This window comes from Xiphias gladius, chromosome 11, assembly GCF_016859285.1.
Source record: "Xiphias gladius isolate SHS-SW01 ecotype Sanya breed wild chromosome 11, ASM1685928v1, whole genome shotgun sequence".
NCBI lineage: Eukaryota > Metazoa > Chordata > Actinopteri > Istiophoriformes > Xiphiidae > Xiphias > Xiphias gladius.
The window spans coordinates 19,723,792-19,845,687 of NC_053410.1; the positions used below are offsets into that span (position 1 = coordinate 19,723,792).

The 121,896-nt window shown below is 39.9% G+C and overlaps 3 protein-coding genes across 15 annotated transcripts; 2 read left to right on the forward strand and 1 right to left on the reverse strand.

Annotated features, from left to right (window-relative positions):
- Positions 1–46,327: 46,327 nt before the first annotated feature.
- zmp:0000000755 (phosphofurin acidic cluster sorting protein 2) lies at positions 46,328–92,405 on the forward strand. 2 transcript variants are annotated; one of them, XM_040139009.1, is made up of 25 exons: positions 46,328–46,644; positions 64,839–64,926; positions 72,034–72,123; positions 73,862–73,987; positions 75,831–75,993; positions 77,295–77,386; positions 77,699–77,779; positions 78,134–78,193; positions 79,616–79,767; positions 80,052–80,145; positions 81,277–81,360; positions 82,112–82,239; positions 82,455–82,587; positions 82,713–82,817; positions 83,115–83,221; positions 84,089–84,243; positions 84,344–84,454; positions 85,425–85,527; positions 86,173–86,205; positions 87,375–87,417; positions 87,529–87,571; positions 87,885–88,023; positions 88,192–88,415; positions 89,193–89,306; positions 89,518–92,404. In XM_040139009.1, the coding sequence occupies exons 1-25, from the start codon at positions 46,433–46,435 to the stop codon at positions 89,631–89,633; spliced, it is 2,796 nt and encodes a 931-aa protein (XP_039994943.1). In that variant the 5' UTR covers positions 46,328–46,432; the 3' UTR covers positions 89,634–92,404. The 2 variants fall into 2 exon arrangements, with proteins under 2 accessions (XP_039994943.1, XP_039994942.1); XM_040139008.1 differs by lacking the exon at positions 86,173–86,205 and having other exon boundaries at positions 46,342–46,644; positions 89,518–92,405.
- Positions 92,406–92,421: 16 nt separating this feature from the next.
- mrpl2 (mitochondrial ribosomal protein L2) lies at positions 92,422–95,906 on the reverse strand. 2 transcript variants are annotated; one of them, XM_040139011.1, is made up of 8 exons: positions 95,679–95,906; positions 95,194–95,277; positions 94,938–95,106; positions 93,874–94,015; positions 93,662–93,777; positions 93,452–93,562; positions 92,805–92,878; positions 92,422–92,717 (listed from the first exon to the last, which is right to left on the reverse strand). In XM_040139011.1, the coding sequence occupies exons 2-8, from the start codon at positions 95,263–95,265 to the stop codon at positions 92,508–92,510; spliced, it is 894 nt and encodes a 297-aa protein (XP_039994945.1). In that variant the 5' UTR covers positions 95,266–95,277; positions 95,679–95,906; the 3' UTR covers positions 92,422–92,507. The 2 variants fall into 2 exon arrangements, with proteins under 2 accessions (XP_039994945.1, XP_039994944.1); XM_040139010.1 differs by having other exon boundaries at positions 95,696–95,889.
- A 765-nt stretch (positions 95,907–96,671) lies between these two features.
- On the forward strand, positions 96,672–120,409 carry klc1b (kinesin light chain 1b). Of its 11 annotated transcripts, none has more exons than XR_005708355.1 (18): positions 96,672–96,772; positions 103,588–103,858; positions 104,244–104,474; positions 105,706–105,787; positions 106,371–106,599; positions 106,750–106,837; positions 107,501–107,602; positions 108,218–108,391; positions 109,097–109,196; positions 110,243–110,295; positions 110,556–110,623; positions 110,957–111,065; positions 111,217–111,225; positions 111,514–111,666; positions 118,419–118,543; positions 118,784–118,841; positions 118,950–119,206; positions 119,318–120,409. XR_005708355.1 is itself a non-coding variant. In XM_040138857.1 (18 exons), exons 3-18 carry the CDS (start codon positions 103,610–103,612, stop codon positions 119,022–119,024), a joined length of 1,905 nt encoding a protein of 634 aa, XP_039994791.1. In that variant the 5' UTR covers positions 96,734–96,772; positions 97,634–97,721; positions 103,588–103,609; the 3' UTR covers positions 119,025–120,409. The 11 variants fall into 11 exon arrangements, 10 of the variants coding, with proteins under 10 accessions (XP_039994790.1, XP_039994793.1, XP_039994794.1 ...); XM_040138857.1 differs by adding an exon at positions 97,634–97,721 and having other exon boundaries at positions 96,734–96,772; positions 118,950–120,409; XM_040138856.1 differs by having other exon boundaries at positions 118,950–120,409.
- The last annotated feature ends 1,487 nt before the right edge of the window (positions 120,410–121,896 follow it).

Below are 121,896 nucleotides of genomic sequence, written 5' to 3' on the forward strand. Positions count from 1 at the left end.
CCCATATTTGATACACAGTTCCTGTGTTAGGCATGAGATAGATTAGCATATTTTGAAGCTGTTTTTTTTTCGTCTTTTTAGAAAGACTCACTGGCTGAAACCATAATCCCTGAGCATGAATCCTCAACTCCTCGAGTAAGCTCTGAGTGCATGCGGCTGCACATTCATGAGACCCAGCTTCCAGTGGGTATAACCTGGTTCCTCAGCTTCTGGTTTCAATGTCTCTAAGGAACTGTACAATAATTGTTGGGGGGAGGGGGGCAGGTTATGTATTTCTTTCTATTTAGTGAAGGGAATGGGTGGATTTTTCTTGGACAACGGGGAAGCAAGGGCAGGCTCAGAAACCTTTGAATGGGGGTGAGGGTTTCTAAAAAAGTGTTCAGACCTGGTTCTTAGCAATAATAAACTGTACATTAGTGTTTGCATCGTGTATTTAGTGCAATAAATGAGTACAAAATAACTAACTTTAAATATTATGATATGAAATTATATCAATAAAGAGCTGCTATTCGTAACTCCAAACAGCCTACAGCCATGGACAGATGATGCGACAATGGACTCCTGGACATGTAAAACGAGACACAGAATTGCTTAAAGAGACATGAGTTTTTTTGAGTCTCTTTGTAGTCATTTTGTGTCTGTGTGACGTCATTTTGTGTCTGTCTGAGACTTTTTAGCATTTTTGGGTGACTTTCCAACAAGTTGGAAATGTTAACAGGCATTTCATACAGAGGCTCTGGTTCAGGGGCCCCTTGGACTCAGTGAGCCTGTTCAGTAACCCATCCACTGTACTAATAGATCGATTACTGAGTTATACTCACTCTGGAGTTATATTTGATTTCAGCCATTATCTCTAACAGCAGTAATTCCCATTATCACTTTATTCCTTATTCATGAAAGAAAAAAGTTAAATGTGTGGTGTAAAGTTACCCTATAATATAATCTAAGTTCAGCATTAAACATTACCAACCACTATTATACCGTTAACATATTAAATAAGGGTACATCATCTTCAATCCTTCAAGTTCAAACTCAGTACTGTTATATTATTCTGAGAAGTAGGGGGGAGTGTGATGCAGTTTTTTGGTAAGTCAAGAGGAGGATCAAATAAAATATAAGTATTACTGGGAGGTTTTTTAAAAGTGACAGAAAAAGTTCTGACCCCCTCCGCACCCCAAAAATTTTCGAAGGTCTCTGAGTTTCCTCTATTCATGTGTCACCTCATCTTCCAGACACAGTGCAAAGTAAACAGGATACTTCTAGTACTTGATCTGCTGTAATGGTGTGTTCACTGGATACAGTCCTGGTTGAAATAATCGGCATTCCTGAGTTTTAAATACAGAATTTAGAATGTCTTCAGAAATAAATGCAAATTAACCAATTTTGTATAATCAGAATATTTAATAAAATGCCCAAGTTGCAACAACCAAAAAATGCTTTCATATAGTGAAATAAAAAATACAGACATAAAATGTACGTTTGAAGCAATTATTTTAATGAATTTAAATCAGTTCAGCCAAACAAAATAAAAATTAAGAAATAAATTAAACTCACCTGTTCTTACTTTTCAGTGTTCACATGACCTGAATTAACCAATGAATCATGAGTTTACTGCATAAAAAGGGGCTGATTGTTTACAGTTTCTTTTTCACAATGGCGAAGACAAGAGAGCTGTCTGAGAGCATCAGAAATGCTATTATCAAAAAACCTAACAATTCCAAAGGCTACAAGGCAATCACCAAAGATCTTGAAATCCCTGTTTGAACAGTTCGTAATTTTATCAAGAAGTTTCAGAGTCATAAAACTGTTAAGACGCTTCCTGGAGTGGCGCCAAGAAGAAACTCAATGAGAGAAGTCTGCGAAGGTCGATACGGCTTGTGGAAAAAATAAAAGAAAAAAAAAAGATCAGGCAAGACATCTAAAAAGCTTCAGGCTGACCTAGAGCAATCTGGAGTGGTGGTTTCAGCCCGTACCATACGCCAGACACTAAACCACGTAGGGCTCCAAGGGGAAAGGCCAAGGAGGACACCACTTTTGAAAGAAAGGAACAAACAAACAGGCAAGACTAATGTTTCCAAAAACTCTCATAGATAAGCTACAGTCTTTCTGGGATAATGTTCTATGGACAGATGAAACCAAAGTAGAGCTCTTTGGGAATGCAGCACTTTAGTTTGTTTATAGGTGACGAAATGAAGCCCATAAGCAAAAGATCACCATACCTATAGTAAAACATGGTGGAGGTTCTATCAAGCTTTGAGCTGCTTTGCTGCCTCTGGTACTGGAGGCATTGAATAAATTAAAGGAATGATGAAATCAGAAGATTACCAAGGCATTTGAGAGGGAAATGTGTTACTGAGTGTCAGAAATTTAGGTCTGAGGCGTAGGACTTGGGTCTTTCAGAAGGAAAACGACCCACATCAGACATCCAGCAGCACAAAAGAATGGTTGAAAAGAAAAAGATGGACTGGTTTAAACTGGCCAGCAACGAGTCCTGGCTTAAATCCCATTGAAAACCTTTGGAGAGAGCTTAAATATGCCATAGCAAAAAAGACTCCTGCAAACTTAAAAGAGCTTAAACACATAGCAGTGGAAGAGCGGCAGAAACTACCAGCAGACCATTGCAAGAATCTTCTAGTTGGCTACAAGAAACATTTACGTCAATGTTGCCAAAGGTTCTGCAACCAAATATTAGCACAGTGTGCAAATTATTGTGTCGGGGGTACATTTTGTGATTGTATTATTTCACTTTTATGCAAGTGTTGTTTTCTTGTGTTCAGTAACATTGGACATTTTATTAAAATATTCTGATTATACACTATTGGTTCATTTTTATTTATTTCTAAAGATATTCTATAAATTCTGTACTTGAAATTCAGGGATGCCAATAATTTCAACCAAGACTGCAGCTACCACCCCGACAATTTACTGACCTGTGTGAGCTAATCTCCATCCATAGGCTCATCCAGCTGACCTAAAATTTTCATATTTAATAACAGTTATTTCTTGCCATATTCACCCTCACACACAAAGACAATTTGTTGCAGGTTAATAATTCCTTTATGTTTGTTTACTCTTGGCTGCTGCAGCCAAGGACTTAAATGATCGGGTTCACTGCCAAGCATGTCAACCTCAGGAAAGCAAGACAAACTTTGCATCCTGACAGGATACATCACTGTTTTGCTATAGCTAAGCACGGACCACAATCTAGCCGCTGGCTGGGATTTATGGTAATGGTAGCACATCATATTCTGCTCAAATAATCACAGTTGCCACCAAGCTCCAAACTTTTTTACTACTTACTTTTTAAACTAAGCCATTGGTTTTCTGCACTTTCTAAACTCTTTGCTCCTGGTCTACTTTGGCACAATTTGCACTTTGCCACTTTCTGTTGTTTTGATGGATTTTTTAAACAATACATTTCTACTTTCTGGGGCTGTTATTTTGCTCCTTTGAGGTTTGCCTCTGGCGAGACCAAGGCCTGCGTGGCCCAGTTGTTCTCACCCTACAACATCCCTCTATCTATTATCAGTTGTGCTTGCTGCACTTTATGAGCTCCATTCACTTCTAACTTCTTGTTAGATTAAGTTAACATCCATCCCTGTTTTAGTTGTAAGTGTTTCAATTCCTGTCTTAGGCTAGAAAAATCTCTGACTTCCTTCCTGCAGTGTGCTACACTACACAGTGTGCAGGAAGACATTTCCAAAGACAAACGCTGATCATTCCCTAAGGTGTCTTATGGATTATCAGTGGCAACATCAGCCAAGGCATCGCCAATCTTAATCTTGCTCTGTAACACAAGCCTCCTTATGCACTCTAAGACTCTTATCACACCCCATCTTAAACCTCAAATCTGCTCTTTCCGCTGTACAGTTCATGTTAACCATTTTTTTTGTTTGTTTTTTAAATTGTAAAAGGGAAGAACCCTTTTACAATTTTAGAAAAGCACCTACCAGCATTTTTACAGCTCACTAATTAACACATTAAAACATGTTTTTCTAATCCATATAAATACCTAAAAGTGTAAAACCTACAGTTTTGTTGTCACATTGAGGTTATTCCTTCAGAAAATGAACTCTTTAAAATGCAACAAGAAAAGCAAATAACACAATTTTCTAGACATTACATATTCCTTGGTGATTTTCCTATGCAGCTGTAATCAGCACATCACTCAAAGGTGTTGTAACTGTATAACATTTTGCAGACCGTTTGATGCACTTTAGTTTTGTTTAATATGATTTACAAATAAACTTTAATCTATCTATAGATGGTTACATTATAAACATAGAAGTTACATCTTAACTGTCGTAATGGTGGATACGAAACACTTTTTTACCTGCTTTTCCAACAAAAATGTTGAGCAAAGCTGGAAGTGTGATCCAAAAAAGAAGTTTGAAGATCACTAAGTAAACAGGTATGAATGAAAGATGATCCCCTGTTTCTCTCTGACTGTTTCCTCCTCCCTCTGTGCACTTCAAACTCTACTTGGGTTTGATACGTTTTGCTGTTATACTCATCAGCTTCACAGGCAAAACGGCCCACAAACCTGAAACTAGCACTGAGCTTGTTTTTGTTTGTAGGCGAAAATGGAAATAGGCAAAGGATGTGCGATGAATATTGAATAGTTTTAGGCTTTGAGCAACGTTCACTTATTCTTGTATATAAATGCATAAATTAGTATGTAAATGCTCTTCTGCTTTATCTACTGGTGTGTCAGTTATCCAATTCATTACCGGTTGGTCAATATCATCATTATCACACCAAAGACATGATTTTCCGCCAATTTAAGGAGGCACCCTTCAACTTAGATGAAGCACTGCTCTTACCTTGATCTATGGGGTATTATTCAAATTATTCTGTGCAACTCTCAGAGGTGCCTGAGACTAGATACTAGATACAAACAATAGCCGTGTTTCCATCAACATAATTTTATGCGCAATTTGAAGTATCGCATGAGACAAGATTGATGGAAATGACAACGTTCGGAAAAACTTCCTCAATTGCGCAAAAAAGTTTATACACTCGCTTTAGGCCCTTTTTTTTTTCCGAAAAGAGTTAATGCCCTTAATGGGAGATGGAAACACCTTTTCTCAGTAAGTTCTGACGTAGCAAACATTTAACTCACATGACCGATCAGCTGTTTCTGCTTCTAGCGAAGAAGAAGAGGAAGCTGTTTCTTGCATCTTTCCACACAGCATGAAATATTGCCAGTACTAGCTGACATGAAAGGATGATCACAACTTGCACAACTGAAAAAAAATCCTAAGGCCCTCCCTTCATTTTTCTCTTGTCTTTGGCCGACTGGCTTGTTTCTTCCTCTTCTTCAAGATTTTTTTGGTGATTGGCAGACTACTTGTTTTGTTTCCAGTTCGAGACCTCTACTTCTTCGACCCTGTTTATTACAGCCATGCGTATTGTAGCCTTTACCATGGCACTACGCGGCGTAGTTTATTTGCTCAAAACCAGGTGATGTTAACGTGCCTAATCTACATTTTCTTCTTTTTTTGTGACATTTCAAAAGTTTGCTTCAAATTCCCTTGATAATTAAATGGAAACACGACTACGGATGGAGCAATATAATCTATATTTATTAAATGAGATCTGAAAGAGCTTCTACTCATACAAAGCTCTGACACCTTATTCTGTCTCTGGATGCAGAACTCATTGAACCCATTTGATAGAATATTATCAATATTAGTATCATTATTTATTATTTTTACCTATTTACCAGCAGGGAAATTTACATTTTAAAGTTTAACTAGCCTAAATGTTTTAAAGTGTATATTGTATATATATTTATGTTGTAAAACTTTTTTTTTAAAAGAAAGACCTAATTTTGTGCTTTGTGTTTCCTAAATTTACATTTACTGCAAACTGAACACAATCTAAATTATTCACTAGTATTAGTATCACACAATTTTTTTTATTATGTTACCTTGTTAACAGGTTTTCACTTGATAACATCTATTCCATTTGTGTTACAAAAAAACAATGCAATCCTAAATCTGAATTGGTTTTACAAATGTGTAAAAAGACAGCTGAGGTTTTGAATATATAAATGCTGCATTCAATATTCAGTTTCTCTCCTTAAGAACGACAAAAACAAGATGGAAAACACAGCAGCAGCCAAAAACAAATAATCACTTTCATGTATTCTTTTACATTGAGTAAGCCACTGCTGTTGCAATGTGTCTTTGTATGTTGATGTGTGACTATGTGTTTGCAACTACTGGTTTGGTGTGTATTCCTGTTTAGCAAGGAACATGACAGATTGGGCATAACAGAGTGTATCTGCTTTTGTGTTGCATTGGTTTGTTCTGCTTCTCTTCTGTCGGGAAACAATAATTTCAATGAGTGTTGTTGCTTTTTCTCCTGATGGGGATTCTTGGGACTTGTTAACTATCATCTAGTACTATGTGACCTTGAAATAAGTTTGACATATAATTACAGTTTTACATAGATTCTGAAAAGTCATTGTTGTTGACAGGCTGTACAGAGATGTGAGTTAAGACAGGAATGTTCATGAGGGTTTGCTTTTCCTAACAGCAGCTCAGTAGCTGCAGAACCCAAACCCATTGTATTCAAAACCATTAAACACCCAATCTCCTCAACCCGGGGCACAAAAATACCTCAATTAATTTATAGCCGTGCCTTTCACCACAGATGCTGATCGGTTTGCCCCAGGTTGCTCCACATTGCAGAGGGTTTTTCAGTATATTGACTGTGTGGTAATGACAGTTCTTAGAGCAGATGAGAGGCTGGCTGTGCTGTGGAAGGGGAGGGAGCTGAAGCAGACAAATTGAGACTTGGGACTGGCCAGGAATCCAGCAGCTTCAGTTTGACAGGCTTGATTTCATTTGGTGTGCACAAGGTAGTGGTCTCCACAAAAGCGTTCTGAGATGCGATTCACAGAGATGAGAAGTCCCCCAGAGATGAGGTAGCTGCTTTATGTCACAGTTCTGGGGAATACATAGAAGTCTGAAAAGCCTTTGTAAATTCTCCTCTGCCTCACAAGACATCCTAAGAATTTTTAGACTTTTAAAACTTCCCCTGTGTCATCACTTATGCCCCTAAACTTGGAAAGGTATAGGAAAGGTTTGATCTAAAATTTATCTTTAAAGGCATTGCTGCCTCTTTGTTCTTTTCAAATTTAGATTGACAGTAAGGGCTTGAGTTTCTTTACAAGTTTCTGAGAAACTGTCAGAAACTAAGCAACAGTATTACTAGCCCCATTTTCCTGAGAAGGTGAAACATGGCCTCCACTATGCAGGCCTTTTTATCTGGAAGAGGGGCCTGTGGGGTGTGTTTTGTTTTTCTGCTACACTCTCACTTGACACAACAGTTTATGGTGAGCCATCTCAGTTTTTTAGGAAGGATATATTGTTCCCTGCTGGAGTCCCTAAGGTGTCTGAATGAAATTTGCAGTAGTGTCGTTGTTCAGGAGCCTCCTACATCTGTTTGCATGTAAGCAATGAGGTACCACGTTAGACTAAATGTAGCTTGTAAGAGTAGGCTTAAAACCTTCCTTTTTGATAAAGCTTACAGTTAGGGCTGGCTCAGGTTTGGTTTGAACCCCCCCTAGTTATGCTGCTATAGGCCTAGACTGACGGGGGACTTCCCATGATGCACCAAGCTCTTCTCTCCTCCACTTCCTCTCCATCTGTACGCATTCATATGGCATCAATGCTCTTTAATAACTTGACTTCTTTTCTCTCCCGTAGTTTTGTGCTTTCTCGTCTCTCTCCTCTCTCCTCCAGGTATTTCTGCCCCTGGTGCTAGAGAGTCTGGATCTGTGACTGCAAACCACCTAATGCCCCCATGATCCTGCTTAACACCCATTGCTTCAATTATTAAGATTATCATTACTATTATTATATTTAGTTTTATTAGTATTATTATTATTCATCCTATTATTATAATTACTAGTTTCATTATTAGTCTCATTATTGTTATACATCTTTATTTTATACCTGTACTGTACTATGACCCCCCTCCTTTCTCTTTCAACCCAGTCGGTCGGGGCATACGGCCACCAACCATGAGCTGGGTTCTGGTCAAGGTTTCTACCTGTTAAAAGGGAGTTTTTCCTTGCCGCTGTCACCAAGTACATATATTATTGCATATTGGGTCTCTGTAAATATAACTATAATGAGTACGGTCTTGACCTGCTCTATATTAAAAATGCCCCGGGATAACCCCTGCTATGATTTGGCGCTATATAAATAAAATTGAATTGAATTGAATTAAATAATAAAGTGATATTATGTGTTATTGTATAGTTGTTGTTTTTTTTGGGAAGTTAAGGTGGGGTAAAATCACTCTACCTACACTTCAGATGATATGGACAGGTATTTCATTAAAAGATATGCACAAGCATTTATGCATGTGTACACACAAAGGATGCATACAAATCTACATGCAATCCACTTCCTCCATTGCCACTCCACTTTCTATTTGTCCAAGTAAATCACTTTAAAGATTGCTATCTCATTTGAAAACGATTCTTTGATGCCAACCAACAGCAGGGCAGCAGTGATGGTCCATAGAGAGCTGCATTTTTTTATACAGAGAATAACATTCGTATACGTCCATTTCTTTAATTCATTCTCTTTATCATACCTATTTTTCGCAGTATCTGTACTCCATTATTGTATTATTTAGAACAAAGCATTTCAGAAATGTAAGTTAAACAGCACGTAAAAACGGAGGAAAACGTTATCTATTAAAAGTGACAAGGGGAACAGTTGACATTTGTCAAGTGGTCTAAAAGCCTCATTTTATGCCAGTGAAAATAGAAACTTATCTTCTCTGGTACAGTTTAAAAAGAATGTCATATCGATGGTTGCCTGGATATCTCAAGATGAAGATACCAAATGTGTCAGGATGGAACAGAGTGACTGCCCAAATGGGCCCTTAGACACAATCCTATTCATCAATCAAGACTCCTGGAGAGTGAATAAAATTAGCAATCAATGGGTAAAAACCATTTTAAAAATATGGTCAAATTTGCGAAAAAACTCGCAAACTCTCCAGGAGCAATGAGGATTGCAAATAAAATTGACTGTCCCCCATCTAAATTAGCAGTAGGGTTTAAAAAATGGGAAGAAAAGCGATTGATCATGTTGGGTCAATTATTTGAGGGAGGAGACCTGATGTCCTTTGAACAGCTTCAGCATAAATACAACCTCCCAGCCCATTATTTTTTAGATACCTGCAGCTCAGATATTACTTACAAAAATACAAAGAACAAGACAAGAAAAACATACAGTATTTAGCATTTCTTTATAAAATTACATGAACAATATAGAGCATTTCTTTATGTTAACAACAAAAGGATTTATTAAAAAGAAGATTATATCACATGTACAGTATATAAGATATTACAAGAACAACTAATGGACAGTAGTTTGGAGTTTTCGAGGAAAAATGGGAGCTGGAGATGAACACCATCATTTCAGATAAAAACTGGGAACTATGATGCAGAGAGAGACGTGACATGTAACACATAGCCCCTTTAAAAGGAATTTGAATAGAAAGTTAAGATGAGATTTTTCAGGACTTCTCTTGTCAAATCAAAATCTGGTGGCAACTCGGACCAACACTGAAAGGGTCGTGTCCTCTCAGGGGACCAAACACACACCTTCTGGGACTGTCCAAAATTATCGGAATATTGGCAAATCATACGAAATGAAATTAAAAATGTTTAGATATAGAATTACCTTTAGAACCATCTTACTTCCTATTAGGAATATTACCAGAAAATATGGTAGACAACAACTGGACATTAATAATGAGAATCCTTCGTCTGATGGCCAAGAAGATAATCACAGTCTCCTGGCTGAGGCCACAGGCAGCAAATGGACAGTAAGGTCAGTAACACAATGGAGAGAGAAGGTTCAGGATGTTTACTACATGGAAAAGATAACCACAAGGTTGCACTTAAAAACAGACATATTCTTGACTAAATGGTCCCCAATAATTTCATGTTTTTCAGCTGATGTGATCAAAGAGATTGTGAAACAATTGATGTGGGTTTTTTCTCTCTCCTCATTTAAATGTGAATACTACATTTTCCTTTTTCTTTACAATGTGGATTTGTCTGTTTTCTTTGTGTTCATGGACGAATGTCATTATTCATCCATGTTTTTTGAGAATGGGAACTACATATGGACATTATAAGATGCCAAAACCCATGGAATGCCCCCTAAAATATTGAACATGTGACTATACTGTATGACTGCACTTGACAAAAGGAAATAGAACAAAGCTGAAATAAAAACAAAGTCATAGATTTTCTATCTATTACAACTGAAATGTCTGCAGACTGAGCAGCAAGCTAGCACACACTGATCTCAGGAGGCATACTGTAGCTACCATACTATACATTTCATTCCAGGTATTATTATCAATAGAATATCAAGATTCATTAGTGCAAAACTGTTAATGATAATTTAATGAACAGTCCTCCTGAATGCTGAAATAATTGCAACCTACGCTCAGAGTTAAAAGTAATGACCTTTTTCTTGCCTTTTAAACTGTAAGTGGATGCCACTTGAGAGCCTTAATGGCCACAAATACAAGTACTAATCAATGCGTGAGCAACCTCCCAAGGGTTTTCATCAAGAATGCCTGTAAAATAGTGGAGCATAACACTAAATAACTACACTAAAGAGGCTTAGTCTGTGACATTTTCAAATGAGGAAATTATCTTTTCTTTTCTATCTAGCTTTAAGTTTATCCCTGCCTGAAATACTGCAACACAATAATGTTGAAGCACACGTGAAACCGTGTCCTATATGTTTTTACAGTATATTGGCTGTTGACCCTCCTATTGACTTTCCTGGAAAAATCCCTCAAAAACAAAGGAAGTGAAGTATTTAATTTTTCGAGTTTTATTCAAGCCTGGAATAAGGTCTTTGATTCTCTAATGAAGTCTTAAAATGTAAACTTTACTGTATTTATATAACACCTACCAGGCATAAAGCTCTCATTAATATTACCTTTGATAGCTCAATGTTTTAACAACCTCTTCTTTATTAACTTTCACTCTTTGTTATGTCCTGGAATAATGTGAAGAGGAGAAAGTGAAATGACCTGGAAATGCCTTAACACCACTATTTTAATTGAGAAAGCAGGAAAATTATGACAGTACTGACCTTGCTGTGACTGATGAATGATTGAGGCGAGCACAGTGCGAAAATGCCACAATGAAGATTACCTTTCACTACTGATATCGGCATTTAAAGCAAAAGAAAGGATCTGAGGCTTTGCTGCTTTCAACATGTATTAAGTGTTTCAAGAATGTGCAAAAAGTTTTAGTTGTTTAAACTTCTGCAGAACTTCATCACTGGGGTCAGCAGATCACAAAAAGCTCATGAGGCATTTTTGAAATGCTCATATAGGTCTTTTGGATGCACTGACAAATGACCAGGTCTGTCCTGTAGGCTGAAATCTTTCTCGTTATCCGTGGCAATGTCACCATAGCAACATCGACAAGGCGGCCATGAACTGAGCTCCAGTCGTTGTGACCTTTCACCTCTTGAAACTTTAAAAATTTTTCTTGAAGCAGAGTCATGCAAAAGTGCAGCTAAATAAACCAAAATGAATTTTAACAAGTATGGAGCTGGGTATAAGAAGCGGGAGGGAACGTACATAATGTTAAAGGGAAGATAACATTTCTAAACCATGTCCAAGGTGGTTTAAAGTCTAACATTTTCATAATCTGCTGAGGTATGGATTCACCAGCTTGAAGAATCCAAAATGTTTCTAAAAACCACTTCAAAAGTGTGTGTATGAAGGCTAGGTAATCCAACCACTTGGAAGAACTTGAATGTTTTCCCAGTATCCCCAGTAACCAATCAATTTCCTTTGCAACTCCTCTTCGTCCCTGATTCTTTATTATTCTTATCCTCCACACATAGCTCATCTGCCTCCCTCTTTGAAGTCGCTTTGCCGCTTTGTGGTTTTCATGCAGTCGATCCTGAATCGAATCCACACAGCTGTGTTTGCTGTGAGAGATTGTCTTCTTCTCTCACCACTATAAACTCAGTCCAGAGAAAAGACTGGCTTTGCACTGTTTCAGAGGAGACTTCAAATACACTATATACTACACAGCCAGTATAAAGATAAATATTTAGATAGGCTAGTGTAACGTCTGAAACGCTTAAGTTGTCAAAAGGCATACTGTGATTATTAGGATAAATGTGACATGATCTATAGAAATAACCAAGGAAATTTGGCCTCCAAACAACTTAAACGCTTCAGAGATATATTTCAGCGAATTTGTCTTTTTCGTGAAATGCCAGCTCCTTTCCTGTTTATCAATTTTTATGGCTCATTTTGGTGCTCTCAGGGACTCTTATGCCGAAACAACCTCAGTCAATTCTGTTTGTCAGGCTGACACCCCAAATCCCCCTTTTAATGACACAAACCACCTGACAGCTTCTGTTACAGCCAAACTGTGCCAGTACACTTCTCGGACATGGGACTTGAAGGAATAAGCAGTTGATTATCACTTGTGAAAATGCTTTTCTTTCAGCTTTCTTATCAATGTGTAAGATGACCTTCAGAGCTGTGTGGAGGGTGGGGAGAGCCATCAGAATAAATTACAGGCTGGTGCCCTTGTCAAAGAAGTCCTGCTGGTGGTTGTGACGGGGGTGTGTGATTCTATCTAGATCTCACTCACACATACACACACACACTGCTTCTTATGAAACGACACACAGCACTAAAGGCTACAATTATCACTGTATGCTAGGTAAGCACATGCTCGATGTAAATGGGACGGAATAAAAAATTACAGGCTTAGATTTATTCATAAAATAGCTGAATATATTACACCTTAATCTATGCTGTGATTTATCACTGTAGAGGTTCAACAAAGGGAGAATAAACCGGGGAAAAAAAGTCAGTGATTACCCCTCGTACTCCACCCCCCTGACACACCAGGTCACAATCCATCATCGAGTGAGTAAAGAAGCCCATCTTCTAACCCCAAGCTTTTCCTTTCATGACTCATCCACATCTCACTCACTGTCTGTCACATCCACATCTTATCATCAGAGCAATTCTCTGTGAAATCTTTTTTCTCTGTCAGCTTCTCTCAGACTGCTCCTGGTCCCAGGAGTAGATGGCCACATTTTAAAAAGCAATAAGTACGATTTTAACTGGCCCCAGAGCACTAAATGACCACCATCCATCTGAAGGGGAGCTGACAGTGTTGTTGATCAATACCAGTGACTCAAGGATCACTCCGCCTGGTGCTGACATTTCTCACTTTCCAAATGTTATGCTCCATTTTGGAACCTAATCGCATTTCACGGCCGTTCTACAAGGGTAGGACGGTGCTGCAAGGAAGGAACTGGCAAGACAAGATGTTACAGTTACAAAGGCTGAAAAACCTTGCAAGAAGCCAAAAGTTAGAGCAGTGTTGACATTATGACGTACTGTATGTCTTCATTAGATATTTTTGTGGAATCTATAAGAAGGAGCCTAAAAATTCACGGCTGATATATCAGCAATACATTGAGACCCAAGTCACACCTAGAATCGAACGTGTCATTAGGGTCTGACCACTCGGCCATACGTGGTTGTGGAATGTTTGCATACCTGAAGTTGGGTTTACTGCTCACCAACATCTTTGAGAGTTACTTGGGTCAGAAAACAAAAATTTTGGCAACAACATGGAGCTTGGCTGAGGACAGTTGAAGGCAGGAGTGACAAAATTAAAAAGCAAGAATACTATGAGTGTGCAATCCTGTCTCCAATAAATTACTTATATACTACAATTTACTATATAAAATAATAACATAATGACAGTAAATACATTTTATCAAAGTTCATAAAAAATGTTAATACATGCTCATGCAGTACAGTATATCCTAGCTACTAAAGAACTGTTATGTCTAGGCATTTGGTTAAGGTTAGGGAAAGATCAGGGTTTTGGTAAATAGTGAAAAAGTCAACACTGATTTGAAGCTCAAGACAAGACTTGTTGACTTTATTAATATTTAAACAAAATCATGATCTTTCCCAAACCTTAAATAAAGTGCTTTTGTTGCCTTAACCTAACCACACACTGGACTCAGGCGTGAACCCTGGTCGTACCCTGTATCTCTGGACTCTGGTGTCAACTTCTTGCACTTTCTACAACCGCAACCCACCCTGACTACCCATCTACATCTTTTTTGCAGTACAAAAATGTAGGGCTTCCTTTGCTCAAGAAAAATGTGAACATAATCCAGACAGCAATAACATTTCCCACCACAGTGTAACGGGCAAAACAAATTAGTAGTATATACACCGATCAGCCACAACATTAAAACCAGGTATTATTTAACTGGGCCTTTGCTTCAGCAACAGAGACTTGTAAACAGCCAAAACCCAAAATGTACTGGTCCTTGATGGTTAAAAGCAAAATATTACAAATAACCAGCAGTTGTTTTGATTAAAAAAACATTTTTTTTTTATTAAAAATTCAAAATGCAGCATTGTAGTTTGCAGTGCTGATACCATAGGCCAACCAAGTTATAAAAGAATTATCACCTAAACTGTCTGAAAGATTCATATTTCACAATGGTAGTGCCAGACACCCATCGGTGGACTCAGTAGTCCTTTTCATTGGGTGCTATAGAAGAGAGAAGTTACCTATTTTTTATCGGGCAAAATATAAAATCGACCATTTGTTGTATCTCCATTCAATGGAAGAGCACAATCTCACTTGTATCACTACATCTAGAAAACTGAACAACCCTGAACAACCCTGTAGTGAAAGAAGTGGAGATGTCCTTGTGTGCCCTTATGTGCTTGGAAGGATTGTGAGTCTAAGACTAGAATGACTGATTAATTGATTCTTGTCTTTCCCAAGCAAGTTTTCATTAGTTCCCATCAAGGTAATTCGACTCCTGATCAACATTAATTCAAAACAAAGACACTTGTTGACTGATAAAGAAAAAGTCAGCATTTTATCAACAGTTTCATCAAAGTGTTAATTAGGAACAAGGTACTGTATCTCTGTCTGACCTCAGCATCAACCAGGTGGCACCAGATAACAAAACGTCATGTAAATAATGTCAGTCTTTTTTAATAACTTATTCTTCATAGACATTTTCTGGGAACAATCACGGTATTAAATAAGGTAGTAACAACACAGTTTAAATAAAATGTGGGTGCTACAAACATCATGTCGGTTAAACTTGGAAAAAGTTGGCAACTAGCTGTTGGACATAGTAGAGCATTTAGCAGATAAAGAGTCTGATATTTCCCTCAAGAGTTGATCCACTTCAAATTAAATCCTAATGTTGCTCTGTGGCTGCTGGATGTGCAACATATCAGTGTTGTTTTTTTCAGTTTGTTATACTGTCCCCAAGTGGCCAAAAAATCAGTTAGCTCAGATCTTTTGTTTTGTGTCTTAAATGTGGTAGATTTCAACAGCAATCATCTAATAAAGCAACGACTGACTGCTCACTTACCAACAAGTTAGAAAAAGTAGGTTGTACTGTTGATGCTGGTATGATATTACGGGAGTTAGATCAAGAATGTGATATTTTTTCCATAATGTCGATCGTTTTTTCTACAGTTTCATGTGTACTTTGAGTCCTATTTGCTGAACACATCATGTCACGATCGATATACTCGCTAAATTCAAAGTTAATGAGCCTGTAATTCATCTTACACCCTGCTGACAATATTTTGAGTGATTTTCCTCCTAGTCTTTACATGCAGTATCTATTACTACTGAAAAAGTTGAGTAGCACGAGAATTAATTACTTAGTTAGTTTTTCCATATTAAGTGAGACGCCCTTCGTAGAGAGGGCGCTGGGACAGTACTGAAGATCCACATCAACCAAATCACATAGCTAACTTTCTATTCATCTACATATAAATTTTAAGCGTAAATGAAAGTTATTAAAGTATGCCTTTTTCCAAAAATAGGCATTTTGGGGTAAAAAAAAAAAAAAGTGTCATATTATACACTGGCTTTGCTGCAATGAGCCACTGTTAATTGGCTATAGATGTTCCAGTTATGATCGATAGTCTTAAGGAGATGGAGATAAGCTCTTAAACTTGTACTAACAGGCCTCCTGCTGCTTTATTGCAGCACATTAATAACCCTGCAGTATCTCCAGGACTATCTGAACTGACAGTGTTGCTCTGCTTGTCCCCTTTCTTTCACTCATCAGATAGGGGCCTCCCAGGGCTCCCTCAGTGACAATGTTACGTGCCTGTTTTGGGTTCCATCCTTTATGAGCAGTTATCAATCTTGGCTGGCAGCTTCCAGCATGCTTGTGATGAATGCGCACAAAGAAAGCTTCAGAGAACAGAGAGTGCAGTTTTTTCATAAGTCTCATGCTAAATACAATGCATCAACACTTTGCAGGGAAGGAAATGGTCATGAATGGTTGGTGAAATTATTTGTCATTCCGAACATTTTCCATCTGGTTCAGCTCAGTGCCAATTCATGATTTAATGGGCCTCTTTTTGACAAAGAAAAACTTTGAGTTACTTAATGTAATCTCCATTTCTTTGAGTGAGATGTTTCATTATGGGTATAGCTTTGGCGTAACCAACTACGGAATCTCTGATGACACTACGTCTGTCAGTGACAGACAGGTCGAACTGTGCTAGGGGCACGCCCCCTCATATTATTACAGTTGACCAGCCCCTCTATAATTATTCTAGACCAGTTTCTTTCCATGTCTATGCAAAAGTGTGAGGTGTAGCCCAGCTCGCAGCAGTACAAAAATCCTGTACTGAAACTCCCTTGAACAGGGTCCATGAAGTGGCCTTGCCCCTTGTGGAATGAGCCCTCAAACCCTGGGGGGGCTGCAAACCCTTTCATCTATAAGGCTCAAGCAGGCGTAGGCATAGTCTGAACGATGCAGCTTTTCCTTGAAGAGGGACAGACACTGTTTCAGAGACGCTAATCTCCCCTCTGATAGCATGACTCGATTAAAGAGGGAGTTTATGTTGAGACCCAAGTATTCTGTACATTGCTCGGGTTCTGCTCGGCTCCTCGCTCAGTTTATATTGACAAGAGTTGGAGCATATCAGATAGTCGTCTAGGTATGTGAATATTCTGATGTCGCTGTTCCTTAATGGAAACATCACTGATTCCACACACTTGCTGAGACCCCTTGGTGCTAATGACAGCACTAAAGGGATAGCTTGGTGTTCATAGGTTCTACCTGATAGGCAAACCTGAGAAGCTTCCTGTGTGCAGGATAAATGGCATTAAGAGGACATTGGCAATGAGGAATTATGTGACCTCATATAACCTGCTATCCACTGAAGGAACAGCATCAGGTACACTGCTTGTCCATGTCGAGGAGGTCAGATTTGGTGTCATCTTCTGCATCCTCACAGCCTGGTTCTCTTTCGAGGAGGTCCTCAAAAAGTGGAGGCATGTCTGGGCACTCAGCGTCCATCGTGTCCGCATCATCGTGGCAGCATGAAGCTGGTGGGTTCTTTTTTTTGGTGGCTTCTGACAGGCATGGATTCTGACAATTGGCACTGCCCCTTTCAGCATCCTTTCCAGGACCTTTTCAGTGGGGACATGACCGGGGGTCCATGCAGGCTCAGTACATCCAGACTGAAGCCAGGACCTGCGTTGGGTGACGTAATCTTTAACGGGTCGTCTGTGAATTGTTGAGCAGTTAACCAAGCTAGCCTAGATGAAATGAGGGAGCTTGTATAGTTATAGCGAGAATGATTTGAGAGGGGCTAGTCGAACGGGATAATATGAAGGGGTGTGCCCCTAGCACAGGTCGACTTGTCTGTCACTGACAGACATTGTGTCATTGAATATTCCGTAGTTGGTCAAGCCAAAGCAACCCCTATAGTGAAACACCGAAAGGCGTTCGGAATAGAACCATTTATTTTGCTGACCTAAGAAGAACAAATGAGCAGTTTATACAAACATAATGTATGTGCCTATTATAAACACCTTTCTCTAGTACGCAACTGCAAGCTCTGTTTTTTCATGAAGTTTAAATAATAAATAAGCAATTATTTATGCTTGCCAGAGGGGCAAGAATCTAGATCTCGGTTAGTCGCTAAAAGATGTTTTAAGGGGTTCTTTTTGAGCTGCGCATGTCTGACTTGCAGTTTTGAATAATGGATTGAAATCTATTCTTGGATAGTGAGAGTTGAACATTCTCTTCCTACTCTGTCTTGCCATTGACAAGTGTGTGTGAGACCAAAACATTTAAAAAACGATGAAAAACATAAACTGTGAAGAGGCAAACTTGCGAGAATCTTATGGCAAACTTAAAGTGTAGACAAAAGTAAGAAATATGTGTATATTTTTGTTTCTACATGGCAAATGTTTTCTTACCACAAGTTTTATGATTGCAAATCATTTGGAATTCCGAACACCAAAGTGATCCATCTGATTACACACCCACAAAAACAGAATAAGCTGAAAATTTGAAGGTAATGATGGGCCTACATCTCTTGTCTTTATATGCACCAATGTTTGCAGATACTCTGCAGTGGATGACCACAGTATTTCAACCACAGGTACTTTCATAAATCAGACACTAGCTCTCCTGGTTGAGAAAACAGCATTACCTTTATCTTATGTTTTTTATTTATCCACCTAATGCAGGATATGCATGTTAACACACAAATTCAAGCCTTAAGGAATAATACAATATGTGTGAGTGTGTTTGTGTGTATATGGTAAATGTTACTGAATGTGTGTGTGGGTATACGAGCATGTATGCTCGCTATTTGCGTGTTTGTGCGAGCATGAACAAGTGCTGTCAAAAAACAGATAGATAGGAGATCTAAAGACAAATAGCAGCCGTAGTAGTGGGCATAGCATGCCAAGTGTAGATAAGCGATTATTTGTTGGTTTCTGTGGAGCAGGTGATTCCTCAGCCCCGCAGGCAGGTGGTGAGGCATTTCAACAGCGTGGAGAGACTGCAGAAACATCAAAAACTCAGCGAGCTGGGAGCTCCGGCTACGCCTTGCAAGATCAATGATAGGGGTTACATCTACAGCTGTTCTCACAGGAGGTTTTGTTGCTAGAAGTGTGAAAAATGAATCACTGCACTGATGTGGTGTGTTCATTACGTTCACTTTTGATGTGAAAAAATTCATTGGTAAACATGAGACAAGGGCCTGCAGGAGATTAGAAGAGGTCACTGAAAAAGCAGGTTAAAAAAAGTTTAAAAATGGAATGGGTTATTAATCACATTGTGCTCTTTTCCATGCGGGTTAAGATTGAGAATAGTAATGTCAAAAATAATTAGAGACTCTATTTGTTAACATAACACAAAAGAGTTTTCTATAGTTTTTCCCTGCTGCAGTTCCTTATTATGTCTCGTTGGTGAAGCTACAAACCTGCTGTCAGTGGGACATACATACATCCTGCATCCTCCCACTGCAACAAAACTTAAAGGTGCTATTTGTAAGTTTTCTCTGCCATCGAACGTGGTTTCTTTTGCCAGGAGCAGGTGGTGATGATAATGGTCGCTCACCAGGAGCTTCAGCTATCATTGCATTTACAATACAAAAGGTTATAATACGCCCTCTGGGCAGCACTACTTCTTCAGAGCAGACTGGCCGCAACAGTGACTTGCTATGAGAAAATTTTGCGAGGGATCAGCCGGGCCGGGGCTAACTGGTTAGCTTACTAACTTCAGTAGAAGAAAAGAAGTGATAGAAATAAGAGTTAACATTGGCATTGCTTTCCACCACCGTAGACAGCTCTTGGAGATTAAGGAATGAAGTTTGATGCTGAGATCGCATCCTTTCTTCTTGACTGGTCAGTAAAGAAGAAAGGATGCGAGTGTTTTCTGGGTGAATTTTACACCAAATATTTTTACAGAGAGGTTTTTTTTTTTTTCAAAGATCACGACAACATCAAGTTGTCTCTGAAGATGCCAAACCCCTGATATATGAAAAATTGATCCATCTCGGGGAGAAAATAAGATGTATGACAATCACTTTGTTTCCATATGGCAGCAATGACAGGTAATTACCCCGTAATTACCTTGAATGTTTGCACTCTGCACCATTTGCCTCACCAGCTGTCATTGCTGAGGCATCTGCTGGATATCCCGGCATGCAGCGGCTCACACCTTGGTCACCCAGACCCACATACTCATTAACTAACACATAAAAAGTACTGACAGCACTTCCTCTATCTCCCCTTCTAGCTTATTTGTTTATATACCCACTTGTCCTCTCAATAAATGCCATATATTCATGACTTAAAAGCAACTTCAGCTGCGTCACTTGGAGTTCATGCTTAATAAACAGATGCGGCTACTTCCTGGGTGGCTGCTCGAACCGAGGTCCTACTGCAAAGCAGCCAAGACCACTGAAATAACTGAACATTAATGACTGAATAATTTGATATTCTCTCTTACATTGTCTCACAAGGACACTGATATTTTATTGAATTAAAGGAATGTAATGTGCACTCTGCAATCACATCAGAAATCTCTCATGTCAAATGCTACAAAAAAAACATGCAGACAAAGACACAAAAAAATCTAGTAAGTTTTTTTCTTGTTATTAGTTTGTTATATAATTATGTTGTAGTTTAAAGCTACAATAAGCATCTTCTAACCTTGAGGTATTTTCTTAGTTCCTCCTTCTCAGTTGGTCAAGGTCCCGCTTAATACTTGTCACTCATGTTGACAAGCTGTCTCTTAATGAATGCATATAGCCTGAGGCTGTGGTAAGTGCCATCAGTAAAGACACCCCAGCACTGACGGTCAACACTGATGATCTGTGGTACATGAAGCAATTCAGACATTCATGCTGGTACAAAGCACTAATTCTCTAAGAAAGCACCCCTAAAATGTCTCCAAACAGAAAAGAAAACTGTAGATATATGTTTTTGCACAGATGACCATATTGTTAGTTTTAGGTTTTAAAAGATGGATTTTGCACCTGTAATTTGTCCGTTTAAAGAATGAACGTTTAGCTGACAGACAGGAATAAAAGCAGCTTTCTCTGATTTTGAATGTGTTGTGTGCTGCTGGATGATCTCAGAGACCTTGCTGGCTCATATCTGACAAGCATATCTAATTCGTATTTTGAAGACAGTGCAGTGGTTCAGGGACAGGTGTAATCTGTTGGGATATCTTGGGTTCCTTTCAAGACTGCAGCTGCATTTTTGGCGTAGTTGGTTTTTTCCTGTAGTCAGATAGGGCATGCATAAATTTCTATGAGCAATGCTGCTTTTGCTGTTCTGTAATTTGCTAGTGCTCATCTGATGTCCTTTTGTTTATCTTAGAAAAATCACAATAATTTCTATAATCACTTACAAAGATTCTGCTCCTTAGTCCTTATTCTTTACACATAATTATTTTGGGAAAAGCAGTTAGGTAAATAATTTACACATCTGAGCCTTTTAAGCAACACAAGTATGTTTTTCTTCTAAAACTTGTAGAGCAACATATTGTATCTCTAGTTTTATCTTTCCCTTTTCCCTCTGATCAATTATTCATCCAAAGGGAAGTTTCTACGTGTCACAGTCTTGTACCAGATAGATTAAACATTATGCATCATTCTAAATAAGGATGGTACATCACCTTCTATTCCTGAATTATATTTCAGTGGATAAGTCACTTATTTCCCTGCTGAGCCGGAATTCTTGTCAAACCAGAGGGAGTGTGTTTTTTATTAAAAATAATCAGTAGGAATCAAATGTCATCCAGCCTTTTTGTGATGTTTCAGAGAGCTGACACACTGCAAACAACATTTAGGCAGAGGAAGTGTTTCATATTTGTTGTATTGATTCTCAATTAGTGAGGCTTTACATATTTATACAGTCTGTGACTGCACACAGCTAATCGCTCAGGCTGGAAATCAAATAACAGGAAACAGTCAACATGCCACAGCAAGGGCAGGGCACTGCTAAAGAAATGTTCCCAGTGAAGCAGAGGAGATGTGCAGAACAGTATCATCTGATTTCCCCACAGTGCAGCTTGCATGCATGCCAGACTGATTCTTCACAGTCCCCGAGGATCAACAGTCCAGGGCTCCTGCAACCACCGGACTCTTCCTGAAGTCCTTATCCGCCATTTTAAAACTTGGAAAGTTTAGGAAAAACGTTGACAGTTAGAAGTATTATATTTTGACGGAAACTTAAAAGAATAGCTTGAAATTTTTTATGAAATAAGCCTATTCACATTCTTGTCAAGAGTCAGGTATGAAGATTGATACCACCCTTGTTTATGTACGCTATATTTAAAGCTATGATCAGTAAGCGGTTATCTTAGCTTAGCGTAAAACGTGAAAGCAATGGGAAACAGCTAGTCGGGCTCTGTCTAAAGTTCAAATATTCGCTTACCAGCGCATCCAATTATTACTCATTAACACCTATCGCATTTGTTTAATCCGCAAGGTGACATGCTAGTTGCTGCAGTTAATCTGGTTCAGGAAGTCACTGCAACAGAAACAAATATTGTTCCAGCAGGTAACTCCCCATAAAACCCCAACTTGTCATTTTTTAGATTTTCTGTTTGTGCCAGCTAGGTGCTAGCTGACACTCTGCTGCCTCTAGCTCCATATTAGGCGTACAGATATGAGAGTGGTATCAATCTTCAATAAGAACATTTCTCAGAATGTAAAACTATTCATTTAAGAAAACAGAGCTTTTCACATTTGGACTTTTTTGTAAATGATTATTTGTAGAGGACAAGAGATTATCAGTAAGACAAGGAAACAAAAAGTCCGACCTCAGATAAGCAGAAAAAGCGTTTTAATAAAAGCTTTTATGAAAAAAGAAAGCAAAATATTCTAAAATAAATTGATCTAGTTCTTGTCATTTAAATCATCAACTCGACACGGATTTGATGGGAATGCATTAAGAACATATCACAGTCACAGTGGTAGAACAAGCTATGCCCCAGGGTAATGCCAAAAGGGAAAAAGTTGAGGTCACTGGTGCTGCAAGAAATTATTTTGAAATGTTAACAGAAGGATTCGCAAAAAAAAAGAAAGATAGGAATTTCAAAGTAATGCTTACGAAGGCTCCATGTACCCAGTGACAAATCTTAAATGAAAACTGTTTGTTTGATATTAATTTCACCAACGCTCCCTTTACTTTTCTTGGCTTTATAAGTGGCTACACACAGTGTATCTGGCATTGAGAAATTAGAGGATTAATGGTTGCATCCGTGAAATCGAAGGTTATTCCCTAGATTAGAGGTCAGAGTAAATTACACATAGGATGCTGAATGAAAGTGTGGAGGTTTAATGAAAGAAACTGTAAGCCACACCTGAACTGAGGAGAAGAAAGTGGATGAAAGGTAATTATATTTTACTAGAAAAAGTGATTTCCGAGCAGAACGCTGATATTCCCTTTAGAGGAAATTAGATTTTAGGGGACCAGTGTGACCTGGTGTTTAAATGGCTTTTCTGGAGGAACCAAAGCCTCTCACCATTCGTATGATTCCCATATAAGTGTTCATTGGTTCTCCAGCCTTTTCAGTTCTGTGGCAATTAATGCTCCAGAAAAACATTTTACAGTTTGCTTCAATACGTATATTTCATTGGACCTCACTGGCTGCAAAATAACCAGTTCCTGGCAACTTAATCACAGGCATACACTTTAAAAGCTCCATTCTAACTGAATTATCCTGTGAAATTATCATAAATAAATTCTGTGATGCTCAAGTGGGATTGCCACACTTCTAGTAGCTGTTGAGGCATCATTCATCCATTTGATTGCATTAAAACAGGATGTGTCACTGAAACTGATCCTTCCAATAAAGAACTAACTGCACACTAAAGACATCACGCAAGGAGAGGAAAAGAGATGTATTTACTTTATACAACAATAAAATCATCACATTTTAAAGAGTAACATGGAGCATATGAGAAATTCTTGGATAGCTGTTGAAACATAAGCTAGTCTTTTATTTCTCCTCTTAAGAAGGCCTTTCTTGGATGCTGCAGCATCAGCAAGAAATTGCACACTAAAAAAGGGACATAAAACAAATCCAAGTCCAATAAGTCAAGCAGCATTCTCTTAAAAAAGAAAAAAATATATCTACAGTGATGCAGGATTTAAATATTGGAAATCACACTGTTCAGAATCTGTAGGGACAGCTTGTTTTTTAAGTATCAAACACATTAAAAACTAAGAGGACGATGAAAGAAACATGATCAGAAAAAAAGGCAAACAAACAAGCAGACAAACTGGCATCATGTCTTTCTATAAGCTCCTTTGACAATTATGACCCGATTTTTACTGTTATTCTTGTGGTGTGTGGTGATACTAAGTGTAGTCTCGTGCATCATGTCTGTTATTTTTTATATTCCACCTGCATGCTTTATAGAAAGCATATCTCAGCAAAGCTTGTCAATGAAAGAAGATTGCTCCAGCCCATAATACCAACCATTGGTATCAGCATCATTCTTGAATAGTCAGCATAGGAAATCATCTCTCTTATAGTTGTTGTTTTTTTGGGTGTGCTGATCAGAGGATTCACCATTTACTAAACAAGGCAATTTCTTCACAATCGACACAGTGGGAGAATTATGATATGGTTGCTATAAAATATATCCCATATCCCATTTACTCTATCCCATTTTGGATTATGCGAAGAGCATTTTTATACCTCTAATCTGAATTTGAGACATGCTGTCTGGTCTCTCGACCTGCACATAGCCCCTGAAGTGGTTCCACCATTTACTGTTTCAATTGATTTAATCAAAGTCCATCTACAAAACCACTAGTGGTAGAAAAAAATGTTCAGTTTTTACTTAAAGCTGCACTGATTATTCTACATTCTACATCTACATAAACAAAGGATCAAACAGTTATGTGTAATGTGAAAGAGGTCACTCATGCTGTAGTAATGAACCCATAGAGAATCATCACCCAAGTCGGCAGTTCTCCTGAGCTCAACAGTGCATTTTAGAATCTTTCAGCTAATTGTTTTGGTTTTACAGCCCAAAACTTTAATGTATTTGTTCACTCTAACGCCTCTCATTATCGTCATCTTCAGAGCTAAAAGAGAGGGATTTACTTTCATCAATGGCCAGAAAAATGACTCCAAATGACTAAAAATGTTGCTCTGTGTCAAAATAAGCTACTGTTTGCTAGCATAATGGCAAATAAAGTGATAGTATGTCAAAGTTGGGTTTACAGCTTGCTCTGTTGCCCCATTTAAAAAAAAAAAAATCAACCTTTGCTGTTTCAAGTGAATGCAGTTCTAGCTGGTGGAGGTAATGCTAATTTTAAGTACTTATTACCAGCCGTGACCCCGGATCTGGTATTGTTTTCACCTTGTGAGAGTTTGTGAGTGTGTGTGTGTGTGTGTGTGTGTGTGTGTCATCATGGCAAAATGTGGTCATGGAGACACCCACTGTAGCAGGAACTATCACAGAAACAGTTTTGACTACTTTGGCAGTCTGTCTGTCTGTGCTTGGACAGATTTTGTCACTGCGATAGCGTCACGACTGTGCAAGATACAGTCACAAAAATGTACACGTGTGTAGCTGAGATCAAAATGAAGGCCGAGTTTGCAGATGGATGTGGCCTGACCCATGAGTCCTGAGTACTAATGTAATAATCTAGTAATGACTACTGAGTACTCACTGGGCGGAAAGTCAACATATTGATGGGCATTGTGGCTGGATCCCATAACAAGATGGTCTCTAGTATATTCTTTTAATACCTTTTGGTGATTTAATCTGTAAAAATGCATCATTAATCTATAACAATGCATAATTTTTACAAGCTTGTCTAATGTAATGTGTGTAAATCGTAATTTGCAAATTAAAGCTGTAAATAACTGTACTGGAGTAAAATGTAGTGAAGTAGAATTATAAGGTCATATAAAATGGAAATACTCAAATTGAGTATGCATATTGTTCTTCCAAATTATACTTATTTACAATTTAAAAAATATACTTTGTTATTTCATTATCAGAAAAATGTGCATGCACATAATATGGTTGCTGTGGAGTAAGCTTTATCTATACAATTTTTTATCGTTTTTTTTTACCAGGACCATTTTTTTTATAGCCATAGTTCAAATTTCTGGCACACTGTCTGGTGTCGGGGGCTGTTTTGCCCCAAGGCTCTGCACACATCCCCTGCTAATTTGCTGAAGCATTAATCAAGGTGAGAAACTGGGATGAATAACCAACCAGCCACGAGGCAAAAAAAGATGTCAGCCAAAGACCTCGCATTCAAAGCGCTGATTCTTTCTTTCCTTCGCCTCCCCACATTTGCTCTCCTCTCCCTCTTGTCCCCCTTTCTTCATGCCAGTCCCCCCTTCATGTGTGAGCCTTGTTCCTCTGATCTCCGGCCTGTGATACGAAGCCCTGGGCACATGTAACCATATCAGTCCCACGGAGCCCCTGTACCGTCAAACTCTTGCTGGGCCGTCTGGCCTCTTATCTCCTCTTCAACCCACAGCCGGTCAACAATGCTCATTTGAAGGAAGTTCATTCATTATGTAATGCTGTCTTTAATTATTTATCCTCCGCTGAGCTTCCATTAACATGCAGGGAGTTCATTCATTTCGACCGTGTTTGACAATGGTGATCCTTGTGTTCACCACCTTAAATGCTAATAGTTGTTGCACCGCGTGTCATTTAGCTCCCTGCAGATCAGGAACAAGAATTTCATGCCAAGTGTTAAATCTTTCTCCCTTTCCTCTTTAATGGCTGAGAGGTGAGTCAGTGTGTGCCAGCTAGGGGCATCTTAAATAAATGTGAGCCTTTGTATAATAACCATTAACCCTTGTAACCCTTGTCGTGTATCAATTACTTGTGTGTTTAAAAAGCCTCAGTAGACTCTTAAACTGGCTGCCCAGTTTTACTTGTTATCTTTCCAAGTCCATGACTGTAAGCATTCAGCTCAAAAAGTCAATATTCTGTTTACAGGACATGTCCTTAGCTTTCTCTTTAGACTGCATTCTGCTCATAATTTTTTGTGTCAGAGTGAATTGAGCCAAGCGACATGATTGACTGTTGGATTCCTTCCAGGAAGTGTCCCTTTATTGATCCAAGTCTTTTATTGCACCATCAGTAGCCTTAAGGGGTTTTTGTATTTTTATTATACGTCTTCATTAAATGGCTCCAAGTAAAGATGCTGCGGTTAACTAGAAATTGCTCGGCTGTGTTAAAAGTTCTCTAAGACTCTGAAATATTAATTTGTGTGGACTCAGATCAATTTTCCTTTTTCTTTACCATTTGAAATTTTTGAAAAGTGCTGTATGACCTAATTAAATCTGATCACTGTTTACTTTTCTGATACAAGTCTAATGTTATTAATCAGAGATCTTACTGGAGGATTTGGGAGGTGGGCTATTGACAAACCGGGGTGGAGTGAAGTTTTTCTATTCTTGTTTTTGTAAAATCAATTAAAAAAAAACAATCACAAAAATGTCTAAAAAAAGAGGGGAGGGGCTTTATACAGACTACAAGGGTTGACTTTAAAGTTTCGAGGAGACTTTTTGATGTTGCAGATTAAATGAATGGTTGTGGATGACTAAGAGAGAACTTTAAAGTGGTTGCCAAGTTTGTGCTTATTTGATTCTTTTTTTATGTCTGGCATTTTATTAAAGTAGTTCCTCATTTCTCCTGATTGTCACGAGTTATGTAGTCTGCTCTTGCTCTTTGGTGTAGACAGCTTTTGTCTTTCTTTATTGCACCTTTTAGTCACTAACTAAACTGTATTTTTTTTATCAGCTGGCCTCTATTTCAATTTCTGTCTTTCTGTCTTTCCTTTTAAATATAAGAGTGATTCAGAGTCATATATGTCTTATTATTCTGTTATGTGGTCAAAAATCATTAGGATTTTAATCTCTGCAGTTGAGGAGAGTTTCTTGTGGTTATCTTCGAGCCGGTGCAGGGAGCTCAGCATCCCTGATGTTTAAACGTGAATGGCAGAAAGGTCAGATAACAAGCTGTGAATGTGACTTGTGTCTTTGTAAAGTTGGTAATGGAAAAGTTGGGATTACAGTCTTCTGTGTCAAGCGTTCAGGTGAACATTAAAGACCCTGAGCCAGACAGAGAGCTACAATGTCATGAGAGATCAAGCCCTTTCTTGTCAAGGCCTCTGGACCAGAATACCACTGTGTGGGCCTGTCACGGGATTACGCTGCATAGGCAGGTGGTGCTTTTAAATGCATACCCAGGGACCAACACAGGTCAACACTGTGAGCTTCCAGCTCTTCTCTTTTAGGGCAGATCCAAAGGACCTTGAAGTGCTAAAAGCGAACCCCAACGTTTGTTTCCATGGCCTCGGGCAGTGGAGGCATCAGAATGACATAAATTGTCTGTTGGCATGGGACATCCTGCAGAGCCCAAGAGCCCATCAGGGGCTAAGGCTAAGAATTTGACATGCTGCTGTCCCTGCTGCAATATTGATGTCCACTGCAATGTGTGAAAACCCTTTCTGATCTGCCAGTTGTGGTGGATATAAACAAAGCTGACCTTTGTCTTTTTTGGTCTCTCAGTGAGACTTTGCTTTGGGACTCCTCTAACTCTAAAGAATAATGACTCTTTCGCACAGAGAGAGGAGGTCCAGGTCAATGGTTGGGTCAACAAAACCTTAGGCTTTGTCATGGAGGGTCACTGTTCACTTCCCATTTCTCAACAGTCACTATGTCCTTTTTAGAATATCGTACTCCAGACTAATATGTCAGTTCATGAAAAAAACCATTCATATTTCACTCGAGAAAGGAATGTTTCACTCAAGAATGGCAGAATTATTCACATCCATGTACAGTATATACTATATTTAGTTAACATAGTTGACATAAAGATGAAACAACTTCACAAGAATGCACAACTTCCTTCATTCCTTCAGTGTAAAAGCCGGTCAGAGTTTTTACCTGAATAATAGTCATGAAAAAGCACACTGATACTGGTGGACAAGGACAAAAAAATCTATATCAAAAAAACAAATCTATTTTATACTATATAATAATATAGAGGTAATTGATAGTGCTGTCAGAGTCTCCACGTGGCATCACAACAGACTCGTCAGAGGGCCAGTGGGTCTGAAAAGAGGTCTAGTTTCATCAAACAATTGTCTATATGTCCTTTGTGGTGAGTTACTGGGAGCCTCTGTATATGTGGGGCAGCAGCCAAAAGATGGGACAACCTTACACATAAAACAAATGTCCTGAAAGGTCCCTCCACCACGTCAGGAAGACTTCTTAAAGCGCTGACTCCCACAGTCAGTTCAGGCACTTTACTGCCGAGGTCACACCTTCATATCAGAATAAAGATGTTTGACAGATGGTGCCAAAAGTTAAATAGATTCTTGAGTCCATTTAATACCCAGCTTTGTCTCTGATCTCCCAGGAGTACCTTGAAGCCATGGGCCATCATCTCAGGGAGAATGCAAACCTCCAGATGACAAGGATGGATTTGAGGTAGAAGGGAAAGTACTGAACGTTAAATTTGAAGACCTGTCTCATCTATCAATTCAAGATAGGCATATGCGCTTTAATGATGGCACATCATTCCTTTCCTCCTTTCTGAAATACACCTTCATTTTTTGATGTGTATGAGATATCTGGAGGTGACTTTTTGGTGAAGAGAATAATAAGGGGAGGCTTTTTTTTCTTTTTCTTTTTTTTTTTTTAAGAAAATTGGGCAGCAGTTAAGAAACTCTCTCCCTTTGATATAAGCCCAGGATAGACACCTCTGAAGTAAAGTAAGCTGCAAAGTATGGTAACTCTCACAAGCAGTCATAGAGTGCCAGAGAAAGAGAGGAGTTTGTTGAGGTCATTGTTAAGCCCTGTAGTATAGGCTTCACTACAATAGATTTAGCGGAGGAAAAAAAATCACTTTACAGGCCCAACACTTACCAGAACTGAGCACACAGGGGAGAGCTCTTGTTGTGCTTTAAAGTGCAAAAGCTTTTGCAGATCCCCATTTTCTGGACAGACGCGTTCAAAAAGAAAAAGAGAAAAGAAACCTTGGCTGTTTTGCTGTCTTGCAGGGATGGCATCTGTTGCTGTGTCTGCTCTTACTTACAGTACAGTTATAAAAATGATTCAAAACGGCATCAGCTGTCCTGTAAATTGTGTTTCCGCCTCGCATTCTCTGTTTGCGCGCTTTCATTCCCCCATCCCTCATCACTGTAAACATGGTTTATTACCGATAGAATGGTGTTATATTTTAATGATTCACACAAAAACCGCCTCCTGCGTGTTGTATGTTTTGAAGGGTGAAGTCTTAATCTACAGAGCCACATTGTTAAGAGGGAGCATCCTGTTTGTTGGCAGCAACTTAGTGTCAGTCGGTGTGAATTCTGCTGACTTTGTTCTCCTGGTGGGCATCAGAGGAAGCAGGAGAGCAAGAAGATAGAGACCTCAGAAACTTGTACGAGCAGCCAGCCATACAAAATGGGAAATGCAGTCTGCAGGACCTTGAGGGAAAGCCCCGATAAGAATTTTGTCTTATCATAAATCCCACAACTGAATAATTCATATGCGGCAATTATAGTCTATCTCATATTTGATTCACAGTAGAATGTGGGCAAGAAAACCCTTCTTTGAAGTTTGGAAATGTTGGCCGTTGGCTCGGGAAACAAGTTGCATGAGCAGTGGATGATAGTGTAGCCTGCTTTGATTACAAATGACAGCTCCCTCTCATTGTCTCATATTCATTCTGGACGGAGTTTTTTTTTTTTTTCCTCTATAAAACAACCAGAAAATACAAAGTGACAGCCAGTTAGAGAGAAATGGGATTTATTATTTGCATTACATTAAAAATGTAATATTATGCAAGCACTGTTGAAGCATGTGTTTAGATACAATCATAATGCAACCAACAATGAGACTCAAGTATCATAGTTATTTTTTGTATAGTGTTTAAATAATGATGTCCAGTAAAAATAGCTTTTAAAATTATTATCCTTCGGATCTCAGCCCTGGATGATTTGGCAGCACCCTTAGTTAGTGTTGGTAACAGCAAGTGGGATTTAATACTAAACTTCCCAAAACTCTGGAGCTTTTGAGCAGCTATTTTGTCAGAAATACAGCAGAAGAGGGATTAGTTAAGGTGTTGCTTCGTTACTCTCTACAGTATTGAAAAATGACTACAGCGACAAATGTCGTGTGTTTTCTGTGGCTGCTTCACAATAAAAGCAATTATGTCTCATCACTTTAATGGTTTTAATGTGAAAGAGCAGCAGTAGTGAATTTGCATTACCAGTAATTTAATACCGCTCTGGCACAGTATAAAGAGAGTGAACAGTACACATGAGGCTGATATCAATGACATAAAATTACTCTGGATTACATCTATTTGAATCTCTCATATAACTCTAAATTTACTTTCCTTACATTCACATTAAGCACTTTATGATTCCTTTAGATAAAGAAATGGCTCAGTTATACTGTTGTGCATTGGGTTTAAGCTTCTTGTTATTCAATAATGTAATCTTATGTGGTAGAAAGGATTATGTGTAGTGTGAGCATATTTGATATCTGCCCTGTGGGGTTTCATAGCTCAGCCCAGTAAACGATGTTATTTGCATCCAGCTGTATTCTGCTACTATCATCATTTAAAAGGTACAGTAAGAGCACTGCTATTATAAAACCGTATTACAACACAAAAACACCAGGCAGAGCTGCGTCATAGCTTTTGACAAGTGAGACACTTCTTTCTAATCTCAAAGGTCCCCCTTCTTAGCTTGAAGGTATTTGAGATCAAAGACGGTTTCATAAAAAGAATTTCAGGTTAATTACAACATAAACCACATTTGATAGTAAAATCTTTTTATTGCTCAATAAAAAAAAAAAAAAAAAAGCTTTTCAGCACAGAAGCGTGGTGAATTCAATTGACCAAGGTTCTGTAAGTCTGTAAGTGTGTGAGATTTGAGAAATGGATTTCACTTAGCCAGATTCAGCCTCCTCTCTTGATTCATCACTTTGATGTGAATATTTTCTATATAGGAAAAAAAGGAAGTAAGGGTGTTAATCCTGGTTTTCTTTAAACAAACTCTGCATGAAAAACAAGGCAAAGTCATTAAAGAGAATGTTCCCCATTTTTACCAAAGATACCTCATATCTCTGGTGACAAATGAGTGCATTCCCCTTTCTTTAACCCCCTTCACTTCTCTCTCCAAAGTATAACAGGTGCTATGAAATTTAATACTCATTGTACCCATTACATACTGAGACTTTATAGTCTGAGCAAAAAGCTTTCATCACTGCAGTCAGGCTAAGAGAGTGTGCAGAGTCTGAGATTGCGCTCCTTAATATGCAGCTCCAGTGCATTGAACTCTTGGGGGTGAGAAAACAAATGGAAAGCCAAAGCACCTGCCTCGCTGGGACAAGCAAAGATTCACAGTACAAATTCAAGATAACATCACATCTATAAAGCTGGATGCCGAATACATGAAATCCGTATTACTGTACTGATCACATATGCAGATTCATCCTGCAAAAAGCTTGGGAAACAAAGCTGATTAGGTTTGTCTCTGAGCGGAATGTTTATATCTACAGCCTGAAGGTAGGAGCTCAGACTCCCTCTACAGGGGGTGGTCACAGTAGTCCAATATGGCATCACAGAGTGGAATGAGGAAAAGCTGGAAAATCCACTGCATCTGCTGCATGGTGATTTCAGATCGATTACTGTGTTGTGAAGAGGGAGCTATCATATTGCCAAAAAGTCCTCAAACAACCTCCTCAAATCACATCTAATAACAGTCCATTTGTATTGATCCCGCAACTTGTCGAATTTTTGCCAGTTCTTTTGAAATGTGTGCGTATCTGACAGCATGTGGACAGCAAACATCTCCCAGAGAAATCGGAGCCAGATGGCACATGGGAAATTACACACTCTGTTATACATGCTGGGCTCTGTAAGAGTTAAAGATGAGCACAAGACTGAGATTTAAGTTGAGCAAAGAGGGACAAGAACAAGATTGCTTTGGTAAGCCTGTTGCCATGTCTGTGTGTGTGTGTGTGTGTGTGTGTGTGTGTGTGTGTGTGTGTGTGTGTGTGTGTGTGTGTGTGTGTGTGTGTGTGTGTGTGTGTGTGTGTGTGTGTGTGTGTGTGTGTGTGTGTGTGTGTGTGTGTGTGGTAGGGACATACACATGGTAAAAGGCTATGTGTTCAGCAAGCCAATGTGGTGTGTGGCCTTTTTATCCATCAACATGATGTTCTGCTATGCTGAAACATTTTGAATTTTTAGAAACTCCACTTCCACCCAGCTTTTTTTGTAACATATGCAAATGACGTCTGAGAAATATCAGAAGTTGTGTTATTGAAAATACTGTCAGCATTATAACTAGTAAAGACATGTTTGTCTGACCTGTGCTGTAAGGCCTACATGTTTGTTTTGACCAGAGGAATACAATTTTGAAAGTGACGGTGATGGTTTTCAAGTGAATAGTTAAGTGAACAGTCAGTTAGTGAATATGGATTTCTACAGGGCAGATGCAGTTTGCAGCTGTATACTAATGAATTTACATAAAGGTACACTGAAAAATGGAAAGGCTCTACCAAACTGAAATACAGTTTTAAAAGGCACTTATATTTTCATTTGGCAGATACTTTTGTCCAAAGTGATTTACAAGTCAGGCAACTTAGGGTTCAGTGTCTTGCCCAAGGACACTTTGGCATGCACACAGGAGGAGCTGGGGATCGAACTGCCATGCCTGTGATCAGTGGACAACCTGCTCTACCAGCTGAGGCACAGCCACCCTTAGTGCCACCTAGTGAGTCTAGTTTCAGGAAGCACAACAGACAAGGGGGCGGATTAATCCTCAAGTGAGCCCAGGGGCAAAATGAAATGTGAGCCCCTGTTAACCCCCTTTTGCTTTACTTTCTGTTCATTGTGTATAAAATAGTTCGTATTAGAAATAGTTCGTGGCAACTTGATAAAGGAGCACAATTTAATATGAACCTCCTTAAAGTTGATGAACCGGGCCTTGAGGCCACCTGAGGGCCTTGGGCAACAGGGTAGTTAACCAATTTGCTGGGTTACTGATCACCATATTTTCATCCTAATTCCTACCTCTGATTCATCCTTTCACACTTTTAACAGTTATATAAAACATTAACAGCTGGTGAAACCCTGGTAAAGCAAACCCACATATATACCTGCTCTTTTGAAAATTCTTGCCGCAAAGTATTTCTGACTGTGAGAACAAACTGGAAGCTCTTTTGAGTTTGCTTTCACCAAAACTTTTCGACCTCTAAGAAGTTACTAATGATAAAAGTTTCATATCAAATAAGAGCAGATGTCGACTCAGTGTAAGACCTTTGGACTCAAGTTCACACAAAATAATCATATAAGTCAGTGGCTGTTCTTCAGGTGTTAAGGCTGAGGCTCTTCTTGGAAGGCTCTGCTGGATGGAGTGCTTGGCACTGCGATGGGCAGATGGCTGTGTGCAGTATGAGGATCATAGGTGATGGTGCGTTTGTCAGATGTTATGGACAGGGCATGCTGTGTATTTGAGCTCATCCACAGATATTCATGCTCCCCAGAGGATGAATTCCTACTGATTTGACAATTTGTTTAATGGACTGCCATGACCCTTGATACAGATATTCATGTTCCCCTCAGGAGGAACTGTAAACACCATCATCAGGTCAGTTTTACCATTACTCTGGGTTTTGTTTTTTGTTTTTTTGTTTTTTTACCAAAAACTTCAAAACTAATGACATTCCCATCAGCCTTAGCTTTGTGTTTAGTGCTAATTAGCAAATATCAGCATGCTAACAGGGTAAATTAAGATAATTAAGATGCATCATTGTGCCTAAGCACAGCCTCACAGAGCTGCAGGCAAGATTCTCAGTCTTGTTGAAACCACAGTACGTTAGCTCCAATCTTAGGGATATCCGAGACTTAATGTCCACTATATATAGAACTGACTTCTTCAGAAAGCTGCATGCTTTGGGCCTTTGCTTTGGGGGTGAGTATGTAGCTGGAAATATCAGACTCTCCACTCCTTTGACATGATCCCACTTCCATTTGTGCATGATAATGTGGCAGCTCACATGGGCCTACAGAATACATTTTAATCCCAGTTTATTCCCTGGTGTTTCCCTGGTGGCTAGAGGAAGGACAGGCGAAGAAAGTCGACACCAATTTAAAGTTAGTTTAGTAATTCAGCTGGCAGCTGTGTTAAAGTTCATATTGATTAAAAGGGTAATTGAAGGTGATAGTGGTTGGGCATAGGCATGAAAATTCACACGTCTATAAATGTGATGTTCAGCCTCTTTTGTATTTGCTTGTTGAATGTGACAGTGTGGCTAAATGGTCGTTTGAGAGGATACTGGCTAAATGGACCAGACCAAATCAAGCCCCTAGTTTGACTGTCTTTGCAGATTCATTTTTATATTTTGACATCTGACTCAGTATCTGTTTTACTGTTTGATAAGTGCATCTGTCAACCCCTTCAGAATCTCCTTCCAAGTAGCCAAAGCCAAGCAACCATTAACCATTTCTAATCCTCAGACTATGGGCAAATAAATTCTTATCTTCCTATCAGCCTTAGAACTGCTGTATGAAAGTTAATAACCGGAGAATCATTGCTGGAATTCAATGATATATTTATGGTGATAAGGAGCTATTAAGATTGGTGTGAGAGGGTAAATGAGGTGACGACAACTAAGCTGCTTTGTGACTATGCATCAGGCTGAGAAGAAGGAGCTGAGTCATTGAGGTGACAGTGTGTGGACAAGATAATGAAAACTTCAATAATATCTAAGAGAGGGAGAGAAGGACAATAAATCTGAAATCTGTGCCCCAAGATGTGATAACCCATTACCCACATAAAGATAACATCTGGTCCCCACACTCTTCCCCGGGACTAGATAACAGACCATTTTACATTTCAGTTTCTTATCCTTTTCTAATCCCTCGGCCCAGGCAGTGAGAGCCATCCTCGTAATCATCCGCACAGCCACATATAAACAAACTCTTAATCTTCAAGAACCCAAAACTTCAGAAAATTAACAAGCCACATTTTGTATAAGCCTTCACAGCTGTTTCCCATAATGGCTTGAAATGACCTGAATTTACCAGTGAGCCAAGATTGCGTTCTAAATTGGCTTTCAGTATTCATATTTGTATTTTTTCCAAATAATGCAAGCTGTTAGATATAATGACCTGATGTCATATGCCATTACTGCAACCATCCTGCATTGAATCTTGAAAATTGAAATTCCACCTTAACATTGTGAGTGTACCCTCATAGTTTTTTGACATGGTGAAAGACACTGTTTCATCTGTGTGCTTTGAAATAAATCTATTCTCTGTAATTTCTCTCTCTTCCAATATCAAACTGTGACAGCTCTAAGAAATGAGAAAATAACTTGAAAAGTCAATTTGGTATTTTGTCAGACACTTAAGTACCCCAAAATACTTTATTTCTTTCATAGATCGCAACTCTTCATGTACCTGTCTGCTTTATTTATACTTTGCCTGCAGCAAAACTGCAGCTGAAGAAACATTTTTACAAAGCATTGTAGGTAAACACGGAAGAATACTGGCAAGGACAAAGTACACATGAAAAAGAAAACATTCTAGACGGTAAACTACAAAAAAAAAAAAAAAAAAAGTTTTGTTTGTCAGAGCTAACCAAGTCTGTACAAAATAAATCAACAAAATGATTGTTACCCTTGATGGGACCAGAATCCGGTCTCCAGCTGGAGAGGTGACAACCTTGCAGGCTCACTGTGACATGTGATGAACTGTGTCTCCACGTATAGATGCACAACCTCTTAACATTGTGCTGATGAAGAGTTATTTTAGTTCATCTATGTAGAATTAACAGAATAGGATTTAATAATATGTATTATTGTATGCTTTGGATCCATGCTCTACATAGCCTGCAGCTTCAGATATTCTGTTCACATGTCTGGATCAAACATCCCACTGAGAAGCTAAGATGTGTTTTCTAGTGCTTTGATTTTTCTACTCAGTTCCTTACCTTTCACTTTCCCGTGATAGTCAACTATATGTCACAATGTGTAAATTGTTGGTGAGCCAGCCTTGCTGAAAAGGGAATGTTTTCCTTTGAATAGTTCCCTCCCATTGTATCACTGACACAATATTAAATAGCAATAACAATAATAGCAATAAATTATAAAAACGTGCTCACTCATGTACATGTTGTTCTTAATCAAGTCAAGGCTATGATGTGGTTGTTGACAGTTTTATTATATCCACTTTGACAGCTACAATAAATACTTAAAGTTTATTTCAACCTTTACATGGTACAAGCCCGAAAACATAAGTCTTTGTTAAATATGTGCTGCTGCTATTTTCTCAGAATCTCATGTTGAAAGTATACAGGTCACACACTAAAACACGGCCTCACTTTGACAGCATTTAGTTTTGACAGGGGTCTGAAAAAAAAGCTTTTGACATTTAAAGCTCACCGACAAGATAAAGTCAGTGCTGTTTTCCTGTTTTGGCCCCCAGGGCAGTGATCGCAAGGTGATCCTTTGCCTGTTCCTGTTCTGCTCTGTTGGTAAAATCAGTTATGCCACTTTTCAGTGTTGCCATGAAGTGTCCACGGGCCGAGCAATGAGGGACATCTGTGACAAGTTATGGACAAAGGTGAGGTCAAAGCATGGCATGTTGACATCCAGAATGTGCTGCGTGCTTGTTGTCACAGCTCAGTGCCTGGAGAAAGGTAACTTAAAGCAAGGACAAGCAATATAATGACCACTTCATCTGGCAAAAAGTTTCAGCGTCTTCTATTGGCTCTCAGGAGATGGCATTTTCATTTTATCACTTGCAGCTTGGATAAATGTGTTGTGTCTACAGTACAGTGTGGGTGTCATTAGAAAAATGGCAGCATTCTGTCAGACTTTATAACAGTTATGTTATTTTCTTGAAGTGTCCATTCCTCCTTTTACCACAGTTCAATAAGTGCAGACAGATGAGCTGGAGGGCCTGGAGCAAGTACACCCATTCACACATCGAAAGTAAATTTGTTTGGAAATTCATTGTCCCGTCATAATGATAGGGAATCACTGATACCAGTCTTTTTAGTTGTGGTTGAATTGTTATCAGTATAAGTGCTGTAGTAGTTAAAGCAGCATTACCATCCTTGTCATATTCATCACTAATGCAACAATTTGAGAGTGACAAAGACGTAATCCCTCACTGGCTTCCCACCTACATACATTTGAAATTTGACCAAGGCAGAGGTACTAGGGCTTTAAACTAAGTCTGCAGTGTTGGACTAGAATTTTGGAACCACTCGTGTCCCCCCCTGTGCTATCTTCCGACAAACAGCTGAAACCTTTTTGTAAACTATCTGTCATCCAACAACACATTTCTCCAAAGCCAGAAAATGTCAAATGATTTCAGGCCAGGCAGAAATGTCAAGTTGTGGTGCTGCCTATAAAGAAGATTCTCTTCTCAGGGCTAACTGTATAGCCTACCACTACGATTCTTTTTGAAATAAGTTGATAAGCCACACTTTTTTAGCCTGTTTACCTGTTTGTTACTTCTTTTGTTTTGAAAAAAAGGCTTTGGAAGGTTTGCAAGTGATTGCTCTTTTCAAAAGTATCAGACCTGGCATTGAAATCATTTGTAACACATATTTTAATATCTGAAGTTGAGATCCTGTCAGTGGAAACAAAAATTAAAAACCTGCAAGTAAAACAAATACTCTGTTTTTTTGAATAAGTGGTTATCCCAGTACAATGAGAAAAAATTGTCTGTCATACTAGAAAAATATTTCAACTTGTCAGAAAATGGGTCTTGGCTTGGTCTTCACAGCTCATGTTTTGTATTTGTGCCCATCCCTGGATGGGCATGATAAACACTTTGCTGTGAGAAGGACCACAAACCAACTGCATTCTCTGCATCAACACAGCTGCATTATTTGTGTGTTAGACAGAGGGAGCTGCAGATACTGTTGTAGGACTCCAACGGCATCGCATTTCAAAGATGGCATTTCAGGACAAAGACTTGTTTCTCGTTAGGTGACTTCAGGGAATGCTGTGATAGACAGATACCTTTTCAATTTCATGGCAAAAAGTAGCTGAAGTTTGGGTTGTCTGATTGCAGCAGAGTTCAAAGGATTGGGGAAGAGCAATCAAACATACCCTGGGGTTGCAATTTTGGATATCTGGGTTAATAGTGGAGAAAACATGTACTAGCAATCCAGCTACAACTCCAAAGCAGAAAATAATCAGCTAAGCCTAAAAGGACTCATTAGGAAGAGCTTTCTGTGTGAAACACGTCGCCAAGCAGGGAGTTTCCCCCGTGCCTCTTTTTTCTCTGGGAAATCTAAATGCAAAATGATTCCTTTCAACAGAGGTTCCCATTTGAAAGCATTAGGGAGCTGGGCGGGAAGAGTGCAAGCTGGCAGGTGTATTTCCTGCTTCTACTTAAATGGTAATTTTAATGACAGCAGAGCATTTCCCCTAATATTGGCTCTTGTCCAAACTTGTCTTTTGTAAGGCTACCTGGCTTTGCAGCGAGACCTGGGCAGCCCTCAAAGCATATGCTGTAGGTCTTTAGGACTCCTTTATGGCTTTTGTCTTGCCTGCTAGTCTCTGTCCTCTGTGGCTGACATTCATGCAAATGGCTTTCATAGCTCCGTTTCTCTTGTCTTTCTAGGCTGCATTGTCCAGAGTGGAAACACAATGAATGTCCGGGGAATCTGCTCGTACATTCTTCAAAGATCAATGGAACTGCACTGGTACCGCTGAATGTTTGAGAATTATGAATGTCTTTATGCAGAGTCCATGTACTGTGAGATCGAGATGAGATTCGAAGCTGGCACATGATGTCTCTCCTGATTTGCATACTGCATGTTCTAATAGGATTTCATCAACTCATTCCATCACTTTTTCATTCCCTTGGCTGTCTCTTCAGTGTACTGCTATTAGTGCAAATCTGTAGATGTCTGAGAAAAGAAAATAGAGAGGTGATTTTATTTGGTTCAAAATGTTAATGCGCTCTGCATGAGGAGAGTTTCCATAAACAAGCAGCAAAAAGCTGTGTTGGCTAGACTGAATGGGATTGTCAGTGTCATTCATGTGCAAATATACAGTAAATGTACCAAGTTCGTAGGAACCTCTTTCCAAAGATGCATTCTAGCCATGCTTTCTTTGTAACATGATGAAGGGCTTGTGTCAAAGAATCTCTCCTTTCAGTCATAACCTCCAAATGGGATTTTCCCATCATTTTGCAACTAGGTGTCGAAATCAAATGGAATCCCCCCCTTTTCCTCTGGGTCTCAGCTTAGCCACAATTGGAATTAAACTGCGTACTTGATGTTGGCGACATCATAAAGATGTGTTTTGTAAATTAGGCGGCCTATGTTGTCTGCTGAGGGAAAAAAATGTGTGCTGAACAAAGAATATTACATTTTATACATTTGTCGGGAAAAAACTGACACTAAAGAATTTTCCAATTCATATGTTTGATCATAGACATTTTTCTTCCTTTCATCAAAGGCAACATTAACAACAAGTTCAAACAGGATTTTACAGTATTTTTGAGTGGAATGAGCTTTTATAACTTGGATCAGAATTCAAATGGACAACTTGAAGGTATAACTTTGTTCTTGCTAATTATAGTTGTCACTCAGAGATCTTCTTCTGTGATTACAGACACGTTCAGTGGTCTTCAGTTTCACCTCCCTTACAGTATGTTGCTCTCATTTATATTATCGGTATTTAATCAGTATTGCAATCCAAACCGTGCGGAGAAATAATGATAATACCTGAGATGAATCACAATGCAGGAAATTGTACATCGATTGTGTCGTAACTAAGGATATAATCCATGAGACATAATGTCTTTAATTTGCTAGGCTTGCAAAACCTTAATTAGATCAGCATCTTATCTGTGCATCTATCTGAGCAGCTATCTGTGATTAGTAGTGAGAGGTGTACAGAGAGCTTACGAGGGAGAAAGAGATGTGCCTTGGATGGATCTGCGCTACTGTATCAGGGCATGTGGCAATCTTTACAGCAGATGACATATAGACAGGACCTTTAAATTGTGTCTGACAGCTCACCAGAGACCAATCACTCAAGCCACGACTGGAGCTAGTTGTAATATGTGTGTGAAATGAGAAACATTACAGTAACACTGTGCACAGTTTCCCTGATGAATGAGGCCCCCTTTAAACTCGTGTTAAATGGGTTTTCTTTGATAGACCAGAAAGTTAACCCTTTTCTTTCATCGCAGCTTGAGAGATCACTCCATCATCATCGGTTCATGAACCACTTGGGTGAAAGCTGACACAGACAGCAACCTCAATGAAATTATCAGGAAAACGTGCATGTTGACATATTTTGATTTAATGTCAGAACTGAACAAAATATGCATGGATGTAATTCAAGCCGAAAAATGACAATCTTCACAGTCTTAATCTCTTCCTTTTAATCTTGTGCAGTTAACGTCTTTATCATCACAAAGTATGCAGATGTCGAGTCTGCCTCCAGAGGCACCAAATCAGACAAATACTCTCTGTGCTGCAGGTATCATACGAATCCCGTGCACAGTGTTCGTACTCAACTGCAGCACAACGCCTCTAAGCTCCTAAATGGTTAGCATATGGCTGCACATAATTTCTTTTGTGCCTCTCAAGTGGTCCTAAACACTTCTCATTAATGTGACGATATGGTCCACATTTTGCTGCATATAGGCACCTAAAGTGAACAGATTGACAGTATTAATATGTCCCTCCCGCTACAACAAAGACAACATTATCAAATTTGGTTCATTAGTGCTGTATTGCTACAGTGCACTCATAAAGTATTCTGACCCCTTTACTTTTTTCACATTTTATGGTGCAACTGTATGCTAAAATTGTTTAAAATCCATTTTTTCCCCTCATCAATCTACATTCAATACCCTATAATGACAAAGCGAAAATGGAATTTTAGAAATTTTTGCAAATTCATTAGAAAGGGAAAGCTGAAATATCACATTGAAATAAGTATTCAGAACCTTTACTCAGTACTTAGTTGAAGCACGTTTGGCAGCAATTACCGCCTTGAGTCTTCTTGGGTTTGATGTGACAAGCTTTGCACACCTGGATCTGGGGATTTTCTGTCATTCTTATCTGCATATCATCCAAGCTCTGTCAGGTTGGATGGGGACTGTCTGTGGACAGCCATTTTCAGGTCTCTCCAGAGATGTACGATTGGGTTCAAGTCGGGGCTCTGGCTGGGCCACTCAAGGACGTTCACAGAGTTGTCCCTAAGCCACTCCTGCGTTGTCTTGGCTGTGTGCTTAGGGGCATTGTCCTGTTTGAAGGTGAACCTTTGGCCCAGTCTGAGGTCCTGAGCGCTCGTAACCAGGTTTTCATTAAGGATCCCCACGGTTGGGATGGTTTTGGGCAGGTGATGAGCAGTGGTTTCCTCCAGACATGATGCTTAGAATTGAGGCCAAACAGTTCGATCTTGATTTCATCAGACCAGTGAATCTTTCTTCTCACAGTCTTGGAGTCCTTTAGGTTCTTTTTTTCAAACTCCAAGCGGCTTTCATGTGTCTTTCACTGAGGAGAGGTTTCCGTCTGGCCACTCTGCAATAAAGCCCAAATCAGCAGTGATTGTTGTTCTTCTCCCCCCATTTCTAGGAACAGTCCTGGTTGTTCCACCTCTTCTTCTATATAAGAATTATAGAGGCCACTGTGCTCTCGGGAACCTTCAATGCAGCAGAAATGTTTTTGTAGCCTTCCCCAGATCTGTGCCTCGACACAATCCTGTCTCTGAGCTCTGCAGGCAGTTTCCCTCGACATCATTGTTTTGGTTTTTGCTCTGATATGCATTGTCAGCTGTGAGACCTCATATAGACAGCTGTGTGCCTTTCCAGATCACGTCCTATCAATTGAATTTACCACAGGTGGACTCCGGTCAAGGTGTAGAAACATCTTAAAGATGATCAAGAGAAATGGGAGGAAACTGAGCTAAATATCAAGTGTCACACCAATGGGTCTAAATACTTATGTCAACATGATATTTCAGCCTTTCCTTTTTAATAAATTAAAAAAAATTCTAAAATTCAGTTTTTACTTTGTCATTATGGGGTATTTAGTATAGATTGATGAAGAAAAAAATCAGTGAAACTATTTTAGCATTAGGCTGCAGCATAACAAAATGTGAAAAAAAACCGAAGGGGTTGAAATACTTTTTGAATGCAATGTAAATTGCAGGGACAATCTAGCAGATAAAAATAAATATCTGGTGGCTGTCACAATTTTTGGAGAGCAGTACAAGGTAGGCTCTTGTCTCCACTGGTCTCACCATTCCTTGCACTCACCTTTCAAAGTTTTCATATACATAACAAAGCCAATATGCCCTTGAAGTTCTACATTTAAAGAAGAACATGCATGACTGCAATCTGAAAGCCCTGTGCAGTGATTCAGAAAAGTGCTGTTTTTAGTTTGTAATCAAAGGCTTGCTTATTAAAAATGTCTGACTTTGATGGGTGAGGAGGTGGCATGCAAACAACGTCACAAACCTAAAACAATAGCTCCCACCTAAAAATAAAAATGTGCTTGGAAACAACAGTTGCTTTTTGTCATTCTGGCATAATGAAAGTTCTGTGGTTTCCAGTCCAACATCTGTGAAAGAATATGATGCTGTTACCTAACAGATGATATAGTTAATTACTATTGTTCATAGCCTATATGCTTAAATCAGAGATATGCATTGCAATGTTCACTCTCCAGTCTTAGTCAAAGACCCTCATCTGACTCTAATGATGGGAAATGCCCTGCAACCTCTCCAAAAAACCAGCAGTCTCTTCTTTGCTCCAGACCTTCCTTCACTTGATATTAGGATGCGAGCAATTTCTTTGATTTTGTGGGAGGATGCCTGAGCAGGTGTTACATGACAAACTTATGCTTGAGTATTTTATTCTCTTCTCCAGAATTCAACAGAGGTGACAGGTTGGCTTATAAAGTGTAAGGCTGTTGTGTTGTGGAAACATCAATGGTGTCACAGTGTGACAATATATGCATCTACCCACCCACACTTACAGGAGGGGGAGGAGGTTCAGTCAGGAGGGTATATAGAGCAGGGGAGACAGGAAAAGAGAGGGAGAGAGAATAAGAGGGAAAGAGAGAGAATTGTTCTTTTAACCTCCCCGCAAAAATGCAGACAGCCTGCCATCTATTGGATGAATCACAATGTCCAACTGTAGTGTTAAATCTACCACATTTTGTTCTAGCGCTCTTTTCAAACTCTGGGTGGCAGTGCATTCCACAACTTCATTTAATAGTCATTTTACCATTGCAGTCATGCTACTCACACTATGTAGTAGCATCTCAAAATTAAGGAGGGAAATAGTGGCAAAATGATAAATATCAGAAGGCAGCCAACATGAACTGACTGAGACTGGGATTCATTCATGATTTTCTCTCTTTACAAAAAGTGCTGTATATATAAAGATTGCCTTGCCTTACCATAAAGACACTGATAAATTCTGTATGAACCGAATCTTGTTTAAATGTATTGTTAGAATAAGGAATAGTGAGCTAATGAATGACATATTTCGAAACTGTATTATATTTGCCGTCATCATTCTTAACAACCCCAGGGAATGTTACCACTGTTACAGTCCAGAAGATTAAATGTTGTCAGATGCACAGTGTCGCCCATGATTAAAGATTAGATGTCTTACACTCATAGCATGCTTTGCAGTAACAACGCTATATCCCATGAGATTGTAACAGACAAAGTGCTGCGCTTATATCCACAAAATAAGCTCTTTGATCTAGTATTTCACCTTTGTGAAATACGCTGTGATGCATGCCAGTTGTTTACTTCTCTATTACTTCTCTATTGTTGAAACAAACAGGTCAAAAAGTCAATGAAGCAAAGGTGAACCTGCCAGCAGTGATGACTTGATGGATGAGAATGTTTACCCCAAATGATACATCAGTTTATTCACTTGGCAAAACACATCATTTAACAAAATCTGGAGGTTTTTTTATTTTTTCAGCCAGTTTAAACAGAGTATCACACACATTACCCAACCCTCCTGGGCATGTCAAGTCATGTCAGCTTTATTTGAGTCTTTAGTCACAGTTACAGTCAATGGGTTTCACAACATTTGCATTATGAGAACAACAGAGTTATTACCGAAGCAGGCCCTGCTCATTTGTAGATTTATTGTGAAATAGATCAAGAGTAACATATTTATTTATGACTTTTATAAGGATTACATTTGATGGTTAGTATTAGTAATACAAACAAACAGAAAAAAATACCCTAGTGTTCATTGTGTATACGTATTGGACCAATCTGTACCTGTTTTTTTGTTTTTTTTGTTTTAACATGTCAAAAATGTCCTGGGAAAAATATGGTTTAGGCTTTTCCCATTTCTGACTGAAATATACAACATGGCATTTAAGCTTACTTCTTTATAGCCACTTGCTATAAGCCACATGCTGAATCACAGTGACCACTGGTGAGCTTTTACAGCCACAGGAATCTACAAAAATGCTCAATTTAAGAGAAATCAAGAGGCCAATCAAGAATATATAGCATCTCTGCCTCAAAAATTTCATGCATTAAGACACACCATTATTTGGATTTTTGTTTTTTTTCTAAAAATATTGCTTATTTGTATACTAAGGTAAAAAAAAAAAATCCATCAAAGTGCATTAAGGTGTAGGCAGCAGGTATATTCTTACAGGTCAGCTTGGGTCAGCACAGACCCAAAAAAAAGAGTTGTCGGATTTAGTAGAAATTCTTAACATGTCCCTAAACCAATTTTTAACTTCACCACATGATAAAAAATACAAATACAGCTTGAGTGCTTTTCCTCTTTTACAACATTTTGTTGTCAGAAAAGTACAATAACTAATCAGAAAAACAAAACTATTGTGAACCAAAATATAAATGATATAAATTACAGATTACAAACACATTCAATCACAATTTTATATCATGCAAATGTTAAACATTTTTATTTCAGTGAAATGTCAGATATGATAATATATATTATCTTCTATACATATTCAGAAATGAGTGTTTAAAAGTCTATTCTTGCAGACTTTTCTCTGAAGGCCTTTGTCACACTCCCGGACCCTCCTTGTATTTCAATGTAAGCACCCCTGAAATTGCTGTTGTCATGTCATTTCTGCCTTTATAAACAGTTCACAGCGTCGAGAAACACAAATGACAGAAGAGGGGAGATGAACAAGGCTGGATGTTTCCTGTAACATCACAGTGTATAATAGTTACTCCTGAATACTCCTCTATGTCGCCTGAATCTTTCCAGATGAACATGTGAAATTAGTCTAGCAATATGTTTTGATGCCTGGGTAATCGTGAAGATGTCCCACCCTAGAAGCAGGGACGTGCTGCTCTCTATCAGGAGTGACATGCCCCGCCCCGCCTATCAGCATCTCCAGGCAGCGTAGAGGAGGTGGGAGCAGGAGCAGGAGCAGGAGCAGGAGCAGGAGCAGGAGCAGGCAACACAGAGTTCAGCGGCTCCCGCGTTCGTCCGACACCTAGCTAGAGCTGCTCCCCAGGCAGTGGAGGTGATGATGGCGGCGGCTGTAGAGAGAGGAGGCGTCCGGGCCGCTTTCCTGAACCCGAGCGGCGGTGGCAGTGCTGGACCAGCGCCGACAACCCTCCCGACCGGAGCGTTAGCCGGGGCTGTGGTCCTGGGCTCGGGCTCCGGCAGCATGCCTGTACCCATGAACCTCTTTGCGACCTGGGAGATAGACCGATCATCCCCAAGCTGCGTTCCGAGGTAACGTTAACATTGTTGTGTTAGCGGAACATACCACAAACCACAATGTTTACAAATCACCACATCGTTTAATAAATATAAGGCTAGCGTTGGACAAACAACGCCCTCGGTTTACTGTAACGTAAGGCAAGAGATACGAGCTGCAACACATTTCCAAAACATTGTCGGGTTGGCTAACTAGCAAGCTAACTAGCAAGGTGGCTAATGCTAAAGCTACCTAGCAAATAGCACTGGTGTTTTCCTCTCACGTTTTGTGCTGAAAGCCTTTTACTCATTATTTATTTTTCTAAGTAAATATGCTGTGGCCTAAAATGCCCAACGCTAAATTGTCATATTTACACCAATAACTTAGACGTGGTCTAGTTTGAAATTGTCTTGTTATCATTTGGTGTATTCAATTTTATTTCGACCGTTATGATAACTACCTTACAAAAGTTCAGCCACCTAGTTTATCAGTCAGTCTTCTTCTCTGTGGCTACGTAGTTTAAAGCTTTGCTGGTACCACATATTCCTCTGTCCGTTGTAGGCCTGTGCTTAAACTGATCTACGAAATGCATGCCACCCAATAGCAACATAACTTATCTATAAATACAGCGACATGGATGCCATTCGTCTCACAAGTAGCATGCATCCTTTTCATCTTTTAACAGTACTGTGTGTCATGGGCTGTCTGAGGCAATTGGGCATTTCAGCAGCTGGCTGGCCATTTGAAATCCACATTATTTTCGCGTTCGTGTGCTGTGGGGTTTTTTTTTTTCTTTCTGTTTATGTCCAGGTACTCCTGTGTTGCTCAGCGTTGGCTATCTGGTCACATACAGCCGTAACACCACGGCAAACACAACCACTCACAGTGTTGACACAGCAACTGGCGCAAGGAGAGAGTAAACTGTTTTGATTGTCACTTTTGTGTATGCGGATTTACTCGCAGTCAGCCACATTGTCTCGATGTTATTCTGATAACACCATTTATTATGGAGTACAGCAGTAATATTCAATAATTCTCTGCATTAGTATTCGTCGTCAGTGAGCATGCACTGCTGCCACCTGACCAGAAACCTCTTGGGATCTGTGGGCACATTAATCAGCGGTGACCTAGATCTGTTCCACTCAATAGCAGAGAAGTGGGCTTGCAAAGGGAGGGTTTCCTCCACAGTCGATGTGCGTGCGTGTGTTTGTCTGCTGCCTCTTCACTGTGTGCATAAGTATGCAAGTGAATGGAATAACAAATTGCGGAAAACATGGGATAATTTACGGTTACGGTGATCTTTCAAATTTCTGTTTGCATATTATTTTATTTTGCTTGTTGTAATTTATTTCATATGAAGCTAACTAGAATGAGAAATGTTCACTACCATATTTTATTGTAGTCCTGTTTCAGAAAATATGATTCCATTGTTTTTTTATTTTAGCTCTTGGAAAGAAAAAATAGATCTTATGACCTTTATCTCACATTTGCCACAGTAAAAACCACAAGATCATTGATTTTTGGCTGTTATGAAATGCCTATGGTTTACGGTTAATAGATAAAACTGATGTACTGTACAAGCAACTTGAAGTGCCTCTGATAGCTGTATCCGTTGAATTTTAATAAAAAAAACAGGACATGTCGGTGCATTTATAGAGTGTAATACACATGGCACATTGATTTCCCATATCACTGCCTCTACACTATCTGCTTTCTCTCTACACAGATGACATAAAGGGTGCTGTATCAAAGATGAATAAGGGTGAGGATGAAATGGATTATTAAAGAGGAAGACTGCAGTAGCTGCTTGACAAGTCTTTGTTGATGTCTGAGATATTTTGTTAGATCCGACATGCAATGGCGTAGAAGTTATCTTAGATAATGATGTATGACACAATTGTTTATGTAGGGCTAAAAAGTCTTGTTGAAATATTTATTGGACGTGATGGCTTGGAGTTAACCTTACTCACGGCGTTTTTCAGACTAATTTGCCAAGCCTATTTCCGCCTTATGTGTTTTACACCACTTATCCTATACTGGTGTGAAAGGTCTTGCATGGAGCCCAACCCATGGCCTGTTTTGGGGATTCTGCCCTGGCATTCCTTCAGTGACTGAGCCATTTTGTTTGCAGCTGTTTGCTCCTCCACAAGCCTTCAGCGAATGTGGGTGTCCAGCTAAGTACCATGGTCTCACGTTAGGCCATGGGGCTGCTAGTGATTGACGGTTTTTGTCATGTTACTCTGAAACATCACACACAGCTGTTTTTCGTTAATAATTACAAGATGCTGCATTTTAAAAATTGATCTTTCAAAGCCTTGCAGCCCTGCTGAAAGCCATGCTTAAGGGAAAATATTTTATTCACAATGGAAAATATGTTGTCAGCTCTCGTAGGCCCTCTCAGCATGGGATTGTGGTTCCTGACAGTTTTGCTGTTGACACACACATGGCCCTGGGCCATTAAAGGACTTCTTTAAAAACTAGGACTTTTTTCTTTCCCTTTCTTCTTTTTGTACTTCTTGACTAGCACTCAGCTCAAACTAGATTCTTAGAAATATTTGTTACATCTGTTATTTGGTCAAGGACCCCTTTATTCTAGCACTTGTTTAATACATTGTTTGTTATATCTAAATGCAACCATTGTCTAATGCATGCAATTTTATTCTTGTGTGTGATTACAGTATTTGGGTGGTTTTTAACTGCCAGACAAACATTGTGGCAGCTCTATCCTTAACAGGCCCGTTGGAACAGTTGGACAAGCAATGTTTTCATTCCCCCACTGCCATGCAGCCATGTTGCAGCTTATTTTCTTATAAACTGAGCCCCCCCCCTTACTGGGAGCAGAGAGAGTCTACCACGCCTCTTCTCCATTTTGCCCTCGACAAATAGCTGACCAATGCTTTGATTATTTTGCTGAGTAACCAAAGACAGCTTAGGGGTAAAAGGGACAGGAGGACTCCTGAAATGCTCTTCAATATTGCTGACACGATTAATTCAATGATTTCTTCTAAAAGATAAGACTGGTATACACTTTGTGTTGGATGCATGTAAAGTAGATTTCAGTGAGGGTGCTCATTGATGGGGTTACCTTTAATGTGAAAAAAAAAAAATGAAGAGAGAACCCCTGTACCTGGGTGTGGTTCAATAAGTCAAGAGTCTTTTTGTTGAAAAGAAATATGCCAGTAGGTTTTATTAATTCTTTTATGCCATGGTGATGATCTAGATGGTCTAAATGCTTTGGTGGCATATTTTGACATCTGTAGACTTGTTCTTACTTTTAAACACTAGACTAGCTTGATTTCTGGAACCTTTTAGCTTCAGTACACACACATTTATGTGCAGTGGCTTTTCAGAGGTATTGTTTCCCTCTCATGAAAAGCATGTGCAAATAGCATGATTAAAGGGCGTACACACGATTACATAGCATAGGATATTTGACTAAAGCGGTCTCTTTTGTCAACAGACCAAAAATGGTGAAAGTTAATGACTTTCTATTATATATGAGGGGTTTATGGGCACGCTTGGGAATCCAAAAGGCCTGCCTATAACTATGGCAAGGCAGTCATTTGTTGATTAATACAAATGCAGAGGTCAGGGTGGTGCTATGTTTATCTACTAATAAGAAAAAATATGTAGCAGGGTTGGCTTCTTACCAAGTTCAAAGATCTTTTACAACTTGGGGTCAAAAGTTGTGACCTTCACCCTCATCACTAACATGGGGACAGCAACTTGGTCATGTTTGCCACACTAGCTCGCCAGGCTTCATTGTTTCCAGAATGGTGGGGAAGTTGTTATGGCAGACATCTGTTAACAATTTAAACGCTTCCCAGATAAACATTACAGTTTCTTATTTGGGTCAGAGAACGAAAAATGTTTTCAAGATCTGGGAATATTTTTTATCAGACGTTTTCAAACGATGATATTTTTACTCTGAATATATAGCTGTCTTTTAAGTTAAACTATTTCAGTTGAGAGAGGTGAAGAAACCTTAAAGGTGTGCCCACCTGCTCCAAAAAAACCATCATTCCTCTTTTCCTCTGACATTCATCTCAGCTGAGCAGAGTATCCTTCTTTCTGGCTGTATGATTCATGTGAGTCCCAGGATGACCTAATGCTCTCATGAGAGGCAGAGTCGTAGCTCAGAAGTAATTGAGTGTACTTTGCAGGCTCTGGTCAGATGTTTGTTTCTTATACCCCAATTCTGCATAGTGTATCAAACTCATGTGTTCTGTGTATGTCAGCAAATAAAGAAGATAAACAAAATAAACTCGGGTCTGGACTGGAGCAAATATTCTTGTGTCATCTTTATTTTAGGTCAGTGGAGACGAAGCCGTCAGCTTCAAGTCTGGACATATCCCTTATACTGCGATGCATGCGGGCATTTATTACTTCCTGAAGTTGGAAAGTGTTAGTGTGCAGCCTCCAGTGTCATCCCTGGCCTTAATCTCTCCGATTTAATGTCTAATTCTCTGTATGTTCATTTTTAAACCTACAATGAAACCACTAAATCAGGATACAAATAAAGGAGGCCTGTCTGTCACATAATATGAGCTTACTTTTCCCTTTCAACTCCTCAATAACCCCTCCATCTGAAGGCTTGGATATTGTTTCTCCTAGCAGGGGAGCTGCATTAATCTGATTTCATAACAGGAAAAGAGGAGCTAGTAATCTGATGCTGCACACAGACACTGTCTGCTTAATCCCCTGCTTCCTTTTGGAATCATAAACAAGGCCCCATCAGCCATCTCCAGTGCCCTTCAGGATTGTGACACAGCACTTCATGTCAGTCTGCGTTATGTTTGCAGTCTTTGTTCAGCTGCAACAACACAGCTGACAACTGATGTAGTATGTACAGGTATAGAAATGGCAGTGCTACTGTGGTGTCTAAGTCTAAAAGCTAGTTAGTGTCTAGGACCTTGTCACATTTTGATCATACTCCCTCTCTTGTTGTATTTGATGACACTTTTTTAATCGTTGAATTGCAATTTTTTTATGCTGAATGGTTTTGGGGAAATAATAAACATTTTGCTCCATATTTGGCATGCAAAGTGAAGGAATAACCAGGTGTTTTTAAATGTTGCTGATGGACAAAGCTCTTATAATGGAAAAAGTATCCCTGTAGTTAACTGACATAGCATTTGACTTAAGGGACTAGTGCTAGAGAAGATACCCCAAGCATGGATAAATGAAAATGCCCCAGTGTAGGTAATTTCACTGAAAGGGATAACATCTCACTGATAGGCAGCTGTATTTCTAAAGCAGCTAGAAGCTGAAACTAATGATATTGGCAATGGAATTTAGAGTTTAGTTTTATTGCTTTTTATTTATAATTTGTTCTTCACTGGAGCCAAGGTAGAGAAATAAATCATAGATTACTAGGCCATTTTGCCATGTTTTGCAGGTCCTTCTAAGTATATATACAAATTTTCGGAAAATTTATTAATACCTGATGACCCTCCACCATACTGTTCACACACTTTGCTAACAGTAGACCAGTCAACACCTTTACTCCCCTCTTTTCATGCTCACTCCCACTGCCTTAAATGTGTCAAAATTCTCTTTGTTTCCTTCCCTGCCTTCCTGGAGAAGGAGGAATTTCCTTGGGAAACGTTTCACATTCCTGGCAACTAGAGAGCTGCTGGTGCAGCCGAAGCCAGGCCTCTTCGCTCTGCCCTCCACCCCTTTCTGTTCTGTTGGTGACCTGGGACGGGTAGGTTGGGGTGGGAGGTGAATGAGCAGGATTGGAGATATGGATTTCCCACCCTTTTGAGAAGTTTTCTGAAGTGGCCCAGAAATTCACAGTGAACGGGCATGCACTAAATGCTTATGTTGAATTCCTCACAAAGGGAAGAAAGGTTTGTTTCCCCCTGCCTGGACCTCAGCATGGGAGAAAGTCCAGATTTTTGTGTGGGTGGATACTGGGGTCTCAGCTAGTGACGATATCCAACTTCCTGAGCCAACAAGTGAGGCAAGGAAACTAACCACTGACACAGGGAGGATCCTGTCAAAATAAGCACATTTGGGACAATGTTTCTCAACTAATTTTCTCTCTTGTTCTTGCTCTACTTATTTCCCACCTCTCCCATTCAGGCATTTCCTGCGCTGTATGTGCCAGCAGCAACATACGGACCATTATTTCAGAGACAAAACACTGTGGAGTGGTTGAATGAGAGCACATGACAGACCATTTGAAAACATGAAGCATTGTCATAATGGCAGTTAGAGATCCTGTGCTACGTTCTAGCAGAGTGTAGTCTTGTAAATAAAAAAAGGTAGTGGTGGGTGATGTGGGGAAAATTAAGATTGAAGGAATTATCGGTGACAGAAACTTAAATTTAGTAAATAGTTCAAAATGAAACGGTAAAAAATCTATGTGTTAAATTATTTTTTTTAATGATAGAATCTCATAATTACTGCCGGCCCCACTCAGAGATCTTTTGCTTTTGCTGTCTAGATGAGGATATAACAGTCCCTAGAATGTCAACTCCCAAATAGCATTGAGCTGGATGCCCTGCCCACTTGTCTAATCCCAGATTAAAGAGTCTGAAATGTCTGGAGTCCTCTTGCTCTCCACGTGCTTTTTTTCAATTAGCCCCCTCTACAAATGTGTTACTCTTCTCGTCTTCTGTGCAAAGCTCCAAGGGTTTTGCTGTCCACCTCTGCAGCAGCTAATTTCACACCATATATATTTCAAAGGGTGTTTACTTTGCAGGATGCTGTTAGCTTTCCTCTGTCCTAATGAACCTCACCTTTCAGAGTTCATTCATCTGGGCATCACTGATATTAGAATTAGTGCTGCACGGGGTGGAGAGAAGCAAGGTGTGTATACAGAAAAGCCGGAGCTTGGATACATTCAGCACACTAGTCATTTGGACATATTAAACCAGGGGGGGTGGACTTGGGGGGTTGTAGTCATAAAGCACTTTTGGACTGCCATTGTTCATTTCAAGTGCAAAAACAGTATAATTACATGCACCAGTTATTTTATCAGCACTGGTGGATAAATGACAAATAGACTGTGCGTCTATTGCAGTGCATCGCTTATTTATTAAGTAGCCCTTCTTCTGGGAAGCTTGAACATTTTTTAAAAAACTTCTTCAGGAAATAAAGCAGAACCATAGTTGCTTATGCTGACAATTGTACATTTATTGATGGCACAATTCCCAGTTCATAGTGGTCCTTCAATGATCTTTCTGGAAGTGCTGTCTACATTGCAGAACATAGTTTTGAATTAGAGCACAATTGTGGAAGGCCTCTTTTGTCAGCAGCATTCCAGATAATATCATTAGCACTGACAACACACAACTTAGCTCCATATTTCTTTCTAAAGCAATATTTTCTGATCTTTAATCACCATATCCCTGTATCATGTGCATAGTTACCCTGTTACCATATAACCAAATAAAGATGTTCAAGCATCATAAGAAACGTGATAGAGACACATCTACCCTTTGCCTTTGTTTACAGACAGCTGAAGCTGAGAGTGCTAGGTTTATGTTTTTAAAAAAATCTCTGATCAATGATGACAGCAGAAAAAACCGATATGATGGGGGTCGTTGTAGGAGTTAAAGGGTAGGATTAATCCTGTCTGTTGCTGATCGTAGGCACCATATGTCGGTATGATATACAGTATTTATTGTAAAAGTGAATAGAGTCTTTTGATGAGATGTCAACACTTTAAATCAACACCTAGTTTCGCTCAGATTCACACCTTCTAACATGGTGAATAGGATTAGGTATAGCGTCTACTGGCTCATAGATTTCTAATAATAGGTACGTTTTTAATCTTTTCCACTAGATTTTAGCCAAAACCTTGCAAGTTGATTCTCCTTATTTATATCAGAGCTGGCCCAACATTTGTCTCATATCTTAAAGTTGGTAGATTGTAAACTGAACAGATGTGTAAAAGCTTGTAGGAGTCGATGCAAAAGTCCGGCAGGCTTTCCTCGCCATCCTTTTTATTGCATTTTAAACCTTGCGCCACCCAGCCCATTCATCAGGGCTTTTTAAGATGAATCATTTTCAGTCAAGTAAAGACTTACTTAGGCTCCTTAAGCCATAAATACTGGAGTGTGACATTGTTTCTACAATTTCATTTATTCATGCTGTTTTGCAATTCCAAATATTTCCTCCTAAGCTGGGTTACATAATAATGGCTAAATGATAATCACAGTTATTTTGCTCAGTATTGAGCTAAACGCTCATTATGTATCATTATTGTTCACCCACCTCCGGCAGCAAAGTAACTGTTCTGCAGTTTTTAAATTTACAGGTAACTGCCTTTACATTAACATTGTGTCTGGACTTTATGACCCTTAAAATAAATTGTGTGCCATACCCAACACTCTGGGGTACTTTTTTTAAATATTTGATTTCTTCTTTTAAGGTTTTTGAATTTTCCTGGTCAGAAGACTAGACAGAGAGATTGTTTTAAACAAGGCTTTGCTCTTGAGCTTTTGATCCTACCAGTAGACTCCAGGCAAAAGAACATTCCTGCCAGGCAGACCATCCAGCTTAATAGGATTTTAAAGGTCAGTCATAACCTTGTCAGAGGCTGTGACACTCATAGGATTTACCCGTATCTTTTTGACTTGTTACTGTAGACTCATTGGGAAGTCACTGGATGCAGTAGGCATGAACCTGATGACCTACCCTTATTAAGAGGATGTACCATAGGCTACAGTAGTTAAGACAATAATCTCATCATATTCTGCATGATAGAGACACATAATCTGTCATGTTACCACTGTTCTGATGTATTGTAGTTGATCTGGTCAAGGTGTCTTTAGCTCTGCCTGTAAACATGCCATGCCTGGTCTGATCTTGTCTTCTGTGGCCACTAGAAACATGGGCCTGCTGACCTCATCAGTTTGTGGTCAGGGCTGAACAAAAGAGCTGTTTAGCACTGCAAAAACAACAACAAAGGATGACAGCCATGTATTGAGTTTAATGGGAATTAAAGAGGCTGAAGAGTTGAGAATGAAGCTAAAGTAGTATGATGAACCTCAGTGGGAGCTTATACATCTAGAAGCATTTATTTATAGGGAAGATAGCATATTGAACTATGAATATAGTGCACTGTGCACATTGCTGACTCAGAAAACTTGTCACCGGGTTGTGTCATCATGTGTGTCTTAAGAAAACTTTGTCTCCTCATTTGGCTTGGTGCCAGTAGGACTGGGAGTGCTGGTGTGCTGGACTTGATGATGAAATAAGGGGACCAGTTCAACCCATTCTTGCCTTTCCTGTCACTGAACAGCAGCCTTTTTTCATTAGGAAACACACAACTTGCTAGCACACACTTCATTATCAGAGAGAAAGCTTTGAAGGATTCTACCAAACCACCCACACAACAAGAGCATACTGGTCAAACATCTGATTCACACTGTTTTTCAAATGGGTGTTTGAGGGAAAGCACCGGCTTAAATCACCAAACGGAGATAAAATCTGGCACTGCGCTCTAATGCACCAGCCCCGTGTAGTATTACATAAAATGCGCTGGTAATCCCAACAACAGTCAGATTCCACCACTGCTTTGGGGATTCTCAGGACCACAGAGTTCACAAAGACCATATTACAGAGTATTACGATAGATATGAGTGCAGCTATTATGTTCCTGTACTCTCACATTCTCAGAAACAACCGGTTTTAGTCCCTCCCCAATTTATTTTTCTTTTCATAACACATCCCTCAGGGTGGTTTCATACCTGAGTGATGACACCTGTCCTCCCCGTTTCACCAAATTGCTCCATTGCAGCTAATGTCTCAGCACCATCTGGCCCGACAAAGCTAAAGTCCATCCCAGAAACGACTTCACACAAACTACGTGCTGAATGAGGGATTTCAAAAAATAGCTGAAGGGATGTTGCGTAGCTGCAACTAAAATACGATAGCCACGTGGAATGTTTTCTGCCAGTGTTCCACAATTCTCACCAGTATTCATTAAAATCTACCATTTTTTTCAAAGCGTTTACCCCCCACAGAGGTTCATGATAGGGTTGCTACAAGTACAAATTCTCTTTTTATAACGGATTAGTCATTGGATTACTTTTTTCGACAAAACAACTGATCCTATAAAAATTAAATTGTATGAAGTACTGAAAACTGACCATCACGATCACCTTTTTCTCCCTGTGTCTGTGTGGGTTTCCTCGGGTGCTCAAGTTTCATCTGACAATCCAAAGATATGATGGATCGATACTACGAAGATTGACAAGAAAGTTGTGCATTTAGTCATAGCTTGGCCAAAATATGACTGATGCAGCACACTTAGCATACAGATGAAGAGTGGAGTGGAGACATCCAATAAGAAATACCTCCCGCCCTGTGGATTATGCTACAAGACAAGTTTGAGATGTTTCATTAGATGTTTGACACTGCCATTAAAAATCGGGCAATACCAGAATCCACAATTTAGGCCACCTTTCAAGGCCACGGAGGTTTAGTGTTTATTGCTCAAAAGATATAATCCATGTCTACATAGAATTGTAAGGGCTCTGTTTACAGACCTCTTTGGCAGATCAGAAGCCACCATAAGAAGGTTACTTTCTTAACCAAAGGTCTGTGTGATTACAGTCTTTGTGTTATGTTGCTATTGTGACTATTAGGTTGTATATCATACATAAACTAAACAGCCACAGAACTCAGGGTTTGCCAAAGTAATAGCTTCTTCTTGTTCTCCTTGTGTACCTTAGTCACAATCTCTTCTTCGTTTTTCACTGTGGCCTTGAGAAGATTTCATTCAGGGAATTAAAGCCTAACCAGCATATGGCAATCTGGCACACATAACCAGATATTTGGGGGATAAAATAGCTTTTGCATGCAAGCCTAAGTGCAGTCTAAGCTCTTGTGGCACATCCTACTGTGTGAACTTGTTAAAACTGATCCATTTATTCTTCTGGATTAGTCCTTATCACTCATAATGTAGACTGGATTCAAAAATGAATTTATCTGCTTCTAAATAACCTACCCTTATTCTCCTTACTACTTCTCTGTTCCCTCTCTAGCTCTATAGTACTTTGGAACTTCTATTGTTTAGGGATTTTAGACAGAGAGGGGAATCTTTTACTAAAAAATGTGAATTTTGAAACCAAAAATTTAACAGGGTAGACTTACGAGGGTGGCATGGGTATAGGTTTTAGAATGTAGGGTTTTGTTTCCAATGTCACTGAGGGGCTATGAATAAAATATAAAAAAATAAATAAAAGGAAACTTCTGTGTATTGCTGTCTGTGTAGATCTCACTAGCCCCATAGGCTATCCCTCACTGTGAATAGACTTGCTTCTGTTTTTCATGTAGGTGAATGAAATATTCAGAAGAAGTAGCTTTTAGACTAGCGTACCCTTTATTTGGGCTAAATTATGCAACTAGACATGAACAAATAATAGCATTATGAAAGAACAACATGCTATTGCTTTCCTTAGAAAGGGCAGTGACTGCAGTGAAAGGTTTTCTTTTTTTTTTTGGGGTCAGCTTCCTTAAGAATTTCATGCAAAGCATTATGTTCAAGCATGTTTTATTAAAAGAACGCGACCGCATTCACTTCTCAAGCAGAGAATACGAGAAATAGTACATTGAAAGCACTAAAAGCATGACTTGAATTCTTTTTCTTTTTTTTCCCTCGCTCGGAAGCCCCCCAGCACATACCAAACATAGACAGTCTCTTTTTCATTCAGCTCTCTGTTACATCACTCATCCTCCATCCTCCACTTCCCCCTGCTTTGTGCCTCTGACAATTGCTGTGCAGTGATCCGATGTCATGGAACTGGCAAAACATCAACTAGAATGCTGACCATGGGAAAAGAATTACAAAAGTGTGTTTTTGTTTAGGCAGCATATCGTTCAATTCAGAGGGTTTGTTGGCCGCTGTCAATGCCATGCATACCCATTTGTAGTCTGTCAGGACCCATGTCCGTACTTGCATGATAAACTTTTTCTATGTCCCTAGGATAGGATGTTTTTTTTTTTGTTTTTTTTTTTTTTTTTTAATTGAAAGCAGAAATAACTGTGCAAAGTCAAAACAGTATAACTTCTACTGATGCTTCAATCTTTCCAACTGAGACAAAAGTGAACTTAGCAGCCATAGCTCAACATTGGGCTTTTTTTCATTCTTGGAACTATTGCCATAGGCTGACTGCTGTAGCTACTGCCTCTTTGTAGGTTATTTAACCTTAGGGTGTTTCTACCATAAAGTCAATTGACATGCTGCTTTCACCAAAGTGGTCCAGAAATAACACAGAGATAGTAGCCACACGTACTTGTACACACCAGGACATCTTGAACTAATGGATGTCGATGTAGATGGGACTTGTGTTGTTAGTTTACATCGGTCCAGACAGGAAGTGTCTTGAATTATGCTGTGATATGCATTTATTGAATGAAGTATTTTTCAACAAAGTAAGCTAAACTTTTTTTGAAGCAATTCTTTCCCATAGTATTGTTTTCATCTGAATTGTAGCTAAATGAGTTCCACAGGGAATTATCATTGTGGAAACATGAAATATTTATAGTCCTTAGCGATCTCCTTCTTATGACATGAAGACAAATCTGTATGTGAATGACCTCTTTCTGCTCTGGCTTAATCATGACTTTTCAAAAACGAGGAATCAAAAGAGAAAAGGATCTTTCGTGTCAATGTTCTCACCCTCAACCTAAATGATTATTACTTCCAATTCTTCCAGTCACATATTCTTAAATGTTATGCCGAGGCTAAGGGAGTTGATTTCAGATTTGGGGTTTGAATTTATTTTCAGTGTAATATAGACTGTCTACTGTCATATAAGCAATCTTCAGAAAGACATATAATTTTACCAAACAGCCAAACTCAAAGCAGCAAGTGACTGAAGAGGGTGAGGTTTGAAAGGGGCTTACAAAAAGGATAATTTGCTGTGTACAGTGTGTTTGTGTCTGACTTCCACCCCACTGTCCACCTTTAATCCACTTCCCACAATAGATTTGGTTTCTTCTGATGTTCCAGCATCACTTCGGGTGAGCTAAGTTATTCAGTATGCACTGGAAGGGATAGACAGGCTTGGTTGAGACATGGCAGCGTGACTGTCTCCTGAGTCAGTTATAAAACACTGGTGTGGATGATTTCTAGGTGATTTGGAGCAGCTGCAGACTTGTCATTCATTCTTAGCCTGCTCTTAGTCACTAGTGATTCAGTCGATCTAAAAAGCTTTATGCTTACGTGATGAAGTGTTTAACTTGTACGTCGCTGGAAATGTGAAACTTCAGATGTTTACTTTTCCTAATGAAGTCTTCTTGTTTTTACGACAGAGAAAATGGATGAAGCAGCCGAGATAAGATAATGCACCATGCCATATAACCCACAATCACAGGCCTCTTATCTGAAACCAAATATTTGGCCTCGGCTGTTTGAGTGTCCTGCCTGATAACTTGTTTTGTTTGTCCTGCACAGATAAACGTGAAAGGATTTGAGCGAAGCCACAGGCGTACCATTTTTTCATAACATAGTGACTTCAGCAGTTGCTCTCATTTCCTTTTCCATCTAATAATATTTAGTAATGGTGATTGGTTTTAGGTTTAAACCAACCTTCATTACCGCATGACTTAACTGATTTAGCACTATAGGTTACAGCTTTTTCTGTCATTGCAACCAGCGTACTGGTGATTTTATTCTGGTTTTGTTGTCAGAGCTTTGCTTTTTGTTAATTTATTAACCTGAATATTTATAGTGCCTAGATTAGCCACTAATAAGGCTGGGATGGGCAGGTAAAAAGTCAAAGATGGGGATTATGTTGTCATGGCTATTTGCTATTTTGTATACAATATCTGTGATTGGGTACTTGTTCATGTTTGTCAGTTCAGCTACAGAGCCTTCAGTGCAGATCTATACTCTTTTTGCTCTATAGATAAGACTGCTTGTCTAAGGCTTTATCCTCACACTTCACACAAAAAGCCTCCATATTTTTAATATCCTTAGTAACATTGGTATGTCATAGGAGGCAGTCTGTATAATCTGAAAGAGGGAAATGGCCTTGTAGTCTAATGACCTCGCTTTATGGGCCGAAAAGGTCAACAGTTAGTGACGGTACAGTGAGTGACAAGGATGCACTAATGGGCTTAGATGGAGCAGCACTACTCATGCTACCTTGAGTGATGCCATATAGGCTAAAGCTATTAGCTGTAGAGTATTCAGGCACCTAGTGGCCACCGCCCTTCAGAGCAGTCAATAACTGTTCATGGTGACACGATATGCCACTACTTTCAGTTACTGTATATGTCCATGTTAGTAATAGAAGATGTCCTCTAGAAAAAAAGATTTGCACGTTTACTATAATTAGCCTGTGGTAGGGTGGGATTCTGTTTCCTGCATTGACTTAGTGTGGGCCTATCCGGTGTCTGTGACACAATTTTAGCCTAACGTTATTACTGCCCTCCCTGTGTTAAAGGTTAAACGTGAGCTGAGTGAAGCCAGGGCAGTTTAAAAACGACAGGTTGTTTCAAAATCTACACACTAGTCAGCACTAGAGGTGAAATAGTTAATAGATAAATCGATTAGTCAAACAACAGAAAATGAATCAGCAACAAACAGATAATGATTAATAGCTTGATCTACTTAATCGTAATATTAAGTTTATTTATATATATTCTTATATTTATCAAACAAAAATGCTTATAATTTGTTAGTCACAGCTTGTCAAATTTGAGGATTTGCTGTTTTTCTTTGGTTTATATCATTTAAAGATATTTGAAGACATCACCATGGATTCTGTGAAATAGTTACCAGCGTTTTTTACTATTTTTGAAACAGTTTTTAGACTAAACTATTAATTAATTGAGAAAGTAATTGATAGATCAATCCATAATAAAAATAACTGAATAAAAGCAGCCTTAGTCATTACATTTACACGCACTCTAATGTACTCTGTGTTTGTGTGTGTGCATGAAAGCATCATAAAGGCTTGGCGGATGCAGACCGTCAGAAACCAGGATATGGGTTATGAAGTTTATTCTACACTCCAGTGCCAGTTTATTACGTAAAGCTACAGTAGCTAAATCAAATGCAGTTTAATACAGAAGCCTTGCAATAAATCCTACCCTCAAGAAGGTTAAAATGTTTAGTTTTTATTGAAATTGTTTCAAAGAGGTGTTCATTCAACTTTACAGTCATTTTAGTGGCTGTAGTTTCTCTACTGATGTGTCCAGAGTATGATCAAAACCAGGAAAAGACTACATAACATGGATACTAGAGTGCATGTGAGTATCAATAAAGTCTTTAGTAATGATGACCTAATCAGAAGAACTTGGCAGGCGTTGAGTTGGCTTAACCAGCGCAAGCACTGAAACTGAAAAGGGGATTTCCCCCATGGGCTCTTATCAACTGGGAAGCAGACAGAAAATGTATCACTATATTTGCTTTCCACCGCCTGTTCACAGAAATATTGAACTGGAGACAGCTGTATAGATTGTCCGCCCATATGGTCTTCTCTATGAATTGATAACATGGTTGTGTTTTGGTCCTCTTTGGCACAGTGAGGCGTGCTGTGATCCCACCCTAGACTCTTGCTGGGAATGTGGGAATGACATGCCAAAATGGAGGATTAATGCATCTTGTGAGGGGTTTCTTCAGGCCCCTATTTCAACCTTGAGTGTGTGCCAGTGTCTGTTCATTGGAGGGGAGACCACTCCACAAATAACACCGCCCCCTGTATTGCTGTAATCTCAAATACACAGTATATCCATACGTACGATCTTTTCTAAAACTAGCTGAATTATCCTCTACCCAGTGTACACCTCTGCCAGCTATTTTAGCACAAGGATTAGTGTTTTTGTGCAACACCTAGCCTGTCACTGCAGTCACTGTTTGGGTGGCAAAGTGAACTGGCACTGGGTAGGAGAACAGGGACAGACTGGCACCAGGCCAGAACAGATGACCACGAGTTTCACTTACAACGCAACACAGTGGCAGGCAGGAATGGAGATAACACCACTGTCTAATAATAAAACGTCCCTGGTTCCCTAGGTGACCCCTTCAGTACCTGCAGCCTTTTTAATTACATGTGAATCCCAGTCTACAGAGAGAGAGATGTTGTTAAACCATTAGCCCTACTTTCTGTCTCCCTCCCTCCTGACAGAGAGCTGTAGCTGACTGGTGACTCATCATCACCACAAGACATGCTGGATCCATGCGCTACCTGCAAGGTTTAACATTTAATTACTCCAGCCTCAAATACATTTGCATTTGTTACTCTATCACACAAGGTAACTTAGGTAATCGTGCAGCCCAGTGAATTGGCAATTTACACACAAATTCTCCCGGTAAACTGTTGTTGAATTATGTCGTACCCTATTTAGGCCAAAGGGAGATTCTGCACGGGAACACCAAGCTCCTGGGCCGTTCCTGTTGTTAAAAATTTATAGTAATCATTAAAGATATATTCTGTTGGCTGCTTGGATAAACCTCCCTTCAGATCTAATCACTTTTGGCTAGCTTCCTTCCTTTTCCCTCTATGCTGTTAATTTCATCAGTGAAAACTATGAACAAACTTGAATCACACAAAAATCAGGAAGAAAGAGGACATCAAGAAATACAAGTCAACCTAATGACTTTTTATTGACGAATAATATCTCTTGGAATCCGTACCACGTTCCTCTTTGCATTTACTGTATGTGTGAACTTAGATAGAAAGACACATTGCCAAGATATACAGAATGATAAAAGTTTTAAAATCATACATGCTCTTCCTCTTTCCCTTCTCGTCACTGCTGCTTTGAAAATGAACATCTGCACTGATTAAGTTGGAACTTTGTTAGTTGATTGGCTGTATGTGGTTGGAGCACATGACTGGCTGAATGTTTTAGTACCCACTAAGATTGGTTTGCATTGTTGTGATCTGCTCATTTCTTCAGGATTTCTTAATTTCTAACTATTCAAAAGCCACTTTTCTGCCTTTTAAAATTTCCTTTAGGACCTGACACATTTCAGAATACAAAGAATTGAAATACAGTCAACAGGGAAAAGACAGTATGTGCCATACTACATGTGTGCAAACACTTTAGTCCTTTTGCCCCAAAATATTCATTGGAAAACAGACCACCCCATTGTTGTCCTCTGTTACGCTACAATTTCTTTTGTGCTTGAACATGAAGAGACTTTGTGATTCATACATGCCTAGCCGGGAGTGCCTGAATGAAGTCAGTGTTGCCGAGTGTCTCTCAAGGAAAATGGCTGACCGGATAGCTATTTGTTTGCTTTGTCTTTCTTCCACCCCTCTGATTCTGGCTTGGACTGATACACAATTTAATTCAACAGCAGTGCTGGGAAAAGTGGGTCAGGAGGAAGTTTAGCAAACTTGGCTTGGAAGTTTTTGACTTTTTGTTCAGTGTTATTCTGTGGAGGCAGAAAGACAGAAGGGGGGAGTTGATGCAGGTGAAAGGAAGGGGGATTTTTAAAGGTCACAAATTTGTTGTAGACTCCATGAAAGAGGCATGGAATTGAGCTTTTTTTTAAAACCGGCTTTCGTGTTGTATACAATAGGGCTGACTTGAGAGGTGTCCACTGGGACCTGCATGTGTTTTTCTGATTAAATACAGTATATTATACTGTACTTGCTGTTGTTTTTTTACCTTCTTTGTACCTCACCTCTTCTGGATCCCAGCCACAGCTCTGTAGTACTAAAAAGTCCAGTCAAAAATGTATTCAACTTCTTTAGAGAGATATATAAGCCTATGTTTCTTTCTTGTTTTATTTAAAAATGAACAGATCGTGGCAGTAGGTCACATAAGCCTCTAACTTTTTAATATGTTGCAGCATGCTCATACCGGGCTGACTGAAGACATTTTACTGCATTATGGCTTGTCAAAGCACTTGTTCTATGTCACTTTCCATTAAGAATTTTCCCATAAAGCTGACAGCAGAACTCCCGATTTAGTAGCACTTTGGTGCATCATCCATTCACAAAAAGTCATAGATTTTTCGTCAATGACAAAGGAAACAAAGCTGAATAGAAGAGGGTTTGATTACTCAGTTGCTCTCTCGATTTTTCACTCACTTTATCGGCAGGCATTGATGATCCCTGGAGGTTGCCTGTTTATTGTTATAATGTTATAATTATCATACCTGCAGTCCAAAAGTAGAATAAAGACGCAAGTAGTATTAGTATTCCCAGATGCACACCATGTCATAAAGGTGTGCTCACATTGTGTTACTCGTGCCACTAATCTATTTCTTTTTCTCTCCCCCTCTCTTGTTCTTTCTCTTCCACAGACTCTGCAGCCTTACACTAAAAAAGCTGGTTGTCCTCAAAGAACTGGATAAAGAGCTGAACTCCCTGTCTATAGCTGTCAAAATACAGGTGGGTGGGTTAATCTCCCATGTGTGACTGGAGTCACAAGCTCAATTGAAAAATATTTGATAGCAGCATGTCACTGCCTGGAGTCTGTAGCTCACTGTTTGTCAATCCTTTGTTAAGGGTGTACACTGTTAAACATAATCACAAAGCCTAGATGATGATAAGACGTGCTACTAATCCTGCTGATTGATTAAAAACCTCCTTAGCTGCACAGGAAGCTGTGACGAGTCACATCCACTCTGGTGCTTTAAATGGCAGACTAGCATTACTACTCTAAGCAGGAGCATAAGCACCTTAAGATGGATTGTGCATCTTACATTGACTGCTAATGCATTTTTGTGACTATGGGTAACGCTGATGCTTTAAGTCTTCCTAATATTATATTATGTAGATATTGGAAAAATCTATATAATTAGATGCAAGAACCAACAGTTGGCTGGATAAATGGAAATAAATTACAGTAAGGAGGGAGATGGTTTATGTTTCAGTGTGACCATCTGCACTAGCGTGTGTGTGTGTGTGTGTGTGTGTGTGTGTGTGTGTGTGTGTGTGTGTGTGTGTGTGTGTGTGTGTGTGTGTGAACAACCCAGTTAATTTTACAGTGACTGTAGCTATGCTGCTCACTAAACAAGCTTATGTTTTATTGTTATGCTGTGCTGGAATGAACAAGGTTGCTGCAATAGAGTTAAAACTTACTCCTTCTATAGTGCAGAGCTGTGGGATGATACTGCATTCTAATTCAACAATTGCCAAATTGAGCGAGCCTATGGGGGTATTGGTATACACGGTGTTAATACAGGTTGTATGACATGACTTTCAATTTGCATGATCGTCGGATACATAACCAGTCGAATACCATTTGATGAAAACTCACAATTTACAGAAAATCTTAAGCCTCATCAAGGTCTCAAGGCTTTTCTGACCACATTTGAGGTGGATCTGGTCACGCTAGTCATTTCCTGTTGCCAGTAGGTGGCGCTGTGAGTGTAACTGAGTATTGGCAGGGAGGCTGGGACTCTTATTAAACGTGAAGTTGGGGGCATGTGCACAATGTATATTTGAGTTACAACAACTTCCTGTTTCATGGTGGGACATTGAAATTCGCCACGTTGCCACAGACACCGTTCAACGAAAACTCAAAAGCTTTGGAATTAAGCGAATCAGTTATCTAGTATCTAGTAAATCTAGTAAATTCTAAATCCAGTTATCTACTAAATTGAATCATAATCATGGAAACTGATACCCCTAGCGCTGATCTAAAATATTGTGGTATATACTGCAAGACTAGACTGATGTATAGTGGCACAGTGTTGGAAGCCTGCCTTTAGTCTGCAGACAGGCTTCACAGTTTTAAAACACACACTCAGCAGTAAGCCTAGTAGCGGTTGTAAAAATGATGGTCCACTGCTTCTGAAACAGTTGATTCCTAGAGAGAACTGAGACCAGTGAGAACAGCTTAAATGTTCACCAACACACATATGAACGCACTGCCCTGAGGTGGCCATGTGGAAATAATTCTCCAAAGCAAAAAGTTATTCAGACTTTTTTCACTTACATTGTCCAGAAATTCTAATTTGAGATTTAGATTTACCTGAAAGCGGGAAGAGTCTGTAATTTGTACCTGGAAGATGCAATTTGAGGAAAAGCTTTTATATTTCCCACACATCAGAGACAATCTAGTATGTTGCCTTTACCTGGTGCTGTATTTTGCAGATGCTTTCATAATATGCATCCTGTAGTTTCTGCTCTCTGCTTTTGTAAGGCAGCATAGCTGGGATGTGTGGTATACATAACATACATTTGTAAAGGGCCTAATGAGTAGAGAAGGTAAGCAGAAGCATCTAGTCACAACTAGTGTGCATGTTATGTTGTTGGCAGAGGAACCATATACTTTCCATGGATTTCAATCCAGAAAGCCACATTTTTTTATTCACTTGCCTCAGCAATTGATGATTTTTTCTGTCCCTCACTCAGTATTGTCCTCCTCATTATGAAATTTAATTGAACTTTTATGCAATAGTTGGTGATTTTATTGAAAGGAAAACAAATCAGCCACCCCTTACTGTCATCTTAAAGGAGAAAGGAAGCAACCAAGTGTGGCTTTATCCATGAGCTACATTGTCTCCAGAGCGTGAAATCTCTCCATTTCTGCCGAGCTGCCCGGAGGATAGCCGAGCAAAGCTCTGTTCACCACAGCTCCGGAACTGGAGCATTAAATGCAATTACCAGCAGGTTTGGTTAGGGAGAACAGAGACGCTGAGGGGATAAAGAGACAGTTGGAGAAGACGACAGAGGAATAAGAGGGTTTTGTTTTCAGACAGTGACTTACAAAGCTTCATTACCGCATGTCATTGGTTTCCTGTTCTGCTTACAGTGGCGGTCTATTTTCTCTCTCCGGGTCTCATCAGGTTAAGTGGCCTACATACAGACACAACCCCTGTAATGGCTAACCGTTTGGATGGTCTCCCAAAACCACAGCGGTAGGGATGACGAGATTGCAGTTTAGTCTGCAGGAGGCTCTGTGTTCCCTGGGAGACAGTCTTCTGTCTCTAAACCTGGAGACCACTGAGTCACTTCAAGTAGCTTAGGCGCCCTCACACAAACAACTGCTTCATTTTCTGCACATTGGGTTGCAATGTGATCTGCTACTGCACGTGCACTACATGATTTAATGCATTTTTGTCCTGTCTTTTCTGTGTGCAGTTGCCTGAGGTTGTAGCCAGATATTGATGTCAGCTGGATTATGATAGGAAAGGCGTGCACGCTGCATTTCAGTGCAAGCCGCTGTCCAAAGCACTTCCATTTGCAGTACACTCAGATATGATCCAGTTGTCCGTGTGTATGCTGCAAAAAGGGGAGCCAATTTTGAGAATTTAACATCTTACACAAGAAGTGTAAAGTTAAACTTGTTGTCCCACAGGCTTGTGGAGCTTGGTAGAGTAGAGGAGCTGTAACATTCCCCATCTGGCCCCAGTAGAGAAGCTTTTAGCAGGGGAGAGGGGGTGAGAGAAAGGGGGGCCAAAGGACATTCGGTACAAGTTTTCCTTGCCAAGGCTCTGTATTGTAAATGCAGGTCAGGCAGTTTGAGAGAGCTTGGCTTTTGTGCCTTGATTCATTGTAACAGCCACTGAGCATGAGAAAAGAGTACATACAAGACCCCTCTGTAGACCTCAAGTTAGTGGCAAGGTCAGACTCAGAGAGTTTTACCCCCATTTTCGTTTATATACAAACTGGTGCCGCAGCTGCCTTCAAGGTACTGTCAGCGTGTCCTTCTCTGAAGCATATTGAGCCGTTAGGCTGGATAGAAAAGTGCTTATTACAGCTGAATGATTTGCAAGTGTCAGCAAAGCTAAATATTCTGTATTCCCATGCATCCTTTCGTTCTTCAAAGATTTTTTTCATACATTATTTATTCAAAGTTTAACTTCATGCATTTTAAACAATTGACATTGCTCTAAAAGTTCTTTTAAAATGTTTCTTTCCTTGGTGAGGTAGGCTGGAACACAGTGTTGCATGTTTTCTAAGTATTGTATGCTTGTATTTTTAGGTTTTGAGATTAAGACTTTCAGAAATTTTCAGCCTTACAACGAATGTGGCACTGTTTGAGAAATTCAAGATATGACCAAATTTGACGGTGATTTTTTTAGGTCTGAAAAACACCATTAGGCAGACATAACCTGTTGAGTATTTTTGACATAATATTCTTCCATATAGTGGTTTGAAAAAACACACTGCCATCACACATGTTTATTGCATCACAATAGGATTGTTTATCACATGGCGATGAGCTAGAGCACCCTTTATTTTCAGTTGTTTACTCAGTACCGATGACATCGGAAAAGAGGTCGCGGAGGTTTTAAGATTGGAAGTTGGAGAATCTCTTAACAACAGTTTAGTCATCTATGAGCTTTGATTTTCATTGGAGAAGAAAAATTGATTTGTGTGGTGTCAGTTCTGTTTTACCAGACACACCAAGCTATATGCAATCTTGTATTTGATTTTCTTCAATTCAGCTGTTATGTTGACTGGAGGGATTTGATTATTTGAAGCATGGGTATGTACTGTATGCCATTTCTATTGGCTGAGACAGACCCTTGTAATCCTCTTGCCTTCTGTGGCTCACAAGGTGAGAGCCTTTGGACATTTGTTGGCCTTGTTTCTCTGACTGTGACATTCTGTGCCCGTTCTATCATCTATCCACTCTTGAGTTGTCAGTTGTGATTAGACAGAAAATGAGCACATTTGGAAAAACAGTTAATGGAGTAAAAATACTGTATTTGCAATTTCAAATTACAATATGAAACATACATTGACATTTATATATTATGTGCACTGTAAGTAATTTTAAAACACTCATGTATGTGAAGCATCACTGCGTTTTTGAATACAGCCAACCTCTAGTATCCTGAGATGATTCCTCAGCACACACCCAACCATTTCATTTGGTATCTGTTACATGATTTAGCAGCTCTGATGACATTAGGATCCAGTGTCGAACCCACTGCATCGGACCATTAAAGAGTTTCTCCCCAGGGTATTAAGCCAGATACAGGATATCCTTACTGCTCCATGCTGCACACCAAGTCTTACTTAATTCCACTGGCAAGTCCAGGAGATACCTGAACTAAGATTTGAGGACTTATGAAATGTTTACGGCTGTTGATGAGTTGCCGAATATATTACACAACAGATGCCTGTCTTCAGCACTCACAGCTTGACATAAAATCGTGAACCCAAGACTTGAAAAGCTTTTTTCTGTTCTCACTTTCACACTTTGATTCTCTGTTTCAAAATTATTACAGGTAAAAAAGAAGTTTAGTTGAAGAATTAAACTAAATTTCACAAGAAACATGACAGACTTTCATCCAAAGCAAGAAAATAAACATGGTAATGGCTGAGGCATGTCCTCTTGAGGACACTCTGTGTGTTGTTGTCCTTACATTTGGAAGAGAAGGCCACAACCCATGGCATTTAAATCCTTTTGCTATTGGCCACAACAACTTTGTGCCAGCTCCCAGAATTAGCTTAGCTGATGAGTCTCTCACAACCAGAATAGCAAGCATTAGGTATTAGATAATAAATCTAAATTTATTTTCGAGTCGTAGCGTGAAACATTAGCTTTAAAATTCTATAAAAATCCTTAGCAACAACATGTGACATAATAGAAGCTAAATAAACTTATCATATTGTATATACTGTATATTGTACATAAACATTTTTAAGGTTACAGTCACAATTCCTCGTTGACCAGACATCCATCCCTCTGAAGGCATGATTAAGACCCCTATCCAGTTGTTTCTAAAATGTTGAGTCTAACAGTAGCTTAGAGCTTAAAGGTGAAGCAGGCTTGTGATTAAGTGATTGCTGGTTTGAATTTTTACACCATTAAAAAAAAAATTAAATAGGGGAAACTCAACACTAGCCTGTAATATGTTCCAGAGCATTTCAGCTGTTCTAGTAGCACCGTTCCTTAGAAAGCAGAGAAGGAGTAGAGGACTGTTTGTTCTGGGCTGCCTCAAGGTGTGAATCTGCATAAATGTGTGAATGTGAAGCAGGCTGGTACTAAAATAAGGCTTGCATTCTAGGCCACTGTTGTATGGATAGATATAGGCTTAAGAAACACCATAAGATTTGGGATTTGTGGGGGGGGGGTTTATTCCAAAGTAAGCATACTGAATTGAAATTAGTTGTTAAAGCGAAATAATTATTGTTTCATTGATATATGTCAGAAACCTTACTCCTTCCACAGATTTGTGACCACTTTACTATATCTTCTAGGAGAAAGGAAACATTTTACTTATTCAATTTGAAAAACACTTACAGTATATTTAACTAATACTTTGAAATTCCTATGTCTGTATTGGAGCAAAATGATTCAAGATGTTGTATATGGGATTGCAAAAAGTTTTTTGGGGGGGAAATTGATTTGAAATAGGCTGTTGAACATGGATAATAAAAAAAGACTAGCAACTCTGAAATCATTACTGTTTATTGAAGTAACTTGTCAGTGTAACCATGTGGAAGTATTGCCATTTAAATAATATTACCATTTGATGATTTGGCCCATTGGCTGCTCAATAGGGACAATAGCAACTCCTATGGGTTCAGAGATGCGAAACTGAATGTGAGACCTTGTCATAGGATCTGTACATCCCAACAAAACACCAGAGGAGACTGCATATTTGGATTTTGTCAAAGACGGACGTAGAGATGACCCTCTTGTTTTCCAAACAAGTAGCCTATTAAAACTCTTTTATATTACATAGTTGTGGTCTACAGAGACATGTTGTGGCCACAAGTTGTCACGGCAGCTCAGTTAGTACTAAGTAAATATATATATGTCAAAATGTAACAATTACAATACGCAGTCTATCTTAATGAAGTAGGCCAGTGGGACTAATGGAACAGGAACTACTTCAAATCTAGTCTGATCTCCCTTATTAGCATATACAGTGGCTTCACAACTACAGTCCCACCCAGACACACCCACCCCTGTAAATCTAACTGAGGGAAATCTGGTTGTATTTTCTTGTTTCTGCGTGTTTTTAATCTAATTTTTCCTGCTGTTAGTGGAAGACAATATTTGATGCCAGTTGCAAAAAAAATCTTCTGATCCCGTCATATTTTGGTTTTTAGATGTAAGCCAAAGAAGTACAATTTTATCTCCATTGGTAAAACTAAAAAAACAAATTTCCCCTGCTATCATTCAAGTGGTGAAATCAAATGGTTAAAATATGCACAGATCCTTTAACAGTTCCAGTGTGAATCACACTTCAACTCTAGCAAATTTACCAAATGAGCAGCTTCACTTTATTTTATTTATCTCTGTTTCCTATGTGTCTGATGTTGCTTTGCCTGTTTTCAACAATTGTCTCCTTGCCTGATTTTACTATCCTGAGGGAAATGAAGCAAACTACAAAAAAAACAATTTTGAGGCCCCTGTCAGAAACCCAATTTGCACTTTCTAAACAAACATTTTTTTTGTTTTCATTCCAAAAGAGATGTATGTCAATATCAGGCTAGCAGCTAAAAAAAACAGATGTATAATACTTCATGTGTAGCATTTCATAGTCTGCTTACAATGAAACTTTGCTCTACTTTGTCTTTTAGGGTTCTAAACGTCTTCTTAGGTCAAATGAGTACATCCTCCCACCCAGTGGACTGATGGAGACAGATCTGGAGCTCACATTCTCACTACAGGCAAGGCCTCTGACATTATACTGTGAATTCTCACACTGATGTGGCAGTTATGTGACAAACAGGACTGCGTTGAAATCTGTCCATGCTGGTGCCCCATCTTAACTCCTTTGGTGTTAGCATCTCTTCGGATAGCAAAAGTTTTGCTATCCGAGTTCAAGATATTCTTGCATATTTATACACGAGTATTTACAGTATTTTGTATCGACTATATCAGGCTCAGTTATTTAAAATCAGCCTGTACCACATATTTTCATGTTATTTTGTGGTCAGAGGGAGGTGTCAACTCTTGTTGCGGGGGACAGGAAATGCTGTAGTGGTTTCTGTTGAATAGGATGGTTTTCCAAGTGCAACCTTACTCTGTAAAGAAATCACTTAAGCAGACATACTTTATAACAGATTTTTTCAGATTTGAAATCAGAGACAATATATACATGCTGAACGTTTGCGTACTGTAATAGCTAGATGCTCTAGATGTGAAGTAAACCAGAATAAGTTGAACAAGGTGTGGAAAACAGACATGATAGCTAAAAATGATTCTGCAGTTGAGTCAGGCCTCGAAAAAGCAGGGGCAGTATTGGACATGAAAACTGCAGCAGTGATGTTCAACCAAATTGTGAATCTTGATCTTACACATTATTGTGTGAATATATAATAGACTATGAAATGTCAATATGAAGGTCAAGTTCTGGCAGTCAGAGACTATATGACTTCATAGGAAACAGACAAGAAGGATGAAAATAGCAAATGTGAGGATGAAATGCTAACAGTCTCAGAGAGAAATTTAGTTCTGAAGTGAGGTGCAGAATCTTGGTGAAGGTTCACCAACAGTTAAGCCACAGTCAATCAGACAGACTACAGTATGTTTTTTTTTTTTTTAATATTTCAGAGATTAAGATTGCAGAATCTGACACCCACCATCTTGGTTCATTGCTGGCATCTTAGTACAGTGGCTGAGACTGTGGTTGTACATCGATATGAACCTGATCCAGATGTGTGGTATCTCTAAATCATCATTTCACACAATTCAGTGCAGAAAGCATTCTGACTACAGATAAATCTAATGAATTAGTGAAGCAGTTTGTACACGCCTGGATAAGTTCATCGTACATGATGGGGAGAGCGTTAATTCTTGCCTGGCAGTCTGAGCAGGCCTAAAGGATTGTAAGAAACACACTGGCTAATGGAACAAAGGAAATGTCTTATGGTAATAATATGGCCTAGCTGCACTCTATGCTATATTGATGATAATAATCAGTGGCACAGATAACTAGTCACTAGCTGATACACTGAAATCCACTAAGTCAGTCACAAAGAAAATACTTGTGTAGAAATAAATAGCATTGGGGAACACATTCCAAGCCGAAAAGCTGAGGTAGTCTTGAAAAAAGTGGGCATCAGTTCTTCAGTTACATAAGACACTGAAGGACAGTGAAATCTTGAGTAAGCCTTCAAGAATCTTTTTATGTGATGTAAGGAAGAATGACTTTTAAAAACACTGAAAACACACTGAATACATATAGTCTTGTTTCATTATTTGAATTATATGGTTAAGAAAAAAAATGTAATTTACAAGAAACAGAAGCAGAATATACTGGGGTTTTTTTTAATTGAAGATATTGTTTTCTTATAGAGCAACAAAAACAAGTGGAAATAACGATGCATGTGGGTTTCCAACTAAAGGCGAGTGAATATATCATGCAGACTGCATTGTTTATCTCGCTTTGTTTTTGTTCTTCAGTACCCTCATTTTCTGAAGAGGGATGCCAACAGACTGCAGATTATGCTACAGAGGAGGAAACGTTACAAGAATCGAACCATCCTGGGCTACAAAACTTTGGCTGTGGGGGTTATCAATATGGCTGAGGTACTGTATAGTGCCTCTACTGGGGCATCACTTGAAGCCATTTCATTTCATGTGTCATTTTCCGCCGTTTCATTTCTCTTCAGAAACATATCATTTTGCACTGAGCTTGTGATTGCATCCTGCTGTTCTTTGACAGTGACTGACAGGGCTATTAGTGTCTTTGTACCCATGTCTTTATTGCCAAAGAGCGGCCCTCTTGTGTTACACATCTTTTCAGATGATTTATGCTCATCACACATACTGCTGTCTGATATTATGGGCCATCTGGAGCTGGCTTCATATGTACTTTTCTCCAACCAGTGTATTCAGTCATGTTATGCAAAAAAAAAATGGACAAGGAGCTGACATAATGCCCAATGTGGATGTTTTTTTTATATATATATATGCTATACTATTATGTTATTTTTTATTATGCCTTGATCCTGATCCAGTGGGGACTTAACAGTTATGTCATACCACTGGGCCATCAAGATGCCATTTTTTAATACCCAAAGCGGCTCTACTTGCTTTGCTTACTGATGCCTATTGTCAGTGTGGAGATCACAAATTGAAACTGTTGGCTGTGGTTAATTGTGCCATTGTGTGTGTCAACCAGTGTTTTAACCGAGCCCAGTGGAGCGTTTTTAATTGCAGGCATTATACAATGGACTACGGTTTAAAAAGAAAAAAAATGATTGGGAATTAGGCTTTATAAAGCAGATACAGATCAATTAAAAATCCTTGCTTATGATATAATTAGTTGGGTGTTTATGTGCGGGAGAGATTGTGATAAAGACAGAGCTTTAGACATAGATATCGAGCATTATTTGGAATGGAGAAATAAAAGTAACATTTCTCCAATTTAATTAAGGCAGCTGATGTGTCAGCCATGCTCAGCCAAAGTTACTTTCCAGCAGAAGCCCTAGGACAGAAATTGACTGACATCTGGAAACAAGCTTCACAAATCCATTGTTGCATTTAAAATACAACTCAGCTGCTGTGCTGTTTTGGTGCCTGCTGCAGTGAAACAACCCACAGACTTCTATGAATAAAGCTAGATTGGCCATTATTGGACCTTGTTGGATAATTATGTTGTCATCTGGTGTACAGTAAACTCACTCGTGGCCTCATTCTGAATCTGTTGGGGCATTATGTGGGAGGAAGTCACTTATTGGACTTTGCATGGTGCATTCAAGCGTGCCCCTGCCAGCGTTTGAGCAAAATGATCCCTACTCCCTGTACAGCGATTCATCTAGTGAAATATTGAAAGTACCCCCCAAATGGTGCTTAGAATGAAAGCTCATCCCTTCTCGTCTGATTCAGAACAGTTTATGCAAACTGTGTTATACTGTTTGAATGGATGATGTGGGCAAATTGGCTCGGCTCATTTAGACATTCAGAATGGGAAAGCAGTATTGCGGTATTATTATATAGAAATAGCAAAGCTGTCAACTTTTAATCAGTCGGTAAATTCCTGGATCATAAAGCAGTGTAGCACAAGATATGTCAGTCTCTGTTGGATCAGTATTGGCTCAGTAGAGAGAGAGATACAGATCTCCCATACTGCCTAACTGCTCAGGAAATATTATTTGTTCCATGCTGCTTCGACATGACTCTACTGAGTGATTGGCAGGAATTATACAAGACATGATGGCATCTCAGCTAAAGAGGACTTGATGTTGAGTCATTGAAAACCATATATCAAATCCTCTGTTATATTTATTCAAGAAAAGATCATATCAGGGACCATTCAGAGGAGGGCTAGAATTGAACTAAAGTTTTTTATACTGTATAAGTTTAATTTTTATTTGAATGGATTCTTAAAATCGATGCCTGGCCTCAATGTTAATCTTCCTATGTCCAGGTGATGCAACACCCGACAGACGGAGGACAGATTCTGGGTCTCCATAGCAACGTGAAGGAGGCACCAGTGCGTGTGGCAGAGATCAGCGTGTACTCTCTGTCCAGCCAGCCCATCGACCATGAGGATGGTAGCGGCCAAGCTGGCCGCAAGACCAAAACCTCAGGTGGGCACAGCCATCTCCCGTCCCCCTACATGGGTCTGTGAGGCAAGCTTGTGTCCATGCTTCCCGGCCAAATCCTGTCTTTAATATCACCTGTCACCCTGGAGCCTGCCCTCCATGCCCAGGCTACTCTCTTCCCGCCTTCCACGTGGCTTCCATTTCCCAACCTTGGACAGAATAAACTTTATTAATCCCAGGCCAACCTATGGCCAAGGATATGTTATTCTCTTCAGCAGTGGTTGTAATGTTGATTTGAGAGTTGAACAGATGTAGGGCCTATTACCTTACAGCGCTTTAATTCTGGGTGGAGGGAATATTGGGCCCTGCTCAGACTCCACGCCCTCCTCCTGCTATGCTGATCCCTCGCTGTTCTGGATGTTATTAAGGAGGCCACTCAAACATAACAGATGAGCTCATGCACCAAGTATTAAACTAGTGTCACTCTGAGGAAAGGAAAGATGTTTATCTTTCTCCTTTGTGCAGTGATCCTTATTAACATCCATCCCTTCAAGGAACATAGAACGGGATGTTTCGCAGGCAAAAGGAAGTCTGAATTAGCTGTTACGGAAAAAAGATCTTCCATCAACTGAGCTGTCCTCAGCTGTCAAACATGCAGTAAAATCTACCTCTTCAGGAATGTGGCCGTCCAAACCAATAAAATCTGCCATTAAAGAAAAGAAGGATAGTAAAATGTTTCAACCACTAAAATGACACTAAAAATGAATCAGAATGTTAGACATGGATCACAAGAAGAGCTCTTCAGTCTAATTTGCATATAATAAGTTTCATTACATTTCAGCAATCAAATTTAGCTGATAATGATGTGCTTAGAAAATGTTTTGCATTACTATATATTTTGTTCAGTATTCTTGCCAAGTACTCAAAAGAGTTCATTACTGATGAACTGAGTAGAATAGGACAGGAAGTTCATCAACTTTATCCAGACAAGATCGAAAATGATCTCGGAGCTCAACCTGATATTTGTGAAAAATACACAATACACTTAAAGCACCATTTACATTATGATAGAATAATATGAGTTTAGGAGGCTTGATGTCACTCAGAACTGATTCCTATAGGGATACTTTATTCCAAAAGAAAATTGAGTTTGAGTTTCACAGCACTAATAAAGCTGTGACCTTGGATTTCTGCTCTCCTTTTAGTTAACCAATGTAAACCCTATCTATCTCAGTTCAAGTCTTTGGGAAACTTGCAAATTTGAATCTGTCAAGATGTAATGCTGCTAGACATGAATCCCTATATTCTTATGTTTTTCTGTGTGTTTCTGTTCTTGCCTGCCTCAGACCGCTCCCCCGACATGGATAATTATTCTGAGGAGGATGATGACAGCTACTCTTCAGAGCAGGAAGCCAGTGATGACGCAGTTCATGGCCAGGTCAGTGCCAGTAAATACTTAGGTGTAGCCAAATCTGCAACACCCAGTGAAATGAAGTACGCATAAGAAATTCAATAAATGAAATTTCATATAACTAAACGAAATTTAAAGAGTCTAGTTGTGATACAGTACATGCTGTTGCATAATTTTGCTAGTAATGAAGAGATCTTACTACAGATTTTGTCAGAAGTAGTTGTCTTTTTAGAAATTTAATATATTTTCTACATTTTACTGTAAACTGTAGATGTAGACATTTAGGGACACGTTGACATAGAGATTTCAGATACTTTATCCACCTTCTCTGTATTCTAGGATCTTTATGATGAAGACGACGAGGTCAGGAAGCCCAAGAAGGCCCGGAGGAAAATGATCCGAACCACCTCCATGACCAGGGTTAGTTGTCTCCTTATTCTGCCGCATGGAGTTTTACGCTCGCCAATCATTGACTATGAGAACAACTCAAGACCCACGTTTGATGTCGTACAAGCTTTTAGTAGAAAGTACACACTGTGTTCCATTTGTTCAAGCCATTAGGATGATGTGGATGAGCATGTAAATGAACACTGTAGGTTCACTGGACTGATTATAATGGTCTTTACATAGTGGCTGTGAATAAGTAATCCAGTGGACAGTTACTGGGAGAACTGATAAGCCTGAGCCCAGCTGTCATGCTTATTTAATCATGACAGCTATTCCCTTTCAGCGGGTTCTTTTAGTCATAATTGCATGTTCTTTTTCCTGTTACAGCAACCTAACTTCAAGCAGAAGTTTGTGGCCTTGCTGAAGAGGTTCAAGGTGACAGATGAGGTGAGTTGTGAAAGTGATAATTGCCTGAAGTTTTGATCGGAATCCAGGTGATCATGCTCAGTATCAAAGCAAACAATGTGGTGAAATTTAGAAGGGACAACATCCTTCTCAGTGCAACCCCCTGGAATTTCTCAGTCCTTCTGTTATGAAGCCTTTAGTAAGTCAGCTGTGGAACGTATCAGTTATTAAATTGGACCTCGGGGCAGGAGAAAATAATCTTGGTATTAACTCTCTGAACAGCACATTGCTACATCAGTGCTAAAGTGCTCCTGACTGGAGAAGAATTGCCTGTGAAGAAATCACTGCCACAACTGAGGTACAAGCTTCAATATAATCCTAGGCTGCATTACCTCGGTGCTCATGGATGTATGAATCATACATTGCCACTGGCTGCGATTCGTATGCAGAATCCATTAATGGCCTTATTCTCTACCAGTTAATCTAATGATAAATGTAGGCTCATATGCTTGTCCTATTTAGGTTTGTGTTTTCCTTCTTGAGACCATGTGATTAAATGTTTCTGGATTCTACATAAACGCTTGTAATCAGGTCAACAGCCGAACGTCAGCCATTTGTGAAAAGCAGCTCCTAGATATCCATTAGTTAATAATCTGTGTTAGGCCATTATAATGTTAATAATTACCACAGAACTGTGAAACCTACAGGAGTAATTGTTTCTAAACACTCTTTAGATTACATCAGCAAAGATGTATAAAAGATTATTTTTAACTATGTAGGTTTTCAGACCGAATGAGGATTTGCTCTACCTTCTTACTCATCATTATAGGTTTGTATTTACTTTAAATAATCAGCGCCAAGAGATTGTGTAAGTGATTTAACCTAACGATGCTTACGAGAGTCTCTAGGCCATCAGAGTTGTGCTTTGCTGGATGGTTCTGGAAGCTCCAGGTGGCCCGATGATCTTTTATCATGTTCCCTGTCTCTAATCCCTTCCTTGTGGCGGGGCAGTATGCAGGGCTGTAGCTCTATAAATACATAGCCAGGAGGAGGAGAGGGGACAGACTGTGTTTATCTGCTCCCTGCCAGCTCCTGCACTTATGGAGTGGCATTAATCACCTGATTAGTCCACAAGCCCGGCTGTGTGCAGCTCCTATGATATACATCCCCACTGTGCAGCTGGCAGATCAAGGCTCAGCACCTTAGCTCTCCTCTAGCACTCACTTACCTTTTAATTGGCCTGCATAGGACCAAGGCAGGGATGTATTTATGGCATAGATTTTCTCATTTTACAGCCGTCAGTGTTCTTGTTCATTCTTTAAGCTCTGTTAGCCCAGCTGTGAAAGTGATTAGCTAATGCACAGCCACAGTCACTCCCTACACTTATTTAATCCATTGCCATTATTACAAATCCCCGATTGCATTGTGTTGATGTATTGATGATGTGTATTTCCTGTGCGGCAGGTCCTGGACTCTGACCCAGTAGACCAGACCCGGGAGGTGGAGGAGGATCTGGACTTACTCTATGACAGTCTTGAGGTGTACAACCAGAGTGACAGTGGGCCAGAGATGGAGGACAATGAGAGCGTCCTGAGCACGCCCAAGCCCAAACTCAAGTATGTCTGTACTCAACCTCTTTAGCCTAATGTTTCTAGATACAGAATTATTTCTTCTCACAACTTGTATATGGTTTTAGTGTGAAATTAAAATTAAGATTTGAATTGAAACATTGAAGAAAAAAAAGTATTTAAAAACTGTAGTATACACTGCCCAATAAATTGCAACTAGTCCTTCAAATGGCACTGCCCAGAAAAAAGATGGAAAAGGGTTGTTGTTTTTTTTGTTGTTTTTTTTCAAGTTGATAATTTTCTCAAACTCAAATCTTTGTTTCTGTTTCCAGGCCGTTTTTTGAAGGGATGTCTCACTCCAGCTCCCAGACAGAAATTGGAAGCATGCACAGCCAAAAAAGTCAGCAAAGAGAGCTGTCATGTCCTGTAAGTTGATCAGCAGACACTCTATTAACAGGCACCTCTGATGCCTCTCTGACCCACTGTTTACCAATGAAGTCCTGCCTCTCAATTGCTGGAAAGGTTCTTTTTGTAAACAGTGTTATGTAAAGGAATTGTCCCTGGGCAGTGTTTATAGTGTTTATATGTCTGGCAGTCCTCTGTTCTTATTGTGGTTCAGGGTTTCCCAAGGACCATGATACTACAGGCAAGATATTCTGAGTATGAGCACAATGAAGCCCACCAGCTCCCACCCCTGCAAAGTAGGAGGGGACCTGTGGTCCTCACCCTGTTCACCCCTATAGCCCTCCAATATTTATAGTGACTGCCACTGAATGACCTCTCCACCACCAATCAACACACACAGACACAAATATGCTCCAATGCTTAGGGAGAAGATTGGATGTAACAATCCCTTAACTCCTACTCGGAGATTTATGGCCCTTTGGAAACAAGGGCAGAGAAAGAGAGGGACACGTTGAATCTGATGGTGAGAGAAGGAGTGCTGTTTATAAATATCTGGGAATCCATTTTAGCCTGTAATAAAAAAGCCTGGAGCATGTCTGACTGCTGTAGCCCTCCATTTTGCCCAATAAATGTCTCCAGTTGAACTTCATAAACATGTCTTGGGGGCAGAATGGAAAGTCTTTGATCTAATATTGAAATGAATTCAACTAGAGGTTACAAGATGCACTTAAACAATTTTAGTCACGTAAACTGGGACACACAAATGTGTCAGTTATGGTTTAGGAGTTTGTATATTAGCACATGGCTGTAGTGAAACGCATAGAAACGTTTAGAGATAATTATACTCGCAAGCTCTGCAACTGTCAACCGAGCTCAACTGTGTGGACTCACCACTGTGAAACTGGTCAGTCACGGATCCTGAGAATGGTCAGTCTTTACAGGAGCAGATGAAGCACTGCGAGAGCACTCCCATTTGGAGCTGTGTGATTTTGTCATTTATGTTAACCAGAGACGTGACATCCATGATTGAAATGTTCTAATATGCGCATGCTTGTGTGTGTGTGTGTGTGTGTGTGTGTGTCTGTGTGCGCATGCATGTGTGTGTGTGTGTGTGTGTGTGTGTGTGTGTGCGCGTGTGTGTTTACCCTGCAGAGTGGAGACTTTCTGACCGTGGACAGATGTAAAGTGCAAGGAGCCCGGTATCAAGATGACAGCATCGCAGATACGACTGTCGGGGTAGGTTTTGGGAGCAGCAGTATTTTTTTTTTTTCTTTCACTAAATCCCATTTGAGCATCTCTTTTTTTTTTTTTTCAGATTTTTCATTTCCAACCCCCCCTACCCTCTCCACTTGATAGCCCTTTCCTCCCATGAGTCTTAGTTGTTTTCCAAGATAAAGCAGAGAGGGAGGGAGTATGCAAGGGCAAGCTAACCAAACAGCGCAGTCATCCATTATGGATCAGTAGAGTAGACAAGGCAGCCCCATTCTGGATAAGTCTTGACTGATGAGGTTCGAAAGAGAGGCGTTTGTGTTTGTTGTTGTCTTTGTGCTGTCGGGTAAGTCTAACCTTGTTCGTCTAACCCCCGGCTCCCCATATGAGCACCGGGCAGCCGGCTCATATCACCGCTCCACTAACCCGGTTTAAACTGAATATCTGAGCTGCCGGAGCGATGTTTCCCCAGCCACCTGCTAAGAGACCATGACTGGGCTTGCATCATTATCTCTAACCTCAACAGCTAAGCACAATTATTCACCAGGCCAGCACCCCCCTCCTCCCTCCCCGCCTCAACTCTTCAACTCTTGTCCTTAAAATGGTGGCTGTGGATGCACCGCATAGGAAAAGATGGAAAGGATACAGAATGAACCTGAAGCCTGAGAAACTGGTGTAGTTTGATGGGACATGACAGTATCTGTGTTGTATGATATACATCAGTACTGTCCTCTCAGAGCCCTCTTGGCTCATCTTTGCTCTCCCCCTTTTGGTTCAGGAGCCAGAGACTGATGACAACGGGCCAGGGCTGGGGGAGGTGAGCAGCTGGGATGTCAATACTGAACGGATCACCAGCAATGTTGGCAAGCTCTGCAAGACGGAGTCCCAAAACCACATGTCTCCCAGGTAAAATGGCTGATCACGACATCTGGAAACGTACACAGAAAATAGTGTTATGTCATCATGTATGTACACAAGTTATCTTTTTTAGTGTGTAATTTGGAATGTATCTTTCCACAACAGTTTTTATGAAATGTTTTGTAGACTTCTGAGTCTATTTTCTTAGGTTCCATGCTCTTTCTGTCATGTATTTTGAGCTCCTGAGTGTTTCGTCTTCTCAGTAAAGTGGAGAACAGGCTGCAGAGGCGTCCTCGCAGCACCTCCATGAAAGACAGACAGAACTCCAAGGCCCAGAGCGACAGGACCAGCAGCATGGAGAGCGAGTGCTCCCCAGACTCACGACTCATAGCACAGGTAAACGACACACGGATGTGATATCAAGCCGCAGATCTGTTCTTCACGGATGTTTTTAGTCCAGCGAGTGGAAATGTGCTGGCTTGTGTCAGTTTCAGACTGTCTGCTTCTCATTTGTCTCAAAGGTTCCCAGGAAGTCTGTGTATGACCAACTGAACCAGATCCTCATCTCTGACGAACGCCTACCAGAGAGCATCATCCTCATCAACACCATGGAGTGGCAAGGACAGGTGTGTGCTTTTCTATACGTAACAAGTCAATCATAAAATCCCGAACCTTCATCTGTTTATATATACAGTAGAAACACTTGGGTCATGCAGGTTAGGGCTTACTCGCTAGCCATGCTAGAAGCATTCCCTGGCATTATTTCAAAAAGACAAAAATACACCAAAAAAAAAAACTGTTCAGAAGGTGAACACTCTGTTTAGCCCAGTAGCAAATTTTTGCCGCTTTCTTACCGTCCCGACCAACCCTGCCTCTTGTATGTCCATTAACTCATCGTGTCCCTCTCGTGTGTTTCTGTGCAGTATGTAGCCGAATTGCTCCATGAACAGAGCCAACCCATTGTGTCCACCTGCTCTGCTGCCGATGTTCAGGCTGCCTTCAACACCATCGTTACTCGCATCCAGAGATTGTGAGTTGCATACATACATACACACGCATTGGTTGAATGACATCAGACAGTGTGATCTCGCTGCTTGTTATCCTTGAAATAGCCCTCGCTACACTATGTATGTTTGTGGTGGCTCGCTGCCAGAGGATTCCAGGACGCTATCGCTCACGCTGCTGAAGTGCTCTGTCTATCAAAATGCGTCTGTTTTTTCATGAAAAGTTGAAGTTCAACCTTCTTCTCTCTTCCTTGGATCCATCTGCTGGGCTGCCTTCTCCACAGGAAGTCATGTCAGTGGGAGATGAGGCTGTCTCAGTCTGCTATGCTACTTCCATTAAACCTGTTTTCTTTTTAATCCAGCTGAACTGCAACTTTCCCACTCTTTCCACACCTGCTCCTCAGTCAACCTGTTTACTCCAGCTGGGGCCATGTCATGTGGAGCCATGCACATCTCTGATGTTAACATGCCACTCAGCGCTGTCGCAGCTTTAGCTGGCTGCTGGGTTTTTCCTCTAATGCTGTCACTGAGCGTAAACAGAGCTCTTTGAACCCACATATGTTAAGGGCTCATTCTTCTATTGGACAAGGTTCAATGTCTCAAATCCTGAAGCATTTAGCTAAGAAAGTCCTTAAAGCTGTTGCAATATTTGGTTTAACTTGAAGAGACTTGCAGATACTTGAAAGTACCCAGTATTGCAAATGATAACATATGACATAATCAAAAACGGTAAGAGCGATTTTAAACCAGGAAAAACCCTGTTGAGAGATAAATCTTTCTTTCAGACACATCATTTCTCCCACACACCCTCTCTGACCCACATCTTTCATGATTCAGATCCCCCTCTTTCTCTTAATTACTCATTCCCTCTCTCCTTGCCTTAACCCCCGCAGCTGTAACTGCAATGCACAGACACCACCGACTATGAAGGTAGCGGTGGCAGGTGACCAGAGTTACCTGAGCACCATTCTGAGGTTCTTTGTGGAGCAGCTGGCCAACAAGACACCCGACTGGCTCAGTTACATACGCTTCCTGCTGATTCCCATAGGTATGTGAGTCAGAATTAGAAAACATTTTATAGGAGATACAAGCCTAACATGTTACATATTTTCAGCTTTGTTGTATACATAAACATTTCATCTGCACAGGTTCTCATCCCCTGGCAAAGTATGTGGCCTCCTTTGACAGCAAGTTCAATGGCATCTTTATGGACACTGCATGGAGGGAGCTGTTCTGCAGGACAGAACGGCCCGCCTCAGGTATGACGCATAGCTCCGATGTCTGGCTGCAAAGCAAGTCCGCCTCTCTAATGTTCAACCAACTTGAAAGGGAAAGAAATTCGGTCAGAGCACAGGTTAGGGGCTGATGGATAGGAAGAAGAGATTTCTTCCAATTGCAAAAGACAGCTACCACCTGCTTTAGTGCAGCGAATAGCTCTACATCATGACACTACGCCCCCTCCCTGTAGACTGTCTGTTGCTGCCTAAGAACAGCACCAGATTGTGAGAACTGACTCAGATATCTACCCCAAAGGTTGTCAAAATTGATTGCAAAATTGAAAACAAAGACATTTTCTTGTTCAGCAACGTAAATCGCCTTGAGAAAATAGATCAAGTTGTGTTTGTATTTATTTATTTATTTATATTTACTATTTATTATCTATTATTTATTATTTATTTATTATTTGTTATAAAGCTTGTTGCCATTTACAACCCATAAATTTAATACCAGAAAATTAATAAATTGTGGGATCAATCCAAGTATCTGAAATGAAGACATTGGCATTATTAATCTGGTTATAACTGTCACCTCAATACAAATGGCAGTGTTTGGATAGAAATGGCTGTGGGTGGCTTTCTTTCACAAGGAGATTTAGTTTAAACTACAGAGAGGCGATAGGTCAAAATAAATTGACATTAAAAATCAGCCTGTTTCCACAATTCAAGTTGCCAAAATGCGTGCCAGGCTGCATGTGGCCCACAGGGCTTCTGTTTGACACACAATTTATCTTGTATGTCGTATGGCTGACTTCACCCACGTTTTAATAACATTTTACACTCAGCACACCCGTCTCCTTAATTCCGTGAAATGTAAATGATTAATGCACAGTCTCCTAGCGATCTGCTCTATGTTAAAATTAGCATTTACATCAATTGTCATGCAGCTTGTTAGTCAGACATGAAACAGGAGAGGCTTGTTGTTAACAATCTGCCTCTCTGTTCCCTGCAGATAACATAGATGTAGCAGGACGAGTCGTTCAGTATCTGGCCGGTGCCAACGTTTCCCACCAGTTCCCCATCTCAGAAGCCATGCTCACCTACAAACAGAAGAGGTAAAGTAACTTTGAATATTTAAGTCTGAGCATACTCATGTACTGCATATGTTTGTGTGTGTTTGAGTGTATGTTTTTGTGCTTTTTGTGCTCCAGGCATGACTCTATGGGAATGATTTCTCACTTGGTGTACTGATATTAAGTGATCATCATTAAGACTGGAGCACCTCAAATGAATATCAGCTAAACTGCATGGGGAAGATATTTAAATGCATCCCTGTATGCGTGCATTCACATAAATACATAAACACATACATAAACACGCACACAAGTTTTTGAACTGTAGAGTCAAATCTGTTTGTTCTGACAAGTCCAGAAAATACACGTTCTGGTCCATTTCAGGTTCACTGTTTGATAAGAGCGTTTAGGGTCAATTATTATATTTGATAGAGCAGGGGTTATATTTTCAGGCCTGTTTCGACAAAGCACCGCATCGACCCAGGCATCTCGCAAACACAGATGCACTCAGCAGACAGTTTGTTACATTTCTGTGTGCACTTGCATGTTTTCTTTCTGAGGTTTGACCAAACCCTCCCCCTCTTTGTAACAATGGCTTCCTACTGAGCAGAAGGTACTAAATACAACACGCAGTTTTAACACTGTTGCATTCCTTCTTCCCCCTTTCCCCTTTGATTTGCATTCAAGGAAAAGGAGTTTGTATTTTGATTTTTACATCAGGTATCTAATTCGACTCTTGTTTTGTTTTGACCTCCTTATTTTCTCTCCTCCATTTGGCTTGAGCTCTGTGCTGTGTCTAACATTTCCCCTTTTCACACTCGATATTCACTGTAACTTCACTTTGCACTCTGTCCTGACTTGTGTCTTTGGTTTGCTGTGACTTTGATTCTTACTCTGTCCTCTGTTTTGTTGCTGTGAAGATTTGCCTAACAACCTTTAAAACAACCCCAAATGTTTATAAAGTGGAGATGTTTTCTGGCTCGTACATCCAGCAATATCACTGTAATATGTGCAATAATGTTAAATTAATAGATGTGTAGTTGTTGATAGGAATTTAAGAAGGATTTGATATACAAAGTTAGTAATTGAATCGTGACCAGCTGGTTCATTTCAGTCCTGGTGTTTTTTTTCAGTTGTGGTATTGGTATTGGTTTACCTTTCACAATGTACCATCACTGACGCCAAAGGTGGTGAGATTGCTAGGGACTGCTGTCCTGTGTCTGCACTGGAACAAGAGCCAGCAGCGTTCCTTATCCGTCCGTTGTTTGCTGTAGGTGCAATCTATTTTGCAGGTTCAAGAAAGACTGGGAGAGAATCACACTAGGTTAGGTTATGTTAGAGGACATTTGCAGTAAGATAACACTCTTTGAGCTCTTCCCTGCCGGGGTGTTTGATGCATTTTTACTTTTTTCGAACCTGTCATTGTGGCCTGCATGTGTGTGTTAAACTTCAGCTAGCATTGACTGCTGTACTGTTTTTTCTTGTCTTTGTTTAGGCATGTATTGTTGAACAGGTGAATTGCTCAACACTGCAGAGTAGTATGGTAAAGAAGCCACACAGTTACTATGGCTGGGCCCAAACTATCACTTTCAATCCCATTTATAAAATTAGCTCTCTTATCGTAGCATTTGCTGATAAGAAAGACCCCCGTCTTCTTTTGGTTGTAAGGAGCAGTCCTCTCATTCATCTCATTGTAATGTGACCCCAAGGTGACCCCATTCCACCCAAGCCAGTCATGTGCCATTTCTGCTGCGATGGGATATGGTGCAGGTCATGCCAGAGCCATCCTCCCTCCAGGACCATTGAGTGTTCATGTGCAACTTTGGAGTGTTGAAATGTTCAAACCCACCTCTGTTCTCACTCACAGCCCCTTTATTTTCTCTTTACAGCCCTGATGAGGACTCCTGTCAGAAATTTGTGCCATTTATTGGGGTAAGAATTTGTTTTTCCAATGCAAAGGTGTCAGACAGAATTCTTAGTTAGCTCTGTGTTTCACTTTTTTTTCTTTTTTTTTTAAACTTAAACATTTTTTTATTATTACAGGTTGTGAAAGTTGGAATTGTGGAGCAAAGCCTCTCAACTTCAGGTAAGGAAGGGCATTTTTAAAAAGGTGTGGTGGCATTTTGATGGGTTAGTGTGTTCAACATTTGACCGTTGCTTGAATGTGCTCGTTAGACAGAAGTCTAACAAAACACAGATGTCACTTACTGGATACAAATTCGTATCAGTAAAGAAGAAAAAAACACATACACCCCGGTATTATTGCATTTATTTACCTCATTTACATGATCGTGACTACAGCTGTTGTATTCCCAAACAGGCAAGCAGTACATATTTTTACAGTGTTTAGTTTCACTTTGAAGTTTTGTGCATGAGATTATTTTTTACCCCATTTGCAGTGGACTCCGATGATGCGATGGGGGGCAACACAAGCATCCTTTCCTCCCCAACGCCCCCATCGGCTGGTCCGTATGGGAAGGAGATTGGGGGTACTCCCCCGCAGTCTCCCTCTGTGTCCACCGCCCTGTCTGGAGCTGGGTACGACAAGACTCACATCACTTATCAACAAACACAAACGCATCCAACTTTTCTCTTCTCACTGTCGCCTTTATTGTCTGCTGTGTTTTGGCCACGAGGTGATGGACCAAAAAAAAAACAACAAGTTTCTCTGTAGTGTTTCTGATTTTGCCTGTTCTCCTTTGTTAGTTCTCCATGTTCAGGCAACGAGGTGATGGGGCTCCAGGTGGACTACTGGACGTGGCAAGGCCCAGAGAAGAAGAAAGAGGGGGAGAAGAGAGACGTGGGGCTGAAAAACACCCTGAAGAGTAATTTCCGTTCACTGCAAGTCAGCCGCCTCCCCTGTGGAGGGGAACTCACCCCTCCACCCAGCATGGCCATGACTGTTGTTACCAAGGAGAAGAACAAGAAAGGTACGCTTGGAAAATAGGACTCATACATTTACATAGAAATAAAAATAAATGAAAAGATTACATCTAGTAACACTTCAACAGGTTGCCATGCAAGCATAATATGAATTTTTTTTTAAATTTAGTTGGATTACATTTGCAATTTTTTTTACTCTGCTGTTTGCCTTAAAGCCCACAGAATGTAACAAATGGTTGTAACTAAAGTTGGAAAAGTAATATTTGTTATAATGGAGAAGGGTTAAGAGAGAATTCCACTGATTTAGTTTTGCACTATTATAACATTTGATGGGCTCACAATGGAGGTTTAAAAAAAAAAAAAAAAAAATAACGATCACATTTGATGCAGCAGAACCAGAGATGAAATCTTCTTTATCTCACACATTATTCTTCCTCGTCAAAACATGGTGCCTGCATTACCCACAATGCAACTCGATAGTTGGCAGTTGTAGCCTAGAGCCTCTAGCCTCAAGCAGAGATGAGCAGCAGGCTACAGAGGACTGGTGAACTCACTTCTTTCTAATGCCACACCCCAGATATTTTTTTTCTTTTTTCAAACTTGTAGTCTTCAAACCGAACCCACACAGACACATAACGTGAGGCCATCAATCAGACCTCACGCCGCTGTCTCTGGAACCACAAAAGGCTTTATATAACTTTTTTTTCACACATGCAGCGACCTGTAAACAGACTTGGATGTGTGGACTCAATGGAGTTCCCCTTTAACTATAAAAAAAATACGTGAAGAAAATGACTCAGCTCACTCTCCACCTCGCTTTGCAGTGATTTTTCTCAGCAAGAAGCCCAAGGAGAAAGAGCTGGACTCTAAGAGCCAAGTGATTGATGGTATCAGCAGGTTGATCTGCACAGCCAAGCACCAGCACACGATGCTGAGAGGTAAGGCAGTACAACCTGCAGCTTAAGCTGCACTGCCATCTGGTGTTGAATGCCAAGACTCGCCTCAATATTGCATAGTAGCAGTCACGTAAATATTGAAAAGTCACATCTTAAACAGCTGTCAGTGCAAATTCTCAAGCAGAGGTTGACATGTTTATGTGGTTATTCACCTATTATGCATTTAACCATGATCCTTTTTTTTTGTCCTTAGTCACTATTGATGGAGTGGAGTGGAATGATGTGAAGTTTTTCCAGCTTGCTGCCCAGTGGCCAACACATGTCAAGCACTTCCCGGTGGGAATCTTTGGTTATACCAAGCCCGTGTGACCCTGGCCCCCATCAACTCAAACACCACCAGACACTCCGCTGCACTTGTCTCACCGAGAGGCTACAGAGAATTAGAGGAAAAGCCAATGGGCCCCTGTCAGTAATAGTTTTCCTGTGGAAATCTTACTGACTCACAACCGTGTTCAATACACAAACTTCATATTGTCAACTTGATGTTTTTGATGTTGATGTTATTGGGTGTTGTTGTTTTTTTACACACTACAGAAAGAACAAGTACTATTTTGTAAGATTTGTGCTACCGCCTCGGATGTATTCTGAGATTTTTGACAATTTGCCACATTTCGATAATGGCAGCTGTGTTTGCACTTTTTGTTAACATTTTATTATTTCTGTGAAATCCTACATTTATTGTTACTCTATAGACAATGGAGGAGTGTGGTGGTGATGTGCAGTGGCGTGTGTGAGATTGTTTGAGACCGTGTTTGTGTTTGTTGTTGAAAGTTGGAATATTGCTGTGAATCTAGATGGAATCCTTCTCTTCTAACTCAGTGCTCAGTTTTCTTACTCGTCCCTTTACTTTCTCAAAAAGGTAAATTTTTATTGAAAGGAACATAAAGTTCTTTTTGCCTCGTTGCTTTTAAGCACACTATGTACCTAAAGCAAATCAAAACAACAACTCAAGCAAGGTATTTTTGAAGGTAGCTATAATGAATGTAGCTATGACACATGCAGTTCATCAAATTTGTTCATTAATGTAAGTGCTGAAGATTTTGTGTCGATGTTAGTGTACATTCAGACTGTACAGTAACATCCACTTAGAAGCAGGGTAACGTGAAACACACACAACATATTTCAACTCCCAACAGCTGAATGCCAAATTTAGTTTTGACTGTATGAACTGTCTTGTTTCAAGGTCCTGAATAGTTTTTCACAGTTTCCCGGCTGTTGTTCCACCTGTGTGGTAATTTCAGGTAATAACAGCATTTATTTGGTAAACGCTCCACCCCGTATTCAGCTAGATGTTCTGGCTTACCTGAGAGGACTTCTCACAGACCTGCAGTAATTTAGCAAATACTGGATTGCGCCAGATGTGCAGTGATGTGCCAAATTCAAGTTACAGTCTAACCACCAGAGCTCTTGGCTTGGCCAAACTTCATAGTATGTTATACTTAAAACTAATATGCATATAATGTATTTGTGGTCCCTGTGGAGATCAGTATTAAGATTACTGAGTTAATTTTTGATAAAAAGATAAAAATTTACAGATTAGCACTCCACATTTGGCCAAATGTTAATACATTAAGCATTTACAAGACATGCACATCTTAAACAAGCAGTTGCCGTTGTGTCCTTTAATGCAGCTTAACCATGGCATGCAAGTAGTACCTAACCTAAAACATGCTGATAGGTTGGTCATTCAGTATAGTGTTATGGGGAAATTTCTAAGAATGAGGTGGTCTGACTTGAAGCATGCTTTGACAGTAGTGTCGAGCACAATGCAAGTATTGAATTGCTTTTAAAAGATGATGAAAAGTGTATGGAGTCTTGCCAGATGTCCAAGTCACTGCCTGTGTGTGTCTGTGTAGGTGTGCTATATGTTTGATGGTACTCCCTGAATAGTGTTGCGTGGAATTTTTGCAAGAGGAGACCTTTGGACAAAGGACCTTCTGTATGACTTTGTTGTTGCTTTTTATAAAGTGAAGACTTACGAGCTTTGATAGGCTGACTTTTTTAGTATTGTATATAAATATACACAAGATGTACTATTGTGAATCGCAAGTCCCCCTTCTACTAAATTGAAAGCACAAATAGCTTACCTTTATTTCTTGACATAAATACCAAATATATTTACAGAACTCATAACTATGAAGTTGACTTGTACAATGCAAACACTATTAGGTATGTTATTTCTCATACATTTCCCTCACTTTGTAATGCACTTTCATGTGGTTTGATACACATTTTAGCTCAAATTGGGACACACTTTGATTTTGAGGTGAAGTGTTAGAGGTGTTATATTTGAAATGTAAACCACTACCTATAGTCAAGAGAAGGCCGTTTTTTTTTTTAATTTTTAATTTTAGAAATGACCCTTTTTCATAAGGATGTAGTATTTATGTTGATGGGTTCAAGCGCCCTCTGAGGTCTGAAAACCATCATGGCCATCTGTTACTTAATGTTTTGCCACTTGATGTTGAAAAGCTTATTTTGAAGCTACCACCACACCTGTCTGCCTGTGACTATACAGTCAAGTTTTCTTGTCTCCTGCTTTTTGAAGGGTTCACTATCTTCTCTTAGTTGGGAGACCATCTAGCCCTTACGTATTTGCAAACTCGGGCTGTGAAGTGTTTGCCAGGGCAGAGTTGTTTGAGGGAATTTGTCATGTGAGTTAGCCTTTTAAATTCTAAATGGGCATGATGACAAGTGGATTTCAGTGTATTTGACCTCAAATTTTTTTTTTGCCCTAAATCTAGAGGTAGCATGGGGGTTTTTTACAAGGCTGGATCAATGAGCAGGCATGCCTACTTTGTCACCATAATTTAGCACTGCAAAAACTTAATTCTAACATTAGTGTTAATGTTGTTCATTGATGGTCAAACCACAAGGATTAAAACATGCCATCTCATTGCTCCTGTTACTTGAAATGCCACCCAGTGTCTTTGCACAAACCCTATTTTAAATGACATGACAGTATTTTTAATTTTACCACTAAAAATATGGGTTCTCTGCATGTTTTACTATAGATGTAAATATGTTTTGGATTTTTATATTGTTTTGTTTCTTTCCATGCTCTCACAAGCAGTTGTGTTTAATAAAATTTTTAATCTTCTGTACAAACACTTTGCCTTTATTCATACTGTAAGCAAGAGAGAACAATCTTTCAGTCCCAAACATGGCTGGACTACTGTTGTGTTATTTAGCCCCGATTGAGGGCAGGTTGACATAACTCTTCATTGAAGGCAGCGGTTTGATCTTGCGTCCTGCCCAGCCTCCCTTCCTCTGCCACAAACCACTCGAAGGCCGAACACCAAACCAGCGATTGCGACCGGCTTTGCCAATGATCTGTTTGTTGTGGTCAATGTTGGATACACGCCCGACTGTTACCATGCAGGTCTCCAGTACCTGGATGCATCAAAGATGACAGCATTAAATTCAGAGCAGGATATGGTTTTAACCCAGCCAGAATAATCTCAATCCAGATAACCTCACCTGAACCTGCTGCTTTGAAGGAAGCTGAACGATCGCTGTTCCGTTTACTTTACGGAGCAAAACGCCACTTGTGCCTGAAAGCAAAAAGAACCACAACATTCAGTTGAATTTTTAGAAAAGCCACATTTAAGATGGGCTTCTTTGTTCCAAGTGCACAAAGCAGACAGAGGCATACAAATGATCCCTTGCCTTACAAAGTATTGTATTACATATGCATAACTGTACTTTCTTACACTGAATAATAAAGTAGACATTGATTATTTAACATTAAAAAACTAACAAAAATTTTGATAAATGAGTCATTAATTTCCAAAACTGTGACACAGTTGCAGGTTCCATCCTCTCAAATGTGAGATTTGCTGCTTTTCTTCTTTAAATCATTGTAAATTGATCTCTTACGGTTTTGGACTGTTGCTTTGACAAAACATTGTGATACAATGTGAAGACGTCAGAATTAAGTCTGAAGTCGTGATGGACATTTCACTATTTTATGACATTTTACAGACCAATCCATTAATCAAAAAACCTGAGATTAATCGTTTCTGAAAATGATCATTACTGCAGATCAAACTGTACACATTAAACATGTAAGGATGAGATTAGATTAGAATTTCTTAAATACAAACCCATGCAAAATAATAGATTACCTGCAGCACGAATGTATTCTGATCCCTTCCCTGGTTGTATCTCCAGGTTGTTGACCAGTGTCCCCACAGGAAGAGCTCCCAGTGGGTAGGCATCGCCGTCATTGGCTAAGACTGCAAAGTGGAACAAAGGACATCATTTTGTGTCCAGCATTATCCAACATCTACCAAATCTTTATCATTTCAAGGCAGCTTTAGAGGCAGATCTCATACCTGCCATGCGTCCAATAACTCCAGATGTTTTGATGATGTCTCCAGCCTGCATGTTCTCTGTAGCAATGATCCATCTCTTACGGTTTCCTCCAGCTACCAGGGCAATGTCAGCAGACCTGTATAGAAACCACAGGTAATGAGAACCAACTCTATGTTCATGATCTTTAGTATAACTGTTAATGAGAGTCCTTCGAGTCCAAAGCTGATCTAACCTGCACGGATCGTATCGCACTTCCACAACCTTCTCTTCAAAGGGCTGGGCCTCTTTTTCTGGCTCATAGCGCAGCCTCTGGAAGTCTATCCACCGGTATCTTTGTTTATGGCCACCGCCAATGCCATGCGTCCGTATCCTTCCTGTATGGCAAGAAGAAAGAGATGAGCAACTCCCATCCCTCAGCTCTAGTCAGAACAAGTATCACAGTTGACTTCTGACTGATGAGTTAGGCGGAAACCTGAAGGAAAATTATTCTTAGGGGATTCTCATAAAACTATTAAACGGGTTCTTAATTTCATATTTCAAACTAGGGTTGCAACTAATGATTACTTTCATCATTGATTATTCTACTGATTATTTAATTGATTAACTGATTCGTCATTTGGTCTATAAAATGTCCAAAGCAATTTCTTATAGCCCAAAGTAAAATCTTCAAATTGCTAGTTTTCAGTCCCCAACTCAAATGATACTGTTTTTTAATCACGTAGACAAAAGAAAGCAGCAAATTCTCACAACTGAGAGGCCGGAGTTACTTAATGTTTGGCATTTTTGCTTAAAAAAACTGCACTTAATCAGTTATCAAAATAGTTGCCAATTAATTTTCTGTCAATTGACCAATTAAAATAATTGTCTCAGCTCTATTTTAGACCCTGATTAAGATTTGTGAAATCTTTATTCTATAGGACAATTTCACAGTTTTTCCTCTAAAGACTAGTGCACATAACCTGATACAAGTTAGCATCAAAAGCTTTTTTACTTACACTGACAGCCAACAGACTTTTTCAAACTCTGTGTCAGATTTGAAACCTTTGCTCTATGTGTAAAAATGAGGGAAAAAAGGCAGTTTCACCGATTTACTCTGTTCAGATCACATAAATTCAGGTCCTCTGAACCTATGTCTTTCAGGTCTTGACTAGATTGACTCTGACTCTACCAAAAGGCTGTTTGAGATTTGAGAGATTTTAATCTGTTTGTGAAAACAGAACAAAGGGCAAATCCAGACCTGCACATTAGAAGGTAACTTCAACCTTGCTTGTAAACACACAACCACACACTCTCTACCTGAGTGATCTCGGCCTCCCGTCTTTTTCTTTCCTATTGGCCTGATGGTGTACTTCTCCCTCTGCTTCCAAAATGTCTTATTCTGCTCCAGAGGGGCTGTGGTGAGGAAGCCTCTGCACTGTCCTACTGCGGTGGGTACCTGAGCTTCCAGCCTAGACTGTGCGGCCGTCTGTCGACACACAAAAAGAGAAAGAGCTTGTTCGGTAGTCGTGATGATTCAGGTCTCCTGTATGACTGACAGGGAGTGGACGTTTACCTGCGAGGAGAGCAGAGCAGGCTGGGACACAGTCAGGAAGCGCATAGCTCGAGTTAAACACGACAACGCCATCACAACGTCCTCCTGGCAGAGCAGAGCAGAGGAGAGGAGAGGAGAAGCAGGTTGACTGCTCTTAGGTTTATAGCTTCACTGGGTCTGCCAGTCTGTTTTACTGTATCCGATACAACGTCTAAGAATTTCTCTTGTCAACAAAATAACATGGCATTCTATATTTTTTATTGTTATATGTTTGTATTTCTGCCCCCGCTGTGCTTAAACTGTCATAACCATAAGCCTACATCAACCAAATGAAAAGTAAGCGTGAGCTACAGCTAGCTTAGTCTGGATCTACCAAGTGAAGTTAATTTGGCTAAATAACTAGATCTGCCTTTTGTTTTCTTTTTAACTAAACTAAACCCAACCTGGCCGCTTATCTCGTGTCCAGTTTGCGCTATAACGCAGTGTAACACTTATATTAAACCGACCTTTGTATTTGACTTACTTCTTCCCCAGCTCCCCTTTTGGCGTCCTTCACAGTGCTGCACGCCACGTCGCGCACGAATGACGTATACTCCAACTCTGAGAGTTCTGTTTTATTTACAACAGTCTGTATCAGTTAAAGTTGACCCCTTTATGATATATCACTATTCCATTTTTAACAGCTTGCGGGGTTTCTATGTTAGTCTAATAACATATCCAGAACTGTAACATTAGCTAAATTTACCAGCCCTCTCGTTGTGCTGGTTTCAACTTGGCCTCTAGGTGGCAGGATTGCCTCCTTACATTTTAATGTAAGCGTGTTGATGCTGTGTCCAACCTTTTATTGCTGTGCAATAAATACGAGTAATTGTTCTTCCCTCCTTTTCATGCGGTCCGTGAATCAAAACAGTTGCACAGTCATTGCTTTCTACAGTCATTTTTACAGGTCAATAAACTATTAAAATGTTGATTGAGGCTTTCCAGTTACATTACTGTCATTCTGTAACTTGTCACTGAAGGTTTAGAAACACAGAATGCTGGTTGATATTAAACCAGTATTATATACACGTCTGTGGTGTTGTGATGAAGTGCGGTGAAATGGCTATTAGTGTAAAATCAACACTAAAGAGTAATTTACTGGGTAATCACCCCGTAAACGCACCCGGCTAAAGGGGAAAGGCAAAACCTGTCGTATTATTTTTCCATAGAGAAGGACAGTTTGTAGAAAATTATGGAGAACTGAACTGACATTGAACCGGTAGAATCATAGCCGTCTGTCAGTGTTCACAAGTTAACCACCAGATGTCACTAGGTGCTCTTTGGTACTTTTTCTGCAGTTGAATGACAGCCTGCTCGTATGTCTTGAAAGTAAGAATTAGGCCTTAAAGTATTGTGTGGAGCACCCTTTATATTTATTTTCCCTATCTTAGTAAACGTATGTTATAGATAGAAAGATTTATAGATGGCCTGGCAGAGGATTTTTTCCAAACAAAACATGACGTCACTACAGATCTACTCAGCCGCAGAGGCTGCTGGGAGCAGCTCGCCGGAGACATTTTGGATTTAAAGGGGCTGAGCTAGCCGTCAGTCCTAGCTCTCGGTAAGTGATAGCGACATATTCACTAATTAATATTATAATTACGTGAACCCAGTATATGACCGTGTATTTAAGCAATATAAATTTAAGAAATCGTGTATAGAAATTATGAGCTCGGAGGTTTGAACTTGTAACGAGTAGGGAGTGGTGATGCTAGCTGGTTAGCCGAAGCTAGCTAGTTGCTGACGGGGGCGCTAAACAGATCAAAAAGCAAGGTTTACGGTCAGGCTCGCTAAACTAACGATTACACGTCCAGAACAATGTCATAATAAATATTTTGAAGGAAACAAAGTTTAAAATTCGCCGTTATTGTTAATTAAGAACCTACTAGATAAAGGTAGAAAGTCATAGCCCCGTTGTGAACGGTGAAAGTCAGAACAAAATAAAATCGCTTGAACCCAATAATGCGCAGCGCTCATGTCAAATGATAACCACATAAGTTCTTGTTTAATGCTTTAAAGTAATTTGCGGAGATTATCAGATAAGACTGCATATTAATGCTCCAAGCAAGCTGAGGTTGTGCAGAGTCATTAACGTGTAGCTACCACGATATTAAATAAAACGTCTGATTGATTTTCAGCTTTGCTACATCTTTGTGGAAAAGTGCAGTGTAGACACAGGTGGCGCATTTTCTACATAATACTCCTAAGTTAGACAGGTGATCTACCTGATATCTCTTCTTGCTTCAGTGGCAATATTCAGGCAGACATTTTTCAGACAACCATGGGTGTGAAAACAGCGCTTTAGCAGCTGGTTGCAGTGGGGTGATGGATGACTGTGGACAGTGTCAGTGGCACTTCCTCCTCGTTGTCCCTGGCCCTGCCACACCCTCCTTGATGGCTGGCTCTCCTTTGTGTCTGGCAGTGATGCAGGCAATGTGTTGGATTGCTGTTTGTGCAGAAAACAGGAAGATTAAGTGATCTGGGGCTGTTGAACTTCATCAAGTAGACAGGTAATGTATCTCTGGCGAGATGGCATAGAAATTAGGCAATGGTTTGTTGGTGCTCCCACTGCAGTCTGCCCTTTTCCATTTCCTATGCTACTGTTTTTACAATTATAACGCTAACATATACCACACCCTTTCTCAAAAGGTCTTCTGCCATAGTCACTGCAGTGTTTTGTATTTGCTCATTAAGTTTTTTCAGTATAGCTCAGCTTTCATGCGAAAATGTGTCTAGGTTTTCTTTAAACATAACACAAGTAATTTTAAAGAAGAAGGTAGGAAAGATTTGGAGAAGCAAGGGACTGAGTGATGATGGTGTTTGCCAAATGGAGATGTGATAATATGAGGCTAGAGGTCTCTCTGGAGATGAAGACTAATGAAGAGCGGAGCTCTGTATCAGAAAAACATGGCTGAGAGATGGTCCAGATTTCCACTGCTCAGCGGGAAATGAACCAGTAGGTGCCGAGTTCACCAAGTTGTTCCTGTAAACACAGAACTGTCTCTCATAACACTGTGCAATCTTCATGGGCATTTGGATAGCCTTCTGGGCTAGATGTGTTAAGATTGCTGCAATATATTATATGACCTTTGATCCCTTCCTGATCACGTCCTGGTCCACATAATAAAAACAACAGCAAATTAAGACTTGTCTAGTCAGACTACAAGTTTTAACCTTGCAGTATGTTGTGTGCCCTCAGCCTTGGTTTCACGTGCAACTCCTTTTGAGTCTGTAAATAGTGTAATTGAGCCTATTCCATTGTGTCTCATTAGGTCTAATCCTTTGTGTCTCATGAGTATAGAGAAGCAGAGTCTAGATCAAGATTGCTCCCTCCCCCATCCGACCTGCTCCTCTGCACTCCTCTGTTTTCCTCCCACTGTGGGCGGGGTTGTATCTAGATGTGCACCCTGAGCTGATGTTTGTTGTTCTGAATGAGCGGTGGGAAGGTCAACATCATCCTGCAGGCAGTTCCTGTCCTTCTCTCCCCAACACCAGCACGCACCACTCTCATTACAGTCCTGTTTCATTGCCATTTTTGTCTGTTTCCCACCCAAGGTTTTTTTTCCTTTTTCATTTTAAGAAGGATCTGTTTGGATTAGCACAGCAATTTTATGATGCACCTTGCTGGCGTGTAGCGCTATTGCCGGAGGAGAAGTGATTATTTCATCAGCTTTTCTCCACGCCAAACTATGAGCCACTGAAACCGAGGTTAGTTTTCTGGTCCAGCAAGCTGTAGCAGCTGAGAACATTGCCAGCGTAAATGATAGATGGCTTAAGCCTTTGGCAGGCATTTAGTGGGCTTAGTAATGGATATAAGGATTATTTGAGAGTCTAATTTGTACCCTTTTCATACTTTGTTAGTTTTTTCTTAGTTTTTTATCTTCATAAAAAGAATGAAGAATCATGACCACTTTGTTTAGATTTTTTTTTTCCTCCATAATGATCCTATATTTTATGCAATCTTGTCACTCGAATGGTTTTAGATGGCAGCCTGACTGTATAGCTACATTTTTAAAAATGCTCCCATCTATTCCAAAGTAACAATGAGAGACGGGAACATCTGTTAATGAGACATGTCTTATCTGTGTTGTGTATGTATAAAAAAGGCTTGTCAAGTAGCTCTATGCTGAGTGGTTTGTTGAAAATGGTCTCCTCGTGTGCCTGTGTTTACTTCCTCTTGTTATAATAAGTGAGCCAACAATATTTCTTGTGACTAGCTACCTGACTTGCTGCTCCTGAACCTTGCTTGATCCTGATCACTCCTGTACCTGATCATGAGGGTATTTGGATAAAAGCCTAAACCGAATGAATATGTGCTTCTTTGTAGTATAATATGTATAACATGTCCACGGTGAGTGCATTGTTTGTATTGTCTCAAAAGCAGTGACCCATTTCAGCAGTATATGTGGTCATATTTTTGGACATACTGAATTAGCTGGTGTGTCATTTCACTTCATTACTCTGTTGCATTTTATATTCCCATTTTCCCATTTCACCTATTTCATTTGCACTTGATTTTTATGAAACAAACATGAAAGGGGGAAAAGTAAATGTTAAAGATTAATTCAAGTGCAGTCCTTTAAAGTAAAACCACAGGCCTGTTGGACCTTATCTCACCTCTTTAAAGACTTGGAAAATATTAACTTCAGCTTTCTGGAGAAAGAAGTACTTGATCAGGTGTTTGTGTATTTTATCAAGGTGAAGCAGCTTGTTTCTCCCTTGGCTTACATGAAAGCCCCTCTTCTCTTTGTTCGCTACTGTGTATACCCAGCTAGTCAGGCCTTTCATCCACATAGTTATTAAACAGCTGAGACTCAGAGTAAATGTACAGGGCAATAAGCTGTCTGATCTGTGAATATGCTTGATCTTTCAAAGAGATCATTTCATATCTTGTTCAGAGCAGGTAAGAGCTTTGATGTCAGATCAGTGAGAAAACAGACTTCTCCATGCTGTCTGACAGATCTTCATGTCAAATTAGGGGACGTATAATCCCCACCTTCACTTAATTTAGGACTTCCCCTTTCTATAGCATAATGTTCACATTGGATATGACTGTAAATGTTGCTGAACTCAGAATTTTATTCAAAACAGATGTCTCTATGACCATGCAAATCAGAGTTCAGCTTTATTTATTTTTTTGACATTTGAAGACTTTCATGTAAAGTAGCAAGTCAAACCAAGTTTTTTAGTTTTTTTGTTTTTTGTCATTACAGAATGGCTTTCAGTTATCTGTGCTGTCGTCTATTTATCTTTAATGTAAGAGCTCCTGAAACTTGTTACTTCAGAATATTTATGAATTTTTTATTTTGAGTATATATCTGTGTGATCTGAATACTTGGCCCTAATTATGTTTTTTTGTTTAAATGTAGAAACGTTTTTAAGCTAGCAGCAAATACAAGGTCACACTTTCTGTAGACTGACATGTAGGTATATATTTGATGGTCTGAAAACTCTTGATTATGTGCTTTGTTTCATCAGAATGATGTGTGATGAAATAAATACTAAATGAATCCTGTCACTTTGCTTGTCGCTGAGGAGATGGCTGTCTCGGCTGGCTCTTCTGTTTGTTCCTGTAAAATGAAAGGAAAGGGATGATTGCATATGAAGTGCAATAAAGTACTAAACTGCAGATGAGAGATACTCAGTGTTACCCCTCTGGGTAGCATATCTAATGTGCTCAATATTAATCATTCAGCACTTCTTCAATGTTTTTAACAGGTTAAAGAAGATGATACCTGCTTTGCATCAGGCTCACCCAACATTTCCCTTTTTCTTTCACCACGCTGAGAATTCAGGCATTTAAAAGAAAAAAGCTTCTATCTCCAAAATTCTTTTTTTAGGAAACGAGAAAAAAATTGATGGATAGCTTCCACTTAATAAATTATGCATTTTTCGAATTCTTCAATGGATTTGAGTTAGCAGATTCATGGAGCTGAGAATAGGAAAACCTTTAATTGGAAAAAATGGAAAAGCACTCAAATTTCAAATTGAGATGTTTTCATCTGACAGCAGAGATGCATCCTCCCATGCTCTCCATAGTGTTAAGTCACCTGACACTATTTTTTATTGATCACTGCTGCTCTTCTGCCTATCCAGAGCCTCCAGCTGGTGGTACATAGGCTCCAGTGTCATCCTGATTAAAGCTAATTTCCACAGGCTGACATCCAGTTGGCCTCCAGCTGACTACAGTAGCACACCCTCTGTGCTTGTCTAGTGTCCGTTACGAAATATATTAGCATCAAAAATAACGCTCCCATGACAGAGCCCAGCTGTGATTACATGATATGACATGCATAATATCAGGAGGGTGGGTGGGGGCTACTGGATACTAGCAACAGACCCAGTTGGGTTCGTTGTCGATGTTTCTGCCAGTCCAAGCGTCAGCTGTAAAGCTTAGCAAAGGTCCACTGAAAATACACAAACAAAGCAGATTTTCTGTAAGAAGAAGTGTTAGAACATTGAAGCTAACAAATTAAGTTGAGCAGCCATTAGAGCTGCAAACATTAAATCTTCAACCATTTTTAATTGTTTTCAGTCCTTTTTTTTTTTAATGAAATAATGCCAATGTTCTCTGGTTCACAGCCTCTCAAATGTGTGTATATTCTGGTTTCCTTAGCCTTCTATTACACTTAATGAAATATCTTCACGTTTTGGACAGTTGGTTAGACAAAACAAGACATTTTAAAGGGTTGTCTTGGGCGCTATGAATTTGTGATGGATGTTTTTTTGTTTGTTAGTTGTTTTGTTTTTTTCCCTACAATTTTCAGACAATTCATGCACAAATGACTAATCCATTAATCTGTTGTTTATTTTCTTGATTAATAGATCATTTAAATAATCATTAGTGGCAGCCCTCGTGGTCATTTATGATCACGTTGTGATGTTTCAAGTAGTTTGATTCGTAACTCAGCAATCAGTTGCCCTCGCTGAACATTGAAGAACAATCTTTTCGCAGGTTTTCTAGCTACGTTAATCAATAGACTTAACATATCTGATAATCTCTATTCTGTTGTTAAATTAAAAAGCAAATAGCTATTTATTCCAGTTGTTTAACGCTTTTGTTGGTCTTTTTAATTTCTCAGTGATCTGATTTAATACACAGTTGTTGAAATAAAAGTAGCAAAGCAGGGAGTGGCTCATTGATAGTTTAGTATATCTTTCTCTAGACAGGTGGCTCTCAGCTGGTGTTTATTACTGCAAGCCCCCTCATCCTTAACCCCTTATCCTCATTGCTGCTGCTAAAATACACAATGCACCAGCTCAATATTGCCTGGACCCTAGCTGGAAGGGCAGGGCCTCTTTTGCATATTCATGACATTTGACATTTGCACGATGTAGCCAACAGTGATGGGGCTCAGTGAGTCATAGGTTATCCTCAGACTGTTTGGAGAAAATAGCACATGCTCCATGCAATCACCAAAGAGCCAACATTTCTTCAGAACACAGTATTATAGACACTGAGTGTTTTTTTTCCGCGACTTGACCAGCTGCTGGGCTATATTAATGAGGCTTTTGTCAAGTCATCCTCTCCTTGACTCTTCAGCCAGTCATGCAGCCAGCTAGGCCTCTGTTTGGATAAAGTGTTGGCACCAGAAGCCACCCACACTGCAGCATCTGTGTGCCCTCTGTTACACTGCAAGCTGCAGTCCTACTCCCAACCAGAGCTTATTATAGGTGCCAAACCCCAGCAGTCCGTCCTCCCAGAATAATATATCCCTGTGGCCCTCGGCTTTCCATAAAGCAGGCACTCTACTCATGTCTTTAAATTGTATGTGGCTATTCATTCAACACTTGCAGCTGAGAAATTCACCCAGACTCAGTTGCAGCATTGTTGTTTATTTAATTCCCTTTTTTCTTATCATATTGAACTGACAACATTATGAATTTGTCTAATTTAACAGCTCAGAAAAATGCTGACCTATCTCATTCACGGAATTTGAATCCCTTATCTCAACTGTAGCGATAAAACATGAGTTAATTCCCCTTTTATGTCTGTCACGTTACTGGAGGATCATGCTACAGCCTGAGTAGCTGAGCACAGAAATGACATGTTAGCATCTGTCAGCCTCAAGGGCAGGGTCTACACTGTCAGACACTGATATCTTTAAACTGAGAATGCCTTAGATTGTTTATTGTGTAAAAGATCATTTGAAACCGATGATACTCAGCTAAAGAGTAAGAGTAACAACCGAAATGTTTTAACAGTTGCAGTTTAGCTGAGCCAAATTATTCATGCTAGACGAGCACAGCTGCATGTTTGAAAGGCCATTATGAAAATGCCCTTCAATGTGGCAGCTGCTGTTTACATTGTCCCACAGTGTCCAATAGGTTATCCTACTCTAACAGCCAGTTGCCATTTTTTTTCATTCTTAACAGGTTTCCCTGGGCTACGTAGAAGATGTCCACCATGGTGTATCCACGGGAAGAGAAGCTCGAGAAGCTTTCTCAGGAGGAGATCATCTCCAACACGAAGCTAGTGATCCAGGGTTTGGAGGCCCTGAAGAACGAGCACAACTCCATCCTCCACAGCCTCTTGGAGACCATCAAGTGCCTAAAGAAGGATGAAGAGGCCAACCTGGTGCACGAGAAGTCCAACCTGCTCCGCAAGTCAGTGGAGATGATTGAACTGGGCCTGGGAGAAGCACAGGTAAGACAGGATGGTAGAGGTATGAGGAGGGAAAAACTAAGTACTTATGAGTAGATATGGTTTGGTCACTATGATGATATGAGTGAAAAGGAAAATGTTCTGTAAAATAAACTGGGTTAAAGTTTTTAATATGAGAATTGGAAGAAAAAGAGAGAATGTTTGACAACGTTGTCAGTTTTGTTTATGTGTTATTTAACCCACTGAGACATGTGTTACTGTCTTCTGCTTGGGGTGGTTCTGCCTCCTTACAGCTTCCTCATTCTATACTGAGCTTGTGTGGTGATCATGATTCATTCAGAATCAGCCTGAATCAGAATATGCCCTGCTGCTGCAGCAGTTTGTCCTTGTTAAATGTCAATGCTCTTCAATGCTGTCTCCATCCCAGGTGATGATGGCTCTGTCCAACCACCTGAATGCGGTGGAGTCAGAGAAGCAGAAGCTGCGTGCACAGGTGAGGAGGCTTTGCCAGGAAAACCAGTGGCTGCGGGACGAGCTGGCCAACACCCAGCAGAAGCTGCAGAAGAGCGAGCAGAGCGTGGCCCAGCTGGAGGAGGAGAAGAAGCACCTGGAGTTCATGAACCAGCTCAAAAAATACGATGAAGATGTCTCACCCACTGTAAGTACTGTATACAGACAGTAGGCTTGATATCAAGACTGAAGCCCCTCGCTTAGAATTACAAATGCATCTACAGAATAATACTTGGTCGCTAATATATTTTTGCACGAATGGGTTGATTCATTTTGAGGTATTATATTCCACCATTGTCTACGTGTTTGTGTAGTGGTTTAATTGTCCTTATCATAACAAGATTCTTTAAAATCTGTTGCTCTTTGTAACTGGAAGGTACTGAGTTCAATTGACTCATTTCATTTATTATTTAGCCTCCTCAGTGAAATGGAGATGTCTTGTTAGTTATCACAATCAAAATGGGACAGAAATAGTCAGAAAATACTAATACAGATCCTGTGCTGTGAACCAAATTGGAACAATTTTATTTTGAAAATGCCTTGAAAGTACAGATTTAACTGTAAAGGGCAGCAAATTGTCAATGATATCTTATACAGCAGCTGATGTTTGTGACAGGAACAAGAAATTGTATGGTCTTCCAGGAATGAGCCTTTCTGGTCGGGTTCTCATTGATCTGGTGGTGGAGATGAATCACTACCCATTCTGACCTTATACTTAGTCACAAAAAGAGGCTGTAATAGCCTGTATCCACTATTTGCGTAACTCAGCAGGAACCCATCCCATCAATAGCCTGTATGATCCAAGTTCTTGCTACGGAAGCAGCATTTCCATTTACCAGCTTTTAACAGGCTGCCGCATTAATAAAATCTTTTGATGACTTCGAATGAGTCCAGTTAATCCTTAAAATCCAATTTATCATGTCAAGGTGAAATAATGAGCTCATGATATAAAGTATAATTTAATGCAGAGTATTGAATGTATTGGTCTAAATTGTCTAATACTACCAATTGCATTTATGTAATTACATGTAATGTTTATGAGATGATAATAATCTTAAAAGTACTCTTGGCTGAGATGTTCACAAAGATAAAAAACCATGTAACATTGTTGCCAGATGGTAGAGTAAATCTCTGATAATCAGTGTTTCTCCACTCGGATGTAATCATATAAATATCAAGCTTCCAGACAGATATTATCTCATGTATGCTCACTTTGAGGTAATCAGATCAAAGTGCTTGTCATTCCTAATTTCTGTGTTGTGTCTGTTACCTGTCATTGTTCATTTTGCATATCTGATATGGCTGATTCCTGAATTGTTGTCCGTTATTCCTGGTTTCTGTGAGAGGATCTGACTCGCAGGTTTGTTTTATCCTCTCAGCAGGAGGAGAAGGACAGAGAAACACCAAAGGACTCCCTGGATGACCTCTTCCCCAATGATGAAGAGGAGCATGGCCAAGGAAGTAAGAAAAACAATATACAGCAATTCAACATGACATTCTGATTCTACTCACCCTTAAGACCATAAAAGCTAATATAATAGCTTTTATATGATAGATGAGTTTGCTTCCAAAATGATATAGTCACCATTTAGAGTAAAAAGCTAGTATGTGATTAAAACTAATGAGTATTACATTATTGGAATAGCAATTAGTAAAATAATTTTTGCTGTGGTCATGACTCCAGTGTTTCTGATAAAATGCATATATCTAGTTAAAATAAGTTTTCAGCGAGGTTCTCAATAGGCACACTTGCTTTGAATAACAGAAATCTGTCAGATTTGGTTTGGTATTAGTCTGATTATCTGGTGTCACATCCTTCTCTGAGTAAATTAACCTGACTGGCCATGTAAGCCCAGTACACTGGGGGAGACAATGTTGTGTCGTGCCCTTAAACATTAATTGAATTATCCCCGTAATCTTATTTCCTGAAATCATAGTGTTGTGTGCATGCAAATGTAGTTAGCGATATATCCAGGTCAGAGTTTTCTCCCTTTGACAACCAAGCTGACCAATGCTGTGTGTGTGCGGCCTTTACACCCCACAGTGCAGCACCAACACAACAGTGCGGCTGTGGCTGCAGCCCAGCAGGGAGGCTACGAGATCCCAGCCCGTCTGAGAACCCTGCACAATCTGGTGATCCAGTATGCCTCCCAGGGCAGGTACGAGGTGGCCGTCCCCCTTTGCAAGCAAGCTTTGGAGGACCTGGAGAAGACCTCTGGACATGACCACCCTGACGTGGCCACCATGCTCAACATCCTGGCCTTGGTCTATAGGTCAGAAAAAGACTCCATCTACAAGCTGTAGCTAGTTCTACTGTTGTTTTAATTGTGTCAATTTGCGTTCCTTTTTTCACAAATTTTGTCAAAAAACAAGAAACAGTCAGTCTCATCACATCATCCTGTCTCTCCCTTTCACTCATGCAGGGATCAAAACAAATACAAAGAGGCAGCCCATCTGCTCAACGATGCTCTGTCCATCCGTGAGAAAACCCTCGGCAAAGACCATCCTGCTGTAAGACTCCCACCATCATGGAAACCATATCTTCATGTGGACACATTCATGTTTAGATAGATCACATTAGTCATGTGGTGTTGATTCATAATCACTTAAAGACTGTGTCAACAGGGAAGCAATAACCACATAGTCTGCTCTATTTACAGTGCTTCTCAGTTAGTCTGTCGGGTTTTTTTTCCCCCACTATTAAAGTATGGATTTATAACCATGTGTCCGCAGGCTTAAAAATAATCAATCACAATTGCTCAATGTCTGCTCATACATCCATGAACCAAATCACCAAATCTTTGCAATTGGAATAGAATGACTAATGGGAGAATATTAAAACATACCTTGCTTTTCATTGCCTTTGTGAACAGATTTGTAAGAATTGATTTACAAAACAAAACAAATGCCTCATATTGTTGTCACTTAGTCTGATCCTCAACACATAATAATGAAACACAAAGGCATGTGACGACTGACCTATTTAATCCAGGTGGCTTTGAGTTTTTAAAAAAAGACTGCCTGATTGAACAAAATACCTTTTTATGACTGTGTTAGGTCATGGGACAACAGTCAATTAAGTTCTGATACGGTGAAGCTAAGTTGTGAATACAAAAGCAAAGCAGAGAAAGGAAGTGGTCTTCCTCAGTTTTTTTTCTGTTTCTTTATGTCCAGGTTGCTGCAACGCTGAACAATTTGGCTGTGCTGTATGGAAAGAGGGGGAAGTACAAGGAGGCCGAGCCTCTGTGTAAGAGGGCTCTGGAGATCAGAGAAAAGGTAGGCCATATCCCTGGATTGCACCAGTAGAGCAGTCCACAGCACAGCAATTGAGGCCTCATCTGAAGTTCAAACCAGTGAACAATTAGCTCTTTGTAATAAAGTAATTAACAGTGATAATACACCGGTCAGCCACAACATTAAAAGCTGTTACTGGTTTTAATGTTGTGGCTGAATGGTGTATGTCCAAAATGTCAGTTGGAGCTACTGTAACACCAGCTAACAACAGACTATAAATAGGGAAAAGAGCAAGGATTTTCTTAAATTGTCTGTGAAGTTTCCACTGGGGCTGTTCCCATGTCGGAGGGGAATTGGAGGGTTTAATTGAGAGCACAGCTGAAAATGGATAGCAAGCGTTGGGGGAGCGAGGAAGGAGACAGATAGGAGATGTGACAAAGCTACAGAGCTCAGCAGGGTACAACGAGTCTCTTTGCCTGAAAATTCTATTCTGTACTCCTCTATTGATCAGCCAATCTTCAGACATGCTGCATGGCGAAAGCAGTGAAAGGAGATGGTGTTAAAGAAGGGAGAGATGCAGGAGAGAGCCAAAGGCACTGAGACAGAGGTACAGACTGAGATATTAATTCAAAACATTTGCTTCTCGATTTCCATCAGGTCCTGGGGAAGGACCACCCAGATGTGGCCAAACAGCTTAACAACCTGGCTCTGCTGTGTCAGAACCAAGGCAAGTATGAGGAGGTAGAGTACTACTACTGCCGTGCCCTGGAGATCTACGAGTGCAGGCTGGGCCCAGATGATCCCAACGTGGCCAAAACCAAGAACAACCTGGTGAGATATAAGTCATCACTAACACATCAGCGTTTTATTGTTCTTTTTTTCCCTTCTTCCTTACAAACTCTTTCACTTTAATATACTGTAAATTTTGAGAACTACTGTCCCTATTGACCTGTGAATGTATCAACGTAAACACAGGCACAGCGTACTTTAATTGTGAGCAGAGTCGCTCATTTGTTCTGTCAGCCTGAGCTTGTTCTCTGCGGGCCTGTTGTTAGTGATTTCTGCCTGCAAAGCTTCTACTTGAAAGGCCTTTTAAAATGTTATTGTATTCAACTGATGTTGACAGACTTGACAAAAGGGTCGCTATTTTTTTTCAACACAGGCTTTTTAAACTTAAAGTTATGAAAGGCAGCATATATTTTACTCTCTCAGCACAACAATCGTCATCTACAGAGGTTTCCTTGTTTCAGTTAGCATTGCTTATAGGGTTCCAAGCCAGTCGTCCTTTGTCTGCTGATTTGCTTCTTGTAGCTCTCCCAAGTCCTCCTTCCTGCTCCTGTCCTGTCTCAATGATGATAGAAAGGCTGTATGGTGACAGTAAGGGATGCTCTGTGCTACTATAGCATTTCTCATGAGCCACAGTGTAGAGGAGAAGCATGCAGGCAGATTGCTCCTGCTGTGTCAGGGGGCACATTGAGTCAATAGGCCTGTTTGATCCAACGCTAAAATATGCTTTTGCTTGTTTTTCTTCTTCAGGCATCCTGCTTTCTCAAACAGGGGAAATACAAGGAGGCTGAGATTCTGTACAAAGAGATTCTGACTCGTGCTCATGAGAAAGAGTTTGGATCTGTTGATGGTAAGGCCTCATAATGTTGTAATTTTCAGTGTATGGTAGCACATGTTTGAAAGGTTACAGTATTTCTATATCGCTGTGGTGGAGGTTCTTGTTTCCATCAACGTATAAACACAATGAATCATTGATAAGTCACCCCAAAAAACCTGGTGATGGGTTCCATTAAACTGCCCCTCAGAATAGAAAGACTAGATTTGTTTTTTGTTTTCAAACCACTTCCACCATTATGTTCCACATGTTGTTTCACACCTGCAAGCAGAGTCAGTGATGGACAGATGGTTAAAAAAGTGGACGATGTCATAAGCAGTGTGCCAGCCTCCACCATTCATAGGACTCAAAGAATCTTTGCAGAAACTACTTGAAGAAATAAAGAGTTTACTTGTCTGAAAGATGAACTTTTGCAATTTTCTTCTCTTTTTAGTTTAAGCTAAGTTTTTGTTGGCTTTCCACCAGGGATTTGATTCACTGCTTCGAAAAATGGATGAAAGTGACTCGGCACAATGCACTGCTCTGCTGCTTTTTGAGCAAAAGCAAAAATATCTCACATTTTCCTGAGAGGTTCATTTTCAGGGATCGTTTAACTTGACAATAGTGCTTTGATGTTTTGGAAGGTGTGATAAGAATTATTCAAGGTTACTTTGATTTTATTTATGAGATAATCAAGTTGTGTCTTGATTCTCTATATTGCATTTGTACTGTTTTCTGTATTAAGAATTATACACTTGTATACATAAAAGCTGTATGTTTCTGTACTTAGAGTATTACTAAATAAGCTCAGGAATGTATGTTGTTGAATCAATCTTTATACTATCCTAAACATTTAGCCAAGATTTTAGACTGTGGTTAATTTATCTTTCAGATATTTTTGTGCCAGTTCTCAAAATTCACCTGCTGCTTCTCGTATTTCTCCTGCCAAATACACTCAAAAAAGATGAACATTAGTAATTGATTTTATGATTTAATGAAACATCCTGAGGTTAACCAGTTAAGCTGTTTTCCAGTCATGTTGTACTGTGTGTAGACCACCTCTCCTGTCTTTCTCTCTGCAGCTGAGAACAAGCCCATCTGGATGCATGCAGAGGAAAGAGAGGAGATGAGTAAGGTGAGGGGGATTCATGTAATCAGTCTCATGTCATTCTGAACAAGAGCAAACAAAACACTGTGAATTCAATGAATAAGACGTGCCAAATGCAAATGGAAGAAACTGGAATATGAAATACAATCTGGTACTTCACACACAATGTGAGCCCCATTTGGTGCATGAGAGTTATATGTAAACACAGGAAAAATGCTGCTGGTCCAGTTTAAACCACCACTACCCTTCACTCGCTTTTCTTCTTCTTCTCCCCTATTTACTTCCAGGGCAAGCACAGAGACAACACTCCATACGGAGAGTACGGAGGCTGGTACAAGGCCTGTAAAGTCAACAGGTGAGGCAGAGACTGATAAGCATGTTTTTACAGCTTGGTTATAAATAAAGACACTTGCTGAAGTCCAGAAGTGAATTCATTACATTCATTGTTTTTATAAATACGTGAAGACAGTATATTATAGAAATCTTTTATGTTTTCTATATTTTCTTCTTTATTTTTTAGGAATGGGACTAAATCATGATTGGTTTATAAATAGCTTTCTTAATCCTCCAGTTTTGAGCATTTTCTTGCAGTATAGTACATTACACATCCATTTTTTTTCAGACCAAACTGTTCCTCATATGACCTTTAGAGTAAATTTCAGTGTGTGCATATCTCTTCTGCATCCAGCCCTACAGTGAACACAACCCTGAGGAACCTGGGGGCCCTGTACCGCCGACAGGGCAAGCTAGAAGCTGCTGAGACCCTGGAAGAGTGCGCCGTGAGGTCTCGCAAGCAGGTCAGCAGCATTTCCTAACTGAACACTTCCAATTCTGCATGCAGATAGCTTATCAGTTCCTGTTTTTGTGAATTCTGAAATATGTCCCCCGTATTAGGACAGCAAAACTCATGATATTTCTTTCCCTTTCTCTACATTGCTATGGATCCAGAGCAACACAGTAAGTGGTTTGTCTCTAACTGATAGCCCCCATAGAGCCTCCACCTCTCTCCCCCCTAACATCACTCCCATCTCACAGTCATTTAGAATGTTCCCTTGTCTCTGTGATGCTGTGACAATACTGTCAATGCGCTAAGGGAGACAGGACACTTAAACTCACTTAAATTCCTACATATAACTTTGCACTCTCCCCCATATCGACAAGCTAATGTCTACCTCTGAGCTAGTTTTCGTTATAATATGTTTGTTTGTTTGTTTGTGTGTCGTATCTGTGTGTTGTTCCAATCAGGGCATCGACCCCATCCACCAGACACGTGTGGTGGAGATCCTGAAGGATACAGAGGGCGACAGGCGGAGGAGCAGGGACAGTCTGACCAGCGTTAAGTATGAGAGCGGCTCTGAGACTGGCGAGGAAGTGAGTATGGGCGTGGAGTGGAACGGGGTGAGTACAAATCCACTATAGTCGAGCCAACACATCTAGTGACCTCATGGAAGAACAGGGTGGTGTTAGTAATATCACAGAGAGTCTGGACTGATAGATACCCTCCCACAAATTAATAGAATTCCATTTAAAATACACTGATTTGTTATGTAACTTGAAAGGTGAGACAAGAGGACTGTTGTCTTGTAGATTAGTGCATTGATATAGAGTGATGATTAGAAGTCCTCTGGGTCCTCTACCTTAATTTTCAGAGCCATCAGGAAGTCCCACCAGATGATCCACCTCACAGGAAGCTCAGGAAGACCTCTCTTCACTGTGGTCAAACTGCACAAAAGCACAAATTAGTCATTCCTGCGTGACTTATTTTATGATGTCAGTGTTGCGCATCATCATTAATAGAATATGAGTGACATTATGGAAAAAAACCTAAATGCACAACATGCTTTTTCACAACATGATTTTTAGGCATATCTTTTTAAAAAGTTAATCAGTGGAATAGCTGCTCATTCCCAGTTCTCGATTTGGCTGCACTCAGTGAACTGTATCTGTACCAGTCCATCAGCTCCCTGTAGATGCACATTACCATGTCCATCCCACGAGGTTGACGAGGAAATCCCTTGTGCAAAATGAAAAGCTGATTGAGTGTCTTGGCATGCTGACCTGTTGTTTTTGACAGCATCTGAGTGTGCTTTGGACTAGATGTTCAAGTTTCCGTTGTTCATTGTTTGACAATGAAGACCTAGTGCACTGTTTTAATAAGTGGTTGTTTTGCTGGCAATGCTTCTGCACAAGTGGAGCGGTAACCAAAGGCACAAACTCATTCTGCGGCACTCTGGCAACATATTGTATATGTATTTGCTTTTTTGGGACTCAGAATCATACAGCCTGTCCAATTAGGATGCCTCATGTTTCCACCATTAAACACAATTGACAAGGTTCACAATATCCTTGACGCTCATCCCTCTGCACAGTAAACTGGGCAGTTGATATGCAACAGCTCATCCTGCTGTTGTATTGCCTCATTATAACGTCCACTCTGGCTGTGTTTGACCCAGACCAACAATCGTTAGTGTAATTTCACCGTGCAGCTTTTATTTCTGCACATCATTTCTCTTTGGACTTGTAACCCTCTCCTCATTATTAAAGAGGTGGGTACTGAAAACGTGATATTCAGTGTAGCGGTGTTTTCAGTTAAATAGACACTGCTAAAGCTCTGTCCCAGCTTGAAGAAGCCCTCTGGTGATGGTTACATAAGCCAGAGAGCGGGACTTTGTCAGCAGAGATGCCTCATCTGAGCCTGTGCCTCTCCCCTCACTTAAGCGCAGCCACGCCCTTCACCGCACTCACCCTGTCCAAACATGCATGTAGCAATGCCAGCCTGCTGGGCTCACCCTTAACATGAACACTAATGGACCATGTGAGTTCACTGTGTCTTCACATGGTTGAGAAATGTCTATTAACCTGATTTCTGCTGCTCTCTGAGTGAGTAACATTAAGTAGAAAGGTGGGTTTTTGTTTGCTGGCTGTTGTGTGAATGTGAATGCTTCTCTACGCAGATGTTCATATGCATAGCACAGCTACTCAAACCGCTTCAAAATTCACTCCAGCAAATGCGATGGCATGTGTATTCATCCGAGTGTGCACCTGTCTGTCTTTGAAACATGTGATGGCATGCAGAGGATTGCTGGTTGCGTACAAGCATTTCATTATCACAGCCACAGCAGTAGAAATGAAATTCACACAGTCAGAACAGCAAATATACTTATGACATTCCCATTCTTTTCTAAGATTGTTTCTGAAAGCTAATTTGTCACAAAACTTTTGAGCTTTGACTAAAGATTGTTTAACAAAATTCCATCCATCCATCCATCCATCCATCTACAAAGCTGCAAACATACTTGACTATAACTTGACTGTCTTGTGTTTTAGATAATAGGCTTATAAACTGCTCACTGCTTCTGTGTATATATTTGCTAAGAGATGATGTTAAAGGCATATCAGACCTATCACTCACCTACTGTATAGATTTTCCTAAATAAGTCTTCATTCTGCCCTCAGGAAGTCTGATATGTCACTGAGGCTATAGGTGTAAGTGGTTTACAGACTCAAAATTAGGTATTTGAATAAATGCCTGCTGTTTTGTTATTAAATCATTTAGATTGGGTTAATTGCAGTGCCACTTTACAGGAGCTCATTTACTTAGTTTCTGTTGAACCAGTGGATATAGATGACAGTGAGGAGCCGACAGCTGTCAGTAAATTTGTGGTTGTGTTCAGGTTAATCACTAATAGGTATGTGCGTCTCTTTTAAAATGCATGATTTGACTTGTATGTGTGTGTCTGTAACTGTTTTGTGCTCTCGGCTATTTGCTTTAATCTGCTGCCTGTTAGTTTGCATGTTTTCATGTTTTCATCCTTTGGCTTTTTCCTTCTCTGTGTGTCACTAACCTACTTCCTTGTTGATCACTCTTGCCATGACAACCAATCAGTCTGTCAATCAAATTTCCTTTTCTCACTCAGTGGATTGTACTCTCCCTCTTGAGCTCTCATTCCACACAATAAGCTTGGGTGGGTTTTACGACAGTCTCATACCCTTGTTGTTGCCATGGTATCAGCTAAACAGTGGCATAGCAAATAGGCTAGGTAATTCGTTAATTAGTCATCTCTTAAGGTAATAGGATTTAGGACAAGTCGAGGCTAGTATTATTATGTAGAAGGATTATGTTTCCATCATTCATCAGATACAAATTTGACTGTAGGGAATTCTATACCGCTAATGTTTACTTAGGACTTTTGAATTCAAAATGCTATAGATCAATATTATTCACAACCTAAGTCCCTCTTATCATCAGTGTAATGGCTATATGACTATGCCAGTTTCAGTGCTGATGCTTGCAGATGTGTCACGTCTGCAGTGCACAGTCACTGGCTGGGTGCAGTGAGCCAAGTTCAGACTTTTTGGTACCCAGAGGGGAAAGAAAAACAGCTGAGTCACAGTGACTTCAACCACCAACCTACTGCGTCACTGACCTGTTTCTGGTTGTAGTGCAGCAAGTTTTCAGCAAGACAAACAAGCTCCTGTGCCACTGGATTTTCACATCAATTTCTTTGTGTAGGATCCCTCATCTGGGATTCACAGAAAACTATAACCATACCCCAAGCTGTAGCTGTTTAATACAGTAAACCGGGTGCAGGACTAGTTTATTGTAAAAAGGGATGCAGCTCAGATTTGCTGATGTGTAGGTGGCTTGCGCAGAAAGCCCAACCCCAGAGCTCTTAATCTTACAATGTGTGCCGTTTTTGTCTTTTTGTCTTTCTCTCTCTTTCTCTTTTATCAGGCCTAAGCCATCAAGATTATTCCTCCATCCTTCTCTCCTTCCCCAACACAATAGCAAAAGGATGTGTGTTGTCGTTCCCTCTGGCAATCTCTGTCCCAACAAACCAACAGCTCCTCTACCATTCCCGGCACCCCCTCCGGCAGAGACTCAGAAAGCCCCCTCCTGGTTATCACTTCTATCCCCTGTTCAACCGACAGCTGCTGGGACGTTTGGTCTTCTCATCTCTGCTCTCTTTTCCCCTCTCTTTCTTTCACTCTCCATCTTTTCCTCTCACTAACCCTGTGTCGTCCTCCATGTCAGACGTTGTTGCTTCAACTCTTACTCTCACTTAACATTGAAAAAGTCATGTGTGTAATCCTTCCCTGTGAGGAAGTCACTCGCACATTTTTCCTCTTGCAAACACCCACTTGTAATTTTTCATAGGTACATAATAGATTGATTTGGCTGGATCGGAGAGCAGGAAAGTTCTAAATATATATTAATGGAAAAAGGCTAAAAATACAGAGGAAAGCAGCCAAGACTCCAGACGTCACTCCAACCCATAGTCAGATAAAAAGTTACTGATACTATAGACTGAATATTATACAAAATTGATCATGTCCACAATTGCTCTGCATTGGTCTCACTCTGAATTTGTCACGCTGTTTCTTGTGAAAAGATGACCTCAAAGCTCGCTTCCAACCTGCCTGTATTTAGCCATAGTAGTATCTATCTTTTTTTTTTAAAGTTTTTAAAGAGAGGTTTTTTTCTTTTTCTCACCATTATGTCTGTTTTCTGTTTAAACCAATACCTGAGATCAAATGCCGAAACCATTTTGAAATGGTACTGTAAAGTTACACTCGCCAATCAAGATATTTACAATAATTTCTTTTGAACATATTCAGCCTCGTTGGCAGGAAATGAGAAGGGAGCATTGCCATTTTTGTTTTTATAGATATATGTCCTATTCATTTTAAATTTGTATGATTTTGTTTACATTTTTTAATGCTTTTTGATTTTTTTTTTTTGTGGCTGAATATAAAGGCAGTAGTATGTCAACAATGCCATAGTGTTTACCTGTTGTGAAAGACCAGAATGCCCAGCATCATTTAGGCCAAAGCTGACAGCAAATTGGTCAGATCACAGCAAGCTGTTGTTGCCATGGCAATTTATGTTCAAGTTGCTCTTACTGGCTTCCACGTCCTTGGTTTGATAGAGTATTCACACTGGCTCCATGCTGGCACAATATGTACACAGTAGCTTGCATTTACAAAGGGAATCAGCAACGTTGGCTGATGCTGTAAAGCCAGTATAACAGCAGAGGCCAGCCAGAGCATCTAGCACAGATACTGGCCACCTGAAAGACTGCTAAGTAATAATAGATTTCAAAAGAATGGACTTAAATGCCCAAAATTGCCTTTTTATTTTATTTTTTTTTTTGGTCAGTGTAGGAGTGATGTAATCATTTAATTGAAGCCTGGATTCCACAGTAGTTTTAGTGTGTATTTGTGTATGTTTTGGTGGTACAGTCACAGCGCCCACTCTGGCTATGGATACTGTATTTTGAACACAGAGCTTAATGGGGTGTATTGCCTTTTTCTTACACAGTTGTTTGCAAGTAAACCTTGTCACTTTGGTGAATCATGTTTTTAGACACCAAAAGTACAGTGCGAGTGTTTCCTCAAGATCCACGTTATTTCAGATGTTTAACTAACTGAATGTAAAATGACTTTAACATCTTGGAAGTGTAATTGTAGGCTGTATTTATAGATTTGACAAGTGCATTCACTATACGGCTTTTCAGTATGCTACTTGCCTTGATTCTTCATTCCTTCCAATGAGTACATCTATACTTCTAATGCAACTCTGAACAAAAGAATTGACTATGATCATCACATAATTAAGACAATATTGTTGTGTTAGTGGAATGCTTATTTATTGAACTGTCTATTCTTGACATATATAGTGTGACTTCAGTTTCCTAAAGTGGAAGAACATAAATGGTAAGGTCTATAAGCACTATCTTTAGTAAGTAGGACTGCATTATATTTACCATTCTGCATTGTGAAGATTATTGCATCAACACTTGTTGGTATTCTCAAATAAAGTTTTTCATTTGTGAAGTTTTGTCTCTTCTCTGCATGGGTTGGAAATGTCTGTATTAATGTGTCATCAGTGGAAACACAGATTCTTTCATGTTTCATCCAGTGGAACGGAAATATTTGATCTGTGGCAGCTGGAGTACGTCCAAATTCTCAGATTTACCCACAGCTCCCCCTGCTGGTGATAAGCCTGTATTGCATTTATGATGATCAGACCTCAAACACTGTTAATGTAGTATTCTGTTTTGTGTCCCACCAAAAGCCAGAGGAAGGTATACAAAGTGTTTCCTAGTTGGCTGGTAATTAAAACAGTATGTAGGAGCCGGTATGTGGCAAACAGTAGATTCTAATGTGAGGATAAATGGATGGATGGATAAATTACTATGGCACAGAAAAAAAAACTGAGTCTCTCACTTCGGTCTGACAAGAATCTCTGGTTTTGGTTACTGCTCATTCTGAAACTAACAATTATTTTCGATTAACCTGCCAGTTAATATCTTAATAAACTGGCTAATCATGTGGTCACTAAAATGTCAGTAACAAATGTTCATCACTATATCCTAAAGCCCAAGTTGAAATCTTAGTCATCTTTAGGTCTCCAGAACCTAAAATATTCAAGTCACCGTGATATAAGACAAAGGAAAGCGGCACATTCTACCAATTAAAAAAGCTGGAACTAAGTCATGTTTGGTATTTTTGCTTTAAAAATTATATGAAGCTGCAATTAATTGACTATCAAAATAGTTACTGATCAATTAATGAAATAATCATTTTAGTTGTAGTGACTGTAGGTGATCACACACAGCACAACTACTGGACCACAAGGAGACTGTCAAACTAATAACCATGCTCGATAACTTGTTCACCTGTGCAGACTCAGTTTCTTTCACTTGATTCTAATGGTGTGACTTTTCAGAGGTACATTTGCTTGTGGATCATATTAATGATTGCCAGCATTTTCATGCTATGACTTACATTGTACACATTTACATATTTAGCTAAATGTTTCAGTATAATCTAATTGATTGGTCTTTGAACTTTTCATGTATTTATTAAAAATAACATGTTGTGAGACCTTCATGCTCATGCTATTGGCCACAACCAGCCGTTTATAACAGGAATGATCTACACAAGAACTGAAGCAAAACATAAACACGCATCCGCAAAAGTAACATTTTCAAAAACATTTCAAAGCCTGTAACCCTTAACACAAACAAGTAACACTTCCAATTCAAGTTAAGTAAAGGGTCAAAAAAGACAACTAGAGTTGTGAGAATTTCCTCAGCAAGGTCAGTGCGGAATGGATGGGTTGATGAGTGTGTGTGTGTCTGCAGGACGGCAGCGGCGCCCTGCAGCGCAGCGGCTCTCTGGGGAAGCTCAGGGACGTTTTGCGTCGCAGCAGCGAGCTGCTGGTGAAGAAACTGCAGGGCAACGGACCGCCTGAACCTCGCAGCACCAAGTAAGAATAGAAGAAATCCTCTGTTATCATGGATAGTGGGCGTTTCAAGCAATTTATACTTCTTGTTGAAGTAACTAATGTCTTTGGGAAGCAGGCTGTGTTATGGATTCTCAGCTAGTGACTTTTTCCCAAAGTTCCTAGTGGTAATAACATCCCCAGCTACATGAGTAATCAGTATTTTGTACCCAAAGCCTGATCTCAAACACTGTGGCCATTATTTTCTTACTATTCTTTCAACAGCATGAAGCGAGCTGCTTCCTTGAACTACCTGAACAAAACCAGTGACGACACGTTTCAGGTGAGGAAGAGTTTGTACAAATTGACTTAAACGTATGCTAGATTATTGGAAATGTTCTGTTTCAAACTTCATGTCCTTCCCCGCTCATATCTGCTGTTTCTCTGCCAGAGTCGCGGAGGAAGTAATTTCAGGGAGAGCCGGGGCCTGAGTTCCAGCACCATGGATCTCTACACTGGAAACTGATGGTGGGCAGGCGGCTTTCTATCGGCCGATCTGTTAACCAACCCAAAGATGCTCCTTCATTTGGCTCGTTCTCTGAGCCATAAAGATCATCAACCACGCCACCAGATGGAATCAACCTCCCACACACCCTTTCTCTGCATGTCAGCATCTGACCCGAAGAACCTTCATCTCATCAAGACAAAGTTTGTTTTTTGAATTTGTGTTGTTGCTTTTGGTCCTCCACTGAGAGATCTGCTGTATTTTCCTCACCATGTTCCTAATTTGGGCGTCACCTCTGTGCCTCCTAAATGTAGCCAAGAAAACGTACCTCATCTCTCCCCCTCATTCAAAATCGCTGTGACTCTGCACTTTTACTTCATCTGACGCCATAATGTCATCTGTGCTGGTATGTTTCTCCATATGTTGTTTTGATTTGAAATGTTTGTGTTGCTCAAATTTTTGTGTCTTCCTGTGCCATTCATTGTTTTATTAGTCCACATTAGATTTTTAACTACATGTTGTCGATTTCGTTTTACTTCTCCAAAAATTAAAGTTAATAAATAGGCCTGTTGGGTTTGAAACAACATAATGTAAAGCTGGCAGGATTATACTTTAAAAAAAAATCATTTTTATTTTCATTTTAATGGTTATACATTTGCCTGTTGAGAATTATTTGCAATGCGAGGTGGTGGTTAAAGCTTTGGGAAACAGGGTGAACTGTTTATCCTACCGGCATGATTTGAGTCGTGTGACTTTTTATGGATAACTTTTGTCCGTACCAAGTTTTGGGAAACTATTTGACACTTAAAAGGTTGCTGCTTTAAACTCTACAGCTCTGAGATCCGAGTGTGTTTTTCTGCACCATTTCTCTCCATTTGCAGAAAAAACACGAGTATGAACTTTGAGTGCTGAAAAACACAACCATGAAAATGTTCAACTTTTTAAATTGTACATAAAATATTATTAGTTCATCATTAATTCATCTTGGTCATGATCCTGAATGATTGCTGGTGCCATGTGAGTCTCATCTGCAAGAGCGTTTTTATCATGTTGTTTACAATGATTAGGATGTGTGATACATGCCTAGATTTCTATTATATGATAATAATAGATTTTGCACAATTCTCAGATGGGTTGTATTCTGTCTTTGATTGCTTTTTTTTTTTTTTTTAGTGAAGCTACACAAAAGAACTGGAATGTCTCGTAATTATTTTTTTGAGTTTTTCCTTTCATCCTTTGTAATAAATAAATTCAATAGAATCTGATCATAAGTTCTCAGTGGGAATAGTGGGAATAGAATTGAGTGTCTTTGTTGGTAATGGTTGAATGTACATCTGTTTGGATATGTCAAACATAATGCCTGATAGCAAATCTGAACCGCTGTATGACCCTGATTCAGAAATAAAACCAACAATTTTCTATTAATGGTTTTGATTTTATCATTTATTCTTATATGAGATCGTATGTGGCTGATTTGTGGCTTGAAAATCCTTCTAAGTTATCAGATAATGAGTAAAAATGATCCTTCTGTTGTCTTAAAGATACCAATGTTCGGTCTCGCCCTGTTCCTAGACCTGCAGATTATAACTCCGTGAATTCCACCAAGCAAGGTCTTAAACATCAATTTCTAAGTAAGTGTGGGAACCCTGTGAACGTTGACGGCTTGCCAAGATGTGATGTGTCTCCCAGAGTTTTCCCTCCTCCTCCTGGCAGAAGTCAGCCCGGGGTCTCTCTGCTCACTGATCATCTCTCAGCATGTCAACGCTTTAATGCGGAGCCGCAACCCTTCAGGAACTCTTGACAGCTTTGAATGAACCGATGGCGGGATGGTTTTCGTCCTATACGGAGTGCTGTCGGGCTGCTTCTCTCTGCTGTCTTGGAGGCAAACGGGCGAGTCGGAGTTCGCCGAGTTCATTAGTGCGCGAAAGTTGACACCGTGCCCTCAGAGACTTCAAATGGGAGAAGTGTGTGGGTGTTGTAGCTGCTGAAGCACTCCTGTCTGCTCATAAATCAGAAATTCATAGCGAATTAAGGCAAGTGGCTGTCAGACCTTTAATTGAATTTTACTTACTATGGCCCCGTCAAGACATCAAGTAACGCTGTTTATGGCCCTTTAATCTCTTAGTCTGGCTGGCTGCGTGTTAATATCAGCCACACTTATCCAGGTGCCAGCTGGATCCGCGACATGGCACCGGGCCCAGCGCGCAGCGCTACTAGCCGTGCCAGCAAGGGCTGATCCCCCTGGGCTCCGGGTGGTGTGTTTTGCGCGGGCGGGGCACGCTCGGTCGACGTCACTGGCTACCTGTCAAACTCTCGAAGGTAACGTTGTGTTGAAATAACGGCGGCGTGCATCCCCGCTGGTTTAACTGGGACGTGAGAGCATTGTGATCGGCGCTTTTGTCCTTTAAAACGCTACCATGTTCATCACAACGAGGGGTATTAGACAACATTACGGATGTTACTAGTCACAACATACATAACAAACCTACAGGAACCATAGAGCAGACTATTATAGAGATGTCATCGAGAGAGAACTACAGAGAAACTAATTTGGATGATGATAATCCGATTTTGATAGATTGCAATAGTATAAAATAGTCACTGTGAATTTTCAATGGTTTTATTAATTATTTTTTTAATCTTTTCGGATAAGTTTGCATTAATTCTGCATAATTTTTCATTTCTCTCCAAATGCTGAAAATTATTTACGTTGTGATGATGATGATGATGATGATGATGATGATGATGATGATGTGATGATGATTGGTTGCAGTAGTACTTTAGAGAGTTATTTGCACGGCATGGAAGGAGTCTGCATATTTGCAGCTGAAGGGAAACAGTGGTCCGGCGAACCAGTTGGTTGCAGTGTTGTATTCCTTATCCCCCGGTAGGC

Bases quoted from the DNA above. Each gene is read 5' to 3' on its own strand.
- klc1b (XM_040138856.1), top strand. From the start codon at position 103,610: ATGTCCACCATGGTGTATCCACGGGAAGAGAAGCTCGAGAAGCTTTCT. The intron at 104,475-105,705 runs GTAAGTACTGTA...TTATCCTCTCAG, and splicing joins ATGAAGATGTCTCACCCACT to CAGGAGGAGAAGGACAGAGA. The intron at 105,788-106,370 runs GTAAGAAAAACA...TACACCCCACAG, and splicing joins AGAGGAGCATGGCCAAGGAA to TGCAGCACCAACACAACAGT.
- zmp:0000000755 (XM_040139009.1), top strand. From the start codon at position 46,433: ATGATGGCGGCGGCTGTAGAGAGAGGAGGCGTCCGGGCCGCTTTCCTG. The intron at 73,988-75,830 runs GTACTGTATAGT...TCCTATGTCCAG, and splicing joins GGGTTATCAATATGGCTGAG to GTGATGCAACACCCGACAGA. The intron at 88,416-89,192 runs GTACGCTTGGAA...CTCGCTTTGCAG, and splicing joins CAAGGAGAAGAACAAGAAAG to TGATTTTTCTCAGCAAGAAG.
- mrpl2 (XM_040139011.1), bottom strand. From the start codon at position 95,265: ATGGCGTTGTCGTGTTTAACTCGAGCTATGCGCTTCCTGACTGTGTCC. The intron at 93,778-93,873 runs GTTAGATCAGCT...GTTTCTATACAG, and splicing joins GTGCGATACGATCCGTGCAG to GTCTGCTGACATTGCCCTGG. The intron at 92,718-92,804 runs GTGAGGTTATCT...TGATGCATCCAG, and splicing joins CTTCAAAGCAGCAGGTTCAG to GTACTGGAGACCTGCATGGT.